A 144,179-nucleotide genomic window follows, 5' to 3' on the forward strand; every position below is an offset into this window, starting at 1 on the left:
ACATGTTTCAGCACATCTCATGGAAATTATATACTGTTGCAGTGAAAAGGCAAGTTGTTGCTAAAGTGTACTGCATACAATCTGTAGCGTAAATCTCTCCGAAGCACAAAAACATACTCGATAAAGAGCGTTATTTGATACCACTGACAATGGCAAGCTGGATACTGTCAACACCCCCTGCTGGCACCGGTCTAAGCAGTATTTTACGGCCGAAATACATTTGCTCATTTATTTAACAAACATATGTATTATGTATTGTAATTTGCCTTTAACTTGAGTAGATAAACACGTGCACAAGAATCAAGCAATTCCTTTAAATATAGTCATAGCATATGGTAATTAGAACAATTCAGTCTCAAGAGAAATTGTTTGCTTTGTAGTAAAACAATAATAATCGCATTACCTGTATTAAAGTACTTTAATTTATAATATAACACAGTGTTATGTTTACCGGTATGCAATTTTATTGTCTATAAACTTTATTTACGACCTCACATTATAAATCACAGTTTTTCTGTACGATTGGGACATAATTCTTGATTGTTCAAACTTCGGAATATTTAAGGATTGCTTTCTATGTACGTCTTTGACATACTTAATACCTTGCAATAGCTTAAAGAATAAGAACGCACAGATTTCGTGTATTTTTCCAGAAAATTTGTGGAATCGATTAAAAATATTTTTTATCGCATGTAAGGCGCATTCAGGTACAAATGCATATTGCTTATTTCAAACAAAAATATGCCTACTAATTATACAAATAACTACCAAATTATTTGCTCGTTTATAATTTTATAGTACTTCATTTCTGAATAATGTGTCAGATTCCAAATTGCCCGGTGTACAACGTTAGTTCCTTCCTGTCACTGAGGTCTTTATGAGATTCATAAAGTATTTAACTATTTCGCAATTTCATACACTTGATCATATTATTTGTATTAAAATGTTACATAGATCGTATCATATGTACATCGTTTATCAGAAAGTATTTGCCAAATAACAATATTAGAATATTTATTCATTTTTCTATCACCAGTAGGAAGGCAATTAATACACACAAGCTACCCTTCGACGAAAAAGGGCTGATGATACACTGATAGACTGGTAAATATATTACAGATAAAACCTCATTTCAAATAATACAAATATGTATGAGTATATATTCATATCCAGTAACTATAAATGACACGTTATAAGTAAGTCGACAAAATAATCTTTACAAAATAGCGCCGTTACTGCGGTAAGTCGATGCTTTAAATGTAACATTCAGATAATGGCAATGAGGAGGACTCTAGCTCGGAGATACACTCGACAAGCGATGGAACTGTCCTAAATGTCAGTAAGATCAATGCGAACACTGAGCACTTGTAGTTATATTTAACCAGATAGCTCGCTCTCAATACGGTGTTGTCTTTGTGCAATACCCATACAATATTAGAATTTTCTTGACCTCTGGAAAATCAGACAGCACAAATCAAGACGGTACAGTTGATGTAACAGACACATTTTCGTTTTAACTAAGATATTACAATCGTCATGATATGCAATCTATAGATTCTTTTTTTAAGTTTCACATACATCTTGATATCTTGAACCGTTTGATAACAACAGACAAAGTGGTTGAGTTGACGAGGTCACATTGAAATGGTATTTTGTTATAGCCAATTCAAACAGAAACCTGGAAGATATACCATTTTGAAGAGTAAATTTCTTCCAAAGTGTCCAGTTTTACAGTTTAATTGAGGCTGATCACTGCCACTAATTGCACCCCCTCCCCCCACCCACCACTCACATACACACACCGCCAAAGTTCCTACAAGCACTGGTCTAAGTGGAATTTTACAATCATTTCAACGGGACTGTCTTCGCAGTTTCAAAAGTTGGCACAGGTATCTAACAAACATATGTATCATATGCGTAATACGCCCTTGACTGTCTTAATTTATGCGAGGATACAGTTTTACACATTTTGTAAATATTTGTCTTCAAAAGAAATAGGCTCAGATCAAGATTACTGATAAAAAATAGAAAAAGCTTCAAACAAATTCCAAAACAATGCTACTATGGATTATCTTTGAACGTTCCTGTTAATTTCTTGAACCGATTTAACAGCTTTTTAATCAAATGTATTGCACACACTAGTACAAGTGAATGTTACTTTTCCCAACCGATATATACTTATTCCTTACATTAAAAGAAGAGCAAAAATAGTATTTTATAAGCAACCGCTTAAGGGCCATCAACAATACAATGTGGGTGGGAAATTATTACCATTCAAAATTTAAATTATTACTAGGTTTTATTGTACACTTAAGTGTTCAAAGGTAAAACATGCATATTTTGCAAAATTTTGAAGTGTAATAAAGACTTCAGCAAAATTATAAAGGGATATTTCATTACAGAATTTGTTAAAATACTCCTTTTCATTTCACGGAAAAGTCTTCTGACACAATATGTCCAATTTAAAATATCTTGTTGTTTTTTTTATAAAATATTTTGAAATAAGAAAATATACTGAAATAGTGATTAATTTAGAATTTCGCGTTACAAACATGCGATTTCCTTCCTTCCTCAAAATAAAAGTAATCACCAAAAAGCCAGTACACATTATTGATTGAATAGTGTCAAAGATGTTTGCACCTGAAACCATTCCAAATATTCTTACACTTTCGTGTAAAAAGTGCAAATGTTTTTGGTCTAAAATCTGAATAAGAAATTATGTCTTCAAATCTACAAAGCTCGCAAACCACCTTCACATGTATCAAAGCACACATGTAATGAAAATGGAGCCTTAAAATGACCTAAAACATGTGGTTTGATTCTTCGAACCCGCTGTTGTAATTCGCCCTTGACTGTTAATTCATGCGAGCTTACAGATAAATATTACTGACCAAAAAAGAAAAAAGCTTCAAACAAATTCGCAAACAAATTTTCTTTGAACGTTCCTGTTTATTCCTTGAACCGATTTAATAGCTTTTTAATCGAATGTATCGCACACTCAAGTTCAAATGGATGTTACTTTCCAACTGATATATGCTTATTCCATACACAAAAAGAAGATAAAAATAGTATTCAATAAGCTATCGCTTAAGGGCCATCAACAATGTAATGTGGGTGGGAAGCCTTAACATTATCACCTTTCAAAATTTAAATCATTACTATATTTTATTGCACACTTAAGTGTTCAGGAGTAAAACATACATATTTTGCAACATATTGCAACATGTTGAAGTAATATAAAGATGTTTGCACCTGAAACCATTCCAAATATTGTTACACTTTTGTGTAAAATGTGCATATGTTTTTTGTCTAAAATCTGAACAATATTTATGTCTTCAAATCTACAAAGCTCTCAAACCACCTTCACATGTATCAAAGCACACATGTATTGAAAATAGAGCCTTAAAATGACCTAAAACATGAGGTTTGGTTCTTCAGAACCACTCTTGTGCTGTGGAAATTCCTTAATAATGCCTCACAATTATTAACTGGATTATAATGCCAGAGTACTTCGTTTTTGCATACTGACGTTGTTAGAGCCCTCAAATTGATAGACGTACAGGTTTTTTTTATCTATCCAGGAGGTAGTATGGCTATTAATAATGTTAATAGTATGATTTGTTTTTTGTAATTTCGAAAGTACATACAGTTTCAATTGTATGATAATTATGCGTAAACGCTCTTTAACTATTGTGAGTATAAAATCGATTATAGGGAGCAAACCTGCCAAAATAACGGTATTTAAATGTTCATTGTTTCCTATCGCTAGAATTTTCATGTAACCTTTTCACCAAAAGACATTCAGGACGAACATTAACGTACACAGGCTGACCATTTATACCCACAGTAACCCAGCAAATACCATAGATTAAATAATATTCAATAAATAACTAGTCATACGAAGGAATGATTAACAATAAACGAATCGATATGGTGCTACTCAAAGAAGTGCATGCAAGGTATTCATTGGCTCTAACAAGGCAGACCGGCTATTAGCATAAGCACATTCTTGAAATGAACAGTGTACTTCATGGTAACGAGTCCACATTAAATCTGCGATACGTACTTGTTATTATTGTAAAGTAAGAGTTCGAAGTAAATTGTAACGTTAAGAACGATTGAAAACAAAATCGTTTATTTGATCGAAAAAGTTTTCGATCATTGATTTGGAATTTTATAATCGATTATTTCGACGAATGTCAAGTTTTTTGAGAAGGAAATACTGTTTTGCTTTGACAGCGCTGAAATTTTGTCCCATATATTATTTTCTGCTAAAAGTGTAATTAGTCAACATTAATTCTACAATAATCTGATGACACGGCACGCTTATATTAACATAATGAGTATTCGGTTGACATATCAATAATAATTTCTTTAGAAGAGCCTGTCTTTTTGAGGTGCAACTCAATTAATATTCGATAATTGATTGAAAAGGTATGTCTGATAAATTATTAACTAAATATCAATGATGCATGAATAAGTGAGTAATCAGTCAAAACATTCTCAAAATAGTAGCAACATTGTTGTATAGATAACTTATACATTGTTGTGCACAATGTAATTATACATAAAACAGATATAACGTTATAAATTATCGCTGTAATAAGCGATTGTGAAGCAGTGCTTACGAATGGAAAAACAATGCTGGCAAAAACAGTATAATGAGACAATTATAAAAAAGGTAAAACAATTATACAAAACCTCTAAGGTTTATGCAACATAAAACAATGATCTTTAAAAACATTGATTACGAGAAGCCAAATCATGTATATTAATAAAACTAAAGTTAATTGGTACACGGATAAACTGTGAATGTTTCACATTTTTTTCAAATTCTAAGTATCACAAATATTAATCCATATTTTACAAAACAAGCGCATCTCGTATATAAAACGACAGACACACGATGTATCAAACAATTACACGTCAGAAAGCTTTTGATGTTTGGATAGAATAGGAGAGCTAAAGAGATTTTCAACTAGTGAATAGGTGAAGCAGTGCTCAGTTATAAATTGTGCAAAAGTTTTGTTTGTATGCTAGAACGAACTTATTTTATATTTCATAAAACAGGTGTGTATGGATTTTAGCTAAGCACTGCCTTGCTGTCATAAGTCTTTTTACTGAGAGAATGCAAATTAGTTGAACTAAGTAAACACTAGTTTACATACCAAGCCAAGATCAACAGAAAGAACAAAGCATTCCTGATATATCTCTTTACCATAATGGAATTGATAGTTGATTGTGTAATATTCGGTTGTATTAAATGCATCGCATTTGATATTATTCATATTGATATTAATTCGAACCACGACTTTGTTCGTTTTTCTTCGCCATATACGACGTCCAATTGGTTTGTGAGTCAAACAAATGAGTCGATTTCACTCATACCAATGTAGATGAAAAGTGTAGGCAGATTAATAGAGGTGAACATTATGATGATCAGTTCGTTTCTTTTCTTCGTCGTGACGCACCTAATTTACAGTTTCGTCCATAGCATGTGAAAGGGTGTGAAGTTACTTTAGAAATCAACATATAAAACAGACCACATTTCACCTCCCTGTTACTTCATCGACTTAAAACATTTTGTGTGAGATCAATATTGATGTGAATGCACTGGCGTAAAAAGATCGAAAGATGAATAAAATATTATTGATATGAACGCAAAAATAATGGAAATAAATATTTACGAGCGTGTGTTATGATTCATATCGAATTTTACGACCAATATTACGCAATATGTTTCGATGAATTGATTTAAAACAACAACAATATTAGCAAGACCCAAAGAATTTTTTTTTTTTCCTGTGTCACAGATTGGAAGGTACACCAATACACAGTGAATGTTTCACATTTTCGCATTTATCCTTATTATGAGTATCACTAATACAAAACCACTTTTCACAAAACAAGCGCATCTCGTATATAAAAGGACAGACATACGATTGACCGACGCAAGTACACGTCAGAAAGCTTTTGCAAGTTTTACTGTTTTGAGGCACAAGGATATGGAAAGCAAAACAGTTTATTACCACGACAAGTTTGGAACGTAAAAAGGTTTAATGGTCAATTACTTGTAATGGATTTCACGTCTAGTTTTGAACCGATTTAACACTTTTTTAATCGAATGTATTGCATACTCAAGTACAAGTGGATGTTACTTTTTCCAACCGATTAATTCTTATTCCTAACATTAAAAGAAGAGCAAAAATAGTATTTAATAAGCAACCGCTTAAGGGCCATCAACAAGACAATGTGGGTGGGAAATTATTACCTTCAAAATTTAAATTATTACTAGGTTTTATTGTACTCTTTAGTGTCCAGAAGTAGAACATGCATATTTTGCAACATGTTGAAGTGTTATAAAGACTTATTGATTACGAGAAGCCAAATCATGTATATTAATATAACTAAAGTTAAATGGTACAGGGTTAAACTGTGAATGTTTCACATTTTCACATTTTTTTCAAATTCTAAGTATCACAATTATTAATCCATATTTTACAAAACAATCGCATCTCGTTTAAAAACGACAGAAAGAAGATGTATCAAGGCACTTACACGTCAGAACGCTTTTGATGTTTGAAGAAAACAGGACATGGAAAGTTAAAGAAATTTCCAACTAGTGAATAGGTGAGGCAGTGCTCAGTTATAAACTGTGCAAAAGTTGTTTGTATGTGAGTACGAACTTGAGTATATGTTATAAGACAGGTGAGTATGGATTTCAGCATAATCACTGCCAAGCTGTCATAAGTCTTTTAGTGAGAGAAAGCAAATTAATTGAAATAAGTAAACACTGTTAACATATCAAGCCAACATTAACAGAAAGAACAAAGCATTCCTGATTTAGCTCTTTATTCTAATGGAATTGATAGTTGATCGATTGTGTGATATTCGGTTGTATTAAATACATTACATTTGATAATACTCATATTGATATTGATTCGAAACACGAATTATTTTCTCTTCACCATATATGGAATCCAAATGGTTTGTTGGTCAAACAAATGAGTCGATTCCACTCATAACATGTAGATGAACAGTGTAGGCAGATGTTTAAGAGTTGAAAATAATGATGATCAGTTCGTTTCTTTTCTTTTATCGTGACGCACTTAACTTACTGTTTCGTCCATAGCATGTGAAAGGGTGTGTAGTTACTTCAGAAATCAACATATAAAACAGACCACATTTCACCTCTCTGTTACATCATCGACTTAAAACATTTTGTGTGAGATCAATATTGATGTGAATGCACTGGCATAAAAAGATCGAAAGATGAATAAAATATTATTGATGTAAACGCAAAAATAATGGAAATAAATATTTACGAGCGTGTGTTATGATTCATATCGAACTTTACGACCAATATTACGCAATATGTTTCGATGAATTGATTTAAAACAACAAATTTATTAGCAAGACCCAAATAATTTTATTTTTTTTCCTGTGTCACAGATTGGTAGGTACACCAATACACAGTGAATGTTCATTTTCGCATTTATCCTAATTCTGATTTTCACAAATATAAAACCACTTTTCACAAAACAAGCACATTTCGTACATAAAAGGACAGACAGACGATTTATCGACGCAAGTACACGTCAGAAAGCTTTTGCAAATTTTACTGTTTTGGGACACAAGGATATGGAAAGCAAAGCAGTTGATTAACACGACAAGTTTGAAACGTTGAAAGTTTTAATGGTCAATTACTCCTAATGTATCTCACGTCTAGTTTTAAAATGGTGAGATCTTCCATTTTATTGATGATTTTGTATTAATCGCTTGTTTTATAACAGCAAAATTATCAGTAGAATTAAAAACAAATGGACCGCACACGCAAAGTGCCGTTATATAATAATTAATAAACAAATTTGTTCAAATATCGGTCGTTTGCCAGACTATCGAAGGATCATGGAACTTGCTTTGCTATTTGATAATACCAGGAATCATCCGTTATTATGCTGATGTATGTTTGAAGTCTTCATTATATTAATTAGTTTTGAAATAGATATGTTATCTTGCAAGAAATGTTTGCTATAAAAAAGCAGCGCAGCTACGCAGAATGGTCATGAGGTAGTTGATAAAACGGAATCTAATGGTTTTAATACATCACTGATCCACAGTGTGTGAATACCACTTGATAAATTACGCCATATATGCGACGTCGAAAGGCAATATTTTGCTTAAAATGAAGACTCGAAACAAATATAACTTTTCTTCACCATTTTAGATAAAACAAAGGGCAGTCTATGCCACTTAACTTAAAGAGCTCCGCCTTCGTTTTTACCGGAGATTTATAAGGTGATTAGTTTAATCAAACACATCGCAAAACCTGTTTCCAAATGTTTTGACAGTGTTCCGTCAGACAGCCGTTTCGTGAAAAGGTTTGTCGATGTGTTTGAAGAAACTTAACTCTCAATCAAATTCTGGTAAAAGACCAAAGGCGGGGCTCCGTAAGCGGCGTAGACTGTGCTATGTTTCATTTAAAATGGTGAAAAAAAAGTAAAGTTATCTTTGTATAAAGTCTGCGTTCGAAGCAAAATGTTGCCCTCCTACATAGCATTTATGACCCAATTTGTCACGTGGTATACACCCACTGATCCATTATACGCGCAAATCCTTGGTTTAACTATAATGATTGTTTTACATTGTATCTCTTTCTAAAATTTTATCAATTGATCAATGTCATTCACCGCATTATATTAAGTGACTTCTGAATCAAAGCAAATGTGTATGCGAAATAAGAGTAACTTTATTTAAAGCTAAAGATATTTCCAAGTATTTTACAAAGACAGAGAACAACATATGGCATACAGATTGAAGTGAAGGTCAGGCAGTGGTCAGTTATAAATTGTTTAAAAGTTTTGTTGGTATGTAAACCACATGCGAGTATTAACTTGAGTACATTTTATAAAACGGGTGAGAACTGTTGACTGCAACAGAGATTTAGCATAAACACTACATTGCTGTCATACAGTGTTGAACTGGGAGAATGCAAATTAGTTGAAATAACTAAACACTAGTGAACATATCAAACCAAGATCAACAGAAAAGACAAAGCATTCCTGACTTAACTCTTACTTTAATGGAATTGATTAATATGAAAGATGATAAAGTGAAATTCGGTTGTATAAAGAAATGTAAAACATTTGATAACATTCATATTGAAATTGACTCGAACAAGTAAATGTTGTTGTTTTTTTCCGCCATGAATAACATTCAAATAGTTTGAAGCTCATACATTCATATGAGTAGATTCGATAAAAATTTGGATAAAAAAAGAAGACTTTTAAAGCTGAAAAAATATCAGTTCGTCTCTTTTTCTTCATCGTGGTTCATTTAAGTTAACAGTTTCGTCCATAGCGTGACAAAGGTTGTATAATTACTATAATAATCAGATATAAAACAGCACACTTTCATCCTCCCTGTGATTATAATTTCATTGACTTAAATCATTAAGTGGGAACACTATTTGTGTGAATGCACTGGCATAAAAAGATCGAAAGATGAATAAAATATTATTGATATGAACGCAAACATAATGGAAATAAATATTTACGAGCGTTTGTTATGCGTCATAATAAATTTTACGACCAATGTTACGCAATCGGTTTCGATGAATTGATTTAAAACAAAAAACTATTTGCAAGACCCAAAGACTGTTTTCCTTTACCTCAAGTTGGTAGGAAAAGGTCATTAGAATTTGTTGGGGCAGGTTTAGACACATTCATCTGATAGATATTTAATAATGACGTCATTATGCCCAAGTCTATGTAGATTATCACTATTTGGGCGGACAGTGTTGGCACTGAACAAATTTCAGTCAATAAGATTCTTGTTCTTTTGTATTCGGTTCGCAATTAAATAATAATAATATTGACATTGGACTAAAATACAGCTGACTTGAAAAAAAGGATTAAAATACACGCGCCATCTTTCTTGTGGCATCTTCTGCGAGCATGCATTCTATAGATTTTCCCAAATTCTGCAATAGTTGAAAAGAGAAGATTACAAAGGAACGCTGCTGCTAGCACGCTCAATTTATCTTAAACATTTTCTAGAATAAACACGAGATATGTTATCAAAATACCATTATCTAAATCTGTTCAATCTTGAACAGTTTGTGAACAAATTGACGCAGAAAAGTGGCAAATATAGATTGCGGCAGTGAAATGACAATTTTGACAATGTGTGTTGTTGTGAACATATCCCAGGAATCAATTAATTCTTGAAGCGAGATACAGATACGTAATAGCAAATAAAGTCACAGTTCAATTAAAGCTGTCCATTGACAACAATGGAAGGCGAGACACATTCAACGACCCTTCTAGTCCCAGTCTATCCGGTATTCCACAGGCGACACAAAGCATGTCAAACAAAGGGCACACGTTTCTGACAAATATATGTTTCAAGCGTTAGATTGTCCCTTAAATTGTGTTTATTTACTCAACCACATGATCTAGGTAATTTTCGGCAATACGCGGAATGACTTCCTTTGATATAAACTGAGATGAATTGAATATAATTAAAACTTTCATTGGTTATTGGTTATTTGCCATTGAAAAGATTATAAAGTGAAAATAAATCTTTTTGGACATTGTAAAGAGAGTCGAACAAAAAAGGATTATCGAATTGGATCTTTTTTAATCTTACTAGGTTGTTTAAAAGTAGAAGATATTTATTTTCGCGAACGATTTACCCCGAACAGTAAGACAGATGATTTTGTAAGGGTGAACACAACGAAAAGATTGCCAAAATATGATACAATTTCGGAATTGATCTGGCTGACCTATTATCATAGTACAAGGTCACCCTACGCCGTATTGGACGTAGTTTAATCCAAGCGTATCCACGTGAAACGAGTCAGGTATCCGAAAAAGTGCAAATATTTTTTTTGGGTCAAATACTGCATTCCATTCCTCTTCTAATCCCTGTGAAATAAACATATAAATATCCATTACCGGTCATCATTTAACAAAGGAACAATCTCTAATGTGGTCAAATATTGAAACCACCTTCCAAAAGCTTACCATAAGCGAAAGATATTTCTTGTTATTAGTATAGAGTTTTATCAATTCAAAACAATTGAGCTTGTATAGAACACTTATGTATTGTTTAAACAAACTAAAAGCCAACCTGTTGCTATGAACTTAATTTAAAGTGTTGCAACTGATGTACTTATAAATTATTCAATCTTTGCGAACTTAGTCAGTGCGTATTTTTTGTAGGATAGTGACTTCATACTTCAAACTTGTAAGAACGAGCTCATAAGCAAGGTGAATTAATCACGCATTGCTGGCTACGTGCGTCTTTCACAGACAAAAGATTAAGCAATAATTTCAAAAGCATTTAAAAGCACAGTTATTAAAGATTTCGTAAAACGTTCCAGTAAATTCCAGAAACCAATTTAAACGCCTTTTAATCGCACGCAAGGCAATTCAAGTGCAAATTTATATTACCATTTTCAGATCAAAATGTGCTTATTCATTACATTTAAAGATGTTAGAGCCAACTGCTGAATAATGCTGCAGAACAACTCATTTCTTTTGTCGTCCTTAAAATTGCTAACAAATACAGCGCTATGTTTTATTATGCCATGGCCGGGCATGGGATATTGAGGGTATTACTCTAGTGTCTTGCGTGGAATGGTTTTGCATTTTTATATAGATATTTCACATACTTTCATATAAATATTGTCATTCTTCTTCTTCTTCTTCTTCTTCTTCTTCTTCTTCTTCTTCTTCTTCTTATTATTATTATTATTATTATTATTTTTATTATTACTAATTATTATTATTATTATAATTATTATTATTATTATTATTATTATTATTATTATTATTATTATTATTATTATTGTTGTTATTTCTATTATTATTATTATTACTTGCGTGGTTGTGGTGGTGGTGGTGGTGGTGGTGTCGGTGGTTGTGGTAGCAGAAGCAGTAGCAGTAGCAGTAGCAGTAGTAGTAGAGGTAGTAGTAGTAGTTGTAGTAGTAGTAGTAGTAGTAGTAGTAGTAGTAGTAGTAGTAGTAGTAGTAGTAGTAGTAGTAGTAGTAGTAGTAGTAGAAGTAGTAGTAGTAGTAGTAGTAGTAGTAGTAGTAGTAGTAGTAGTAGTAGTAGTAGTAGTAGTAGTAGAAGTAGAAGTAGTAGTAGTAGTAGTAGTAGTAGTAGTAGTAGTAGTAGTAGTAGTAGTAGTAGTAGTAGAAGTAGTAGTAGTAGTAGTAGTAGTAGAAGTAGTAATAGTAGTAGAAGTAGAAGTAGTAGTAGTAGTAGTAGTAGTAGTAGTAGTAGTAGTAGTAGTAGTAGTAGTACTAGTATTGTTATTATTGTAATTTTTATTATTATCATTATTATTATTAAAATTATTTTAAGTATTATTAGTATTATTATTAATATATAATAATTATTAGATTGACAGATTTACATAAATATAATTCGAGAATGAGTCAATGTATATCGATTATCAGAGAGGAACCTGCCAAATGACGGTATTAAAATATTTATTCATTTTCCTATCACCAGCAGGATGGCGAATAATTCACGCAAGCTACTCGTTAACTTGAGTAGTGAAAATACTTTAAGGACGAACATTGACGTACAAGGGCAGGTGATTAATACACTGAGTGACTGGTGCAAATACCAGAAATAAAAGCTTATTTCAAATACTTTCATTTATCATATTCAGTATCGTTACAGCGTGGTGCTAATTACAGAAACGTGCAAATGGTACTAATATTTCCAAGAACAATCAGCTGTTATTGACAGATTATTCTTCAAATAAACAACAAGGTAATTTATGGAGTCTAGCTCGGCGAAACATCTGTGAAGAAGTAATGGACTTGTCCCTATGGTCTGGTCTGGACTTGGTCTTCTCTAATACAATGGAGACGCAATGAACAAATCAAACAGTCAATTTTAACTGTGAAATTGTTTAGTAGTGATTAGACAAAAAATCAATAGCTGAAAAGGCATTCAATCTTTACATAAATATTCATTGATGCACACACGCCTGTTTATAAATTCAAACCTTTCTCAGAATTGCGTCCAAGCTTTCATAATGCAGCATCAATGTGTTGATGATTTTCTTTTCTTTCACAAACAATGTTTGGTGAACGTTGTAATAAACATTTTCAAATGGATTAAAATGTTCTCCCTTATTTCAATAGATAACGTTGAAGAACCACGTATAAACTGGATGAAAGTACTGGCAAAAATATTTACGTGTTTAATAATAAAATTATGAAATAAAATTAAACATCACTGTTTACGTTTTCGAGAACAGATTGTGTGGCATAAAACAGCACGTTCTTAAAATCGATATCAAACACCTATCTTTTCACACGTCTGAAATGAATTGGAAATGTTAATATTTACACAGTCTTGAAAATGATGAGTATCACCATAATCATAGAATAATATTTGGGTTAACAATGAAAACCACAGTTTACAAAACTAGAAGCATATGCAAAACATTTCTGTATAAAATCGCCTGGCGAAAAAGGTATCAAAGCGATCAGACATCAGAAGGTTAATGCAAAATTTGATGTTTGAAGACAACAGGGCTAGGGAACACTGGAAAGTTTATTACCACGAGTGGTTTGAAATGTAGAATGTTTTTTTATGGTCAATTACTTGTAATGGATTTCCCGAAGAGAATTTTATGGAGTGTAAACTTTAACATTTTGTAGCTTTGATAGCATGATTGTCTTATTTTATATTATATTGTTTGTGTTATGAGATGAACTTCGGAAAAAACTTGTCATACCACAAAAATAGAAAAAAACTCTCAAAGAGGACAGCAATCATAAGGAGAAGCATCATTAGATCAAAAAGTGATGCTTTCTTAATAAGTACGTTAAGATTAATAAAATAAGACATTCATAAAATAAGTATCCAAAATGTGTTGAAATATTCAGTATTCAGATTTTTTAAACAGTCGTGATACTCATAACAATACAATGTGTCTGTACCACGGGATAATTTACATCATAAATGGTGCGTCAGAAGACAATATTTTGCTTCGATTTATGGCTTCAAACAAAGATAACTTTTCCTTTATTCACCTCTTTTAAGGAACCAAAGGACAGTTTATGCCGCTTAAAGAGCCCCGGCTTCGTTTTATTACCGGTGTTTGGTTAAGTGATTAGTTTCATCAATCTCTTCGACAAACCTCTTTCCAAAATAATGTTTTGACAATGCTACATCAGGCGGCGATTTTGTGAAAACGTTCGTTGAAGTGTTTTAAGAAACTAAACTCTCAATCAAACTCTGGTAAAAGACGGAAGGCATAGCTTTAAAAGCGGCGAAGACTGCACCATGTTTCATGTAATATGATGGATAAATATTAAAAAAAAATGTTTAAAGTCTTTAGTTGATGCAAAATATTGCCTTCCGACGAAGAATTTATGACGTAATTTATACCATTAATATAAGTTACACTATAACTAATAATTATGAGATAGCCCCATGTCAAAACCTACATATGAAACAGTTAGAATGGACGGAACGAGGTTTTATGAACATGTCACTGTGTAGTTAAACATGGACGTCCGATTGCATACCATTCAAACCTTTTAAAAAGTGTTTTGCTGTAACATATGCTGTAAAATATTAGCGTGACCAAAAGTCGGTTGTAAATGAGTTAAAATTCAAAGGGATTTGTGGTCATGCACACAACTGATCAAGCCTTAAGATGGAATAGAAAGCAGTAAAAATAACTTTAATCCCTTAGATCGAATTACTACAGGAATGGACTTTAGCTCACATGGGCATAAGTGAAAGACTCTCAGGTAGCCGTGTGAGAGAAAACGAGTGTATGGAGCTTGGGGCATTACAGAGATTCATTTACAGTTGTAAACTTGTTTATTTCAAAGTTAACTCAATTGGATATGATTCACTTACTTCATTGAACACACACGAAACAACAACTGACGGGTACTAATTTGAACTTGATTTTGTAAATCCAAGCCTCAAACTATTATATTGTCATTAGCGTTACTAATGACAAAATAGACCATTTTCTGTTATATGTTTAAACTCTTATTGTACCTATTACTCTTAATTCAAAGTTTGGCTGAGAAACTTTATCATAATTACAAGCATTTTGTTCATAATTTACATCGATTATTTTTCGACGCCCATTTACAAAGGGAACGAGTGCCTTTAAGAATAATGTTAATGGTGCTGAGATATTGTTCATGATAACAAGCGTGTTGTTCATATTTCACATCAATTTATTTCGACATTCTGCCTTCTTAACGAATCTCTTTAAAAAGAATGATAATTCACAAACAAAGGGAAGGTGAATTGTCAAAATGGTGTTGTTTGCTTGCTTCGATGTTTCAATGGAGCAAAGTCTGTTTTCCATAAATATATATACACTTTTGATAATGGTTATTTTATCTTGTTTTATACATATATCAATCGATCAATATCATAAACATCATTAGTCTAAAGTGCGTTTTAATCCTAAATTATTTGTGAAAGAAGCCTCCATTTCTTTTCAACTGAACGAAAAATGCAACAATGAAATATTAAGAGAACGTGAAAGATATGCTGTGTTTTTCATTTCTGGCATTATTCTATGTAAACACAAGTGGTTGTACCAATTACAAATTGTATGTATGTAGATAAAAATTGTTGAACAAAATATTCGACCCCCTGTCTCACGTTTGGCACTGTGCATTGGCATGCAGTGTGCAGAATATTTTCAATTCTGCAGAAGTCAGACAATAACACAGGAAAGTAAAGCTGTTATTACAGATGCACTTTTGCTCGGTCTGAATATTTAAATCAACACATGATATGCAATCAGAAGAACGTTATCTTTTGAAGTTCCACATACTTTCCGAAGCGTTTGATAATAAACGTATTGTCAATAACGAGATGGCATGGCATTTTGTTGAATTGTGTAACAAAGGTATAAAGAAATCAGCGTAAGGTGACCTTTTCTTTTCTTTTTGCGATTACTGGCAGTCGTTTTTTAAAAAAACAACTAGTTATTTGTTTTCAGTTTGGTGAAAGATATCAAAGATTATTATTGATTGGTCAATATTTATCCGAAAATAACTACCAACCAATCAAATTGTTTTAATCAGTCAACTAGCCGAAATATACCTCATACAATATGAGGTCACACATAAACATGTATTATATACATAAAGTCGGACATATAGGAAATATGTCTTTGAATACTAAGTAGTGGATTCTGAATTCCTTCATATGTGTATATAAAACTTGGATTACTAAAAGGTCTGCTGGAAAGTAGGAACTCATATTCATAAACTTATGTATCATTTCATAGAGGAAATCACAACAATTTGTTTTTGTTATTAAATTCAATTTTTTGATTTTTTGAAATAACCTCCTTATAATAGTAAAGATAACGATTTATTTTAGAAATGAAATTTGGAGTCCAAATAACAATTGTATCTGGCAATTTTTCCAACCAAATTTTGCTTATTCAGCATATCAAAAGAGAGTAGGCCAACAAAAACCACCCAATAATACTACAAATCAACACCCCAAAATATTTGCTGGCTAAGAATTCCCTACTTATACAGTAGGGATGTTTTTGTACCTTAACCTAAGTCAGCTGGCGTGTATCGGTCGTTTTTATCACCCCGTGCGATCTTTCTACCATTAATCTACTGAAGATAGACAGATAGATTCAGATGATTTGCCGTAAAAACGTTACAATACATGAATACGACATCATCATAAATAACATCAGAAAAAAAATCGGAGAAAAAAAGCAATGCATGGATATGTACTATGGCATGAACGCGGATACAACGGATACCACAATAGAACACTCTAAACCACGGCTACAAAATAAGTAGTCCAAACCGTTCCAAATATCCAATTTAAAGGCACAATGTTCAATTCTAAACAAACACAAAACAAGGGAGTTAACGCTACAAGACAACACAACCAATACACAACTATCTTAAATTAATTATTAGTAAATTTTAGAGCAACCACCCTCACAAGGTCAGTGAGAACTAAGCAAGAAATCATTAGGTGTTTAACTGGTTTGAAAGCGTTCATGCTCTCTTGCCCATTCATTTACATTAACATTTCAAGTAAATATGTCCATATTTCCATTGTGGTCTGCGACAATTTAACATGACGGTTTTTATTATAAAAAGCAACTAAATTCGTGTAAGTAGTTGCGTCCGAATGGGATTATTTAATTACCATCATATATCATTATATATTATTAAAAAGTGATAATGGGTACTTACTTTATGATGGTATTGAAATATTTATTATTTTTTTGCAACTATAGTATAACGACGAATATTCACGCAAGCTTTTCCCTCATTAACTTCAGCAGTGATGAAGCTTTTTGGCGAACATTGAGGTACACGGACAGGTGATTAATAAATTGAGTGTCTGGTTCACATACTATGGATACAAAACAATATCAAATATTTCTAGTAACAACTAGGCTACTTTGCGAAAATGTTTGGCGCTTCGCTAGGAAATGCGAAAATAGGACCTATATTCATATAACCCCGTTTCCCCTTGCAGAAAACATAACGTCATTATATCAATTTTGATAAACGATAATCTCTGACGTTTCGATCTCCCTTGACGAGAATAGAAGGTCACAGCCACCACGCATGAAAACAGCTGAGTTTCAAATATTATAAGTTTTTATATAGGATATATTTTGCATATTTGATGAAAGTTAGTATACAAAAATTGTTTTGAAAGTTAAAAAATAAGATAATTTGTCAGATCTCAGATGAACGAAACAAATAACGCTGTTAACGATGCCATGTGAATTTGAACATCATCATCATCACGTGATATGTGTGACGGCACTGATTACTGGACGGCAAAGGGAAGTAATCACTTTTTTTGAATTGGGATTGATGGGTGTTAATACTCAAATAATTATATTTTATGACTGAACCAAGAGACACAACAAGCGCCAACATTGTATTAGACCAACCAAAAGATATAACATGCGCCAAAAATTGCAATAAACAATCCAAGAGACACAGCAAGAGCCAATCTTGTAACAGACCAACCAAGATATACAAAAAGAGACACAGCAAGAAACACATACGACAACACATTCTTCACGAAATGTCAATAAAACAATGCAAACTACAGGAACGATCCCTGTGAAATGCAATTCACGCAAGACCCCGTGTAAAGACGCACGTATCCGGCCCAATCAAACACCAAACAGCCAATGTGTAAAGCGTATAGATTTATACTATATAATGCATCCAAAATGAAATAACGCAGCGGCATTGTTTCGATCACTTTTTACACCACACAGTTTTGTGTATATACAAAACAGATATCGTTATCTTGCGATAATAAAAAAATATGTCTGTTCTTCCGATAGATAGTAAATGATGGAGAACCATCGAAAACCATAGGAAAAAGTTCTGGGAAAAAATGTAAAAAAAACATATGAAACAAAACATAGTATTTTAACGAAACTGTTGACATTATTCTAGACTGAATTTTCAAGCCGATACACTAATGGTCCAGCTGTTTCCTATGCAGTGTAGGCTTATACTTCAATTGCTTTCTATAAAATCACATTTTAATTCTTTAAACTTGATTTAGGAATGTTGAGCCACCGGCCATTTCATTGCCGTTCATCTTCACCGAATTATTATTATGACCAGAAAATACGAAAACCACATGTTTCAAACACGGTTTATAAAACAAGCACATTTGCAAACGTGATCTCTTGATAAGATCGACTGGCAGAATAGTTTTTAAATCAATTAAACGTCAGAACGTTATTGCAAGTGATGATGTGAAAAGACATCATGACTAGGAAATAAGAGATTTTATTACCACGACTGAGTTGAAATGTAGAATGTTTTTATTGTCAATTACTTGTAATGGATTTCCTGTCTATTTTCTAAGTAAAGTTTTCTTGCATTAATCGTTTGTCTCATTTGGCCGATAAGAGAGGGATAAACAATGTGCATGATTACTGTTTAATTATCATTATAAATAAGAAACTGGTTTTGCCACAACAATCGTACCGCAATAGCCATAAAAGAACGATTATAAAAAAAAAACATTTCAGAAAATTGCATTTGATATGACGATGTAATTTGAATTACGACCACCTTTGATAATTGCATACTTAGATTGACAATAATATACTATCATCATAATTGTCTCCAGAACCAAACATCATTGCCAAGGCTTATCGTGTGATATGAAAATAAATCCAATGGTTTAACAGCACGTCACGGATAGTTATATCAGAGTGGTTCTTGTTGTTTACCATTGTCTCACGACTCACTTTTAGAAATTTGTTTACATTAGCGATTTCACTTTGCAGCTACGTTGCAGGAATCTTTTCGGAAATCCAAGTGTATGTATATAATTGTACGTAGGTGTAATCTTTGCTCTTCCTAAAGACATATATATAGCAATCGTACACGCAGAAAGCGAAAAAATCGCAAATTGTATATTATATTGAAAACAATATAATATACGGTAAATATCTGACTTGTTTTTTCTTACTATTTGCATTACTTTCTTTAAATGCGTCTTCATAGTAATAAGATAACTATTCTTTTTTCTTCACCATTTGTAATAAAAATTGCAGTCTATCCCGGTTAAAAGGCGCCGCCTTCGTGTTGTTACCGGAGTTTGACAAGGTGTTTAGTTTTTTTCAAAGACTTCGACAAACATGCTACTTAAATATTTTTAGACAGTGCTCCATCAGGCGGCGGTTTTGTGAAAACATTTGTCGAAGTGTGTTAGTAAACAAAACTCTCAATCAATATCTAGTGTAATACCGAATGCGAGGCTCTGTAAGCGGCGTAGACTGTGCTATGTTTTATTTTAATTGGTAAAGAAATAGTTAAGTTATCTTTGTTTACAGTCTTCATTCGAAGCAAAATATTACTTTCCGGTGAAGCTTTTATGACACAATTTATCACGTGGTTTACAAACTGGGCAAACTCTTTAGATATTCATACTGTGTTCTATGAACCTTTTAATATATTTCGTGATCGAGTTAATCACGAGTGAGGGTCCAAAAGCATCTGATTGCTTCCACCTCGTGCAAGAATCGTAATTATGATCGGGATTAGTTATCTTTCATCAATCAATCTTCATACATTGATACAGAAATGTATTAGCCCGCTCTATTGCCTTCCAAAAGGCGTGTACGGAAGTATTGAACATTCATTTGTCAATGTTACAAAAAACGCTTATCAACAAAACAATTTTCCTGGCAAATGACTGCGTCAGCTCTTCCGACGGGAGGCGACCTTGCGTGCTTCCACAAAAAAAACTCGAGGGAACGTATTGACACGACGTAAGTCTCGGATTATTCCAGTCCCAATAGTTGTTAAGCTTGTCAACATTTATATGAAAGCCACTTTAGACGTTTCTCTTAAGTGTGAGGCAAATTAACGTAAGCGATTGTGCATAGTAGAGAAATGGATGACCCATTGCATTTAATTGCGAGTAATGCGTAAATATTCATTGTAAACGGTACTAAATTATTCAGTCAGATAATGCTTGTTAGCGTTCACATTATTGGCGAGTTGGCCAACGATTTCTTATCCATTTTCGGTTTATCTTTTAAAAGGAAACGGTAAAATTAAAATGGATGCATTCCCTTGTAAACCTGAAAATCGGCCATTTTTCGATATGGTATTCGGTATAGTACACCATTATTTATTATTCGGCTAGGATATAATATTTATATTATTTATGTCACACTTGCTAATAACTGTTTCCTCATTGTGTAACAACACATTTAAAAAATAGTAAATGCTTTCCAGTGGTTCACAGTATAATTTGCAATAAACAATTATCATCTTATAATGCACTATAAACAACCATTATACAATACAGCACAATACACTTCTTACAACACATACAAGAGAAAACAAAAACATGTATCATATAATACTTGTTTGACATCCTATGCAAAGATGTATAGCAAAGATGCTCCTCTGTCTAAAGATGCAATAACAATAACAGGGCAATAAATCACCAGTTTCTTAGCGTATACAGGTTGCAAGGCCAGTATTCACTTCCGTCTTGGGTCTGCGCTTGTGCCTTAGGAGTGTTGTATCTGTTACACAATATCGATTCTATTACCAAGTACACATCATTTGTAAAAATAAGATATATTAAATGTAGATATTCTGAAACATTTAAACTGACACTCTTTTTCAAAATCAATACATACACATGTATAACAAACATCAATTTTGACTGATAAACCTTTTACTACATACTAAATAATGCATTTATGGATATTATTAATTACTGATAGCATGATTGTAACCATGCATCTTATAGCAGAAAGCGCCAAACTATCAAGTTATTGGTGAATGCTATAAGATTTACTGTGGTCTACTATAGTCTCATAAGGTAGAAATAATGTGTTTTATGCTCGTTTCTTTGAAATTCAACTCGGTATCCTTCATAAGAACCATTGGTTTCGACATTTATTCATCATTTTCGGAATATTAAAACAATGTAATTAATTGTGATAAATCTTATCTGGGAGTAAGAGTGCATCTTTAAGAATCCTGTTCAGACTTATGACAGATGTTAGTGCTCCAGTATTTTATCGTATATAGGGTACAGGGCCGGTATTCACTTACGTCCTTGGTCGAGCTTGAGACCCAGACGTGATGTATCTGCTACACATTATCGATTCTACTACTAAGTACACATCAAGATATAGTACACATGTAGATATTTGAAACATTTAAGAAACCTGTTTTCTGAGCATGAGTCTCAAGATACAGGGGCAGTTATTACAAACTGTCTCAAGTCTGAGTTCAGACTCAAGGCTCATAAAGGCAACGCTTTATTTGTAATTTTCGTTGATGGTAGAAATGAGATCAGAGCATCGATGGTATTATTTGCTGAAATTTATTACTATTTGAATGTTTAACTATTATTTACATGATTTGTTGAAAATAAATGGAATTAGTATGATATTTTGATCCTTTATATAAATGCTTTTTTGAGTCTGAGTCTAGACTTGGACTTGAGACTTTTCGTAATCATGGCCTCAGACGTAAGTAAATACGGCTCCAGTATTTTAAGGCATACAGGGTGCAAATTCTCTGATTGTGACTACTATCAGCAACTCTCTTGGTAATCTTCCTCTAATTGCTAAATAATCACACGCAAATTATATTTTCTTTGTCTTGGTTTATTTCTGGTAGGGAGGCAAAATATGTTGCTCCTCCAGCGTAAGCTGCTAGAATACACCATGTGGATTCGACATCATCCTTAACACAATATACATGGGTGGTTTGCATATCTGCCGTTCCCATCTCCAATTCTCGCAGCCCTCGGTGCCACAAACTGACAAAACTAAACAAATTGCTTGTCAAGTGGTAAGCTTGCTATGTAAGGCCTTTACAATTTTGACAAGCCTTTGTTCGCTCTCCGGAATGAGTGCCCAGGTAACGCCGTCAATTCTCGTATATTCTGGCAAGCTGTTAGGAATGTAACTTTCGATGCATTAAAAAGTACTTAGGTATTTCGATTTGCAATAATTTAGTTTATGTTTCGACTAGCTTTTATATTTTCCCCACTCTTCGAATTAAACTTAACAGCCGTGAGAATCCTTCATGTGCAGATTATTTAAAAGACATGAAAAACAATTTACACTATATTCCATAAGGTTCAGAGTAATAAAAGCGAAATTATACAGCATTGTATAATATAGTGTAACTGTTAATTATATCAGGAGAAATGTGTTGACCACTATTTGTACTCGCAAGTGTCAATGTCAGATATGTCTTTGTTAATAAAAATAAGCAGGAAGACAAACACGATGCATAATTGATAAAGGTAGCCAGTATAACAAGTTTCTATTCTGTTTTGCCAAGCCATAATTACATTAACAGACGTAATTCAATATTGCCCACATTTGATTAATAAAATATGACTTTATTCATTTCTTCCCACAACAACGATCGATAGCTGTAACATGTATTGTATTTTACACTCAAGCGCAGAAAATGGGTGTACATATGTTAACTAAGTGTCAATATTAACTTCTATAATAGCTATAGCAAAATGTTCTTTGCAATAAAGGATGTATTTTTTTCTGACAGAGGGAAGCACGGCCTCGCCTTGTTATCATCATAATGCCTTACTGAACAGAATTTGCTCAAGCAAACTGTTTGCCACTTTTGTCAATCCCTGTCATAAATCTGGTTTATTGTTCCTTTCAAAGCAATGCAAATGAAGTCCGTGGGCAAGTTAAGTATAATTTGACATAAACTTCCCGGGTTGTAGACAATAAGACAAACTATTTCTCAAAAAAGACGTAAAATGAAACCATCAAGTCGGCAAGCAAGACAAGGCTCACGAACCAGTGCTATGGAAAGTAAAACCATGAATAAATGCATCCTTTGCCAAACATCTGAAATAGAATATGTCTTTTGTTTTGATAGAAAAATGACAGCTTTGTATTGCTGCCAGCAACCCTTTTTGATGTACCGTTATTGACCGTGTCTTCCACCGGAGCATACGAAGCGGCTGCAACTTACAAGCTTTGGCTGGTTATTCAATACGGGCCTTAATTGGATCTAAGAACTATGTAGCTTGTCGTATTGCTCTATGTAATAGCGGACCTATGCAGTGATGAAGGCAATGATGTATGACCATATAATTGTCTAAAGTTGCATTTTGAATACCAACCCAGATCTCAAGATAAAAAGGCGTCGGACTCCATTTAACACTAATGAACTTAAGTTATACTATATATAATAAACAGGGAAATCTTAATCACATTCTTATAATAAATGATTGTCTTAAAAATATGAACTCAGTCTTCTTATGACTGTGGCTAAATGGTTACGAATGTAGTTTAAGACATGGACATAGTATAACATATTGTTTTGTCTTGATTCTTCATTATATAAACATATTTTGTTCTGAAAATAAGGGAGGTTAACCAAGGACGTTTCCACAACTCAATGGGTACTAAACTCGAAATGTCGTAACAATACATTTGAGAAAGTAATCGTAGGATGCGCCCGTCGATAAGATCTTAATGTGACTTAATTCCAAAAATATATGATTGGTAAAGGTCTATATAAATAGTGAATCGAACCTCCGTTTTTGCTGAACGCTCTGAAAACGGTAACCCTACTAAATTTTTAACAAGAAATCTGTATGCAGATGTCTTTGATGTAGTGTACGTGTTTTTTCGATAAGTATCTGTTAGGTCTTCGATATCGTGCCTCTAAACAGAGTAATCGTAAAATGTTCGGCTTCTGGGCCTGTCCCTGAAGTTTTCTCTGTATTATTATCGGGAAGTCGTATTCATGAACGATAAGACTACGGTTCAGCACTTTTGATATAACATTCAACAAATCTAGAACAAGTGTCAGTTAGTGTCTGGTTTTCTAAACTGATGCGATCTAATAGACAGTTTCAATCAAGACAGAGGATTTGTATTAGATTAAAAACAATATTTTAGGAGCTGATGTTTACAACTAGCGGAGAATTGATGAGCAACTAGACAAATGAAACCGCTGGATACTGTATGTTACGTTGCTTTTAATCTCTTCATAAGTTTTACCAATGTGATTTACGGTTATCGGCGTTTGGCATGATTGTAAAAAATGTCAGGAAAAGAAATATTTCTGAAAAAGAAAATAAAACATTTAGCTAGATTTATATCAACATGGCAGTAAAGGTTAACAAATAATGAGGTTTTATGATTTTCATTTCTTGTTACTTGTGTTAAACACTTTTTTATGCTTCTATAACAATCAATTCTGAGTAGGTTACACCCTAGCAAATGCATTTGGAATTCACATTATCGCTATGCTATCCTCATATCGATGCATGATCCCCGATATCGCACTGCAGAAAAAAACTGTGTACACAGCGTGGTGTAGGAGTGATTGCTTGATGTGCACTTTGGTCGATAATTCCGTTATTTATGACCTATATGTAAAGCCACGTTTGTATTTCGTCAAAAAGACGTCATTTGATAAGTGTTCGTTCTATTTTGCATTCACTTTACTTTCTATGAGGACATGGAAATCAAACAAATAGCTGGTTTCCAAAACCGTTGCTTACGTAATTCAGCAAAACGCTGTAGCGTGATTTGTGGATTGACATTATCATACTTTCAATGTATTTAAGAAAGGTTAAAATATCCAGAAAGTTCTGTATGAGTCCCGGAAAATAGAGATTAAAAATAGTAAAATTTAGACACAAACTTATTCAGAACATTTTAAAAGCTTATGGAACATGTTTCTCTTTAACAATCTTAAATTATATAATAAACTGAATGTTAATATTTCCCTGACGAAAATCTGAATAATTAAGCTAATTATTGTATGTGTGCTTGAAATATTTTCTATAAGAGAATTGCAAATTTACCCATCGTAAGCGTCAAAACATTAGTTTTGGTGTAGGTAATTAACTCATAAACGCCTGTGAAATCGTTCACAGTTTCCTCTGACTTCTGGTTTGAACGCATACTCGCTCGTCAATGACGCTTGAAATTACTCGGATCTTCCACTACATTGATATTGATGGGTGGAGGTATCAGTTCTCGATTCTATGGTGTACCATGGGCACTAAAACCAAAGGAGCAAAAATGGTGGCAGGTTTGATAAAGTCTTATGATTAAGTATGCCGTTGAAATAGCTTAACACTGAACAGTAGCCGCCGAAAAAGCTACAACGAAGAATACGGGGCGGTTTTTATAAAGCCTATCAGAGTTAAAATAAACTTAGTAAAACATGTTTTTTTGTTTGTTAGTCGAATTTAAAGCAAAACTCCCTATTTTTTTTACACAGAAAATTATGAAAAAGACAGATAAGATGTAAAAACAGTATGTGTTTGCGAATAACTTTGATATAAAATAATGAGATTAAAATATGTGATGTTAAAATCTCGAAAGTTTACACTAAGTTGAAAAGTTTCTCTAAGACTTTATGAATACGGCACCTGTGGTAAATATCATTTAGCCTGTTAAAGTGCATATATGTCAAAGCCAAACATACTCAACAACAAACATATATCACACAAACACTGAAATGGCCGTTATTTATAAATGCCGAGACCTTTAAAAAATCAGAAAAATACATATTGCATTAGGACTAAATTAGTAAACATGATGCCCGCCTCACACTTACCCAGATAAGTGTATAAAGATAAATAAACCACAAACAATGATCATTGGTTATGGATAATTATTGCGTTAACTAATTAACCAGAGGATTCAATGTCATTAATTCATTCATAATCGTCATAAAACAAGAAGCTTAATTAAATTAAAATCGTTAACCCCATATTGCATCATTATACACATTGTCACTAAAGGTTAATCAAACTTGACTGAATCTCGTTTAATGAATATGCATGAGGCAGTGGATACAACTTCCTTTAATAAGTTCGCATGTTACAATTAAATATTCTTTAATAACCCTGTAGTGTCGGTAGTCCCCAAAACCAAGTGGTCTAGACTGCTGTGTACTATTATAGTATTGAAAAGGCGGACACGGTTCAATTCCGGTTTCATCCAGAGCCAACGAAACTTCCTCATTGATAATTCATGAATACCATATTTCTGTAGCCAAATAACCCACGATACACAACGAAGTCTAGCATAGTAGTGTACCGGAGTTATCCGACGATGTTATTCGCCACCACACCCGGTTCTACGGCATTAATTATACATACGGCAGGCGCGTAGCTGCCTTTACGTGAGTACGCGGCTGATTCCACAAGATCCTGACATTTAAAAAAAACATCAGCCAAAGTTGCAGGATGCATACTTGATTACATGATCTTAAAACTGTTCATTTTCCAGTATTAAATAAAGCATCTCAGAACGCCCAGAATGCACCAAGGTTTTCAAATGTTTTAAAGGGTGCATGCCCCCGAGTCCCTCCCCCCTGCACATTTATGAATGCACATGAATAGAGGGCTAGCTACGCCCCTGTAAGGCCTAAAGTTTCCTGTTTATACGGTCAATACATATATAATTGCTACAATGACGATTGATAGTTAGAGCCATGTTATAGTTATATTTACTTCCAAAAGTTTTAAATATTCGATTGTAAACGCATGTTACTTATACGAAACCCCTGTGAGTTCAGATATGGACCAACTTGTACGCCATACTCACCTTGCCAAGTCTGTAACTAAATCGGCTGGTCGGCGTTCCCTACAGACATATTCTGTTTCGTATTGGCTTTGGTAATGTGGTGTACTTAACATCTTTATTTTCCTTTACATAATATACAGTATAATGATCTAATTCAAAGAAAACCCAGCACAGAACCACCAAGCAAATATACCGAAATAAAGATAAACCACTTATAAAAGAGCCTCGGTATAAATACATTTTATTATATACGCATATACGTTTTAGCACGGGGAAATATAACTATTTTATGTAAAATTATGTAAATCAATGATGCATTATACGGTAAATTGGCGAAGGCATACATCGCTATCAAGTTAATATTTGACATGTCAATGTAAATTAGAAAGCTCTCTTGTCTTTAATAATGAAATGTCAACATATATTATTGATATTGAGGCGGTATTTTAAGTGTTTGGAGATGGTTGCAAGGTTGCAATTAAATTATAATGCGCATCTGCGGAAATGTAAAATAAAAGCTATCCGGACGGGAAATAAATACATTTTAATCTGTTTTATTCTGAATTGGTCTGTTCTATATACGTTAGATGAAATGTGACTGCTATTAAAAAAACAATGGGTACATTCATCACTAAAATCAGGATACACTTGACGTGAACTAGCGTGACAAAGATCCTATTAACAGCATAAGTTTGAAACATTGCAAAACGTTTTGTTGGACTCATTTGATGCATTGTTCTGTCGAACCTGTCATTTGCAAATTTAATCATTATATATTAATTCATTTTGCTGTTTTCGAATTGATTTGTCTGACAGGGACGTCGAACGTTTTTAGAACGTTCTTAAACAATGTACTGCAGTTCGCCCAAAAATTGACTTCAAAGGTTCAACGTGAAAAACAGCAAAAATATTCACGGACATGTCATGCTTGTATCTTAAGGGGGGACACATTTTTATAAGCAGAACTTTCTCGCAAAAGAAAACAAGCACTATTGATCCTGACAGAGTGCGTTATATAGGTGCCTGCTATAATTCTTGAAATGAAAGTTTCACAAATTACGTTGTGTAAATGACTGCTGCACGCAAATCCCAGCGGAGAATTATTCTTCCAAACCCCATCCCAAAACAGCTTTAATGCCGTTAGAGCTCTCATCGACATTTTCATTTTGTCTAAGACTTGAGTTCTTATTGGTTTGGGCATGATGAGTTACATCAGCATGCTGTGAAATTCATTAAGAAATGGTACTATAGTTGTAGACATATATACTCGCTTAGAAAGTTGTCAATAACTATTGTTAAAGATCGAAATAGCTCTTGAAACTTACATTGAAGGATTAATTTTCAAATTTAATCAATAGTTTGTAGACATTTGTTTCATATACCCGTTTTGTACGCTGAATCATCCGGATAACAGATTTATTCGGACAATGTACGAGTATAAATAAAATTTGTATCGAGTTTCAATCTTAAACTTAGCAAACCTCCCGAAATACAGAAATCACGCGAATAATTTGTGTTACATTGTGGATACTCTGAGCCTATTCTAACTTAACGTTAACGATACTAACTTAACGTTAACCATCCGTAAATGCCAAATTTATGGGTTGAACTGGGTGAATTTTACGCCATCTTGTACGGCCGATGTGCTATAGCGATTACGTGATACTCCCCTGCGTTTATACCATAATGCGCAGTTCCCGGAGCGGCATACAGCGAAAACATGAACAATTTTGTTTTCTTAAAGTATGAAACATTAGCTTCGGATTTTTGACTGAAATAGCTAACAGTAATGCCAAACATGCAACCTCGTCAGTATCCCTAAGAATCTACCACAACGACAACTCAATCAGTTTTATACAAAACATCATTTAGGTTGTTTAGTGACTTTTGCTTAGTTTAAACTTTATTTATTTTTACAACGATTGTGGTAAGTAACATTTATACTGAGTCTCTCTCGTTTGCACGATGTTGCGCGAGGTTGCGGCGTTGGGTTGAATGAGAAATCGGAGAACCCGGCGAAAACCCATTTTCCGACTTGGTCACCACCCACTAAACACAGTTTCAAACAGTAAAAAATTCATATTGATATCTTTCACTGTAAGTTTTGAATTTTTAGGCCGCCCTCATTTCAAAATCTTTAGTCAGCGCGCACTGGACTGGAACACAATTTTAACTACGTCATTTCCGAAATGAAGGTACATTCGCATACAATGTGGCGCGCTTTTCTTAAAACTTCTATACACTGTCATTTTATATTATTTTAAGGCATTTTATAAGGTCGTTATATAAATATTTCACTCGTGACTACTTCACTCAGTGAAATATATTACGATCTTATACTGAAAAGAGAGTTATCCTCTATATATTTCAACAATTTGCTCAATATACGTAAAATGATCAAAACTTTCAACGAAACCCGTATTTTGATAGGAAGGTATAGTTATATCCAAAGTTGTAAATCGGAATCTTTATGGAACAGACAGATATTTGAGGATAGAAAAACATGACATGAGAAGTAAACGTTTAAATGACCATGGAAACGCATAACCGGCGCAGTCCAAATTGTATAATAAACTTTGATTTAAAACACATACACGGATGTAAATGCTAGAAACTTATATAAGATAATATTACCCAGACTAATGTTACAATTAGAGCTAAAAGGAATATTGACATTTTGACGATTGTCTTGACGTCATTGGTAATTGAGAACTATAAGGCCACTACCTAATTATTTTTATAGTTGTTTATGAGATAAATACACAGACAAAAAAACGAAAAATACTTATAGCATTATCTTATGAAAATATGATTCAATAGATTTGACATTCTGGATTTATTACACAAGTGCTCATATTTCTATTTGTCATTTTGTTTGTCTTGAATACCAAAATGACATGAATACATCGGATTAACCATGATTTTCATTTTTATGTTTTTGTCCTACATTTTAAACAATAATAGCACAAAGAGTTCAACAATGCATGCTGAATAAAAAACGTGAAGTATAAGTTATGATGTTAGACCTGGTATTGCAACATTGCTGAGTTCATGCCAATTTGATACACTTGTATTCGCACACAATGTTTTAGCAAAATATCTTCTGTAGAAAAAAATATATATAGTAGAAACAATACTATGGTTGTTCGATTGAAAAATTTGACAATTATTTAATGAATTCAAACGAGCTTAATTTAGGTTCAAAACCTTGTAGCATACTTATATTCTGTCCAACAACCAAAGTGCTATAGGCATTTATTTATTAAAACAACTGAATTTAAAAAAAAGTGTGCCTTGTCTATAAATGTTGTTTTTTTTTCAACCTATTCACAAGCATTTGAAGGTCCAACCTGAACAGATCTCGTCCATCTACTAAAGAGTTGTCATATTGATGACGGGGGAGTTACTGAAGTTGCTGGTGTGAATTATTTGTCAGTGATGCTCATATGGTGCAGTTTGTTACGATAAATCATCATTAGCTACAGTAACAAACTGCTAATGATGCTGACGGAAATGCTCTGTCAGCCGGCTGAATGCAAGGTGCCCTCGTCCCAGTTCTGTGAAGGGTTCCGCCCATCGATGTCAGCAAATTTACAAGATTTAGATCACTCAACGAAACAGTTTGACAGAAGCATTTGAGAAGAAAGTAGTGCTTAAAATCAGAGTTTGCATTTAAAAAAATATTTTTCATTTTTTTTTTAGGATTGTTGAATGTTTTAAAAAAAAAGTTTACATTAAACTTAAGATGCTTCTGTAATTTGGCCCAAGAAAGTACGCAATTACTTACTTATAAGCAGTAAAATCTGCTGTCATATGGTCCAACAAGTAATAACTGGCCGTTTTAAAATAACAGCTTATTACAAGTTACCATTATTTTTGCATTTGTTCCGAAAATAAAGTATGAGTGGCCTTTATTCTAGAAAGGGCAATTAATCCAGACAAGTTGTTACCCAATATGTTATGTCACCTTGCCAACTAGGACTTTCCTTTGGTTAAAATCGTGACTTTTAAGTTTCTTAACGATGGTATATGTTCCCGTTTTGCATAAAATGGATGGGGTAAGTGTCATTGTTTTTTATAACCCCCTCCCCCCATCTAGAAGTACATGGATCAATATTGACCTCAAAGTCCTGGAAATCCGAACTTCTATCTAAAAATAGTTCAATATCGATACTTATGTGAAAAAACTACAGAAACAAGCTCAGTAGTAAATCGATATTATCGCGATTTATTCTGTCTGAACAAAATATCTCTGTCCATTCATTAACGGTTTATTAATAAATCATGAAGTAAAGCTAATTATGAACACACCCACAAAGTGATATATATGGTAATGTGTATAGGATGAAACAACGTAATTATGTTATCTATGTTAATTACCAAGATACTGTTGCATAGGGGGATTGCACTCATTCAATAGATCATAATGATATGAGATTTCATCATAACACCAGGACACCATGGGCACATAAGAAAAAGAGACAATTTTGAACAATTGTTTTAAATGTTTAGAGGATATTTGTTTGTTTCAGTGTACGATCGATATATATTTCACCGACTGAGCACCAAAGGCTATATTTTCACTAATCACGTAGCCATGAATGATGTATGTGCTTTTGGTATTCATGGGTTAAAAGAAAAGTATATCTTACACTGAAACAAGCAAAAGATACATGAATTATATGTCTTAAAGGATATGAAATGAAATTAGTTGACTTTTATCAGAACAGCGTGCCTAATCGTATATGTACGTAACGTCATGACGTCGTTGATATTGTGTCCCACCCCTGTGCGCGCTGACGTTTCATTTGAACGTGAGAACTAAGATTTCAAAACCGTGAACAAATGTTTTAAACATCAAAGTTCGAATTTAATTTCACTGATATATTTTTATAAACCACAGGAGAGCATATTTTAATATGTTTTTTTTTATTGTTATAATAAGGTTTACATAAAACTAAACTTATAAATACTCTGTGTCATAAATTAATTGAGATTGTTTGTATTGAAAGATATGAGAATAAGAATTAAGCATTTGGAGATTAAAATCTATACAAAGGTTATCTCCAGATGGTTTGTAAAAAATGCTGATTCGTCAACACTTTAATATCATGAAGGCAACATGAAAACACATAAATGTCTTGCCAAATTATTTTATCACTAATATATACAAATCCCCGTTGTATTCCAAGATACAACAATGTGGAAAAAGAGGAATTGTTTCTGCTACATTTACCAAGATGTTTGGGCACCGTTCCATAATAATGCAATTTCTGTACGTAGAGAATTGCATTTCTTTATATAATGGCTAGTCCATCTTTGCCCTTAATGTAATTATATTTTGGTATTCAGTTCTGAACGAGACAGAGAACAAGGATATTACTTCAAATTGATTTATCTCTAAAGGGACAAACAAAAACAACATATGAATCCGAATCCGAAACCTTTGTCCCGCCTATTTAAATGCTTATATTATTTTGAATGATATGTCTACCAGTATGATCGGAACAACTCTGGGCAAACCAAATGAACCATTCAATAAAGTTGCGTCATGGCATAATATTAGGTATGTTAAATTGCAATCAGAATGAATACCGTCTCCAGGCTTTGCCTCTAACGAACTTGTTTCGTACATTTACAAAAAAAAAAAAACTCACTATAAAACGTTGTGTTATACTGTCGAATCTCGTTATGTCGAACTCTTTTATATCGACGTTTTGGTTATATCGAACTTAGTTTCGAATGGTTTAATAATAAACTTGTAATATATCGGTTATATCGAACGTTCATTATCTCGAAATATATCCCGAGGTCCAAACGACCTCGGAATATCGTGTTTTGACTGTACCTCTAAACTTCAAAGGCTCCGGCTTGAAAAACCACTGACAGTTTATCACTTATGGATGATTAATGACTGAATTTCATTACCACGGCTCATTCTTCGAAATAAAGGCAAGCTTTTGGAAAATGATCTTATCTATCAAAACTGTTTCTTTTTTATATTGAATAACAAGGAAACGCTGCATTCGGAATTCCAAATGGAGAAATAACACATACTATTTTTCTTCGCAGGCGACAAATTACATCAAATATTTACAACCTTTTCCTTTCTATGCTGATACAGGTGAATAACCGTTGTAAAATTGATTTCAGCGTCGATTAATTCTATTTCTCGGAAGGAAGATCGTTTTGTTTTGATTAAGTCAAACGCGCGTATGGCGGTATGAATTTTATAGAACTTAGAATATATAAATTAGTTACATATAACATGCTTAATGTCTGTTGCTGATGTATTTTATTCATTGTATCGATAAATGTCAGTATCTACAGTACGTTTAAATGCTATTTAGAAGATAATGAAGGACCAAAAGCCAGATTCAGGAAAATTCTAAGACAAAAAATGTGATCCCGACTGAAGATAACAAAAACATTTATATAATTTATATAATAATTATTACAATCCGATCAGGTGACCGCAAAGTATTTGCTTAGGTTGTTATTTTGTTGTGAAACTAGGCCCAGTCGAATAAATAGACACCGGGTTAATGTGCAGTCATGTATTTATCTGAAATATAATGAAAAATACAACTGACCAGGCCCATATCACATATTCACATATCTCTAAAGCCACTTTTATAATAACATGATTAAGCTTAATGACTCAAACAAAACCGGTACAAATTGTGTTAAATAACTTCCTTAAGAGGTTTTCAGTTAGAAAGGAAATTACCACGATATCCTTATTTCTTTTTAGTAACCTCATTAGTAAGTTTGGAAAAAGGCTTATGGATTAGGCTACGTTTGTCACGCTAAAGAACTTAACAGAAATGTGTGTGTGTGGGGGGGGGGGGGCGTGGGGCAGTTACTAACGTACTATTCTTTCTTTTTTTTATTTCTTTTAAACATTGGAACATTGAAAGTATTATGTGGTCGAAATAACACTTTTATTCAATGGAAGCAATTATTGTCATGTTTATTATCCTGTGCTAATTGCAATATGATCTAATGTCCCGGATTTTGAGTATAACATGGTTTAAAAAGCGTGAAATAATAGTATGTTATTTAACTAAAATATACGAAAATGAGCAATGAATAAAAAAGAAAGAACTTACCATATCTGTCGGCAATGTACGTTATGTCATTTCCGCTTTAAATCCCCATAAGAGTCAATTTATTTTTCATAATCTAGTGACAGGAATTTTTAAAACTTTTCTATGGCACTTTTTGTTGATCCTGTTATAATCTGATAATATATGACTGTCACTTTATTTCTTGTTAATATATCATAGAAGAAAATAATCACAATTGTTAGATAATATTAAATCAAATTATGTCCAACTTCTTGAAAGTGAATGTTTCCAAATGTAGTCTATTATCTTCCGGTCAGCGAAAATTGGCAACGATTCCAAACGACCATGTACAGACACTATACCGTACATTAGACCAACCTATTTAGATGCCAATATTCCTATTTCGCCCTACGCACAGATGTATAGGAGTCTTGAAGTTTCCCCCAAAATCACCCACAACCATCCAATATCCTATAACTCTTTTACCGTTCGCAAATCAATTCAGTTCTCGGTCGGTGTGCAAACCACGGACTAATATCAGGCAGCGTTCTTGCATTTAAGAACACATTTGGCTACGGGCTCTTAACATTAAAACTAAAACGCAAAAGTGTTGGAGCTGACGCTTTAAATAAGCTTCAGGACTTGCGTGCCACGTTGCTCCACCGGGAGTTCCAATGTTGAGCAATGAAAGCTTTTATTTGATCGAATGAAATATATAAACACTTATCCGGCATGTAAACTGTGAACGGGATGGAACTGCTAGCGCAATTAATATTTCAACGCGAGGTATGCAGCGAAGCTTGCGTCGGTGTCGGGGAAAAAAATAGAGGCCTGGACAACGTCTAATGGCTTCTGATTTCTATATTATGTGATGAGTAAAGTTAATTAAGGCAAACGTACGAATGTACTTCAATTGCTTAATTAGAAATAAAGCATCGTGGTATGGGATATTTCAGCCACTGTAGTCAATCGCATGCGAGATTATTGTTAAATATACACTAGCTAGCTCGGCTCTACGTCCTTATATCCCTCCTAGGAATTGTATACGCGGTGCTATTGACTATCTGTATCTATTTTAAATGAACGATTTACATCTAATGATTTCCACAACCCTCATACGGGACGGCTGGATTAATTTATGACTTGTGGCAGCCCATATCCAGTCAACTCGAGTTGAAGGAGATATTTACTATAACGCTTTTAAACATAATTATATACAGAAAAAAAGTGTTGTCTTTTATCAATAAGTCGACTAAAACAAACACCATGTATTGACGATAATTGTTTACGGGAATTATGATACACGAAATGTAATGAAATTTACTGGCCGTTGACTAGAATTATGATACACATAAATGTCATATAAAGGTTTTGGCTATTTACGGGAATTTCGATTAACTAAAATGTCAAGAAATGTTTTGCCGTTCTTAGGGATGTTAAGACGCATTGATGTCTTATTGACTATTTACTGGAATTTCGATACACAAAATGACATAATAGGTATACGGGAATTTCAATTCACTAAAAGGTCATAAAATTTAAAGGCCATGTACGGGAATTTCAATTCACTAAAAGGTCATAAAATTTCAAGGCCATGTACGGGAATTTCAATTCACTAAAAGGTCATAAAATTTACAGGCCATGTACGGGAATTTCAATTCACTAAAATGTCATAAAATTTACAGGCCATGTACAGGAAGTTCTGAATCAGAAAATGGCATAAGATGTGATCATCATTTATGGGGATTTTGATGCATAATCTGTCTTAAACTATATCGGTCATATACGAAAATTTGGAACGTATAACATGTCATAAAAGTAATTGACCATGTACGGGAACTTTCATTTACAACAGTATTTAAATATATGGACCATTTATGGGATTTTTTATACACAAAATATCATGCAATGTATTTACCATTAATGGCGATTTTGATGCACAAAAGTTTCGTTACACATATGAATAGTATTTAACTGTAGCTAAAACTACTTATTGAAAGTCGCATATAACTGAAAATATAAGTATAAAGTATTTTCGAAAATCACACTTTTTTCTAAAAGAAACAGATAAATAATATAACATGCATGCATAGAATTTTACTTTAACCTCTAATATAAACACCGCCAGTATTTCTGTTGGCTATATTTTCACAAAGTTATCAGCATGCAGACAAATAGAATCTCAGATTGGTGAAGTGTATTTGGAGATGATAGAAAACAGTGTGAAATTCGGTAGCAACTTCACATGGGGTCAGTTTGGGATGGTAAAGTTCAGACACATCAATCATCTAACATATAACGTAAATACATATGATATTTAACTCGGTAACCAAGATATTGTAATATTCATTATTTAGCAAGGCACTATATAGTCGATCGATGTGTTAGTCATTTTGAAGAAATTTTCATAGTCAAGGGCAAAGAAAATCGACCTAATTCGTTTCGCCATCGATACAGAACTTCATAAAATAAAATCAATCATTTTAAATTAAAATCAAGACGTACCATTGTTCAATATTTTCGTTTGCAAGACTCCAACATTGTAATGTAAGTTTTACAAACAAACATTTAATTCAAACACGAATATAGTAAAATATCATTGTTTAAATATTTAAAGTTTGTAATTAATCAGCAGAAGCAACTTCTTGGCAGACACCAGTAATTTTTGTTTTGGCAAAGGACAGTGTGGTCCTAAATCGACAACGAACGCTGCTTGGAGCATTTATAAATCTGAAAATAAATTGCTGAAAATAACTGCATGACATGCCTGCAGTTGCTGGAATGAAGTCACACAAAAAGTTGACAAATTACATACATAAATCAAAGAATGTTTTCTAAATATAACAATTCCTGTCAACAAAATGACTTGCAAGTTAGGTTACCAAACGCATGCCTGGATTTTTACATCCACCGGCGATGATTATAGAGAAGCCAAAAACTTGTCCGACGCAGTTTCGGATAAAACCAGCAAGGAATGTAGAAACTCAACAGGGAAATGAATCTTTCATTAAAGAATTCACATTTTTACTTTTATAGACAAATTATTCTCGAATTGACGTCCAGTTACTTTTAGAAAGAAATGTTATCCTCATCAAATCGAAACAACAACATTCTAACTGTTGACTACCACTATTACAACAGAAACCAGAATACCTGCCACTTATCTGCAAGATAAGTCTATGTTATACAGTGCAATGCTTGAGTGTGAGACTAGTTCCTTCTGTTATAAGGGAAGTTACTGCTGCTGAATATTTTGTGGATCTTATTAAACGTCTTTCGGTGCTGTTAAACTATTAATGAGATGTAAACTCTTAACCAGGACCGATATTTACTAACACCTTAAGTCAGATTTCGAGACTCAGGCCAAGTAAACTGAATTCTTAAATGTTTGGAAATATCTATAACATATTCTATTTTGACGAAAGATGTGTGCCTGATTGTAGAACAGATGATCTGTAGCAGATACTGTGCGTTTTCTCAACCTTGCACCTTAATAGCATTTTTTACAACAAAATTAAAAGTTTGCTTTTCTGAATCAGACTAAAGACGTTACGGAATATTGGTGCATCCTACATGCCAGTTTAACATTTTATAACATGGTTCGGATTCTCGACGTATGAATAGCAGTGCCTTGTTCAGTATTACTAAGGTAACAAATACAATGAAACGCACTATATTTATTTCGTACATTTTCTGTTACATTTCGAGGAAAATCAAAACCAGGGGTGCATTATTTTAGATTTGCTGTAATCGTTGTTCCGGGCTTGTAAGTATTTCGTTTGGTTTATGCAAGGGGATGATCCTTCGACCTTTCAACACTATCATGGTATTCAGTTATGAGTGCTGTACTTTTCCATGTAGTTTCAATTATATCTTGAATGGAATGTAAAAATATTATTAACACATACAATTTATAAAATACAGTAAAATGTTTACCATCGTTTTTTATCCCAGCTTAACAAATAACATATTCAAAAATATTTTCCTATTTTCGATTATAATAAGGCAGTTGGAAATATTTCTTGAAACGAGTACCGAAGCATCGGTGAACCCCATTATGACCTGATTACGGAAGATAATGTGATATGTCCAAGCATCTTGGTACATACAGCGTTCTGTCTAATATCGACAATAGCCTCTAGCTAAACGGTCAGATGTTGCTATGAGATGCGTAATTACTTTGGGAAAAGTTAGGAACACAAAGGCACTATATGTTAAGGTTTTAACTCCTATATTTCAATATAAAAGAATGCATTTAAAATGAACGAGAATTGTTTTTTTTTAATTTGAAATACAAACGGTGTCACCGACGTTAAAGGTCATTGTTGAAAGTCTGGTAGTATATCATTTACTATAACGCCACGTTTACTTCATCTTTTTTAAAGCGATGAGCTTAACATAACTCTCACTCTTTTGATCTAGATTAAAAAAAAATGTTCGAAAATTTTCAACACAAATCAGATTACAGGCAATGAATTATGTAAAATGTCAAGAATGAAATGATATATTTGTTACAAGCCGTTTAAAACACGTTTGGTGTTTTGCCATTATAGACACTTGGAAAGTTGATGACTATTAAATAATTTCATTGTGATGAAACGGCAAACTATTTACATTTGCATTCCACGAAATGATTGTTTCGGATCTGTTATGTCAGCTAAGGCCACAACAAATTGATCATTTGTTCGTCGGATTTGCCGCACCTAAAATTCGAAAAACGAAAAAAAAATTAAAAAACTTTTTTTGCGCCCGCACTTACTATTTGGCCGAGCATATTATTTTTATTTTTTTTTTACTTCTGAATTTCCTCTATTTTCTGAAATTCTTTTACTAAGAATTTAATCCTTCAACGTCGACTTTGCCTTTTTTGAAGGTATTTCCATGCTTTACATTCTTCGCGAGCAAAATTTCCTCGTGTCAGGACAAAATCAGGTCCGGGTAACCGCAAAACAGCCGATATTTGTTGACAGTCTTTTTTGTCGGGAATATTTTGCAGGACGCACCGTTGTTATTTATTTCCGGTATTAATTTTCGGGTTACTTTCAGTTTTCGTAATGTAAAATACACGTTTTAAATGAAAATCAGTGTCAAAGTCAATGGATTATAGTCTTCAGTAAACAACAACAGTTTCACAGAGTCGAAAGCAATAATTATTTATTGTGTTTTAAGTAATTCATTGTGTTGTACTCAAAATTTTGTGTTAAATAATAACTAAATCGAATTTTGAGTGCAAAACTTATATTAAAATACACGGACACACGACTTACAACAATTGAACATGTTTTCGTGAGTTATTTTTTAAATTTTCTAAAATGCATTTCTCATTTTTCATATACTCATAATCGTTATAAACAGATAAAAATAGTAGGACTTGTAAATGTTTTAGAAACAGCCTGTACATTATATTTATGAACCAGTCAATCCACGGTAACCACGCCCCCTCCCCCCAGGTCCTGGGGTATACCAGGGATAGTCGGGGAAATGGGCCAAGTTTTTACCTTCCAGGTGGCCCCACAGTGCCGGATGAATGCAGTGGATTTACCCGGGGTTGGCTGGATCGAATGTCAAAGTCCCCGCTATTCCCCGGACCTTGGGGCGTGGTTACAGTTGACTAGTGCATTACATACACATGGACAGTTTAAAAAAAACATCAGTAAAACCAGAAAATAAAACCTTTTATAAGTAAAATGACTGTTTTAATTTTCTCAATTCTTCTTTTTTATCCACTTGTTTTCATTGATCGATTTGTATAAAATGGCCTGTAATTAAAGTGGCCTGTTTCTTATGGGCATTGAAGCTATGGAGGCCGACATCATATTCTTTTTCAAGGCACGGACCTATAAACCATAGGTTCGGGGTAAAGGAGGGTTCTTTAAAGGGAAATATCTTTATTCCACCACCTGCTTTAATATAATGACTGGTGCCACATTTGCAGATTTGTTTGATACTGCTTCATTTATGTTGTCCCGCAATTTAATCCACAGTGTCTTTTTTAGATATGTTCTCTGTGTTATTTACATTTTCGATCTTCTGCAATGTCAAAGTCACTACAATTTAATCATGTGCTTCAAGAGGTTCAAACTTAGACCTGATTCAAATCATGAATTACTCTTACAAGTCTAAAATGTTTTTTTTGTAATAGTAAGTTATGGAATGAATACAATAGTTTTCTTTTTGGTCTTCAAATAATTATATGTTACTATGTGGAAGGTTGTCTTTACAATAAATCCACGTTTAAAATGAAGTTAATAGTAAAGCACTGGACCTTATTGCCATTGTCAAATATTGAGACAGATTTGCAAGTGATACAATCAAAACCTTTTCATTAATAACTGAACCTATGTTTGCAATTAATAAGCATTTCTTGACATACACTGTATGATAAATTTGGTAACTTTTTATTTATTTTTTTATTTTTCGCTTTGCGCTCGCCTCTGATTTGCCTTAAATTTAGGAAAAAGTATTTTTATTTTTATTTCGCTCGCTCGCTCCTACTTTGTTTTGGCAAAATCCGTAGAACAAATGATCAATTTGTTGTGGCCTAAACTGTGAATATACATATTGTGCAGAGAAGCAACAACCTTCACTATATACAATCAAACCTCGCTATGTCGAAGTCCTTGGCCCCACTGGAAATATTTCGACATAACGAACATTTGATACAACCAAAATACTGAAAGTATATAACTCAATCCAACACATTCGTTTAAAAGTTCGACATAACCAGAACATCGAGATAAGGAGTGTTCGACATAGCCAATTTTGACTGAAATATCGTATACGTTTACTAGAAATTAATAGATTTACCTGTCTTATCTTGTTTTCTTTCATATTGATAGTCTAACAAGCACAATAAGAATATTATAGATAATCAATACACTTAATCATAGGTCAAGGTTTCATTGTTTTTTACCAATAACGTCTTGGGTAAGTGAGGAAGACTATACTACTTATCTACGCGAGTCCCAAACACCATTTAATCCCTTCAAACTAGATAATGTTATTGTTTTGACAGCGGAATGTTCCCTGTAAGTGTGTTTGAACGATGTTAACCCACAAAAACCATACCGCCATTTGTAGTAAAATAGTTTATTTAAGTCTCACCAATAAAGCAAATTATACAAATTTCATGATAAAATCAGTGAAATATAATAATAACAATAAAATAAGTATTGCCACTCACAGAGAGAGTTACAAACGATAATAGATTTCTACAATAAGAGACTTGAAACGAACACTAATATCGGTATACGCATTTATTAAAGAGGCGAATTAAAATACTGAAAAATAACCTGCACTTTCATGCAAAATAAAGAAATGGAAGTAAAAGGTATTTTATCACCGCGATCAGACCGGAGATAAACTGATTAACATTAATTTATAGCTTTACATAAAATAGCAATATACTATAAGATTAAATTTAAATTTGTATGTAGTTGTTGAGGTTTTGTTGTTTGTTAGGTTGTTACGGGGAAAGTTTTATGTAATTATTTTTTTCTCTCTCAAACAACTGACGTTAAAGTACACGAATATTGCAGACCCAGTGTTTTATTATGAATTATAACCCATTATGTTTTTGTTAATATAATTATATTTCTTCTTATTCCTGATTTCATGACTATCATTCCATTGTAATGCAGCTTGCAAATGGCATTTTATCATCTTTGGGCAGTAATTTGATTTGTACTTTAGATATTATAGATTCAAATCTCATTTATTTTTTTTACTCAAATATCTTAAAGGAATGACGACGTAAACAAGAAGTACTCTATCATTTCTTTGATAGACCAAGGTTTCCTAGCTGATACCATTTAAGAACATGAATTCTTTTGAACTTGCATTCGTTAACGTTTTCTGACATTTCGTTTCAACTTGTTATGCAGCAAACGGACGTATAAATATATGACATTTGTTTGTTTATAAGGGTGATGCAAACAATTAAAGATTTTATTTAATGTATAATCGTGTTTCACTCATTTGACTTTAATTATCAAAACAGAATATATTTTTGAGTACGGATAAAAATAATGACCTTAATACAGGGCTCTTTAATTGATATTTTAATACGTGGCCACAAATTCTTCAGTTAAATGCGCAAAAATCTCGCTTATATTTTTATCTGTACTGAAATAATATATGCTTCTTTTTGTGTTGATTAATAAAGTCAACTTTACTAAACATGATATTGTTTTTGAATTAACTCATATTGTGACCATTTATTATGCCCCTTTAAATCGGAAGATAACGCGAACATGTCTTTTGTGACCTTAATAAGGAAAAAAGCACTAAAAATCAGATGTCGTTCATCACTGCGAGTTATTTGCCACTAGAGAACAACTGCATGCATTTCAGAAAATTAAGGAGACAGATATTTCACAATCAACCATTCAATGAACCAGTTTTATTGTTGTTATGGTGTATACATCTCACTTGTTTGTGCCTTAACGTCTTTGAATAAGTGCAATTCGAATGAAATATGGCCAACATATTAATTTCAAACAAGAAAAATATTGATTTTTACCTTCACTTATTCCTTGTACTGGAAATAGGACGGGCTACGGTTACTGCTCATGACTTATCAATCTCATGATGCCACATTGCATTGGAAGGGAAACCACTGTTACAAGAATACAGTAAGGAAATATGAGACCAGCTGAACAGAGTAAAAAGAAAGACTTGCCAATATATTCATACGTACATGGCAGTTGACCGTTAGTTGACTTGCACATATATTTTCCGTTTGAGATATTCGTTGGGAGCGAAAAGAACACAATTCTACTACAATCAGCTACTTGTATTTACATATTTCTGAACGCCTGTTGACCTAAACAAATCGCCATTGGCAAGTTTGTTCTTTATGGTATCGTTTACTTGTCAGTTGTCATTAAACCTTTTTTAATACTCCGTTGATATTGATTGAAAATTAGTGCTACAATTTGAAGTTTGACAAATACATGCGATTGTTACCCTGTAACATTATCATTTTAGATATTTGATAGAGGGTAAATATGTTAGAATGGTTTATTTACAAGGGCACAAAATCCACTACCTTAAAATTAGGCTGTAGCTATGTGAGGCTAGAAATCTATGCTGATTTGCATATGCCTGGGTATCGACTTGTCATGGTAAATCAATTTTAGAGTTTGATTACACAGATAATCGATCAGGTGGAGATGTCTGGAAACATATATCAAATTCCTGAGCGATTTTCGCGGGTTTCATTAGGTTGGGATGTATCCCTACAGTATGAGTTGTTAATCTTGAGAATGGTCTTGTTACCTACAAGAATTCATTTCTATCTGTATCAAACATATGTTAGCTGAAGTATGCTTATGAGATAACTACATGGGACCTTCACCACACGTCATATACACGAATGAAAATAAGTTAGAAAGCAAGCCTTTGCGATTTGCTGGACGTATAGAATACAAGTTTTGTAGTATATGCCGATGTGTATCAGACTGTTATTCTTCACATGCGGTTTAAAATCTCAACAGCCTACCAGTTTCACTTGAGTCGATGATGAGCCGAAACATCTAAAACCACAAAGCAATGTCATTTCCAGCGCTGTATTTAATGCACACATTTATAAAGGTTCATACTGACGTAAAAACAGCGCGATTCAATTGTTTTGGCATTGAAAGAACTATTTCATCGAAGGGCTGAGCAAAACCATGTTGCCATGTAGTTTTGGTAGTAAAAAAATCGTTCTGATATTGAATGTTGGCAACATCATACATCAGTTGTTAAAATTGAGTATGTTTTTACTTTCTATTAGGAACAAATACTGAATTCACATTTGAACATTTATTTATTCAATTGCAAATAGCGTTACTAGCCCATTTCGGCAAAAGAAAGTCCTCACTTTTTTCAATAGTTTGTAAGGCAAGGCGGAGGAATTTATCGGGTGAGCCGAAGTTATTTTAACACTATAAATTACCTTAAAATTATTAAGTATCTTTAAAAATAAGGGAGACAACTGTTTTTTCACTGGTGACGTCAGCATAATAGGTATCCATGTTTAATTCGCCCCCAAAATAGTTCTTAAAATTGTTCAACTTTTTTCAATACGCTTATAGTCAAAGTCATTGCCTTTTAATATGAAAAACTCAATTCAAGGCATAAAAAAGCTTTTAAAAGTGCACAAACACGGTTCAGTCACCAAACATTATCTGATAATGTAACAATTATTCCGCAAGTCACAGAGTACAGTACACAGGTCAAGGTTCAAGATCACGAGTGTTTACAAGCAATCGCCACATATTAAATGGATTTTATTTATGGTGATAGTGTTGGATGTTCAGAACTGCACAGGCAAAGAGATAATTCATTTCTGTTGTAAGTGAGATTTTGTCATTCACCACAGAAATGGAATTAACTATCGTTGAATGCTGCACACTTTCCAGCATGTGCGGGTGGGGTAAGATTTTCACGTCACATGTAGATTTTCTGGTCGATTGATTGTTTGTCAGTGTCATTATAATGCAGAGTGATGGGCGAGTGATTGTTGAGGTCGGTTGTTGGCGGACTATTGATAAGATACTAGAACACTATTTGTGCATTTCCTCTGACATTTCAGAATAGAAAATAGTCCCCTTTCGTGGTCACATGACCAACTGACTGTAGATAGACATCACGTGGTCAACTGACCTAATAAATTAAAATTTAAACGGCACCTTGTTATTGGACCGATTTCTATGCAAGTGACAGGATAAAAACGTTTATCCTTGTTACAAGCTTTTTCTTAACATTTCACAAAACATTGTTTTTGTCTGACACTATAAAACGTGCAAAAGTCCCCTTGGAGGTGGCATTGGCGTGATATTCTATCAAGTATTATTCACATGTCTGTTTAACTTAGAAAATGCTGTGTTGACAAGTACAAAGGAATATCACTAACACAGCATTTGTCTATAGCAAGAGCTTGAGTGTCAGACCAATTCATTGAGCCTGATAAAAAAGTATTAGTTTTAATAGTTTCTCCCTTTGAAAATATTTGTGTGGATCAAACAGTATATCATCATAGCAATGTTGAACGTGGTAAAGCGTTCTGGTCGTTTATAGCACTATGTGGGAAGTTGTTGAATTATAACATTGATGTAAAGTGTTCTTGAATATTTAAAATGAAAATTATGTATATGATTTTTATGTGTTAAAGCTATTTAATCAATCGTTCGGTAAAGTAATAATATGTCGCCGGTGCTCTTTTCATTATTTCTAAACGATCGGATCGATAAAATATCTTCTAATAAAATAGGTTAACAGTCAACCTCGGAATTAATACCTTGGTAATGCGTTCATCAAAAGTATTCGGAGCTGTTATTACTGTAACTATGCATACATTAATTAAGAAGGACCACCCTTCATTATCCAGTCAAAACTTGCTATGTCGAAGTCGTTGCGATCTCGGGAAATATTTCGATATACCGAACATTCGTTACAACCGAAATACTAGAAGTGACTTACTAAACCAAACATATTTGTTTAAAATTTGGACATAACCAGGACGTTGAGATTACAAAATTGGACATAGCGATTTTCGACTTAAGTATCGAATGTTCATTAGAAAATATCGTTTTACCTATCTTACAATGCTTTCTTTCATTAACCGCATACATTTCAGAACAAACATTCAGAACAAACATCTTGACTATAAGGCAGTATATTCATTAAGGTGCAATGCGACTCGATAGTCTACAAAGCAAAAGAAGATATTTATTAATAATAAATTCACTAAAATCATATGTCAATCTTTCACTTTTCTTTCCAACCACCTCTTGCTTAAGTGACGGAGACTAGACCACTTATCTACACAACTTTCACAGACTACTTACTTCCTTTAAACTAGATACAAGTTACGTTTTGTCAGCCCGACTTTCCCTGTACTTTTGCACGATGATAATGCTACGAAAACCATTCCGCCATTTTGAGTGTTATAGTTTATTAAAGGGTTACAAACGACTACAGTTACACAACATAATACTATAACAGCAAGCGGCTGATGTACATTTATTCTGATAACATATATTTATACAAAAGTTATTAGAAACGAATGCTAATTTTGGTATAAAATACATTAAAGATGCAAATTAAAATACTGAAAAATAAAGCGCACTTTCATGCATGATTAAAAAAATGAAAGTTAAAGATCTAATATCGCCGCGGTCATACCGGAGAAAAACTAGTTAGCATTCATTTATAGCTTAACATAACATAGCAATACACTATAATATAAAATACTAATTTGTAAGTAGTTGTTCAGGTTTTGTTGTTTGCTAGGTTGTAACTGGGAATGATTTCTTTGTAATTATTGTTTTCTCTCAAACAACTCACGTTAGAGTACACAAATACTGCTAGCACATCGTTTCATAATAAATTATTTCCCATTATGTTTTTGTTAATATAAATATATATCTACTTATTCTTGATTTCATGACTATCATTACATTAAAATGCAGCTTGCAAATGACATGTTATCATCTTTAAGAAAAAAAATCGATTTGTACTTTTGATACCGTCGATTCAAATCTCAGTTATTTTTTGTACTCAAATATCTTAAAGGAATGACGACGTAAACAAGAAGTACTCTATCATTTCTTTGATCGACCGAAATTGCCTAGCTTAGACCACTTAAGAACAGAATTTCATTAGAACTCACATTCGTAAACGTGTTCTGACATTTTGTTTCAACTTGTTATGCAGCAAACGTATGTATAGATATATGTGTATAAGGTTGATGCAAAAAATAAAAATATTTTATTTAATGCATTATTGCGTTTTACTCATTTGACTTGAATTATCAAAACATAATGTATGTTTGTGTACGGATAAAAAATATTGCTCTTAATACATGGATTATTTTTATTAATTTCTACGAGGCCACAAATTTTCCAGTTAAATGCGCCAAAATCTCGCTAATATGTTTTACCTGTACTAATATGATATGCTTCTTTTTGTTTTAATCATTAAAGTCAGATTAGTTAAACATTAAATTATATTTGAATTAACTCATATTGTGTTCCTTCGCTGTGCTCCATTAGATCGGAAGTAAACACGAACATGCCCTTTGTGATCTGAATAAGGAAAGAAGCACTAAAAACCGCTTCTCTTTCATCAATCCGATTTATTTGTCGCTAGGGTACAACTGCGTGCATTTCAGAATATTAAGGAGACTGATATTTCACAATCATCCATCCAATGCATCACTTTTATTGTTGTAATGGTGTATACATCTCTCTTGTTTGCGCCTTGGCTTCTTTGAATAAGTGCAATAATAACGAAATTTAGGCCATACATTAAATTCCCAAACGAAAAATATTTATTTTGACTTTCACTTTGCCTGATGCTGGAAGTAGGACGGACCACTGTTGCTGCTCGCGACCTATCAATCTCATGGTGTCACATCATATTGGAAGGGAAACCACTGTAACAAGAATACAGTAAGGATATATGAGAAAAGCTGAACATAGTAAAAAGAAAAAAAATGCCAATATATTCATAATAACATGGCAGTTGACCATTAGTTGACTTGGACAGTTATCTTTTGTTTGAGATATATGTTGGGAGCAAATATAACAGCATCGTACTACAATCAACTACTTGTATTAACATATTTTTGAACGCCTGTTGACCTAAAAAAATCGCCATTGGCAAATGTGTTTTGTTTAAGTTTTGACAGATACATGCGATTTAAAACCTGTAACAACATCATTTTAGATATTTGGTAGAGGATAAGTATTTTAGAATGGTTTATTTACGAGGGCACAAATTTAATTACCTTAGAATTAGGCTGTAGCTGTATGAGGCTAGAAATCTATGCTGATTTACATATGCCTGGGTATTGACTTGTCATGGTAAATCATTTTTAGAATTTGATTCCACAGGTTATTGATGAGGTGGAAATGTCTGGAGAACACATGCCATGTTCGCAGGTATCATTAGGATAGGATGTATCCCGGCTTGAAGCCGTATTAAATATCATTCATGTGTCTCTTTAACTGAAACAATTTTGTGTCAGTAAATAAAAAGGAGTATCACTTGGTGATGCTAAGGTTGTGTGGGGAATTAAAAACAATTGTATATGACTCATTGGTTTGCCTCTTTCAAGATGATCCACTTGAAAATAAATCAGATATTTATCTGGATAACACAAACCAATTTCTACCGTATTTTCATTAGCTTTCAATATTTCTCGTACATCTCTTATCACGGCTTGTTAATCCTACACCCGACATCGAGGTTTGGTTTTCAGGATATTGTTTTTCGCGCTGAAAAAGACAAACCCCTGTCGTAATGTTGTAATTCTGACGAACAAACACCTGTAAAAATAGAATATCTAATCAAAAGTAAGATTGTTATTGCTCATGTTTCAATAGGGAAAGGGTCGAGTTTCAGATGAAATGACCCAGACATTGGTTTATGAATTATTCAGCAACAAAATTTATACTGACAAAGTGTGTAAGTCGAGTTTTTGTACTGCCAGTCGAGATAGCAATTCCATCGAAATATGAGTGTGTTGTTTATCATAAGACAAGTGATTATTTGTGCTGCCATTGATTTTGAAGTGTCAAATGAAAGTATAACCATAGTAATAGAAAACAGTAAGTCAGCTGTGATCCTTGAAGATAGTGTTTATGTTAACACTGCATTAGTCTATAACAAGAGCTTGAGTGTCAGACCAATTCACTGAGCCTGATAATTAAAAAGTATTACTATTACTAGTTCCTTCTTTTAAAAATTGATTACATCTTGACTAAATAAAAGTTTAAATATTTTTCATGAAAATTACAATATATTTGTGTGGATCAAACAGTATATCAGCATAGCAATGTTGACCATACATGCTCTTTCAAAATGCTTCTTTATGAGAAAACTTGTTTTGTTCATTCATTGTAGGTCGTTAAGCGTTCTAGTCGTTTAATAACACTTTGAGAGAAGTTGTTGAGTTATACCATTCATGTAAATTGTTTAATAATATTTACAATATGTATATTACTATATGTAAAAGTTATTCAATCTGACTTTCGGCAAAGTAATAATATGTCGCCGGTGCTCTTTCCATTATTTCTTAACGATCATATCGATTATATATAATCAAGTCAAATGATTAACAGTCCACCTCGGATTTAATACCTTAGTATTGCGTTAATCAAAATGATTGCTTCGGTGCTGTTATAACACATAGACTGTTACTATGCATACCTTGTAAAGAATGACCACCTTTTATTATACAGTCAAAACTCGCTATGTCGAAGGCATTGTGACTACACCACTAATCTACGCGAATTTCACACACCACTTATTCCCCTTAAACAAGGAAAAAGAAACGTTTTGCCAGCGGACTTCTCCCTCTGTTTGTGTGTGTGTGTGTGTGTGTTTGTGTGTGTGCGTGTGCGTGTCCTTGTACTCGCTGACGTGAGAGGACTTAAACTTGACCGCACACCAACACTTCGAGGACTTTTTTTACTTCCGAGGACTTTTGGCATGGTCCTCACAATGTGTTCCATAAATCACTTCAATTCGAGGACTATATGAATTTCATTCATGTTTTAAAATGTCCTCGAAATGTCAGATACCAATCACGCACACACCTTCTATACACAATTTACCGGTTATCACGTGACAAGAAGTGCTTAAAAGTGTATAGATAGACCAATCAGATCGAGACATTAAAAAGTATCTCGACCAATCAGTTTCAGCTAAACCGGTGTTAATATAAATTGTTTCTACGTCCTCATATATGTGATTGTACCAGAATTTGTGTGACATGTCCTCTAATTGTTCTTAATTGTAGAACTGTGTTAAGATTCAATACACACTAACAATATATGTTTGAATAGGACAGGTTTTTTAAAAGGGCATGTGTATTCTGCGGTCGCTGTCCTTTTGAATCCAATTACAAAGAATACGATGCCGTAAACGAAACTGAAACAGTTTTGATCAAGTTCAAGAAAATGTGGCAAATTCTCAGCATAAAGGCAAGTAATTTTAGTGATATTTGTTTAGCCATTTTGTGTTAAAAAAAAGTAGGGTTGGATAGATCATATAAGAAAATAGGTCAGTCTGTCATAGTTTGTGTGGTACGTATCACAGTATTTGGTGAAAAACATGGTATAGTGTGGTATTTTGTTCTTTGCTGTACCCAGCTCTAGTTAGTATAATTCTTTTAAACTCGACTATTGGCAGAATATGGAGAGCTATTAGTCACCCTTGCGTCGGCTTTGCCAGCTTGGTTAAAGTTTTGCATGCAAGGCCTTTTTTAAAAAACATGAACCCTAAAATTTAACACACTTATCCCAGGTCATCACATTACCAAATTGGACAAGTCCCATAACTCTAGATTGGATTTTGAGTGAATTAATCCCCGCTTTTGCACCTAGAAAGTTTGGTTAAAGTTTTGCATGCAAGGCCTTTTCTAAGAAACCATGTATGCTATTGCCCTGAAACTTCACACACTTATCCAAGGTCATCACATTACCTAGTTGGACAAGTTCCATAACTCTAGATAGGATTTGACTGAAGTATTCCCCCTTTTTGGACTTAAAAGTTTTGCATGCAAGGCTTATTCTAAGAAACCATATATGCTATTGCCATTAAACTTCACACACTTATTCGAGGTCATTTCATTATCTAGTTGGACGAGTCCCATAACTCTTGATTGAATTTTGACTGAACTATTCCCCCTTTTTAGCTCACCTCATTATGCTCAGGTGAGGTATTGTGATCAGTCTCGTACGTTGTATGTTCACTTTTTAAAAAAAAATCTTCTCCAAAACTGCTGGTCCAATTTCAAAATAATTGCACAGAAATGATCCTTTGGTGGACCTTTACCAAAGTTGTTCAAAGAATTTTGATATGTTAAAAAAACATGACCTCCAGGGGTGTGGCCAGTTTTCCTTTTACAGCTATATAGATTCAATTTGAATTCTTTCTAGTTTTCAGCCAGTTCTCGCGAAAGAGTAGAGTGTCGTATTTTTAGACACAGGCAACATCTAATACACTCTAATTGTCTCGCGGGACCGAGTACGATGTAAACTATATTCATATGACATGTTTTACAGAACGCGGCGTGGTCTGTGAATTAGTCCTTGTCTTTGTTCTAAAATTAAATGTCTAGTCTAGTCTGTCCAAAAGAAATATCGGAAACAGAATCTATTTCGCATTACGACCAGCGATTCATGGTCAATTGAAACTCCAAATAAAGTTGAGTTCTCTACGTCCACATGAGAGGAATAGAGTATACACTAGATTTTTAATGTCACTCATGGAGACGGTTTCACTTGGAGTTTGACTATGTTGGGATTTTCCGAAAGTAGCCAAAATTTGCTTAATTTCGGATCAATTTATTTGGACTTTTATCTGTAACCATAATAGAGAATAAGAATGCATGATCGCTTTAGTTAAATACAAAATCGACATTGCATAGCCTGCAGAAAACTAAGAATGCATGATCGCTTTAGTTAAAATCAAAATCGACATTGCATAGCCTGCAGAAAACTGAAATAAGGCTTTTTTATAATATAAACATAGTGTTCATAGTATTTAGTACTTATAAGTCTAAGTAAATTAATGAAAAGTGAAACGATGAAATAGTGTGTATGTGTGTAGAAGAAGTTTCAAGGACATGGTTACTTTCATGAAGTTTCAAATTTCAAACAAGCTCTATCACTAATGTCATAAAGAACAGACCAAAAATGAAATGTCTCCAGTTGAACCAATCTGAAAATACTTCACACAGTTTTACACATTATTTGGAACATATTATTCTGAGTAATCATATACAGATGTAGATCCATTTATAATAATGATTTAGATGTCAGCAAGGAATTGTCCTGCCTGAATAAATCATCAGAAGAAGGTGAATCTAATGAGCTAAATTTTCTTTTATAGAAAATTGAGAGCTTGCGAAATTATTTCTGTTTTAGTAACTTGACCTAATTGTCTATTGTTGAAACAGTTCTCTCTTTAACAAGAGAGCCATTTAGAATGAATATATGATAAAAAAAACAATTTTTTGATTCAAAGTATTACATGTATAGAATTCTGGTGTACCGTATATAATCTTACATTATATTTTGGTCTGGTAAAAATTGGTCCGGTCTGGTAAAGCATGCGAGTTTACCAGACCGACTGTCTGGTAAACTCTGAGCTTCATTCGTATAGACTGTTGTTCAAAGAATTTTGATATGTCAAAAAACATGCCCTCCAGGGGCTAGGCCAGTTTTTCTTATATGGCTATAAAGTAAACTTTGAAATCTTCTTCTCTAAAACTGCTGGTCCAATTTCAAAATAATAAGTTCTGCTTGACCTAGGCCAACCAATTTTTATGCCCCCACCACTTAAAGAGGGGGGCATATAGATTTGCCATTGTCCTTCTGTCCGTACGTACGTCTGCCCCGAAAAGTTTGTGTCTCGGATAACTCTAAAGTGTTCATATTACAGACTTGAAACTTCATAGATATATTATTCAGGGTGTGAACTTGTGAACCTGGATATTTTCATCTGCCCAAAATTAATATTTATTGAGTAATGGGCCTTTATTGTGTGAAAATATGGCATTTTTGACAAAGCGGAAGTGGGGGCATCTGTGTCCTATGGACACATTTCTAGTCTACGTAAAAAAAATATTTATCCTTGTTTGTCTGATTACAATGGTTTCACTATACTTAGATCTTTAATATTGACATTACAATCAAGCAAAGAAACTTTTTATGAGTTGTTAGGTATAAATGCCACTATTGTCTACCATGTGTGTTGCACACTTATTCGGGCGCATTTGCCCCGCTTTGCCGAGCTCTTGTTTGATTTAGAAAGTTTGGTTAAAGTTTTTCATGCATGGCCTTTACTCGGAAACTATATATGCTTTACACACTTATCCGATGTCAGCATATTACCAAGTAGGACAAGTCCCATATCTCTTGTACTTTGAATGAACTATTCCCCCTTTGAGTCAAAGTGCCAAAAAGTCGAGCTTGCTGTCTTACGGACAGCTCTTGTTTTGTCATATAATGTATAAAATCATTCAGCACAAATTGTTTGTATGTTTCCAGTCCACTTCATGTGGCATATAGAATTGTCTGCCTGTCCTGTTCGTCTATGAGTCAGGAAATTTGTGTCATGTCTTCAAAAATTATATTGTAACTTTACAACAACCTTGATCTATTATGGACCAAGAATTAATTAAAATGGGCATTTTCCTTTCTATTTAGGTAATGGGGTTTTTGTGAAAGAGTACATTCCAAAGGGATTGCAACTTTTGGAGTACATGGGGAAGTTGAGAAGCTGCAGTCCTAGTGATGGTGAGGAGGATGAGACTTACAAGTATTATTTTCATAACAACGGGAAAAAAATGTAGTGAGTATATTATACATTAATTGTGTAGTTTTAGGAGACATAAAAACGTAGCACAAAATATTTAGTCTTGTGTAATATTTTTAACTGCATTCTGTTTTGTTTTTCCTATCATTCTAAGGCAAAAATAAATTCAGTGTTCCCACTCGTATTTTTTTCTGGAAGTAAATGCACCCCCTAGAGTGAATTTATGGGGGTGCAAGAGCATTTTGGGGGTACAATACTTTAGCAGGGCTTGATTTAAAACACACTCATTGTGTACTGAATTTTAATATCAAGCTCTTTTTAAAAAGAATGAATTATGTTTCTTTATCAAGCATTGGCAATTTGGAAATTTATTTTGTTTTCAATTGCCTTATTTTTAGCTATACTGGCCAAAGGCCAGAGAGCTTATGCCGTCACGCGGTGTCTGTTGTCCGTCCGTGTGTGCGTGCGTCCGTCCGTGCGTGCGTCCGTAAACAATTGTTTGTTTATGCTTTAAAGTATTTAGTTATGATCTAATCTCAATCAAACTTATACAGAAGTTAGATATCCATAAGAGCTCGGTTCCATTTGAGAACCAGCCAGATCTGCCCATGCATGACTGGATTATGGCCCTTGAATTTGTCAAAATTACAACAAAACAGCTTGTTTATGCTCTAAATTCTCCATTTCTTATCTGATCTTCACCAAACTTATGCAGTAGATAAATATGCGTATGAAATCAGTTTCTTCCGAAACCATTTAGATTCGCTTATGAACAACTGGATTATCTCCCTTGAATTTGTCGAAATTGCTATAAAACAGCTTGTTTACGCCGTTTAATTAAGCCTTCATTTCAAATCTGATCTTCACCAAACTTTTACAGAAGTTACATGTAGATATGCATTCGTAGACCATCCAGATTGGCTTAAGAATGACTGGATTATCTCCCTTGAAATTGTTGAAATTGCTATTAAACAGTTTGTTAGTGCAAAAAAGTCTACATTTCAAAACAGATCTTCACCAAACTTGTACAGTTGTTAGATATCTATGAACAGGACTAAACGAACCAAGCCAGTAGAGCACAGGCCCTCATGGGCCTCTTGTTATGGAGTTCCAAGACATTTTACCTCCCATACTATAATGTAATACGGTATGCTTGTTTAGCTGTATATACCTATCATTTACAATGCAGGAATTGAAAAAAGTCTGAAATAATACTGGTTCCCATGATACCGAACACATGCCGGTGCCTGAGTTAACCTAAGGGTCGCGAGTTTTACCATACCTAAACGCCCGGTATAATTATGCCCCATCATATAATGGCCGGGGCATATAGTGTTACCCCTATCCGTCATTCCGTCATACCTTGTCCGGAGCATACCTCCTGAACCACAACATTTAATACTTCACAAATTGGTATGTGAATACATCTTGGTGAAGTCGAGTGTCTGAGTACCAAAATTAGGTCACTGTGACCTTGATCTTTGACCCATATCATAGAAAAACTTTGTCCGGGCTATATTTCCTCAACTATATGCCCTAGAGACATTAAACTTGGCACACTGATACATCTTGGACAGCAGTAGTGTCATGTACCAAAATTAGGTCATTGTGACCTTGACTTTGACCCATATGATAGAAAAACTTTGTCCGGGCTATATTTCCTCAACAATATGCCCTAGAGACATTAAAATTGGCACACTGATACATCTTAGGAACACGGTGTGTCATGTACCAAAATTAGACCACCTTGACCTTGACCTTTGACTCATATAATAGAAAAACTGTCCGGGCTATATTTCCTCAACTATATGCTCTAGAGACATTAAACTTGGCACACTAATACATCTTTGGAAGAAGGTGTGTCATGTACCAATATTAGACCACTGTGACCTTGACCTTTGACCCGTATAATAGAAAAACTGTGTTGGGCATATCTCCTGAACTATAACAGCTACTACTCCACAAATTGGTATGTGAATACATCTTGGTGAGGCGGAGTGTTGCATATGAGTCATTGTGACCTTGACCTTGACTTAATAGAAGATCTAATAATGGTGTGTCTAACTTTTGATGGAGTGATGACCCTATTTTAAGTTCAGCATACAGCGGGACATTTGTGTACAATGGTCACATTCTAGTTTTTGTATTATTTCCTGTGTAGATAAAACATGACAGCCATGTTGAGTTCTCCCTGTTTTCTACTATTATCGCTAAATCTTTATTGATATTTGTTTGTTATCTTTGTTTATGCGACGGAGGGCTCTTTTGACACGTTAGACTGGGTTTTATAAACCAATCATGTCGTAAACCAGTCTAAAGGACTACATCATTACGAGTACAACCAATATCAACCTTGAGAAGTAAATTATATAGCGCACGTCATGCTCGGCTATTTCCGACAATGTTCTGATAGAATATGGAATATTCCACTCCAACCAAGTGCTCAAGCATGCCCACAATTACCAATCAGAAACGTGACACGTTTTTAGGAATCTGAAAACCCTGTTAAGGTGACAAGATAATTTAAAAAGTAACTGCTGTGATTTATGGCTGAAACCAGTAGCCTGCTATAGATGGTTTACATTGGTTACTTAATACATAATGGAAGTAATGCAGAAAGCTCTCAAAAGCTTTTCAAAACTTCTTGTCTGCATTAAGCGGTCACCTGTCATTAATAATCGATGCTGTTTTTAATGGCCACTCATGACAGGTTTGTATTTCTTTTTATATGCCCATTCAACTATTAACAAACATTCTGTCTTGATGTTAACTGTTTGCCTTTAGAAGTTCCCTGTTGTAGGACCCTAGACAAAGATTGGTAAAGCATTCATCACAAAAAATAGCAATTCAATTAACTGGAAGATTGAATATATGTTCAGTGTTGCATAAAGTAAAAAAAACCTTTTTGTTAACATAGATTACATTGGAACTAAACTGTTCTTTCAGTATTGATGCAACTAACACCAAAGGTCTTGGCAGGATGGTTAATGACTCGGCTAAACCAAACTGTAAGGTAAAAAAGATCATGACTGACAAGCCACGGTTGTGGCTGTATTCCATAAAAGACATACACCCAGGAGAGCAGCTTACCTTTGACTATGGTGTAAAAGATGCTCCATGGAGAAAGCGAAAGGTAATGACATTTTATTATCTTGGAAAGAGTTTGCTAGCAATCTAAAATACCTTCCCATATATTGAGTGTTTTTATTGAGGGAGCAAAGACATAGCCGTCCTTATGTCTGTTGAGTGTATGTGTGTGCGTCCATGCGTGCCTCTGTGCGTCAGACCGACCTTGTGGGGGCTGTAACTTCCTTGCTGATTGAAGGATTCTTAAATAACCTGGCACAAATGTACACTGTCATTATCCAATATGTCACATACAATAACCAGGTCTCTACCTACCAGGTCAAGGTCCCAATTGAGGTTAAAGGTCGAATTTGAGACAAAAAGCCTTGGCCAGTCTGTTACTTCCTTGCTGATTGACTGTTTCATTTTGAGGACTTTAAGAAGCACACCAGCTGGTAAGTCCTCGTGATGTTGCCATTTGTGTGTGTTGTTTAGAGGACTTAATGCAACTAGTTTGGATATAGATGCAAAGTAACACTCAGATTGAATGTTTAAACAAATAAAGAAGAACATTGCAAGAATGAGTGAAACGATATTTTGAACAATGCAACTACCACAAACTATGGGTCTAAACTGTTCTTAATCCTTTACTTCATGAATATTTATTTTGATACTCTACCCACTAAGATAAGGCCAGTTATATTTATGACAGTAAGAATAGCCTAAGGTGCAAAATATCAAATACTCAAACATTGTAGACCCTGATCAGACAGCTCCTCCAAAATCTGGATCTATTTTGTTTGCAAAAAAGCATAACAAGACATAGGCATTGAATGGAAGGGTTAAAATAAAATTTCAGACAGTGACTCTGCCCCCAAAGTAGATGTAGGTCATGATGACAGTGATGATGGTGACGATGATTACGACCAAGATGACAGAGAGGATGACTTTGGAGTACGTAAGAAGAAACTAAAGATGGCTTCTACAAGTACGTCAAAACCAACAGTAAAACCCAAACTGGCAGCAGCAAAAACAGAAGGAATGGCAACAAATACCATTACTACAAAGCCAACAGGTAAATATAGTCTAAATTTGTCAACTCAAACACTGGTTGCTTAGGCATCCTTAGTAACTCAAACTCAATTTGAGCAAATGCTCCATTTTTATGCCCCCTACCACTAAAGTGGGGGGCATATTGTTTTTGCCCTGTCTGTTTGTTTGTTTGTGTCCAACTTTAACATTGGCCATAACTTTTGAAATATTACAGGTAGAGAGTTCATATTTGGCATGCATGTGTATTTCATGAAGCCTCACATTTTGCGTGCAAACATGTCAAGGTCAAGGTCATCCTTCAAGGTCAAAGGTCAAATATATAGGTCAAATTACCAAGTTTAACATTGTCTTTAACTTCTAGTCTAGATAGAGACTTCATAATAGGCATGCATATGTATCTCATGAAGCCGCACATTTTCAGTGCAAACATGTCAAGGTCACCGTTCAAGGTCAAAGGTCAAATCAAGGTTAAACGTCATTTTTGTGACAAAACACTGTGGGGGCATTGCTGTTTCACAAACACAGCTTTCTTGTTCCCATTAGTTTCAAAAGTCGTCTGCTACAGAGGCGTGAAAAGGCGTTTCTATGTGGTGAATGGTTTAAACAACAACTGCCAAGATAATTACTTTAAATAGTGCTTACACAAAACAAGACTGTTTCATTTTGAGGACTTTAAGAAGCACACCAGCTGGTAAGTCCTCGTGATGTTGCCATTTGTGTGTGTTGTTTAGAGGACTTAATGCAACTAGTTTGGATATAGATGCAAAGTAACACTCAGATTGAATGTTTAAACAAATAAAGAAGAACATTGCAAGAATGAGTGAAACGATATTTTGAACAATGCAACTACCACAAACTATGGGTCTAAACTGTTGGTTTGGAAGCCACAGTTCTTAATCCTTTACTTCATGAATATTTATTTTGATACTCTACCCACTAAGATAAGGCCAGTTATATTTATGACATTAAGAATAGCCTAAGGTGCAAAATATCAAATACTCAAACATTGTACACCCTGATCAGACAGCTCCTCCAAAATCTGGATCTATTTTGTTTGCAAAAAAGCATAACAAGACATAGGCATTGAATGGAAGGGTTAAAATAAAATTTCAGACAGTGACTCTGCCCCCAAAGTAGATGTAGGTCATGATGACAGTGATGATGGTGACGATGATTACGACCAAGATGACAGAGAGGATGACTTTGGAGTACGTAAGAAGAAACTAAAGATGGCTTCTTCAAGTACGTCAAAACCAACAGTTAAACCAAAACTGGCAGCAGCAAAAACAGAAGGAATGGCAACAAATACCATTACTACAAAGCCAACAGGTAAATATAGTCTAAATTTGTCAACTCAAACACTGGTTGCTTAGGCATCCTTAGTAACTCAAACTCAATTTGAGCAAATGCTCCATTTTCCCCATTAGTTTCAAAAGTCGTCTGCTACAGAGGCGTGAAAAGGCGTTTCTATGTGGTGAATGGTTTAAACAACAACTGCCAAGATAATTACTTTAAATAGTGCTTACACAAAACAAGACTGTTTCATTTTGAGGACTTTACGAAGCACACCAGCTGGTAAGTCTTCGTGATGTTGCCATTTGTGTGTGTTGTTTAGAGGACTTAATGCAACTAGTTTGGATATAGATGCAAAGTAACACTCAGATTGAATGTTTAAACAAATAAAGAAGAACATTGCAAGAATGAGTGAAACGATATTTTGAACAATGCAACTACCACAAACTATGGGTCTAAACTGTTGGTTTGCAAGCCACAGTTCTTAATCCTTTACTTCATGAATATTTATTTTGATACTCTACCCACTAAGATAAGGCCAGTTATATTTATGACAGTAAGAATAGCCTTGGGTGCAAAATATCAAATACTCAAACATTGTAGACCCTGATCAGACAGCTCCTCCAAAATCTGGATCTATTTTGTTTGCAAAAAAGCATAACAAGACATAGGCATTGAATGGAAGGGTTAAAATAAAATTTCAGACAGTGACTCTGCCCCCAAAGTAGATGTAGGTCATGATGACAGTGATGATGGTGACGATGATTACGACCAAGATGACAGAGAGGATGACTTTGGAGTACGTAAGAAGAAACTAAAGATGGCTTCTACAAGTACGTCGAAACCAACAGTAAAACCCAAACTGGCAGCAGCAAAAACAGAAGGAATGGCAACAAATACCATTACTACAAAGCCAACAGGTAAATATAGTCTAAATTTGTCAACTCAAACACTGGTTGCTTAGGCATCCTAAGTAACTCAAACTCAATTTGAGTAAATGCTCCATTTTTCCCATTAGTTTCAAAAGTCGTCTGCTACAGAGGCGTGAAAAGGCGTTTCTATGTGTTAAATGGTTTAAACAACAACTGCCAAGATAATTACTTAAAATAGTGCATACACAAAACAAGACCGTTTCATTTTGAGGACTTTAAGAAGCACACCAGCGGGTAAGTCCTCGTGATGTTGCCATTTGTGTGTGTTGTTTAGAGGACTTAATGCAATTAGTTTGGATAAAGATGCAAAGTAACACTCAGATTGAATGTTTAAACAAATAAAGAAGAACATTGCAAGAATGAGTGAAACGATATTTTGAACAATGCAACTACCACAAACTATGGGTCTAAACTGTTGGTTTGGAAGCCACAGTTCTTAATCCTTTACTTCATGAATATTTATTTTGATACTCTACCCACTAAGATAAGGCCAGTTATATTTATGACAGTAAGAATAGCCTTGGGTGCAAAGTATCAAATACTCAAACATTGTAGACCCTGATCAGACAGCTCCTCCAAAATCTGGATCTATTCTGTTTGCAAAAAACATAAAAAGACATATGCATGAATGGAAGGGTTAACATAAATGGTGTTGTTGCCATTTGTGTCTGTTGTTTAGAGTACTTAATGCAAATAGTTTGGATATAGATGCAAAGTAACACTCGGATTGGATGTTAAAACAAATAAAGAAGAACATTGCAAGAATGAGTGAAATGGTTCCATGATGTTTTTATGCGTTGCCATATAATGGCCTGGGAATGTAATGTTACCCCTATCCGTACTTCTGTCTTTCCATCGTTGTACCTTGTCCAGAGCATATCTCCTGAACCACAACCACATCATTTATGCTTCACAAATTGGTGTGTGAATACATCTTGGTGAGGCAGAGTGTCACATTCCAAAATTAGATCACTGTGACCTTGGCCTTGACCTGTGACACATTCTAGTTCTAAATGCATTTTCTACTGCAACAGTTCTGACCCAGATCAGATGTCAGGCGACCTACTTCTTATCAGAATTTAATCTATCTGTCATTCAGATGCAATGATATTTGCCCAAAATGGCAATATTGAAAGAAATAAGAAATAGATACAGAATGATGTTACAGTTTGTTTAACCAGATCAACTGCTTAGATAATTAGGGCCCCACACCTTCCATGAAGAACTCTGGTTGTCATAGCAATGAAAGTAAGAAACTACTTCTCTAAAACGATTGGTCCAATTTCAAAATAATTTCACAGAAATGATCCTTAGTAGGTTCTCTACCAAAGTTGTTCAAAGAGTTATGATAATCAAAAAACATGGCCGCTTAGGACAGGGCCAGTTTTCTTTATATGGCTATATAGAACACTTTGAAAATCTTCTTCTCAAAATTTTGGTCCATTTTCAAAATAATTTCACATAAATGATCCTTGGGTGGACCTCTCTACCGAATTTGATTGAAGATTTATGATATTTCAAAAAACATGGCCACCAGGGGCGGGGTCGGTTTTCCGTATATGCCTATATAGAAAACTTTGAAAATCTTCTTCCCGTAAAGCTGGTTATTTCTGCGGCCATAATATTTTGGGTTTTTGTCAAAAACTAGAAATAACTTATTTTTGCGGATTATTAATTCTGCGTTTCATGAAAAGGGAGTGATAAATTTTTGCGGAACTAACTCTGATTATGGTTGTTATCGATCTGCACGTTGCTGTTTATCAAATTCTACTTTCGATTTCACTACACTTACGATACGGCCTGTATGGCCTAAACCCTGAGAACCAGTCGGCGTTTTAAATATCACTGTTGGCTTTATCGGGACCTAAAGAAACAAAAGTTACTGCAAAACTATGTTTGATATCCAAAAGGAAAGCTACCCGGAATATATATACAAAATAAATGCGTCTCAAATCAAACCAAATGTAGTATACAAAACTGCTTATAATTATCTTAAAGTTATTCTGAGAGTCGCGATTACTGGTATAATGTAATATATGCTAACAGCTTGTATCCGAGGCATGCACCAAGTAAGTTTCAGGGACCACATCTTCTCTTTAAAAATCGCAAGATGTAGGAATCACCTTGTCCGTCCAACGCTTTCTTGCTCGGTCAGTCAGTCATATAATATGAAAACTTTGCCATATTTTCTTAACTATATGCCCTAGAGACATTAAACTTGGTGCATTGATAAATCTTAGGAAGGAGGTCCGTCGTGGTCCAGTATTATGTTATTGTGACCTTGTCCTTGAGCTTTGACCCATATAGAAAAACTGTAACTGGGCAATAACTCAGCATTACCTACAAGCAACAAATCTGGTGTGTGAATGCATCTTGGTGAGCCGGAGAGTTTAGTACAAAAAGGAGGTCGCTGTGTCCTTGACCTTTGACCCATAGATATATTTTTATCCGCACCATATTTCCTACATGTATATGCCACACAGTGGGTTTGAACTGTATTCAATGTGGGAAAGAGAAAGGCACCTTTTATTGACAAAATGTATGTCTTAATAATTTCACTACTTGGAACAAATGCTACGGTGTGGACGTATCAATCACCTTCAGTGATAGTTCTAGTTACACCTAGTCGGAGTATTGGCCCGTTATTACACCTAGCCATAATGTTGGGCATTGCGTTCGACTGATCAGTTTTTACCTGCGAGGATATTCTTACCTGCGTGTTAAATAACTACGGACATTTTATACTGCGGAATAAATGTTTGCGGTTCGATAAAGGGACTGCAGAATAGCAGAAATTTGAGCCCACAGAAATTACCAGCTATACGGAATCCAAAACCACTAGTCCAATTTCAAATTCATTTTGCTGAAATGAACCTTGTGTGTCCCTCTATAAATGTTGTTCAAGGTATGATGATATATAAAAAAAACATGGCCGCATGGGCGGGTCAATTTTCCTTATACATCTTTTATATACAAAGAGTATTTGCAATGGTTCCTTTGAACCCCTTAATCAGGTGAGTGATATAGGATCAACATGGTCCTCTTATGACAGGTATTATCAGTGCGTCAAATAGCATAGATCTTGATCTTAAGCTGAATAACTCAGTTTCTGATCTAGATCCAAGGTGTTTGATAAAATTCCTATGCTCAGGGCAAAGTAATGAAGGGGTTAGTATTTCCTGTATTTTATCTTTTTAGAAGATACTGAGAGCTTGGTAGCTTCCAGTACAGACCAAGAACAGAGCGACAGTGAACTGGACAATGGTGATTTTAAACAAAGCATGGCCATTCAAGGTATGTGAGGAACACTTGCTAGAATTTAACCTGTAAATATTACACATGGCACTAGTCTTTGGTGCAAATTTAGGAAACGTCAAAGGGTAGCTTTATTTACTAGCATATTGTGAACAAGTAACATACCATATTCATTTTAATAGACGCTCATGCTCTAATAGATGCACCCCTGGTTTATGCAGAAAAGATATTAAACAGGGCTCGAATTTAACTTTGCGGTTACCAACAGAGTATATGACTGACGATTGTCAAACTCCTAATTGATTTGACATTTTCGCAGGGAAAGCTATCTATACAAAATTAGATAGCAAAATATGTTCTAATAGTATCTACTTGGTAATCTCCGACAGTAATAGGTGTAGCTTTTGAGGCAGTGTAATTGGTATTTGTAAATTGTGTAATGTATGAGGAATTCATCAGTAGAACGTCCTCATAATGTTGAAGTGTGTGACAATAAGAAGTCACCATTTAGACAGAGTATCTGACATTTCAACGCCTCCTTGCATCAATGAATTGCTGTCTTTCCAGGACACTTATTTCTGCAGTTGTATGATTTTTCTTACTTTAATGAAAAAGTTGCAGATGATCATGACATTTTTGCAGACAAGAATTGCAAAGCTTGAAAATCATTTAACCAACCATTTATCCATTTCTTTACAGAAGCCAATGATGAAAGGTGGTCTGATGAAGATATAAGTCTTGAGGATAGTGGTGATGAATATATACCCCCTGTGAGCAGTGACTTTACATACAGTGAGGAAGACATTGTGGATGCTGATGCCCAATATAAAGAACAGTTAGATGAGTCATATAATGCTGAAGAACATGTGTCGGACAGCACAAGTGATTCTGATGTTATTCCTATAGAGCAGGAGTTAGTAAATAAGTTGACAAAACCGAATTTAACTATAATGCAATCAAAAAAGAAAGAGGATGGCACTCGAATATGGGACAAAAAACACTGTTGTCAATACTGCATGAAGTTGGTGGCAAAACTGCCCCGACACTTTGAGCAAAAACATAAGCACGAGTTTGAGGTGGAACAAGTTCTGTCTCTTCCGAAAAAGTCCCCTGCCAGGAAAGAGAAGTTGCGAGAATTAATGAATGCTGGAGACTTTTTACATAATAAGAATGTGATTGCTAAACAAACAGGAAACTTGATCCCTTTCAAGAGACCAAAAGAAGAAGATTCAAGTAGGGCTAGCGACTATGTCACTTGTAGCCAGTGTTTGGGCTTGTTTTTAGGACGTGATCTCTGGAGACATGCCAAACGATGTCCAAAGCAAAATCGCACTGCAAGAAAACAGAAAAGGATCAATCACCAGGCAGCTGGTTTAGCATTGATGCATTCTAATGATTTTAGTAAAAATGAATCGTTCAAAACAGACATTGTAAACAAGTTTTCATCTGATGAAGTATCATTTGTTGCAAGACATGATGAGCTGATAGTAAGGTTTGGAGAAAAGCTGTATAGTAAACATTCGCAGCAGCCACATCAGCATCAATACGTAAGACAGAAAATGAGAGAAGTGGCTCGTCTACTTATGAATGCAAGAAAATCTGATGGAAACATTCACAACTTGATGGACTGTGTTGATCCTGTAAAGTTTCCATCTATTGTTGAGGCAGTAAAAGTAACATGTGGTTTTGATGGAAATGGCAAATACAAAGTTCCATCACTGGCTCTTAAGATTGGACACTCATTGAGAAAATGTGCCAATATTTTGAAAAACCAAAGTCTTGTTACAAGGAACTCAAATTTGAAGGAGAAAGCCAATAGTTTCTTAGAACTTTGTGATGGTGAATGGGCTGCTGAGGTTTCTAGTGCTGCGCTGCAGAATTTACATGCGGAAACCTTCAACAAACCAAATAAAATACCAATGGCAGAAGATTTGAAGAAGCTACATGATTATCTTAAAGCACAAGCAGACACACTGCAAAAATCACTGACAGAGTTTGCGGACAAAGACCACTGGAGAGAACTTGCCAATGTGACGCTTGCACAGATTGTTCTTTTCAATAGAAGAAGGGGTGGTGAGGCAGAACGCTTGGAAGTTTCCCAGTATTTGAAAGGAACCCAACAATCAGTGAAGATGCAGGCAGAAGTGGCCAGTTGCCTGTCGCCATTTGAAAGGCAGCTTGCTGAAAATATGAAAAGAATTGAAATCAGAGGAAAACGTGGTCGACGTGTACCAGTCTTACTTACAGATAAACTTCACCAGCAAATGGAAATTCTTATGAAAACAAGAGAAGTAGTTGGAATCAGCACTAGGAACATTTATGTATTCGCAAGATTCGGAGATGCTGAATTTCCGCTTAGAAGTTCTGATGTGCTGAGAAAATTTGCTTTGGAATGTGGTGCAAATAACCCAGAACTCATCACTTCCACTTCTCTTCGGAAACATGTGGCCACAATTTCTCAGATACTCAACCTCAAAGACAATGAGTTGGATCAATTAGCCAACTTTCTTGGTCATGATGTGAGAATCCATAGGGAATTCTACAGATTACCAGAGGATACTATTCAACTTGCTAAAATTAGCAAGCTTCTTGTTGAGTTAGAGAGTGGAAAAATTCAAAACCATGAGGGAAAAACTCTGGATGAGATTCATCCAGATGTTGAAGGTAAGATTGTCAAAATATTCTGATACATAGATATATGGCAAAATCTCCATTTTCATACTGTAAAGTCTTGCTATATTGACCACCTTAAAAGACAATCACAAGGGATGATTTTAGACAGGTGAACTTTAAATGAAGGTCAATAATAGTCCAGAAAGCTCCTGCAGGATCTTTCTGCTCTATTTTCGGTCTTCTTTTTGCAACCACCTGCACCAAAAGACTGCTACGCATCTACAACAAGTGGTCACTTTGAAATCTCAAACATCTGCAACCATGTCTCTGTAAGGGGTCAATATATTTGCATGAAACTTAGTCGAAATATTAATTATGATCATAATGGAAGGATAGAAATCCGCCGGAGCATATGGTAAAGGTGAGCTATTGTGACCGCCTCTTGTCTGATGTCCGGCATCTGTTCACACTTTTTATGCCCCCACCACTAAAAGAGGGGGGTGGGGGGAGGCATATAGATTTGCCATTGTCTGTCTGTACATCCGTACGTCCAGAAAAGTTTGTGTCGCGCGTAACACAAAAAGCGTTTGTACTTCAGACTTGAAACTTCATAGATATATCATTCAGGATGTGAACTTGTGCACCTGGGTATTTTCATCTGCCCGAAATTAATATTTACGGAGTTTTGGGCCTTTATTTTGTGAAAGACAAAGCCTATGGACACATTTTCTAGATTCCTCTGAAACTGCTCTCTTGAACTTGATTCAACTTTGCATATTTGTTCCTGAGGTGTTTCCTTTAAAAGTTGTTCAAAGAATTCCATTCCATAAAGAACTCTGGTTGCCATGCCAACTGATAAAAAAGTCTTTAACAATCTTTTCAAAAATCACTTGACCAGATTTGACAAATATTTGGCACAAAAAGTGTTTAAGTGACTCTCTACCAAGATTGTTCAGATCATGATAATGTCGTATTTTTGGTTAATTTTTTTATTAAAATTCTCAGTAGCCATTCAAGGTAGAGCTTTGAAGCTTCTTATAGTTGTCTGACATCATAATAGCAACAAACGTCCACCATAGCTGAGTGCTTAGAGCTTACGGGTTGGGAGGTCCGTGGTTCAATGTCCCCAAGCCGGTCAAACCAAAGACTTGCAAATTGGTAATAATGACTTCCCTCCTTGACGCCCAGGATTTCGGGTTAGCATTACACTGGTTCGTTGGGTGTCAGAATAATTTGACGGGCCAGGTTTCAGTCCCAGGTGTACCTCATAAGTCACCAGGAGAGTTGAAGTCAGAGGTGAGGAGCCGTTGTCGCACTCTCCTGACCTTCTGACCAAAACCACAGAACCATGCAAAAGTGCCATACGGTGAATGCAAACAACATAATAGCAACAAGAGTGCCATAACTCATGACTGCATTTTGTCAAAGTTATGTCCCTTTTTTTGTCAGAATTTCGGTTACCATTCAAGGTAGAGCTTTGAAACTTCTTATAGTTGTCTGACATCAGTGTTGCAACAAGAGGGGGGCAAGTTCTTACCAGGTGTGGTCTGGATTTAATCTTTGTTGTCATATAATCAAATCTTTAAAAGCTCTTTAACCTTTTACTCCATAGATATGCCTATTGACTCCTCTGTAGCAGAAGACTTTTGAAGACAGTGTGGGAAATGGAGCATGTGATCATAATGATTAAATGCTCCTTTTCCCACAATGTTTGCAAAGCCATTCTATATGGTTATCCTTTCTCCAAGATTATCTTCCTATCCATCATTTACTTTCATTGTGAATTAGTCTAAAAATACCATATGTAGTAATCAGTTCAGGGTTGAAAGGAATGTTTTATGTCGTAGATTCAAACTCAGATAAAGCCCCATGTTATATTTTCAATTGTTTTGGTTCTCATAAAAAGCACAGTGTTATGCTGTCAAATTATTTGGATATCAGATAAAGCCTCATGTAGTGGAGGCATATAGGGTTGCCCTTGTCTGTATGTTTGTCCGTCGTACGTACGTCTGTCTGTACTTCCGTCCTTATGTCCTAAAGATTTTGTGTGATCTAATTCTTGAAAAGTATTGCCCAAATTCTCACCAAACTTTACACACATGTTTGTGACCACAATATCTTGATCAAGTTTGACAGCCATGTAAATCACTTCAGTTATTTTGGATGTACGGCCTTTTATTTGCAAAAGTATGTCGATTTTGACAAAGTGGAAGTGGGGGCATCTGTGTCCTATGGGCACATTTCTAGTTTAATCTCAGATAAAGCCCTGGCTTTTCTTTCACAAAGTGTCTTGAGTCGAGATCGTGCTCGAACTCAGAATTTCAATCTCAAATATTAACCTCATGTGATTTCTGATGGTGAAATTTTGAGTTTGAGCACGATCTCGACTCAAGACGCTTTGTGAAAGCCGTGCCAGGATCACAGATAAAGCCCCATGTAATATTGTCAAATGGTTTGGATCTCGGTTAAAGCCCCATGTTAAATGGGCTTTTGTCTAGATCCAAACTGTTTGCATATAGGTCATCAATGGGCAGGAAAATTTGCCACTTCTGTGCACAATTGGGGAAAATGCATGTTACAGATCTTTCTATTGTTCCAGATCTTCAAGTAGAAATCCCGAGCGCCGAGTCCTCAGCTGATGGAGAGACAGATGGAGTTCCATCGAGAAAAGGTGATTTAGAATTTGAAAATCTCTTTCTATTTGCAGCTCCGAGTATGAGTTTTTATGCCCCCACTTCTAAAATATGGGGGGCATATAGATTTGCCTTTGTCCGTCTGTCCGTCCGTTTGTACATCTGTCCGTACGTCAGTACGGCACAGTAATTTTGTGTCTCACATAACTCTAAAAGCCTTTGTACTACAGACTTGAAACTTCATAGATATAATATTCAGGGAGTGAACTTGTGCACTTGGGTGTTTTCATGCGCCCAAAATTAGTATGTATGGAGTTATGGGCCTTGGTTTTGTGAAAATATGGCATTTTGACAAAGAGGAAGTTTGGGCCTCTGTGTCTTATGGACAGATTTTCTAGTTAAAAATTTGATGCTTAAAGTAAAAAATGAAATAATTGTGTGACAGATAATGAGATTTTGCTTCATTTTGAGGACTGTAATAAGCACAGAAGCTGAAAGGCCTCATGATGTTGCAGCTGATGAGTTGTTTAGAGGACTTTATGCCAACAGTTTGGATAAAGATGCCATATAAGACTCAGATTGTTTGTTTAAACAAATAAAGATGAAAATTGCAAGAATGAGAGAAATAGGTCCATCAGAACCATGATGTCAGGGCTCCAGATAGGGTGTGTATTTAACATGCTAAAATCTTCACCAGTATTTCTTCACTATTGTTAGAATCATTTTGAAGAGACCATTCTTCTGAGTGGTGACAGTATAGGGTCTTGTTAAGAAATATTGAAATTTTGTAAAAATTGTATTATTTATCTGTAGCTGATTGTTGAATATGCATTGTTTACAAACAGTTTGGACCCATATCAGATGCCCGATAACTTTTTCTAAGCTTATCTTTAGATGGGATGTATTATGTGAACATCCAAGGCGGGTGGTGGGTGTTTGGCGGGAAAGCTTTGTCACGGGTAATTTTTGGACAACCGCTTATCCAATCCTCATCAAACTTTACACAAGTGTATGTTGCCATAAGATCCTGTGTAAGTTCGATACTCATCAATATCCATCAAGTTTCTACAGACTTTAGGCCCTTTATTTGTAGAAATTACTTACAAAAGACTTTGTCACAGGGAATATTTCGAGAACTGCTTATCCATTTCCCATCAAACTTTACACACATGTATGTTGTCATAAGGTTCTGTGCAAGCTTGATCCTCATTACTATTCATGAAGTTTCTGCAGAGATAAGGCCCTTTATTTGTTGAAATTATTTAAAAAAAGACTTTGTCATGGGGCTTTTTAGAGAACCGTTTATCCAATCCTCATCAAACTTTACACATATGTATGTTGCCAGAAGATCCTGTACATGTTGGATCCTTATTAACATTCATCAAGTTGCTGCAGAGAAATGGCCCTTTATTAATTGAAATTAATTAAAACTCAGGAATTGTTACAGGGCAATATTTTTGGAACCTTTGCAGATACAGACTTGATAATTGGCTTTCATAAAACCCTTCATTGGTTTGGTAACTCTTTTTAATTAGTCCACTTGAATTTAGATAATTTTGTTGCCAGATGGGCGTATTTTGTGTTTTGGCACTCTTGTTCTGATTAGCATTTAATCTTTTGTCACTCAGACAGTATATTTGCATTGAAATTTGATCTGGATGGCAAAAATGAAAGAAATAGATATTCAGGTTGTTGCAGTGTATTGAACAAGATCAACTGCTTAGATGATTACTTTAAATAGTGCTTGCACAAAACAATACTTTGCTTCATTTTGAGGACTCTATTAAGAACACCAGCTAACATGTCATCATGATGTTGCTATGTTGTTTTTTTTTTGGTTTTGTTGTTGTCGTCCGTTTCTGCCAACTTTGAGCTAATTGGACTTCCCAGAGAGAGGGAAGCTGATACAGAGGAACCCGGGCAAGGCCCTACTCATTTTGAAGGAGCCCTCTGGTTCTTTAACATGCCCAGTGTATAGCACTGATACATGGGACCTCGGTTTAAAGTCTCATCGAAAGACTGGTCAGGTGGGGGATCGAACTCATGACCCCTAGATCAAGTGTCTAGCATCTAACTAGTCAATTCTCCCAAGGTGTGAATGAAACGGTAAATGCATGGGAAACTCAAGATTTTAGTACGCTAGGCAGCCAAGCATTGCAAGAGAGGCCCTGACAGTCTCATGGTGGAGGTTTAATTCACTGACTGAACACAAAGAATAACGGTAAATCAGAACTCTTAAACTCATTGTAGACCCCTGATCTGGGTCAACAATGTTGGCCAATGTCTATTTACTGAATAGGGAAAACAGACGTTAACAACAAAAACAGTCAAATAACCATTTTTTTGGGAATTGTGTTCCCCATTTAAAATGTTACCCTGTGGGACGGGCCTCTATTTAGCTTTTCTTGTACGGGTGCAGGGTCCGACTGTCATGTTTTTCTCAAATTTATGGCGATAACAGTTTAGTCATGCTTGGGTAAATGTCTTTAAGGCAAATAGTTTGGATATAGATGCAAAGTAACACTCAGATTGGATGTTAAAACAAATAAAGAAGAACATTGCAAGAATGAGTGAAACAGTACCATGATGTTTTTATGCCCCCAAAAAGTGGTGGCATTTAGAGTTGTCCGTCCGTACGTCCGTCTGTTCGTACGTCCATCCAGAAGATTTTGTATGGTCTAAATCATGAAAAGTATTTGTTTAATTCTCACCAAACTTTACACACATGTTTGTGACCATATCTGGATCAAGTTTGACAGCCATGTAAATCACTAGTCATTTTGGAGTTACACGTAACAGCCCCTTTATATTTTGTGAAAATATGGCATTTGTGACAAAGTGGAAGTGGGGGCATTTGTGTCCTATGAACACATTTTCTAGTTCTAAATGCATTCTCTACAAACAGTTTGGACCCAGATCAGATGCCAGGTGACTTACTTTATCAGAATTTAATATTTCTGTCATTCAGATACTATTTGCTTAAAATGGAAATAATGGAAGAAATAAGAAATAGTTACAGAAGGTTGTTACAGTTTTTTTAACCAGATCAACTGCTTAGAGAATTACTTTAGTGCTTGCACAAAACAATGCTTTGCTTCATTTTGAGGACTTTCATTAGCACACCAGCTGGCAAGCCCTCATGATGCAAACAGTTTGGATATAATATGCAAAGTTAAACTCAGTGCAGAGGACATTTCATCTCGGTTGAGCAATCTTAATCTTTACAGTCTGAACTTTTTACCTTATATGTTATTTTTATACTCATCCCCAATTAAAGCATCTAATGATATGGCAAAATGTCTAATGAAAAAGAAAAATGCAAAATTTGAATAGTTTTGAAAATGTTGTGGGATTTGAGCTTGTGCTCATTGTAAGCAAATGCATTATTTCCCACAATATTTTCAAGTAGCCTTCATCAGATGCCTGAAAAGGCGCTTCTATGAGGTAAAGGGTGACGCAATTTTTATCTCTAATTGATGTCTGCTTTATTTTGGCAAAATTTCTTATTTCTTTCATTATTGCCATTTTGTGAAATGGTTTGGATCTCAAATGAAGCTCCATGTTATACTATGAATTGGTTTGGATCTCAGATAGAGCCCTATGTTATACTGTCAATTGGTTTGGATCTCAGATAAAAAGCGACATTATACTGTCAATTGGTTTGGATCTCAGATAAAGCGCGACATTATACTGTCAATTGGTTTGGGTCTCAGATAAAGCGTGATGCTATATTATCAAATTATTTGGATCTCAGATAGAGCCCCATGTTGTTTTGTCTATTGCTTTCAATCTTAGATAAAGCCTCATGTTATATTGTCAATTGGTTTTGATCTCAGATAATACGCGATGTTATACTGCAATATTATTTTGATCTTAGATAGAGCCCCATGTTATAATGTCAAATTTTGGAATCTCAGATAAAGCCCCATGTAATATTGTCAAATGGTTTGGATCACAGATAAAGCCCCATGTTATATGGGCTTTTGTCTAGATCCAAACTGTTTGCATATAGGTCATCAATGGGCAGGAAAATTTGCCACTTCTGTGCACAATTGGGGAAAATGCATGTTACAGATCTTTCTATTGTTCCAGATCTTCAAGTAGAAATCCCGAGCGCCGAGTCCTCAGCTGATGGAGAGACAGATGGAGTTCCATCGAGAAAAGGTGATTTAGAATTTGAAAATCTCTTTCTATTTGCAGCTCCGAGTATGAGTTTTGAAAGAAAAGTTATTTGATGCCTAATGTTAAAATAAAATAATCGTTGGACAGATAAGTGGATTTCTGGATATTTACTCTGTGAATTGTAAAAAAAAAACTTAATTGTTTTCTTAATCAAGGAGAAGCAACACGTCTTTATTAAAACTTTATTGAAATAATTATGTTACCCAGTTTGTTTAAATACCTAGATTACAATTTGCAGTTTCTCTTTTAAGAAAAACCTTTAGGGGTAGATACATGTACTTCATTCCATAAAAAAGTTTATCTGTTGCACTGGAAATGTAGATATCCACAGAAATTATATTGTTACTAGAATTGTTGAGGTTAGAGATATTAAAAATGTTTGATTATGCAGAGTTAATTTGGTCTTTAAATGGTACCATCTGCGCATGTGTGTCGAAGTTCTGTAGTGTGTGCATCTGTCTGCATTTCTGTGTTCCAATTGTAACACCTACATTCCTTATCAGATTTTCATATCATCAGGAAAAAAAACTTGTTTACATAAAGACTATGAGTTGTGCCACATGCCAATGTCAGGAGCTCAAAGGTCAAAGTAACTATTCAATGTCAAATTACATACATTATTATCTACATTTTTGTGTCTGGTCCGGAACTCCTACACTCATGTTACAGTTTTTAATACATTGGCACAAATGTTCTTTATGTGTTTAGCCACATTCCAAGAGGTGACTTAAAACTTGTCCAGTATGAGAATTACCAATCAGACGCTTCTAAAATAGTTCTTTGAATGTCTGATTTATCATGTTTGAACTTTCAACATATAGTTGGTAAGACTTGAAAATGTACTTGAATTTAAATCTGACCTATCAGATGTTTTAGAAAATGTTTCTCAGTCAAACAGTTTTATAAACACCTAAGGCCATATTCATAAAGCTCCTAAGGAAAATCTCAAACTTAAGTGAAAATTTCAAATGCAGATTTCAGTTTATTTTCAATTATACTTCAATGAAACTGCATGCTTGTGAAAAAACGTAATTTTCAAAAGCATGCAACGTTTCATTGAAGTATTGTGGGTAAAAATAGAGAAATTCTGCATTTGAAATTTTCACTTAAGTCTGAGATTTTTCTTAGGAGCTTTATGAATACGGCCCAGACCTCATCTATTCTTGTTCTGCTATATTAAAATTTTATCCCTTTTTATTGAACGTTTTGGATAAACTAATGGTATTCACATGTCCTCTACCTATAGCTCCAAGGTCAATGTCGCAGCAAATTTAGGTATTATTTTCATTTGTTCTATAACCGTCCCATATTCTTTATCCCATTTTCAAAATATTGTAGGCTATAATCATAAGCTGAAGGCGTGTCTGACACATGACCTTTGATGATCTATCCAAGGTCAAGGTCACTATTTACAGATTTATAAACGCTTTAGACTTCAATTATTTCTCTGTTTATTTTGTAAAAACTGAAGCATTTCCATTTTCAGTCACTTGTAAGAAGAAAAGCACTAAAAGGACCATGTGGTCGGAGGAGGAAAAAAAGGCTGTCCATCAATTCCTGGGAAAGTTCTTCGTGAGTGCCAAACTCCCGGGGAAGGCACTATGCCTTGAAGCTAAGAGCAAAGCGGCAGTGCTGAGCCATCGTCCATGGCAACAAATCAAATTCTATATTAAAAACCATAAAGTGGTGTGAGATTCACAATACATTCAACAATTGGACAACCCAGTTTGATTGAACTTCGATGACATAAGACAATACATTTTATTGTGTGTAACACATTATTCAACAAGAATTTCAGTCAAATATGTCATATTAAACCATAGGAAGTGTTATGTACAAAGGTGATTACTTTGGCTCCATATTTTATTGAATCATCCCCTTTTATGCTTTTTCAACTCATTGTACTTATTTCTAGAACTATCATACATCAGTCATTAGGTTTTGGTAACAATGGAGCTTGATTAAAATCTTTCCTTAATATGCTATTTTTAGCTCCCCTGAGTATGCACATGTCAGGTATTGTGATCGGTCTCCATCCGGCGTATGTCATACGTCGCATGTTCACTTTTCAAACATCTCCAAAACTACAGGTCCAATTTCAAACTAATTTCACAGAAATGATTCTTGGGTCGACCTTTACCAAAGATGTTCAAAGAATGATGATATCTCAAAAAACATGGCCACCAGGGGCAGGCCAGTTATTCTTATATGGCTATATAGAAAAAATTGAAAATCTTCTTCAAAACTACTGGTCCGATTTCAAAATAATTTCTCAGGAATGATCCTTGAGTGGACCTCTACCGCCAGTTTTCCTTATACACCTATATTGTAGAGAATTTTTGTAATGGTTCTTTGGTAGCCCTTTTATCAGGTGAGCGATATAGGACCATTATGGTCCTCTTGTTAAACTAATCCACGATGAAAGCATCTGACAAAAACTAATAAAATCAATTTGAAATGAAAATGCCTATTTCCAATAGCTTTGCAAACTTTGTGGGAAATCAAACAATTGCTCATTATGAGCAAATACTCAATTACCCACATTGTTTTCAAAGGTCATGCAATACAGATGCCTGAAAAGGTGTTTCTATGAGGTAAAGGGTTAAAACGGTGTAATACATAGAGGATCTTACATGAGTGTTTATTCCATATCATTTTTAGCTCGTCTGTTTTTCGAAGAAAAAAAGTCGAGTTATTGAGATAGCCTTGGCGTCGGCGGCGTCTGCGTCTGCGTCGGCGTCCAAAAACTTTAACCTTACCTCATAACTCAAAAACCGTTCAACATTTTCAAATGAAACTTTGTACACATGTTCCTAGGAATAGTACGCATATCTATACAAGGTCACATAACTCTGGCTTTACTTATTTTTGAGTTATTCCCCTTTTTCGGACTTAAAAACAGACGAGCGTTGGCACCCACTCTGCGGTGCTCTTGTTATGAAACGAGTTGACTAAAAAGCATGACACAAGCCTTGGCGAGTGTCATATGGTTTTAGTCAACGAGTTTCATAAAAATGATATGGAATAAACACTCGTGTAAGATTCTTTTTATAACATTAAGAGGAATTTTCGAAAAAAAAAATCAGTTAAACACACTAGACAAATCGTCATCCGTATAGGTTTTTGCCGTTAAAGGAGGGAATAAAAATGCGATGTCATATCAACATCCTGAATACAGCTACGTCATACGCAAAGTCAGCAGATGGTACCTTGCTAGGCATTTGAGCATATTTATAGACCGGTTTCAAGTTTTATTTATGTAACTAGTTAAGAAAAGAACATTGTCTTGCTGCAGTTTATCGGTTTGTAAACTGCAACGGGCGTGTGCAAAGTATGTGAATCCCATGTAAACTTTGCACGCACCCCGTTGCAGTTTACAAACCGATAAACCCCAGCGAGACGACGTTTATTTCATTTTAATTTTATTTATATTTTGATAAAATAGGATTTAAGCTTGACATGCGATTTATTCAAAATGTATTCGGAAACATCACAGAAAAAGAGAAATACAGGTGTATGTTGCTTAATGGCGAACCCCTCGATCGCCTCTAATTGTCGAAACTTTCACCTGTCACTGTGCGGTTTTCACTCTTGTTCATTACATAAAATAACCGGTTATAACCAGTTTCAAAATAAAAGGTTCATTGGAAAATAAACGTCAAAATTTCGCATAGGTCTATATAAGGACGTTACATAGGGAATGTAAATATTTACATGATATTTATGTCACTGCTTTATGTCACTCCCAGAAGCCAATTTATGTGATAGACAATGTTTATAGCTCTGACATCGCTTATAATTGAATAATCCCTTTTTCTGCTTTTCATAATTAATTTTTGTTTACAACATATATTTCTAGAGTAATTAGAGCTAAATTATTGAATTTTGAAGATTGATGCTATTTTTAGACTCATGCACAATGATGAGTAAGAAGATCTAAGAGAATGGAAAACACCAATGTTGAATGGCTTTGAAAACAATGTTGAAAATGTAGTATTTGCTCATCATGAGCAATATTCCATTTACCACATTGTTTTCATTTGTCATCTGCTTCAAGTGTCAAAAGGTGTATCTATGGAGTAAAGGTTTAAGTCACATAGTACTAGCATAAGCAGACTTGGCTGTATAAATGGGCTTTAAATCAAATGAGCCCTGCTGTACCAAAACCAACCTTTGGACATTGCAATCAGTATAGACCAGATCACTAACAGCATTAAAAACTGTTGTCTGATCAAGGTCTACACTGCTTGCCAGTCATCAGCACATACTCTGTGTTGTATATTGTAATGACAAATAGTAGACCCTGATCAAATATCACATTTTAATGAGGCAGCTGATCTGGGTCTCAACTCTTTGCAAAGTCCTAAGGTTAATTTTTGTACAACTATTTCACATATTCCCTTGAAACTTCAAAATGACAAGGAGAAGTGCGGTGTGTAAGAACCATAACTCTGCATGCATAATTGTTTGAGTTATTCCCTTTTTTAGCTCACCTGAGTTTACTCAGGTGAGATATTGTGATCGGTCTCCGTACGTCCACACTTCAGGGTCTACAGTGTTAAGCATGTCTAAAATGTACAGCAGCGCTCAAATATTTAACTTTAGGAAATATAAAATGAGCTTGTAAGTTGAGTTTTTTAAGTGGATCCTGTCAGACTTGAACAAGTGATAATTATGGTAAAATTTGCTTGCTATGATTGCTCAGTACACACATTTAAACATTTCCAGCCATGTAGCATATGCGTCTGGTAATTGTGTAAAGACGTGTGTTTGTGTGGTTTTGTATAGATACCCTTGCGAGGACTTAAAGGTCCTCACGTTGACGATGTGGATTAAGGTCATTGTCAAGTAAATGAAACAGAAGCCATCGTAATGTTTGACCATTGAGTTCTTGAAAAACAATCAGGTTTATGCAGTATTAGGTTATTTAAGGTTGAGGGAGCCTTTAGGAAAGAGCTAGATAAAGGGTTTGACCGGATATTACCCATTGTATTTTGCCAACGACCCTAGTGTTGTGTATATGTCGTTTCCCTTTTCACTGCAATGGACACATGAGTGGACATTTGCCTTTGGTAAAACCATTGTCCGAGTGTCAAAACAGCTTGGATCCACATGAGACGCCGAGTAACTCGGCGTCTCATTCGGATCCAAGCTGTTTGCATATGTTACGACACTCGGAGTAGGGCAGCGAAGGGGTTAATAAGTGAAACAAATGAGAACCAACCTTTGAACGTTGCAAAGTGTATTATTTAAGTCGACCGCCACATTACACTGTTTGTCGTGACAGTTTACGAGACAGTGTAGGTGCTGATGACTGGCAAACAGTATAGACACGGATCAGATGCAGCATCTGATCTGGGTCTACGGTGTTTCGCATGTCTAACATGTACGACAGCGCTCAAATATTTAACTTTGGGAAATATGAAATGAACTTGTAAGTTAGTTGAGATTTTAGAGGGGATCCTGTCAGACTTGACCAAGTGATAGTTTTGGTAAAATTTGCTTTGCTCTGATTGGTCAAAACACACTGCACGCATTTAAACATTTCCAGCCATGATGTAGCATATGCGTCTGGTAATTGTGTAAAGACGTGTGTTTGTGTGGTTTTGTATAGATACCCTTGCGAGGACTTGAAGGTCCTCACGTTGACGATGTGGTTAATAAATGACACAGAAGTCTTCGTAATGTATGACTATTGATTTCTTGAAAAACAATCAGGTTTATGCAGTATTAGGTTTACTTATGGTTGAGGGAGCCATTAGGAAAGAGCTATATATTAAAAGGGATTGACCAGATACTACCCCATTGTGTGTTTTTGCCAACGACCCTAGTGTTGTGTATGTGTCGTTTTATTGGCTGGCGATGAGAGTATAGAGTGAAAATGCTACTGCTGCTTAGATTCTTTTATTATAACACTGATTTCTTCTTGAATTTGCGCTTTGTACTTTCTTGCCATCGTTTACAGACCTACTTTAAGTCTAAATTTGTCGTTGAATAGTCGAGCGTGATGTATTCTGAAAGCTTTTTTTGTCTTTTGATATATCGGTGAATTTACATTCATGAACACATTACTGTACCTGCTTCGGAGTGGCTGTGTGTTTTGCATGTGGTGTTTTCTGCATGAGTTAGAGATCAGTGAGCTAAAGAACAAAGTCCTTGCAATGATAGAATGACGGCTACGAATGTACGGGTTATTTGTTGTCGTATGCTCGCCGTCTGTTGTCGGCGTCTATATTTACTGCTATTTTCTATCTATGGGGTATACTTTGTGCTTCCAGAATATCATTTTTACCTGATTTTTATATAAAGCGTGCACGCCAGTACTATCTCAGGAACCGCAAAGTAGTGAAATGAAATTTGATACATTTGTATACGTTCTGGGAATTTTATTTTTATTTCAAACACTTGTTAACCCCTTCACTGCTAGGCAGATTGTGCACATGCGGAATAATTTTTCTACTTCCGCTTTAGAATTAACACACTCCCTCGACATTTGGTTAAACCATTGGCCGAGTGTCAAACAGCTTGGGTTCAAATAAGACGCCGAGTTACTCGGTGTCTTATTCGGAATTAAGCTGTTTGCATATGTTACTACACTCGGGGTAGAGCAGTGAAGGGGTTAATAACTGAAACAAATGAGCGCAAATGTTCGAAAACCAACCTTTAAACGTTGCAAACTGTATATTTATGTCTCTTTAATATCTCAGGAACCGCAAAGTAGTGAAATGAAACTTGATACACTTGTAAATTGTAACAAAAGGAAGAACAGTGATTTTGAATTTTTTGAATTATATGTATCTCCTTTAGAAAAATAAATAAAATTAAGACAAGCTTTTGTTGGTCGCGAGCTAAGCTGCTCTTATGAGATATGAGATAACTTCGACTTGTTCGATATCGGCGGTACCTAAAGCAAGCTAGTTTTCAAAGCACTTTCCATATACATGTACATGTATTCTGTAATTTCCAAATGTGCGTATTTTGATTAATTGCACTCAATATGAGGACTTATCACCGCATGACCCTCGTGAAATTAGTCCCGTCCTCACAAAATATGGAGTTATAGATTGTGTAACTTAAGTCCTTATATTGATAGAAGGATTGAACGTCCTCGGAAAGATGTCCTCTTTTTGTATGAATATACGGTGGAGTCCTCGAAGTTTGTTACAGAAAAACGGTTTAGTGCATTGAAGAAATTCTCATGTCGTTATAATCAGCTAGTAAAAAATACCTTTATGTCGTAGTTTCGGTTCGCTAGCACTTAGAATAAATTGGTCCTCACTTCGGGGTCGAATGTCAAGGTCCTCGCTACGGGTGCAATACAAGTATGTGTGTGTGTGTGTGTGTGTGTGTCTCTCTCTCTCTCTCTCTCTCTCTCTCTCTCTCTCTCTCTCTCTCTCATTGATATTTAATGTCACAGTGTAATTCGCTTATGTTGAACTTTAAATCCGTAGCGTTCCATAATTTCACTTTACATGCTATACGTTTTTGTAACTGATCTCAAACTGGGGATATTATGTTTAAAGCACAACTTTTCTTTCAGGAAAATGTTAGTGGGCCCTGGTCATAAACGACTATCCGACAGGCCTAACAAAAAAGGACATCATTTTAATTGAAGACGACTGCTGTTGTGGTCAGACGAAAGCCAAAAAGGGTGAAATAAAAAAAACGTCCCAAGAAATTCCCCAGAAAGAGCATTTAAGCATTCGACTTATATGATTTTAAAAACGATTATAGTTGCAGAATGAATGTAAACACGAACTGTTTGATATATGTTTCCAAGTATACTTTTGCATGCCTTGTAAAGCCTCATTATCACTCCTGTATCTTTTGAATGTTTAATAGACTTAGATTTTGGGACACCAGAATCATATCGTTCCACATTTGCATTTTGTTCTGCGTCTAAAAATATATATTTTCATACCCGGAAATCACACGCCGAATAATCCAAATGCATAGAAATATACTGCCTGTCAATCAAATATATCGACTACAACGGCTATTTTGGATGACCTTCGTTTTAAATGTAAACACATACGCACTGGACTCCTTATAAAATGCTTTACTAACATGCTTGATATAAAATCAAATATGTTGGCATTTCATTTTTTATTAAAAGAATAAATCATGTAGTAACGGGTACAGAATACCTATAAATGTATGAAATGAAAATTACAGAGACAAACCGAGTAGTTAAAAAACAACAAAAATACGTATTCAGATTTTGTGAAAAGGCACCATTTCTATGAAAACGTTATATAACTTTGCTGAGAGCGCGAACTAAGAGCTTTTCGACAAGAGATAATGCATCTATTGGATATTAAACCAACAGCATAAGATTTCCGCTGTATAATTTAGGATGAACGATTGTTAACGGTTTAAACTATAAAAATTATCTGTCTACAGGCCAATGAAATTGATATATTTTAAAAGGTTGAGTTTGACAGATCTTAGGCGTTTAACGTTTGTTTGATCCATTTTATATGTGCAACTATACGAGCAATGCGCCTGCCATCTAAAACATTTAACTGAAGAAAATTTAAGACAAATGCCAAACCGATAACAACTTATAATACATACGCTTACTTATTTTTTGCTGTATTTTAACGGTGATTTGTTTTATAATCGGTGCGTGAAATTTTGATATTCAGTAATATGAACTAAGGCGCTGCCTCTACGGGCTTGAAGTATTATTGCTGGAATCGTAGTTCTTTTTATGAAACACATGTTGTACAATACATCGCGGCCGGCATTTTTGGCCTCTCGGGCCATCAAGAACAACTAGCTGTTTTATATAAACAAGTCGCAAACTTTTCAGTACATGTTCTTTCAAGTTAAGCACAGAGCCTTAATTTATGAATATTCATATGGCAAGGACGAAGAGGCTTTTTGAATGTGCTTTTCAGCTTTATAATTATTTTTATATCGGGTCTACAGTCCAGTACAGTCCATACTTTCAGTGTGTGTATACCACGTGATAAATTGCGTCATAAATGCTACGTCGGAAGGCAATATTTAAGATAACTTTGCTATTTCTTTACCATTGTAAATGAAACATAGCGCAGTCCACGCCGATTACGGAGCCCTACCTTCGTTCTTTAACCGAATTTTGATTGCGAGTTTAGTTTCTTAAAACACTTCGGCAAACCTTTCAGCCGTCTGACGGAGCACTGTCAAAACATTATTTTTTACCTCAACAACTTTGGAAACATAGACTGCCCTTTGTTTCATTTTAAATGGTGTTGTAAATGAAAAGTTATCTTTGATTTAAGTCTTCATTTTAAGCAATTTTGCCTTCCGACGAAGCAATATATAACGTTATTTATAACGTGGTTTATACTAGTGATGGACCGATGATCGCCGATAATCAATTATATCGGCAGACATTCGTAATTTGGCGATCGGCGACCACATCGTTCCATAATCGAATAATCGAAAAAAAAAGTTTGCTTGAATCTAGTAAATTTCCAACTTTATATAGCGCAGTAACTTAGAGCTAAGGGAAGTAACCGATATTTTGAGTTTTAACAGTTCTTTCATTTCTTTGCGTTTAAATAGCTTTATGATGGCGGACGGCCATCGATCTAAAAATATTTGATTACCCTGGATATCGGTCGTCCAGGTGCTGGACAAGTGCAAATTATTCCAGCGAAATGGTTAGGGTCATTCAAGCTCAGATTCTTATGAAACTAGGCTTGATCGACCCCAGATGTGCTCACATACAATTCATAAATGTATTGAAATGAACGTCAAGACCAATGTAAAACTGTTCGCCTTATTCCAGAAGACCAGAATGCTTTGTGTCAAAGGCGACTTCCGGTTTATTTCGCATTCAATTTTCTAGTTATCGATACGAGTGAAAGGAAGAGCATAATTGGCAAAATAGATTGATAGGTGAGTAAAACTATGAATTTCTACCGTTTTTGGTAAATGTCAATGAAGTTTTCGACGTTTATACCCAACTTCAGTACACATTTAAGTGGGTGGGGTAAAATAACAAAAGACTCATAGTAGTTCTCAAAGACTTCAATTACTTCTACTTCTACCGATTAGTGACCACCGTCATCATGTGGTCACTAACCGGTAGAAGTAGAATTAGAAGTAGAGAATACATATTGATTGTTATGAAATATGCATTAAATTGTGGTTTGTTGATTTTGCTATTAATTTAAATTAATAATATTTTGCAAAAAGTGTGAAATTGTTAAAATATGCAACTTTAAAGCAGTCAAGTAAATGAAGGTTAAAGCATAATTAATGTGATTAAGAAGGGCATTTAAATACTGACTGCTGTGCTGTATATAAACAAATATCCAGGTCATAGAATAGCAGCTTATAAATAATGTACTAGTAAATTGTAACTATTTAAATATCTGACTGATATTAAAGCTGCATTCTCACAGATTAAACATTTTGACAACTGTTTTATTTATTGTCTTCGAACGAGCCAATTTATGCAAATCTGCAAGAAAACCAGTAATATAAGACCGCTGACAAAACATCGGATCACAGATTGTCATATTTAAAAAAAATATATTAATGCATTTTTCTTAAACCGTTAGTAACGTTTTTTTTTTTTTTTTTTTTAAATTAGCCATAAAATTATAATTTTCAAATGGAGATATGAAAGTCGGTGATCTGATTTTTTTGTCAGCAGGCTTATATCACTGGTTTTCAGATATTTACGCAGAAATTGCCTCATTCCAAGACAACAAATAAAAAAAGTTGTCAAAACGGTAAAATCTGTAAGAGTGCAGCTTTAACAGCCTCTTTAGAGTGCTTTTATTATTTTCCTGGCTAACTTGGATGATGATAACACTATTTTATTTAATTTCAGAGATGTCCATTCCGGATGTTTCAGTCAGCCAAGTTGATGCTCAACAGGAGTAGGCAGTTGATACCATTAATCTGATAGCACCTGCTATATCAGTGGTTTTACAAGATATTTTTGTTCAAAACACAAGAGACTGGATTCGGTTCAAGAACAGAGATGAAGTAAATGAAGTGTGTCAATATGAATGAAAACTTTCCCTGACTGCAAGGACTAAAGAAATGCACACAAGTGACATAGATTTAAATGTTTGATACAAAAAGTAGACGTTTAGAACTTAAAATTATGACACAGGATATGAAACAACACTTCCTAATAGCCGATAACAGTCGAACAAGAGATTTTTCAAAAAGAAGAAAGATGGATTTTTAACCATTGGCAAATGAACCTTTAAAGGAATTATTGCATACCAAGGACAATTTATTGTTTTTGAATTGTATAATGTTTAATGTTATTATTAAATATGTTTATTAATATAATTGTCTATGATCTTCTTATTACAATGACTGTTTAACTCCCATAGTTAATATTAAAAAGACATAAAATCGATTTGTGGGCAATAACTAGCCACCCGGTTAACTTAGTTTGTAGGAGCGCCGTGCTAGTATACCGGCAGCCCTTGGTTCGAGATTTTTCCTATCATGTTACTTTAGTATTTTTATAGTCAATAAGCCCAGGTGTCGTTAGCGTACAGTAGGCCGAATATTTTCTTGGCCCCAATTCAAACAGCCTTGAGATTTAAATGAAACTTGGTACACATGCAAATTTTCAGAAACAGTAGGCTCATGTCCAGCAAGATCATACATAATATTTCAACACTTGAATGATTAAATACATCTGCTGCTATGTATTCAAATTTCCATAACTAAGATTGTTCATCATTGTTAATATAGTGCTCAAGTTTAAATCTGCATTCTCACAGACTGTCCGTTTTGACAAAAAAAATGTCTGAAAACCAGTGATATAAGAATGCTGATAGAAGATCAGGAAACATTTTTACATATCTTGACTGTTTTGACAAAAAACAATGTCTGAAAACACAGTCATATAAGATTGCTGATAGAAGATCAGATAACATTTTTACATATTTTGTTTGAAAATTGATATTTATGGTTAGAAGCGCTACTAGCATTAAGAAAATGGAGTCTTTTGACAGTGTTTCAAACAACTGAGATCTGTTCTATTGTGAATCATTTTATATGATTGACTGAATTGAAAGCAATGATACCACAATCAGTTAATCTGTGAGATTGCAGTTTTAAAGCTGCAGGTCCCTTAAGATCAGTTGGCAGGAGATCTCATCATATTTAATGAAGAATCATACATTCAATGATGCAATTCAACTTATTCATTTTGATTAGAATCATCATATTATGAACACCATGAGCTCTGATTTTTTTGATTTTTTATGACAAATTTATCATATCTGTAAAAAATGTCTGCTACTATCATACAAATTATAGCAAAACAAACAAAAAATGGTTTTACAGAATTAATATTTTTTAAATATCTAAAAAAAGAGTTGTTCATATAATAAAACATTATGATGCACATTTTAAATGTAAGTACAAGGACATAAAAAATATTTAATTTATATGATCATGGAATGATAATATATCTTATGATAATAATAATAGTTATAAGTGTTAAATACTAAGCACTAAACATATTATACATGTATGAATTTCAATATTAACAGTCAAAAAACAACAGTTCAACCAAGAAAAGAGATCCAACAAGTACTAGCAATGGGAATCCAACCAATATGACCTGACAACCTACAGTAGCGGTTCAATCATCACTTCATTGCGTTCAAATCAGGCTCAACTAGATATCCATCCATTAAATACAATCCAATCAACACTTGTGGTCAAACCAACACTTCTTGTTCATACATTAAAAGTTGTTCAACCAAAACATGTAAATCAACTGAGTATAGCTATCCGATAAACAATAGCTGTATATCCAACAGTGATTCAAATAACACTAGTTGTCCATCACACATTCTGTCCAACAAGCAGTCCAAACAACACTGATGGTCCAACCAACACTTCCGGTCCAACCATTTATAAATTTTCAACCAACACGTATGGCCCATCCAATATAGTGTCCAGTAAGCAATAGATGCCCAACCAACAATAGTGTTTCAACAGGCACTAGCTGTCCATCACGTTGCTACCAATCTAGCAGCCCTACCAATAGTAGTGAGGTTCTTCATTGATAGTAATGATCTCAGAAGATAACATCCGCATATTTGAATCATATCTGTAAAGAAAGGAATGGAACATAAAAAGTATATTTTTTATAAAAAAGGTAAGTTACTCTCAGACTTGTTTATGGATGGGTTTTAAGACAATCTGGACCCCAATTTAATTCCAGGCCTGGGTGTATGCGACTATTTGGGTGGCCATCATATTATTTAAACATAACTAACTAGTACCAAATCATTCAGAAGACTACACAGGTGACAGCATGATATAATTACTCTTTCTAAGTAAAATGTTTATTACATAGGAATAAAATACACCGAGCAGTATAAATATCATAATCTATATTGATGATGATTATATATGTTCATACATAAGACTATTACATACAGTAGTTATACCTGGTAATGTATAGATTTCTCATTATAGATTATGACAGTCAGATAGTAAAACAGACTAATATATTATTTGTGTTCATTTTCAAAACAAATGTTTAAGAATAGATGATAATTCTTTGTTGTTAATAATACTCCAATAAGAATAGTAACCGCAGTCTTTTCTGAACCATCTACCCCACCCACCAGAACTAACTGTCCAGGTAAACAGTCAAGCGATTTATAAATTATGACATTCAAATAATATCACAATAATGTAATATAAACTCATTAAAATGACAAATCTAATCAAAATAAATAAATTATAACAAACCTCGAATGATAATTAGTCCGTATTTAGCGCTGTCATTATACTTAGCTATAACCCGGAAATAAACCGGAGGTCACCCGGCCGCAAAGGATTATGGTCTATTGGAAAGTCGAGAATGGAAATGTTTGCCGTCCAACTCCGAGAATACGTAAGTTTTGCTTATTTAATTTCCAATTACTCGTTACTTTTAATAGCTAATGTCATCCAAAACCAATGTGTTATGTCTCAATTTTTTCAATTTAATTTTCAAAACTGGTTTAATTAATGCACCAGTCAATTGTAACCAAGCCCCCCCCACCACCCATTAATCAATATGCCAGAAATAATACCTGTTTTCTGACTGAAGCGTAAGAAATGAAATACACATGAAAACTAAGGTCCTTATTGATATATACATCAGAAAATGATGCTTTTGTGATACTGTCCGATTACAGTCGATTAATCGGATAATCGATCGTTCAGAGTCTCCGATTAATCGATTATGAAAATCCAAGCCGATTGCCCATCACTAGTATATACACACTGTACTTTGCATGGTCTCTTAGTATTTTGATTAGTAATGCACCAGTCAATTGTAACCATGGCTCCCCCAGGTCCGAAGAATAGAGGGGAGGTTGAATTTCGGTCCAGCCAAACCCGTCTAAAATCCCCTCCCTGCGGGTACGAACAGATGGTAAAATCCCCGCCAAATGCCCCCGTAACCCAGGGACCCTAGGTAAGGCCCATTTCCCGCTATATTTAAAGCGAAGACAAAACCACCACATTCTACCGTCACTCCGGGCCCACCATAAAGGTAAAAACACGGCCCATTTCCCGGGCTATCCCCGGTATACATCTGGACCTGGAGGGCGTGGTTACAACTGACTTGTGCATAATTAAGACTAAAGTATCCATTTCATAAAATATGTCGATTTTACTGCAACATTAGTAAATTTTTCTTTTGAACAAATACACCCGAAAGGTAAAAACATGGCCCATTTCCCCGGCTATCCCCGGTATACCCCGGACCACGGGGGGAGGCGTGGTTACAATTGACTGGTGCATAATTCAGACCATATTGAAAGAAATCGGCTAAGTAGTGTGAAGGAAATGGTTTCTATTACCAGATGTAAATCCTTATAAGTATTGGTCTTTCACACCTTCCATAAAGCAAGCAGTAAGTATTTCACAGTTTATTTATGAGTCCTTAATTTACATGGATACACTATCTACATACATTTATATACTAAAGCTATAAAATGTAAGATAAATATGCACATGGCCATTATTAATGAGTAATGTGAAATGCATACAGTTATGTTGCAGTAGAAAAATTATCAAATATTATAAACAAAAACTAGGTAGCATATAATTATAATGTCGATAAAACATGAGCATTCAGCTGATACTGAAGACATTCTTTTTTAAAAAGAGTAAAATATGAGTTTATATTCTTGTAACAATAACATTCAATACTCATATTTGAATATTTAACTTCAACACTATCCATTTCATAAAATATGTTGATTTAACTGCAGCATCAGTAAAACATTCTGCTACTACTAGAATTTTTACTACTACTACTACTACTACTACAAACTACTACTATACTACTACTACTACTACTACTACTACTACTACTACTACTACTACTACTACTATACTACTACTACTACTACTACTACTCCTACTACTACTACTACTACTACTACTACTACTACTACTACTACTACTACTACTACTACTATACTACTACTACTACTACTACTACTACTACTACTACTATACTACTACTACTACTTCTACTACTACTTCTACTACTACTACTACTACTACAACTACTACTACTCCTACTACTACATCTACTACTTAGTTCGAAATATCCTGGTGTGAACATCGATTGACCATCAAGATAAATCTGTACTACTATTACTACTACTACTACTACTACTACTACTACTACTACTACTACTACTACTACTACTACTACTACTACTACTTTGACTACTACTACTACTACTACTACTACTACTACTACTAGTACTACAACTTCTACTATACTACTACTACTACTACTACTACTACTACTACTACTACTACTACTACTACTACTACTACTACTACTACTACTACTACTACTACTACTACTACTACTACTACTTCTACTACTACTACTACTACTACTACTACTACTACTACTACTACTACTACTACTACTACTACTACTACAACTACTACTACTAATACTACCACTACTTCTACTACTACTTTTACTACTACTACTACTACTACTGCTGCTGTGCTGTTGCTGCTACTACTACTACTACTACTACTACTACTACTACTACTACTACTACTACTACTAATACTACTACTACTACTACTACTACTACTATACTACTACTACTACTTGTACTACTTGTACTGCTACTATTTCTTCTACTACTGTTACTTCTACTACTACTACTGCTTTCATTAAAAACTTTTGTTGTTAGTTTTGTTAATGATCGTTTGATCTTTATCTATACTTTGTTATCGTCACAGGTTGACATGTTCACAAATATCATCAACTTTTTCATTTCTACTAGAATATGTTATAATGCTAAACTACGAAGGAACTGGCTAGACGAAACGGTAAAAAGCTGTCTAAGTCCCTCGTTGTGAGCCTGCATTATCCACCGGATGTGACTAGGGCTCCTTTGATACAATTTTTGTTTGACAAACAGAAACGAAAGTTAAAAAAGAATGTACTTGTACTTATAAACAACACCAACATTTAAACATACCAAAAAGAAAGCTAAGCTAATAAATAATAAATATTAATCATTATGTTATTTTTGTGCATTCGTGCATTCGAGTTTGAATGTTCAAATCTAGTCTGAAATACAATAATATGCATATATATAGAACACAATACAATAATGCAAAATGTGTTTGTAAAGAAATAATTAATGCATCTATAACATAACTATCAATCAGAAGGGTTTGCTTTAGAATTTTCATCGTTCAATTAGTAGCATATATTGATTATATCGTTTTAAAATATCAAATGCTTATTTTGCAGAACGCTTGCATATAAAGTATTGCCTATTTGATTAATTTTCTGATATGAAAATCAATGAAAAATAAAAAAGTAAACACTGTCCAAAATGGCAAAACGAATAAAACATTAATAGATTCAAATACGTTCAATGATTTTAAAAATAAAATGTTTATTGACGGATGAATTACTAGTGTTCTGTTGTCATGAAAGTAATAAAGCATTCCAATATTGTTGCGTCGAAATAATTCTCATAATGTCGCATGCACGTTATAAAAAGCCTATCTTAAAAAGAAACAATATATAGCTATCGCATGCATAGCTAGAAGTTCGTGGAAAAGCTTGATAAAATGAAAACAATATGCAACATATCTTTAAAACTTTCATACAATAATAATCAGGTAATTTGAAATAAGAATGCGAGTTTCATCGTATAGCATTTTATTACGACAACGTAGTGATCACTATGGAAACAGGTGGTCGCGCATTCCTCCGCAGTTGCTAAAATAACCCATGACAATATCTTGTTTTGTTGACCACTCACATTGAAACAAAAAAAAAGGCGCGAAAGTTTGCACATTTGACGTGACGTAAATAACATGTGATGACGTGATTTTTTAAGTCAGTGCGTTTGTTTGTTTATTTCAAAGGAAGCATTTTAGACTGAATGGTAAATTTAAATTTTGTTTAAAATGACGCCAGAAGACAGATTCGAAAAACGGGCAGTGATACAGTTCTGTGTGAACCTAAGAAAACACCATCGCAAACACTTAAACTGATGAATGAAGCATCAAGTGAAACTCCAGTGAAGCGAATGCTCGTGTACAAGTGGCACAAGCGGTTCAGTGAGGGGCGGGACAGCATTTGTGACGACGTGAGGTCTGGGCGACCGGTTTCACAAACTACGGAGAGTGACGCCGTTGACGCTGATCGTCGAGTCACTTTTAATATGCAAGATGTTGGACATGAGTTATGGGTCGGTACGGAGGACAATGAAAGACAGTTTGGAAATGAGTCGAGTGAGTGCGCGTTGGGTTCCAAGGCTGCTGGCAGAAGATGGGATGAGCAAAAGAGTACGGGAATCACGCCGATTCTTAGCTCGGAACGAAAAGGAAGGAAACCGATTCCTTTAGAAGACAGTCACTTGCGATGAAACCTGGCTGTTTTATTACGAACCTGGGACAAAACAGCAAGGCAGTCAATGGAAGACTACCGGTTTCCCGCCTCCGAAGAAGGCACGATCATCCCGCTCGATAAGAAAGCATATGCTCATGGTCTTCTTTGATGTGCACGGTGTTATTTTACTCCATGCAGTTCCGCAGGGCCAAATTATGACAGGTGCTTACTATTCTAAGGTAAAGCGATACATAACAAAATTCATTTCTATCAATTTTAAGTCATTAATTAAATCTGTATAATACAAAATAATAATAAAGTTTGTGATTAAAAATATGGGATTGAATAAGTCTTAGTTTTAATTATGATATTTGATGAAGTACGCAAAACGCGACAAATGCATTATGCTATCAGCCTCAGTTATGTTCTCCATTTAAGGTTTTGAGGCGTGACTTGTACAGGGCCCTCATTAATAAGACCACAGGCGTTGCACGATGGGTGATTTTTCACCAGGATTATGCACCCGCGCATAGATCGGAGGAGGCCCTGACTACCGCGACAATCCAGCTTGAAGCGGAGATCCTTTCCAACCCCCTTATTCGCCGGACCTAGCACCATGCGATTTTGCCCTATTTCCGAAACTTAAATGTGAACTGAAAGGTAAACGCTTCAATGACTTAAGGAACTACAAAGTGAAGACACGCCTAACAAGTCAGAATGGTTCAGTGACATTTACCGGCAGTGGTTAGCGAGACATTGACGGTGTATTGCGGCGAACGGATCTTACTTTGAGAAATTATGTCGTTGACGATTCTGACGTTTGAACTGCGGGGGCTATACTGACCTCATGTTAATGAAAAAGCTATAGTTTCCTTTTTATTGTATGTATAAGTTTGAAATTTTAATTGGTCATTTACAGTTGAAATAGATTTTATAGCGAGTTGACGATCGTTGAAACATGTTAAAATGTGTTCGTAAGTTCCATCTGGAACGTTCCCCCGTACCAGGTGAGTCCCGCTCTGTGATGGAATGTTTTTTTTCTTTTATTATTCAATTTATGTAAATATAATTATGACATTTCAATAGATGAGATCTTTAAACATTAACAAAAATACTTTCAAAATAAAGCAAAATAACCCTTAAAAGACGTGATAGTGAACGAACTTCCTAACGTATGCAGTGAATAAAAGTTACTTTAGTCATGACGTCATAAAATATCGTCGCACGCGCTTATTGGTGAAATGTTTAAAAATGCGTTTTTCTATGTAGAAGTTTTGATACAAAATGTTATTTAAGAAATGCTAGAAAAACATATATGGCATTTAAGTCAGATAAGCCTTTTACCTGGCAACGCAGGCGCCCTCGGGTCGGATTTTTCTATCCGGAACGTAAACATTTGACATAAATTATTAGAGTTTTTATCTTTAAGCTAGGCTGGCCACATCACCAAAAGAGACGCGTTACGACTCGCTCACGTAAGGGTTAGACATGCATCATGAGGATGCAAAGATGGGCAAGTGCATTTTAGATATTGATATTGACAGTATTTAAGAATACCACCGTAATGTGTTTGGTGACATATCTTCTATTAAGATTGATAGGGAGGTAACTACAGATCAATTGACTATGATTTTTGAAAAGGAATAGGCCTGTGCAATGAGTAATACACCGAAAGAAAAATCTTAAAAGACGTTTCAAATGGTAGTCATTTCTTATATTTTGCAAAATTCTGACTGAAACAATAGCACTGCAGTAAGAAAACGTTAATTTGAACACTTTAAGAAAGTATCGAATATGAAATACATAATAAAATAATATAAGGTTCTATCGAACCTGAGCATATTCATAATGTAGGGTTAAAAATATTAATATGTAGAATGTAGCTTTATTCTAAAATGCATACGTGAACTATTAAATATACTTTTAATTTAGGTATAAGTTCAGGCCTGAGTAGTTTTATTATTCTAGTTGTTCTAACCCTGTTATTCAACATGTATAATACATTCATTTCCTGTTGTTGTAACTAAAAGTCTTGTATTGAATTATTTTGTATCGAGTGTTAATATTGTTTAAGAGTGTGTTATGTGGGATTATATCCTCATTGACTTATTTATATTGAACGCACTTACACACTCTTAATTAAGCTTAACACTTATCATGAAATTCATATGAATACTTTAACCACAGCACTTGTCTTCTTGTATGTACATCCAGTTAAACAATCAGCAGACATTAAATATCAATTGTTCGAAAAGTTCGCATTGGTTCCAAATTACAATCTGATATTATAATAGTTTGAAAGTGGCTCCAACATCGTGTTTTTAGGTAATAATTCGTACGTTTTGGATCAATTCAATTTTAGTTCATGGTCATTATCTATTTATACAATAATGTTTTGCTTCAGTACATATATAGTCCTGAGTTTACTACACATCCAGGTTTATATATTACATAACGTGTCCCAAAGCATATCTAATACTTTTACATTCTATACTTGGCGTGCAAGCTTTGTGTAAACAGTGTTTATTCATACGTGGAATAAGAATGATACTTCTCTCTGAAGGGATTAAATATCAAGCAATAAAAGGTCTATGAATATTTAGCAACAATTAATCATGAGTTTTGAAAACTGGATACTTATGACGAAGATGCCCACAAGCCAAATGTACTTGTTTGCTGTTCTGTTCATACTTGTGCGAGGTAAGTTTTTTGTTGTCAGATAAAATAAAGGATCTCATAAATATTTTAATATTTTAAAAAATACATAAAGAAATTGCTGTTATATTGCATATCTTTGTAAATGTATATCAAGGTTCAAAAACCAAAATGCTAAATATCCCAATATATTACATTGCCTTTAACATTTACAATCATTATATCTCGAGAAAATACAATAAAACAAAAACATAATGAATAAATAAACTTGTATAGACGAGGTTTAAAACAAAATTCGAATTTTAAGGACACTGTTTTAAACTACAATTTAGAACAATACATATGTTTTAACTTATATTTGTATAAGCTATTATTTGTCTATCGAAATCAAATAAATAACATCAGCAGACGTCAAACATAATAATAACAAAATCCGAACATATGCAGTATGAGAATCCCGGCCCATATCTAAAAAATCCGCTATATGTATCAATTCCTCAAGAGATCAAGTGCATTATATCTTTGAATTATGATATTTAGCGTCAAATAAATAAATTATCCAGCAGATAAAGATATTTGATTTTGTAAGTCTAAACTGACCTAATGTACGTTAAATCGTTGCACATCAAACTTTGCAATCGTGTCTGTTATAAAGGAAACATGACATGGACCAAATTTCGGCATTAAATTCATTGTAATTGGTTCAAACCTATAAATTAATGTTCATTCCATTTTTTAAAAGATATACACCTTCCGAAAAACAATATTAATTATCATCAAGAATTCCATTTGAATACAATTGCATACGAATACATTAGTTTTGTTGTTGTTTGTTACAGTTGTCTGTACACAGGAGTGTACTGCTCAGAATTGCCTAAGATGTCATCAAAATCATAGCAATTTCTGTTCAAAATGTATATCCGGATACTATGTGAGAAACTTAAGTTGTTATAACTGTGGACCACAATGCCAATCTTGCGCTTCATACGGCTGTAACTCGTTTATGAAGGCTACTGGGGAAACACATGTGATAAGAAATGTGCGCAAAAGTGTACTTTGTGTCTGAAATCTAATGGTTATTGTCTGTCATGTAAACCTGGACACTACCTTTCTTATGGCAAATGTACCACTTGTGGTACGCACTGTGTAGTATGTGGCCGAAGAGAGTGTACATTGTGTTATGACGGATACTGGGGAAGTTCATGTGATAAAAACTGTGCGCAAAACTGTGTTTCGTGTAGTAAATTGGTTGGTTATTGTCTGTCCTGTGAATCGGGATACTACTTTCATCGTGGCAAATGTACCACATGTGGTAAACACTGTGCAGTTTGTGGCCCAAGACGTTGTACATCATGTCATGACGGATACTGGGGAAGTATATGTGATATAATGTGCGCAAAACTGTACATCGTGTATTATATGGGATGGTTATTGCCTGTCCTGTAAACCTGGACACTACGTGAACAATACTTTTTGTTATCCATGTGGAACCCATTGTTCTTTATGTGACTCAACCGGTTGCCAATCTTGTTTTGACGGATATTGGGGAAGTGCATGCGAAAACAGTTGCGTGTCACGTTGTAGCGAATCTAAATGTGAAAGGTCGAATGGTAATTGTTTGTCATGTGTTCTTGGATATTGGGGGAACAAGTGTGAACATCCCTGTGAACAACACTGTTCAACATGTAACAAAAGAAGCGGCGAATGTATATCTTGTAAAAATGGATATTGGGGACATCAGTGCACTGCGTGTGGATCACATTGTGAAGCATGCAATCAATCCAACGGCTGTTCGGGTAAAATATGTTGTTTTTGAATTGCAAAACTATTTAAAACGTTTTTGCACCCGATAATTTCCTAGTGTTTGCCCATACAACCATTGAAGTGTTACCCTTGCATAATACACTAATTAAAACACATTGATAAAATCGAAAAGAAATCGAGAATTAGCTTTCTTTTGTCTCTTATGTACATCTGAAATATCTAACACATTATGTAAGTATTGAACATGTCGTTGAAAGAAACCACGTCCAAACCTTAATATATAACTGGGTTGAAAAAAACAATAGGCAATAACATAGCTTTTATTCTGGTTTGACAAAAATGAGAGGTGTCATTTCAATGTAACTAACATCAAAAAATAAAACAGAAATAATGAAGTTGTATGATACTGATAGTTTGCAACTATAATATGTGGTATGAAGTGTTTAAAAGACAATTTGTTAAACTAAATTATTATATTGAAATGCAATAAAAATGTATCTACTGAATATATTTTATGAAGCAATGCTACATCAATGAATGTGAATTCACAAAAACGTTTCCATTTCATATTAACAGATATTTTTTAAATATCATAAAATTTTGCCGAAAACTGCTTAAATTGGATTCGTATTCAATTCTAGGTTTTTCGACAATGGATGACTTGGCGAGGGATATAATATATGGATTTTGCTTGTTTGATAACAGCTTTTCATTTGATTTCGGATATGGTAGGTTGATTAGTGTCAACGGAGATAGGTGTATACTTCTATCTTTTTTCTGCAGACGTTGGAAATAGAAGTGAAAAACAGACCACAATGACAGAAGCACTTGGAGGGGGTCTCGGTGGAGGCGTTGTGGGGCTTATAATCCTTGCAATAATTGCTATGCTTTGGTTTCGTAAAAGGTTCGTAACAATTGTGAAAAACACATACATTTATTACGTCATTAATAAAGAAAAGAAAAAGACAGCATGGATAGAAAATGATAAAAAAATGATAGGTGAACTTAATATTGGATTATACCGGCTTTCATGCATATCTGAAGATAAAAACAATACAATGTATAGCTTTTGACTGAATATGAAGTTTATATCTCGTTTAATTTCAGTTTATTTGTACAAATACATCGACACAATGTTTTGCTACCAAAATAACGACAATGACATTCATTATATTTCCAGTAGCTTATCTTGTCAAAGCGTCCTGTTACACACACGAGTTTGTTAACACAAACAACATTTTTTACAGAGTATATAACTCTCCGTTGGTTGGCACCTTACAGCTGTTCGACTAATGAAAAGGTTGGATATATACAAAGTGTAGAATAACAGTTTTTATATCAATGTACCGAGGTTTTGTTTCTGGGAATATATTAAGGCGTAAATAATCGACCGATGATGTATTTCAGGGGAAGGTCGAACACGGAACGCAATAATTCACTTCATGACGGTAAAGTTATTCAATAAATTTGTATCGTTTCGATTAATTTGCATCTTATAACTGTCTTTTTCAACCTACTAGCTTTGTCTTTGGCACAAGCGGCAATTATAAAAACGAAGTTTCGCTTGTTTAAAATGGTATGTTTATAAAAGTTCTTTGCACGTAATCACATATGTTTCAATGCTTTAGCCCGAAAAGATTATGACACAGTGGATGCTAATTTGCGTGAGGTTGAGCTCAATGATCTTAGGTATGAGGCTCTTCAAGGAACAGATGTTCACACGATGGAACAAACAACTGACTATTCAAACGTCTCTGAACATGTAAACGACAACATCACATACGTAAGAAACAATTATATGATATTTATGTAAGGAAAACAGTTCCACTGCAATTGATTTTCCTTCGAAACCCGTTCGCTCGATATCGCTTGGCTCGATGTCCTCGTCGTCTCGAACTTGATGTAAAGGACATTGAAATTTTTAAGTTTAAGCAATGCGTATTACATCACTTACTCTACATCGATTTGGATTTAATTAACATCTTGCTTTATTTTTTTACATTAAATGGTATATTTATTCGCAAAAAAACCTGCTAAGACTGAGCAAAGTTGTATGCAGACGTAACTGAACTTAACTCGGGCATGATTTGAAACTTCATTTTAAGCACAACTTTTATTTCAGCAAAACGTTCGTGGCGGATCACTATCTGATTGAGTCTTAACACAGAAAGACAGTGTTTCCAATGGTGATGGCAGCAACTGTGATCAGACGAAAGTAAAACAGGACAGACACGGAAAATAATTATTTCTTATATTGTAAATTCAAGTTTGCAAGTCATATATTGTATGATATTATTTTATGTAAATCCGAATTGTTCAACATTTCTTAGTACGTATACTATTGCATGTACTGTAATTCGTTATCAACATCATAATACATGTTGACGGTTAAACAGACATAGACTTCGTTCCAGTGAAAAAGTGATTGATATATAAAACAAATTTCATGTATTTTTATTCAGAGCCATATATAAAACCAATGTATTCAAGTGAAAAAAATGTTGCTTTTCTTTTTTATTAACTACAAAAGTAAAATGCACTGCATATTTTATTGTGCTATGTAGGTTTGAGGAATGCAGTTACAAAAACATATATTCTTAATGTACGCGTAAAACCAGCAGCACATCGTTTAAAACATTGTGTTTTATCTTGTATCTGTTATCTGTGATCAGAGAATAATGAAGAATATATACATGAAATATAAACGAAGGGACAGATTTCAGACAATCTTTAATTGTCCAAGATACTTGCTTTATGTCGATATCGCAGAAAAAAAATAATCACATGCATGTAGACGAAAAATGCAATGACAGATTTCGTAACGGGACCCAAATCCTCTGACTACATGTACACCTCATATGTTTCGGTAGGTGAGAAAGGGGGTCAAATGTCCGAAGTTTCGCTCCAAAATTTAGCCCTTTCACTATGACGTCCTTGATCCACACCAAATCTGTGTAATATTGTACTAAGTCATCAACTAAGAGAAATCTCCAAACGATATCATGGAAACAACTACCAATGGTGTCAAACATTCCAATGAAGTTTCAGGAGAAGGGTGTACACTTATTAAGGGTTATATACGACAAGTTTTCATGTCATTTCGTACATGATAAAGAGGAATTATTTTAGTCAAACTAAGTAGCATCAAACGTGCACAACATAACATGCTAACCAGCAATAACTTGCTGTGGTTTTATGAGTTTAGATGCTTCTAGACGCGTAAAACGTTCAATAACCACGTTTTTTTTCTTTCTTGCCTAGTAATACAATGATAGTTTAATTGTATTTTATCCTTAGGCTTCACCACATTGATAATTTTTTTATCTGATTTTTCCCTAAAAGTAATTAAGCGAGCGAGCGATATAATAATTAAAATATTTGTTTCGCTTTTAGCAAAAATGCTATTTGAGATCAAGCAAATGCAATGCTATAAATTATTTAATAAATGAAAGAACTCCAAACCGCAGTATTCTTGTTCAACATAATTGGTAAGTTATTTCAAAATATCATAAACCTGGCTACGTTAAAGTCTGGACACAAGCGCCAATGGTCACCGCCACCTGCCCGCCAAATAACATACCCAAATGTATTAACCGAGGTTATCCACTTTTCCTTTGGAAAAATTGCAAAGGAATAATTATCTATTAAAATACTTTGTCATATCTCATACCATGAAAATTGATGTAAAGGTGACTTGAAAAATAACTCACAAAATGAATATAGGCATTTGCAATCAAATATAAACTACAACTATCGCTCTTGCAATGACTGCATGATTGACGACCTTGGTAGCCATTTAAGTTCCGGTAGATCATTTACAAAAAACCTTTCCGTACTGATAACCATTTTGGAACTAAATATGTCCGTGAAAAATCAGCCAGCGCCAACCTAATTTCAGGCTTTTTCAGAGTTTAACTCCCACCTTTTTCAAACTTGCAATTTTATTTATTTTGGAAAAGTTCTTTAATTTATATTTAAAGTTATGTCCAACCAGTGCTGAGTGCTCAAAGTGTGACCGCTCTGAGTAAAATATCCTTGACATTATGATAACATGTATTTATTAACCACCAGATAACATGTGTAATAATTATAATGTATTACATTAGGGTCTTATTTGGCATACCTGGTAAATGTTATATATAACATCATTAAAATTGGATTATGTGACCATATGTAGTAATATTGGACGGTTAAAATTAGAAACCCTACCTTCTGGTGTTAGTTTAGCGAGTTCCGGGATTTCCACGTAGAAGTTTTTCCGGAATGGTGCGTAGTACACCTTACTGTGGTCTGTGATCACTACATCCTGAAATTAGACACATTAGTCAAAATAAGCACAAGACCCACAGCCATTCACGAGTAATGTGTTTAAATGTCATGTTAAAATGAAGATTTTAAATACTTTTAACAAACCTTGAAACGAAGCAGTAAGGCATTTAAACGATTTTATAAAGTTGTTCTCATTGCCAGTTTTACATGAAATAAAAATAAAGACATTGACATTATTTCACTTACTTAAAAACCTAACAGTTTATAAGAGTCAATTTACCTGTGTTAATATAAATAAGCAACTTCACTTTCATGCACGTGCATAAGTTGTGGGTTACCTTTTTCTTCTGTTTATTCATGTTTGCCATGGCGGAATCAAGGTCCTCCTCCTCTTCTTCTGACGAATACTGAAAACACAGAAATGTATTATTGTATAACCAGTATATAATGACCTGTTGAACATAGAGGCTTTTTATTGTTCTTCACTTTTAATCTAAAAACACTCAACTATTAGCCAGGGTAATGGGACATGGTACACATATGCACATTGTCAAAATAAGTATATGTCATATGTAACTTTAACTGTTCATAAGTTATGACCAACATTACAGTTTTCGTATTACAACAATGAGCACAACACCAAGATGCCCATGTTATCACAATACTGATTATTTACAGGGGAGCGCAAGTGAACTCCAATGCTGGTCTCTTTTTTTTTCTCAATCATAAAAGGGGCAATACAAGGCAATCATTAAAGCCACATAAAAGAGTAATGGGCACTGCTATACATGTGTGTATGGTCTCTCACAACATGTATATAACAAGTTTCATATGATTGCCTGAACCATTTTCTAGTTATAGCCAATGTCTTAGGTGTTTTCTTAGCGAAGCCCATGTCCATGTCAACAAAACCCAGGCTATGATAATACCTCGGATTTTTAAATAAAATAAGAGAAAACCTTATAAACAACAGCACTATACAGTACCTCCATAAGGTCTGTGTTATTGTCCATGAGCTCGCCCTTCTGTATGGTGGGGTCCTCTTTCTTCTTCGCCACCGCTGTGATAATGGTCAATTTCCCCTTACCAGCACTATTAGTACTCTGCTGTCAAAAAAAGGCATTGGAATGTTTAATGATAAGCTGTGAAATTATGAATGTATTTGAATTTACATTTCTTAAAAATATACAGGAATGCATCTAATAGACTAGATGTAGAGAGCTTATGTCATTATACATGTAAATTGGTTAATAATTAGCTGTGAAATAATGCATGTACAGTTGAACACCGCTATTCCGAACACCGTTTATCCAAAATAATCGCTATTATCGAAATGATTTTTCGGTCCCGATTTTACTCCTTCTTTGTTTAACTAAATTTTTAATCTTGAATCCGAAAATCGGTAGTCCGAAATAATCGCTATTCCGAAGTAAAAATTACGGTATTCGAGTTAACACATCATAAAAAGTACATGCCTGGTACATGTAGGAATGCATTGAATAGACTAGCTTTAAAGAGCCTATTTAATTCAAACATTGTACATGTGGATTGGGCATTTATAAAACCTCTTACTTAGTGATAAGTACACTTTTAATGAATAATATACAAAAGAAAACATTTCAACACTGATAAAAAATGTAACATAGAGATGGATATCAATAACAGAATTACAACTTTTCAGATGTTACAATATAATCTAACTCAAAGCCCTGCACCTTTAACAATGAAACCAGAACAGTTTGCTCAAATCTATGACTTACATTATTTGCCTCTCCTGCATTTGTGAGATCAGGCTTCTTGATTTCTTCAGTGACCGACTGAAATAACATATATATATACATATACATACAGTCATTTTCATACATTCATTCTTTTGAAATAGCACACATACATGTATAGGTATGAAAATGGTTCCTCCTTATCAAGGTACAAACATGAAGAAGGTCAATACATGCAGTTTGTGACAAATATGCTCTTTTAACTAGTACTTCTAAAGAATAATGCTTCCAATGTTAAACCCTGTTAAAATCAATACAATATGTTAACACCCACACATGGCCATTTATGTTCATGTAAACTCCAAGTCACAGGAAACTACTATCAAAATCAGTATCTCTATTTGACATGGGTGACATGCTCCACTTTGATTCTCACTCTGTACAGTTATACTTTGAAATCAAATTACTTTAAAGAATGCCTTTATAGCGGGCTTAAAATTTCACACCCATTAGAATACTGAAATAAAAATGTAGTCTCTGTGATAGGGATATAATTTTCGATTCACCCTCATAAAGTACATGTTCTATAAACTACAGCAAATTTATCGTGACCTTCCTACCTGCATGTAAGCGTCAAGAGGATCAACCTCATCTTCCTCCTCTTCCATCTTCTCTCCATCGGTGTCCCCCTCCTCATCGTCGTCATCCTCATCCTCAAGGCTCCATATCTTGCTCGGTATAGCGATATTTATCGGTATGAGCTCTTGCTTCTTCTTTCGTTCATCCCGCCATTTCTCGATTCGTTCGCGTCTCTTTTGCATCTCCATCTCAAGTCTTTTCTGTTCCTCCTCCTGAGAAAATGATTTTATAAATCATAATTTACATTATAAATCTGTTGCTATTATGTAGTGAAATCACTGTACATGGTAACTACACTCGAAACCTGTTGGCTGGATATTGCTTGACTCAATATCCTCATTGGCTGGAACTTGATGTTAAGGACCGATATATCATTACTCCATGTAAGCTTTCCGCTTGGCTCGATATTCCCGATTTTGGCCGGTCTCTGGGATATCGAGCCAGCAGGTTTCTACTGTATATCATCATACAATAGTTACTGCAGCCACTATCTGAGTTATTGAAGCCATAAATAAATGTAACAGATTGTCTCTTCATTGACAAAACAAGGAGGCTCAAAAGGTTCAAACGCTTGTACATTACAAAGAGAATATTTGTGGGGGGTTTTCAGTGTAAGATCTTAACATGTATCACAAAGTTAGTATCAAAATTTATATTTCACGAATGGCGCAGCCACGAGTGAAATATTCACTTTTGTGTTCATGAGGTGAAATATATTGCTATTTTACACTGAAGCAAACAGGTTTTCTTTTCTTTTTAAGATATATATGTCTAAACTTGAAATTAAAAGGAATTGAATTACACTTTTTTAGTGAAAAAACGGTGTTAAATTTCTGTGTGTGCTGACACTCGATTTGGAACCGAGAGTGGGCTTAAATTTCTAAACAGTGATAAATATCAAATTGATATTTTAACTGTTTGAAACTGTGAAATATCAATTTAATTTCACTGATAAATCTCTATAAAACACCGGAATTCATATAATAAATGATTGTATACACTGACCTTGTCTAGTGGTTCATCCTTGACTCTGATAGCTCCCTCACCATACTTGCTGGGAGATTTACTCTTTGACCTGTCTTTTGACCGTGACCTTTTCCTGCATAAAGAAAAGCTAAGCTTCGGTCAACTGTTAAACAGTATAATAAAGGCTATAAACTACATGTACCATTGTAATTTGTAAAGTATCCATAACATTATAATAATTATAATCATATCAAAGTAAAATCCTAATTTTGTAATTTATATTACGGTACCGTACATGTAAAGGAGTCATTGCAAGAGTTTTAAGCCAGTCTACAGATAATGTAAGTTTAAAAATTGTAATGATGGTTGTGCTTTGGATTTTGTTTACAAAAAAATTCTTTAACTAATGTGACTGAAAAAATGTCTTCATATAAATATTTTTATAGATTACAGAGAGCTTATAAGCAAGTTCAAAAGCCAAAGTAAGATGTCTCTAAATGTATGATATTCTGTATTTACCCACACCAATCAAATAAGTTACTCATCTTTTTGTTTCTTAAATTGATTTTAAAAAAAATGTCTCAAGACTGAGATGGTCTTATTGTATATTACGTTGTAAATAACTTGTTTAATCTATTCTTGTATTAATAATAACTTGTAATTAATACAAAGATGGACCTAACAATTTATTGATGGTATTCTATAGAATTTAACAAACCTTCTCTTATCATCTTTTCTCCTCCTATCTCTAGAACGTGACCTTTTTCTATCTCTAGAACGTGACCTCTTTCTCTCCCTTGACCTTTTTCTTTCTCTTGACCTTGACCTTTTTTTGTCCCTAGATCTGGAGCGTTTTCGTTCTTTCGACCGTGAACGCTTTCTTTTTCTATCCCTAGACTTAGATCTTGATCTGCTGCGGGATCGCCTTCTGTATGATCTGAAATGAAATATATTTTTAAAGTAAATTAATGGCGATATTTTTTTTTAGAATGCTTTGTGTATACATTGAATACCCAAGGATTTTTCCCAGTAATTGGGGATTGGTGCCTATGCCCTTTAGTTGTGTACATTTAGAGTCATATGGCATTTATATATATAATTTTCATTTATTTCATTACATATATAGGACATATGTGTTACCAGTACAGGTGTTTTAACCATCTTACGTAATGCACAACTGAACCAAAAATGACACAAAAAAACCCTTCATTTTTCTAGAAGTAAATACAGGCTCAAAAAACCCCTCTATAATTATATAAATTTTGAAGAAAAAAAAGTAAACAACAAATATCATTATTTTTACAGTTACTAGAAAAAGCTTTAATTAAAGAAAAAAATGTATACATATATAAATATCAAGTAAATCTATATATTTTAAGGTATAAATATATTGCAATACAGTTTGAAATAAATTATATTTTGAATATTCTATTTCATTATTTACCTGTAAGTTTAAAGCAATAAAATGGCAATTTGACAATCACATTAATTTAAGTTAAAAAAAGAAAGCATTTTATTTAAAAGAGCCCCCTCAGAGGAAATTTGTTTATGTCCAAATCATAAAAAGGTGCAAAACTTAACATGCCCTGTTCTACAAGCTGATATATCTTAAAATGAATGTTAGAATTAAATGAAATTAAAATTGCCTGCAAGACTAACACTACAGTAGTCTACAAGTAAGACCCTTTTTCCTTTTCACTAAAGTTGTCGCTTTAGTTACCAAAACAATGAATGTATTGACTGTCCACGTTCTGCAAAGTTTGAATTTTTGGCCCTCGGCAGTTGGTCAGTTGACCCAAGAATTACCATCACAGCATTTTTTGGAGGGTATAACTCTCCCAAATGCTCCGAAAACTTGAAAACAAACTTAGTTACAATGAAATTGTTTGAATAAAAAAATACCAATTGATTATGAAGGGTACAGTAGATTGCTGTTATTGTTCAATCTCTGCCATTTTAACAGATCCACCTCCAAGAAAGTATTTGATAAACTATAAAACATTATCTTTTTTGATGAGGTTAGCTTACCAAAAGAATGCATTTGTATTTGCCGATGCATTTCTAGAAAGATTTTAGCTCTGTTTACTTGTTTGATTATATCTTGAGTCTTCTTGACTGAATTTATCTTTTTATGTTTTAAGTACACCTGAAAAAGGCTATGTAACTATTTAAAGACTTTTCGGAAAAATATAAAAACAAATAAATTATTTCTTGCTTATCTCAACTGTAACACTTCATCAAAAGTGTCCAGTCACAGGTCAGCTAGGTTATTAAGTAAATTATTTCAACAATGCCTAACGCTACTAGCTGTCCATATTACACTCTGGGGTGAACAAGCAAAATGGGGGGTTACAGGGAAACAGTTTTACACTCAGACTAAGAGGAAACCTTTAAACACTGGGTTTATCACTTGGAGAGAGCAAGGAAAGAGGGTTCAACTAGTTGAGTGTATTGTAAGGTGAATCAATTTTAAATTTGAATATATAACAGCACTTGCAAAATTGAACAGTTTGTCGAATCATATTGTCACTATCCTCACCCCTGACACATTTAAGGTGGCTGTGGCAACCATTAAGCATTAGATAAGCGAGCAATGTTTTTATCTCTTTACCAGTTCACCCTCTTTACCAGTTCACCAATCACTTTTTATCATGTTACTTAAATTGTTTGTTTTATTACACCCCAGTTCTCACTTTTCTGATGTTGATTTGCTACATCAGTGTTTATTTTTTTACTTACAAGCCGGCACGCACCATTCATGCCAGTAACACTCGGAAGAGGAGTTGACATTAAACAGAGATGGAAACAAAAACATGACATGTCACAATGTAGAAATATACAGGTCGCTTAGCAGGCTAATGTAATCAATGACAAAATAACGACAGGTATATATTTTTGTAAAAGCTTTTTGAGGATAATCCTTTACCTTCCTTCTTTTGCCATTTAGAAATTGTGTAAATTACAAGTTGTTTTCAAATGAAATCATATTTATCTGTTGAACGTTTTTCATCAAATGCGTGTCCACTAGACGCTTGATTTTTGATAAATAAGCGTTCAAAGGAAAGAGCCAACGAAACACAAACACAACCAAACACATTACAAGCTCTGTTTAGTAAACTTATGTAATGTGTACTAATATGTTCATTGACTTATTTGTCTTTTTGAATTAGTTATTATCAAACCAACAGTAAACTTTTTAAAAATTATAGTTTAACCAACTTTATGATATTCGATATTAAGTAGTAATTAATGACAGTGACGTCAATTTATACAGTATACGAATATACAAGTTAATGTATATATATATATATATCTATATATATGTTAAACCAGTCTCTATTGAATCTATTTACTAACCAAGCAAATATATAAGAATCGGACTTCATTTACTTACAAGCAAACAACGATGGCTAATACTTCTATCTCTTTTGGGAGAGCCACGCATGCCATGAAATACCAGCCAATTTTTCCACTTTTCATTTCTACACGAGAGTCAATTTCAGCTACACATTAACCCCTAATTGGCCGATAATCTGGCCATGTGTTTAACCATGTTATCATGTCTAGGGAGTTGCTGTAGTTTGGGTCAAGATTTGAAAGAATGTAAAAAAGAGGCCAATTAAGAAAATAAATTAAAATTCTATAAAACTCGGAAAATAAGCATAAAAGAAACGGAGAAAATTTGTTAATTTCAGTGTAAGATCGTACTCGTGATTATAGATAAACTCTATATTTTTTACGAGTTCGATCGCCACTCGTGAAAATGTGTTTTTCTATGACACTCGTGAAAAAAATACGATCTTACACTGAAATAAACAAATATCCTCTATATATTTAAAATATATTGATATATGCTAATATGTATCGGTCAGGATTTAACCGTTAAAATGTCTGCTTCATAAAGTATGCTGAATCATCTTGTGTATATCTTGGCAACTCGAATGTTATCATGAAATATACCATGAACGTGCAGGTTTGTGCACTTCACCTGGTGCAATTTTGAGAAGCTGTGTGATTATACGTCAATTGGAAGTTAATATATTGAGAACTGTATTGTGTTTAGAACTTTTTATGATGAGTAAGGGAAGTGCAAGTTTGAATGCGACGGGTATAGGAAGTGTTGAATTTGATAAAAACGATGCTAACATCACAGCTATGATTGTAGTAGAGGACAAAATCCTTGTGACTGACCTTAAATCAAACATTTTGTTGATGTTCGACAATGATTTACATCACATATATACATATCAATTTACCTCGCGAGAAACAGGATATATTTTGGGCCTCGCCGATCTAGCGTGCTTGTTCCGGGATTTCTTGTTGACAGTGAGGTCTGTGTTTTGGAAGCTGTTGATAATATAATAATGCAAAAAGAAAAGAAAAAAATCAAACTGGATTCTCGTTATTGTGGGATATGTTTTTAAAGAAATGATCTCTTCGCGACTTTCGCTCCACGAGGACACGCCGGTTACATTGGGCGGGGGGGGGGGGGGCGCAATGTCAACGTCAATTACGTCTCTGTAACTAAATTTAAAAGAAAAAAACATTATCCTCTCAATACCTTTAGTTATAAATATTGTGTAGTGGTGAAACATGGCTTATAGCACGCCCCTTATAGCATGCTCATATGAGGAGGTCATGGTGGGTGTTACTAAAACTAGACACACAATTTCCGTTCAATATAATAGTATATTAAAGGTTTATAAAACCTGCAAATTAAATGGTGACAGTAAATTATATATTTGCTCAACAGAGCCAGGGTTTACTCGACAACACCGACGATATAAACAATGACACTGATATTTATTTAGCATAAATGCATAATTTGTGTATGATATAAATCATCGCTTAATCTATGGAAATAGCTACGATGAGATAAAGAAAGGGATTTAAAATATACCCTTTCAAAAGTACAGTCAATCTTAATATCAGCGGCATTGCTTTTTAAAATGGTGACATGTATTTCAAAAGTATGCTTAAAAAAATGCTACCCAAATATTTACTATCCAAAATAACATACATCAACATACGGTTTCTCCTGTACATGTGTGGCGATCTAACTAAAGAAACAAATGTACGGATTACATTTCAGACAGACAGTGAAGGCCTCGTCCTTCATAGTACATAAGAAGCAACGCCCCTGATTAGCTAATAGGGGAGGTTACTGCGTAAAATATTGCGAAAATAATCGTTTCAACAATTAGTATAATTTGACCTTCTTTGACCTTGACTTTATTAAAAACACTCACAATAGTTATTTCCCGTAGTTTTGAAGTCTCGTGCGATGATACCATGTGACCAGCTCCTGCTAGTCCCTCGATATTCAAAACAACCGTGGCTACGAAAGTGTAGGTTTTATTCTGTTTCCACGCGATCCACGACGGATCCACATTTTATCTTTTCTAAATAATTTTAAGAAGGTGTTATCTTTGCCTTTGGCTCGCTTAAGGTCGAGTTATGTTGAATTCCCCCCCCCCCACCTCCCTCACCCTGTCATACAGTTTTAGTCCCATAAAGATGCCGTGGTTTTATATATATTTTAATTAAAGCTGTGTACAGGTAAAAGGCAAGAGTTTGAGTTTGGTTTGACATGAACAAATGTTACAACGTTTTGCTGTAGGCGACGGATGTGCGTTCAAAATAATGTTACAGTCCGCTGTAGGCGGCAGATGTGCTTCATAGTATAACATTTCATTATAGACTGAAGTATGTTCATAGTACCTATATTTACTTGGTTGGCAATTTATGCAAATAAGTAAAACTCGGGCTCTGTGTGAATTGAGAATTTACTGTATATAAAGACCAGCGTACCCCTTCAGGGTCCAGCATGATTTTCTCTGAAGGGATCTGTTGCGTCTTTCACGTCGCACGTTACACAATGAAATAAACCGGGGAAAAGTCTGTCAAGTGTGGTGCTTGTGGTTCTGACACACATTAAACTCTTTCCCCTGTTTACCTTTTATTCTGATCCATGCACTCCTGCATATTTACTCCTACATGTTGTAGCACCAGTAACATAATCCTGGGAGGCAAAGTGCACCAGGTGTGGGGCTATAACCCACAATTGCAGAAAACTAGCATGACGTCCCCCCCCCATGCTATGCTTTAGATTTATCATTATTATACCTCTGATGAATGAAAATGATTTGTAATCGCAATTTAAGGGCACCATATTTGTAGCAAAGCCTGTATCTCATGCATAAATAAAGACCTATTTTGAGAGAATAATTCCAGTTAATGTTAACTATTATTTATGCACCAGGCAATAATTACCACGCCCCCCCAGGGCCTGGGAATAGCGGGGACTTTGACTTTCGGTCCAGCCAAGCCCGGGCAAAATCCTCGTCCTTCGGGGACGAAATGCTGGTAAAATTCCATGCAAAATGCCCCTGCACCCCAGGGAACCTAGGTAAGGCCCATTCCCTGCTGTTTTTGGCACGAAGACAAAACCACCGCATTCACCCGGCACTGCGGAGCCACCTGGAGAGTAAAAACACGGCCAGCTATCCCCGGTATACTCCCGGACCTGGGGGCAGGGGAGGGGGGGTGTGTTACAATTGACTGGTGCATTATAACAGTAAAGATTTGCTTTGAAGCTATATGATTTTATGGAGATTGCAATCAGCACTTAGTCAGATTAATGTTTCTGATTGATACTTGCCTCAATATATAACATTATTATCATCCTCAGGCGTTTCCTGTATAAACGCAAACTGTATTTTTTCAAGATTGTTAATAATAGATGAGATAACAATTTCCATTGTACTGACATTGTATACCTGTCCCCAGTTTATTATTAAAATATCCAACCAACTTTTTTATGCCCCCGAAGGTGGGCATATTAAAATCGCACCGTCCGTCTGTCCGTCCGTCCGTGTGTCCGGCTCAATAACTTGTGTCCGGGCTGTAACTTTCCCTTGTATGGATAGATTTTAAAATAACTTGCCACATGTGTTTGGCATACCAAGACGACGTGTCGCGTGCAAGAACCGTCTTCCTACCTCTTAGGTCAAGGTCACACTTAGGTGTTTATTCACAATGGAATGCTGCATATAAGGACATAGAGTATAGGTTGTCGTGTCCGGGCTGTAACTTTCCCTTGTATGGACAGATTTTAAAATAACTTGCCACATGTGTTTGGCATACCAAGACGACGTGTCGTGTGCAAAAACCGTGTCCCTACCTCTTAGGTCAAGGTCACACTTAGTGTTTATTCACAATGGAATGGTGAGAGTATTGGTTGTCGTGTCCGGGTGTAACTTTTTCTTGTATGGACAGATTTTAAAATAACTTGCCACATGTGTTTGGCATACCAAGACGACGTGTCAGGTGCAAGACCCGTGTCCCTTCCTCTTAGGTCAAGGTCACACTTAGGTGTTTATTCACAATGGAATGCTGCATATAAGGACATAGAGTATAGGTTGTTGTGTCTCGGCTGTAACTTTCCCTTGTATGGACAGATTTTAAAATAACTTGCCACATGTGTTCAACATACCAAGACAACGTGTTGTGTGCAAGAACAGTGTCCCTACCTCTAAGGTCAAGGTCACACTAAGTGTTTATTCACAATGGAATGCTGCATATAAGTACATAGAGTATAGGTTGTCGTGTCCGGGCTGTAACTTTCTCTTGTATGGACAGATTTTAAAATAACTTGCCACATGTGTTCGACATACCAAGATGACGTGTCACGTGCAAGACCCATGTCCCTTACTCTAAGGTGAAAGATACACTTAGTGTTTATTCACAATGGAATGCTGCATATAAGGATAAAGAGTATTGGTTGTCGTGTCAGGGTGTAACTTTTTCTTGTATGGACAGATTTTAAAATAACTTGCCACATGTGTTCGACATACCAAGACGACGTGTCGCGTGCAAGAACTATGTCCCTACCTGTAAGGTCAAGGTCACACTTAGGTGTTTGTTCACAATGGAATGGTGCATATAATGACATAGAGTATAGATTGTCGTGTCCGGGCTGTAACTTTTCCTTGTATGGACAGATTTTAAAATAACTAGCCACATGTGTTCGGCATACCAAGACGACGTGTCGCGTGCAAGACCCGTGTCCCTACCTCTAAGGTCAAGGTCACACTTAGGTGTTTATTCACAATGGAATGGTGCATATAAGGATACAGAGTATTGGTTGTCGTGTCCGGGTGTAACTTTTTCTTGTATGGACAGATTTTAAAATAACTAGCCACATGTGTTCGGCATACCAAGACGACATGTCGCGTGCAAGACCCTTGTCCCTACCTCTAAGGTCAAGGTCACACTTAGGTGTTTATTCACAATGGAGTGCTGCATATAAGGATACAGAGTATTGGTTGTTAGGTCCGTGCTGTAACTTTTTCTTGTATGGACAGATTTTAAAATAACTTGCCACATGTGTTCGACATACCAAGATGACGTGTCACGTGCAAAACCCATGTCCCTTTCCCTAAGGTGAAAGATACACTTAGTGTTTATTCACAATGGAATGCTGAATATAAGGACATAAGAATGTAGGTTGTCAAGTATGGGTGGTATTTTTTTATGTTCAGAGGCAATTTAAAATAACTTGCCATATGTTTTTGTTTGATCTTTAACTTTTCATGTACTGACCTTGTTTATAGGTCAATGTCACATTCAGGGGCAATCGTCACATACTGTGACAGCTCTTGTTTACCTTGATCTTTTGAAAATTATTATGGAAATTCTAAGGAAAATATCAGGTATAAACAAACATTTTGCTTAAACTGTTTTCACAAAATGATAAATAATTGAATAATCTGTAATAAATAACTGCACTATATGAAATAATTGCCTAATTAATCTGTTATAAATAAATTCAAAATCGGTTTTGAATAATTGCACGATATTTGGTAAATAATTGCATATTCTATACTATTGGTATTATTTCTGTTTAAACAGGTGGGACTGATGGCTTCTCTTGGTGTGTATCCTGTATATGGCATCCAGCAACCTGCGAGCATTATTGTAGGACTCAGTGTGTAGCATCATCTTGGCAGTTCCCTCGACTTTGGAATTGGGGAAGTATCATTTTAACTTCATATTTTGATTAGTATACTTGTAATGCTCCCTGAAAAAATCTGGTAGCATATAGTCACCGCTTCGTCCGTCTGCCTGTCTGTCTTTGTTGACCAATTTGATATGCAAAGCCCGAGTCAAGATCAAGGTCACATTGGTTCAACCAATGGCCTTGTTTTATTCCCCCGCCACAATCTGGGAAGGGCAATATAGGAATGCCTCTTCATTTACAGTTTGTCAATCATTCACCCATTTAAAAGCCTGTTAAGCCATCCTTAATTTAAAAAAGAACTATATTTGCAGTAGCTTGACTGACTCACTGAAAAAAGAAAATATAGGAGCATGATGATTTATATTTGTATTTGATTTCAATTTTAGTCTCTCGGAGTTTCTGATAAATACAAAATGGTTCAAGGTGCCATAAAAAGAATCATTATAAAGAAAAAAATAACCGATTATTTTTATCAATTCATATACAATATTGCGAGTCTACAATGGAAATTACAGACATGACGTGGTCACATGTGTAAATAACAGTGCAGTCAAACCTGGTTGAACGGTCACTTGCTTAAAGGGGTCACCTGCCTTATCAGGCCACTTAAAATTCCCTCCATACGTTTTTAGCTCGACTTTTCGAAGAACAAGGAAAGCTATACTACTCACCCTGGCGTCGGCGGTAGCATCGGCGTCGGCGTTGGCGTCACACCTTGGTTAAGGTTTTGCATGTAAGCACCTTTAAGTCATTATCTCAGTAAATACATCAGTTATTGCATTGAAACTTTGGATATGTATTCCCAACTATCTTACATACTAAATTAATGAAGTAAGATAACAATTATTTGAATATAATGCAAATAATAGGCCTTTATTATTCGACTTAGAAATTCTTGTTAAGGTTTTGCGTGTAAGCACACATAGGTTAATATCTCAGCAACTATTTGAGGTATTGCATTGATACTTGATACAATGGTACTCAACCATCCAACCTACTAAATTAACCAAGTTAGATAACTCTAGTTTGTATTTAATGCAAATAATTGCCCTTTATTATTCGACTTAGAAAATACTGGTTAAGGTTTTGCGTGTAAGCACACATAGGTTAATATCTCAGCAACTACTTGAGATATTGCATTGATACTTGATACAATGGTAGTCAACCATCCAACCTACTAAATGAACCAAGTTAGATAACTCTAATTTGCATTTAATGCAAATAATTGCCCTTTATTATTCGACTTAGAAATTCTGGTTAAGGTTTTGCGTGTAAGCTTACATAGGTTAATATCTCAGCAACTACTTGAGGTATTGCATTGAGACTTTATACAATGGTAGTCAACCATCCAACCTACTTAATTAACCAAGTTAGATAACTCTAATTTGCATTTAATGCAAAATAATTACCCTTTATTAATCGACTTAGAAATTCTGGTTAAGGTTTTGCATGTTACCACATTTAAGTCAATATCTCAGCAAATATATCATTTATTGCATTAAAACATTAGATATGTATTCCCAGATAACACTTTTTTGAATATAATGCAAATTATGGGCCTTTATTATTTGACTTAGAAATTCTGGTTAAGGTTTTGCATGTAAGCACACATAGGTTAATATCTCAGCACTTACTTGATGGATTGCATTGATACTTTATACAATGGTACTCAACCAACTACTTAAATAACCGAGATAACTCCAGTTTGCATTAAATTAAAATAATGGCCCCTTTTTTATTCAACATAGAAATTCTGGTTATCGTTTTGCATGTAACCACTTTTAAGTCAATACCTTGCATTGAAAATTTACACACAAGCTCCCATCTATTTAACCTTCTTCTTTAATTAAGTAAGATAACTTTATCTTTTATAATATATAATTGTTGCCCCTTTATTATGCGACTTAGAAATTCTGGTTAAGGTCTTGCATGTTAGCACACATAGGATAATATCTCAGCAACTATTTGATGTATTGCATTGAGACTTTATACAATGGTATTCAACCACCCAACTTAATTGAATAACCAAGTTAGATAACTGTATTTTGCAAATAATGGCCCTTTATTATTAGACTTAGAAATTCTCGTTAATATTTTGCATGGAAACACATTTATGTTTATATCTCAGCACACCATGTATTGCATTGAAATCTAATCTAACAGTGATCCATGCATGTTTCGCCAAAACTTTTCAATCCTTACATTGAAAAGCGGTGGAATAGTCGAATGCGCTGTCTCTGTGACAGCTCTTGTTACAGTATAAAGTATGTGCAATATTTGTCCCCGTGAAGCCATAAAAACACTAATTAGTGGCCATTAATCCCTTGTCACTGATACTTCAACACAGCATTATAAACAACAGTAACACATTTTTTCACAAATAAAAATGGGAAGAAATCTACTTGTGCATTGAACAGAACAGAACTGAACAGAACATAATTTTATTCGATTTTATTCATTGAAACTTGAAACGGGGGTATGTACAAATTGCAAGAGAGACCATGCCATGGATGACAACAATAGGAGCGCCCACATACCAGGTAATGATTTGGTATACGCCAATAGAGGAGTGATAGCAGACAAGGCAGTGCAAGGAAATACGCTGACAGGAGTATCAATGGACAAGGCAGTACTATAATATACGCTGACATGAATATCAATGGAATATCAATGGACAAGGCAGTACTCATGATAAAATACGCCGACAGGAATATCAAGGGACATGGCAGTACTATTAAATACGCTGACAGGAATATCAATGGACGAGGCAGTACGATAATATATGCAAGAGAGACCATGCCATGGATGACAACAATAGGAGCTCCCACATACCAGGTAATGATTTGGTATACGCCAATAGGAGTGATAGCAGACAAGGCAGTGCAAGGAAATACGCTGACAGGAGTATCAATGGACGAGGCAGTACTATAAAATACGCCGACAGAAATATCTAATGACATGGCAGTACTATAAAATACGCCGACAGGAATAGCAATGGACAAGGCAGTACTATAAAATTAAGCTGCAATGGACAAGGCAGTACTATAAAATATGCCGACAGGAATATAAACGGACACGGCAATACTATAAAATACGCCGACAGGAATACCAATGGACAAGGCAGTACTATAAAATACGCTGACAGGAATACCAATGGAAAAGGCAGTACTATTAAATGCGCTGACAGGAATATCAATGGACAAGGCGGTTCTATAAAATACGCCGACAGGAAAACCAATGGACAAGGCAGTACTATAAAATACACCGACAGGAATACCAATGGATAAGGCAGTACTATAAAATACTCTTGGCAGGAGTCAATGGACATTGCAGTACTTTGAAATTCCCGACAGAAGTACCAATGAGTCAACTTAGTCTAGGAACTATTCCAACATGAATATCAACAGACGCGGCAGTACTTAAAATATGCCAACAGAAGTAACAACAGACACTGCAGTAGGTACTATGAAATACTCTGACTGTAGCATCAACAGACAGCGGCTGCTGATTCGAACAACTCTCTGGAAAAGCGATGAAGTTTGTTAGATGAATGCTGTTCTCTGGTTCATTATTATCATTACTATATCTAAGCAATATCCAACACCAACCAGTGAACTGCAAACAGTCTGGATCGAGTCACTGCAAAAAAACAAAATAGTTTTATAATTATTTAAGGATAGCCATAGCTGCAGTTTTGAAATAATTAAACATAACATTAAAAAATATTTTTCTATAAATATGAAAATAAAAAAATATTTTTTCTGTCTTGACCACATTTGGTGGTGCTTTGAACAAATACAGCATTTATTTAGTTCAACACAGAAAGTCTTCATACTACAGAAGTAGATATCTGCTACCAGGAGAGGTCCATTTTCAGCAGCAGCATTGAGAACAGGCCCTGCAATTCGTTGTAGAGATCTGCATCCAGTAGCAGCATTTAGAACAGCTCAGCCCTGTGATTCCTTTGTAGAGATCTGCTTCCAACAGCAGCCTTAGAACAGCCCGACCCTGCGATTCCTGAGAAGAGATCTGCATCCAGTAGCATCATTGAGAACAGGTCAGCCCTATAATTCCTGTGTATAGATCTGCATACAGTAGCAGCATTGAGAACAGCTCAGCCCTGCAATTCCTGAGTAGTGATCTGCATCCAGTAGCAGCATTGAGAACAGGTCAGCCCTACAATTCCTGTGTATAGATCTGCATACAGTAGCAGCATTGAGAACAGCTCAACGCTGCAATTCCCGAGTAGTGATCTGCATCCAGTAGCAGCATTGAGAACAGGTCAGCAATACAATTCCTGTGTATAGATCTGCATACAGTAGCAGCATTGAGAACAGCTCAGCCCTGCAATTCCCGAGTAGTGATCTGCATCCAGTAGCAGCATTGAGAACAGGTCAGCCCTGCAATTCCCGAGTAGTGATCTGCATCCAGTAGCAGCATTGAGAACAGGTCAGCCCTACACTTCCTGTGTATAGATCTGCATACAGTAGCAGCATTGAGAACATCTCAGCCCTGCAATTCCCGAGTAGTGATCTGCATCCTCTTAAGCAAAATTAAGGTCTGCTCAGCCCTACAATTTCCAAGTAGAGATCTGCATCCAGTAGCAGCATTGCAGACAGCTCAGCCCTGCAATTTCCGAGTAGTGATCTGCATCCAGTAGCAGCATTGAGAACAGCTCAGCCCTGCAATTCCTGAGTAGTGATTTGCATCCTCTTAAGCAAAATTAAGGTCTGCTCAGCCCTACAATTCCCGAGTATAGATCTGCATCATCTTAAGCAAAATTAAGGTCTGCTCAGCCCTGCAATTCCCGAGTAGTAATTTGCATCCTCTTAAGCAAAATTAAGGTCTGCTCAGCCCTACAATTCCCGAGTAGTGATTTGCATCCTCTTAAGCAAAATTAAGGTCTGCTCAGCCCTGCAATTTCCGAGTAGTGATTTCCATCCTCTTAAGCAAAATTAAGGTCTGCTCAGCCCTACAATTTCCAAGTAGAGATCTGCGTCCAGTAGCAGCATTGCAGACAGCTCAGCCCTGCAATTCCCGAGTAGTGATCTGCATCCAGTAGCAGCATTGCAGACAGCTCAGCCCTACAATTTCCGGGTAGAAATCTGCATCCAGTAGCAGCATTGCAGACAGCTCAGCCCTACAATTCCCGGGTAGAAATCTGCATCCAGTAGCAGCATTGCAGACAGCTCAGTTGATACAGACCAGTGATGAAGTACACATCAACAATGGAATACACTATCTTGTTGGAAATTGGTGTCATCAACAAACTCATACTCTGAAAAGACAGCCTCATGGGATTGGCCAAAAGTTGGACCGGTCAAGATCCCCATCCTATCTAATCATAAAGCTGTACCTGTTGCAAGTTACAACTATCGCTGCCATGCATGTCCAATTTGACACAGTCCATGTAGAAGTCATTGTATCAAACATCATTTTCTTTCAATTTGAATAAAAGATCCGAACCATTAACTACATTTGTGATGGCTTTTCCCAACACACCCATTGGATGACATGTTTCATATGTTTCACACATCAAGGCAATGTGTACATCCTATTTCCTTCTCCTTATTTATGTGGCGGGGAAATAAAGCTGTCATCCTGATTACTTTGTTAAAATTGTTTTATTTTATGTTCAGTAATCCTTGAAAAATAGTTTGTTTACAGTGGCCCAAAACCCAGACTCTTAGTATTGAGAAATAAGTTGTGTTAAGGGTGTTTAAATATGACTTTACAATTAACAGGAAAAAGGGCTTCAAATATCTGAAACTAATTTAGCTTGTCGTTTTTTGCAAGAAAAAAGTTATTGTCATTGCTGAGGTGTTGTTAGCATTGGTGTCATAATTTTAGTGTTGTTAGCATTGGTATTATAATTTAAGTGTTGTAAGCATTGGCATCATAGTTTTAGTGTTTTTAGCATTGGTGTCATGGGTTTAGTTTTGTTAGCATTGGCGTCATATTTTTAGTTTTGTTAGCTTTGGCATCATAGCCTTGGTGTGGTTAGCATTGATGTCATAGCCTTAATGTGGTTAGCATTGGCGTCATAGCCTTAGTGTGGTTAGCATTGATGTTATAGCCATAGTGTACTTAGCATTGATGTCATAGCCTTAGTATGCTTGGCATTGGTGTCGTAGCTTAGTGTGGTAAGCATTGGTGTCATAGCCTTAGTGTGCTTAGCATTGGCATCATAGCCTTAGTGTGCTTAGCATTGGCATCAAAGCCTAAGTGTGCTTAGCATTGGCATTGTAGCCTTAGTGTGGTTAGCATTGGTGTCATAGCTTAGTGTGATTAGCATTTGCATCGTAGCCTTAGTTGCTTAGCATTGTCGTCATAGCCTTTAGTGTGGTTAGCATTAGCATCATAGCCTTAGTGTTGTTAGCATTGGCATTATAGTCTTAGTGTGCTTAGCATTGGTGTCACTGCCTTAGTGTGGTTAGCCTTGATGTTAAAGCCTTAGTGCGGTGAGCACTTTTGTTATAGGTTTATTGTGGTAAACATTGATGTCATAGCCATAGTGTGGTTAGCATTGATGTTATAGCCTTAGTGTGGTTAGCATTGATGTAATAGCCTTAGTGTGGTTAGCATTGATGTCAATTCCTAAGTAAATATAGCATTGGTGTCAGTGCCATAGTGTGGTTAGCCTTGATGTTATAGCCTTAGTGTGGTTAGCATTGATGTCAATTCCTTAGTAAATTTAGCATTGGTGTCACTGCCATAGTGTGGTTAGCCTTGATGTTGTAGCCTTAGTGTGCTTAGCATTGATGTTATAGCCTTAGTGTGGTAAACATTGATGTCATAGCCTTAGTGTGCTTAGCATTGGCGTCACTGCCTTAGTGTGGTTAGCATTGATGTCATAGCCTTCGTGTGCTTAGCATTGGAGTCACTGCCTTAGTGTGGTTAGCATTGATGTCATAGCCGGAGTGTGCTTAGCATTGGCGTCACTGCCTTAGTGTGGTTAGCATTGATGTAATAGCCTTAGTGTGCTTAGCATTGGCGTCACTGCCTTAGTGTGGTTAGCATTGGTGTCACTGCCTTAGTGTGGTTAGCACTGATGTCATAGCCTTAGTGTGGTTAGCATTAGCACCATAGCCATCATAGCATTGATGTTATAGGCTGTGTGATATTATGATACCAGAGACAGTATGCACAAGTAGCAGTTTCATGACTCTAGATTTAACAATTGTTGAGAAAGTCTGAGGCTGCTGAAAAACATACTAAGCGTTTGCATCAGCTAATGGTGCTCTTGTTGTGAATTCTCTAAGGGTGGGGGAGGCAACTGTAAACAAACATTTTTAAAGGATGGCCTTATTATACTTATATTTCTATATATATAATTTGTATTTTGAAATGTATATTTTTATTAATTTTATTTTGCCATGTTTATGTTTCCCCATTAGTTAGTTTCGACAATTTTAGAGACAATATTTCATATGTATGTTGTATGGGTAGTCCTCAGTTGAGGATTATTGGTCCGGGCTCTGGTTTAAACCAGTGCTCATTTCTGTAGGATTTGGTGGGGTGAGCAGTGCTCATCCCTGTAGGATCGGGCTGTGTATCCTTAGAGCCAAGTGGACTGTCATCGCAAGGTAGGTGTTTGCGACTCACATTCTGGGACACTCTTATGGTGGGCACAAAGTGTTTGTTCAACAAGTTGCTTAACAACTTCTGTGCCGATGCCCACTTTCCACTGTGGTAGCCCCAAGTCACTTAAGGTCTGCTTTGATAATGACCCCTTGCAAACATGCCCACAACTTTGCCATAATTTATTTATCCCCCGTCGATGGTTAAGGGGATATAGTAATGGTAGGCGTGTGTTCTTGTGTGCATCTGGGCAATCTTATCTGTAACTAATTTTGAAAAGTCTTTGAGGTATTGAATTCAATCTTCACATATAGCTAGATCTCATTGGTCTGAGAAGTGCATTGCATAAGAACCCTAACTCTGGGTGCAGTATTATTTAGTTACTGCCCTTTGATAATTTTCACACTTATTGTTTGTCTGGAGCATAATGTTTTATAACTAAGTTTTTGAGGTATTGAATTTGAACTTCATATGTATATGGAGAGATCTCATTGATGAGAAGTGCAGTGCATAAGAACTAAATATGGAAATAAGGTTCAATCTGAATATTTTAGTTTGGGTGGACATTTTGTGACCCAACTTGGAACATGGAAATAGTGTATGGGAGATCTTTCATGGGATTGCATTTGGGGCCCCTTGGGTCAAGGTCAAAGTTAGTGTTTCTCAACAGAATATCTCTCCTTACAGTTTATTCATTATAACCTAAACTTGTAACTGTTTGTAAAATAGGAACATGTTCTAATGAATCATATATTACAGACAATTATTGAAAACTTCATTGCGACCTTTCCTTTTTGTATGACAGCAATGGAATTCATCTTCTATTATCTGTTACAACTCTATATAATATTTCATGATGTGGTTAATTTTGCCTTTAACAAAGTTGGTTTCATTAATTTGTGGTTTTATGTAATATGAGCAAAATTGAACAATTATGTTTAGTGTGATCATGTAATGTATCAATATATTGTGACTGAGTGCAACTGTCTCTAATATATACTAAAGTAAGTAGAAAATGCTGAAGATGACATTTCTTAAGTACCGGTACATATTGTTTAATATTTAAAAATTGTTAACCTTATCTCTAGCCAGTTAGTTTTAAGAAAACTTTGCTGCACTAAGTACCAGAAATTCAAAGTTCATATTAATTTGTCTTCAAATTATCCATTCAAACTGATTTTGCCAGTCTTACTCACAGTCATCAAATTGAAGAGAGTTTACATTTAATTCCATTTATTTTGTTCCTTGTTCATACATGTATTTTCAAACATCTGTGTCCAACTCTTGATTAAGTTTATACAAACAAGAGTAACATGTTAAGGTCACATAAATTATCAAGTATGATGGGCTAGGTAAATTACCACATTTCTCTTGGAATAAATTCTGACTATATATGTATGAGTTTTTTAATATTGATTTATCACGTTTTACACACACACACATATATATATATATATATATATATATATATATATATATATATATATGATGGATTTTCACATCAATCTGTCTAAAGTTTCAATTCCAAAGTTGCACCTAAGTCTTGACTTTGTGTGGTTTTGCTTGGAGAAACCTATTTCACATTGAACAGAACTGACAACGAGGCAATACTTTGCAGTCTATCATCATCGTTCCCATCAACATGATTATATTCAGGAATTTCACTCCGGCTGACCGTCCTGCTGAAAGAGTTGCTTTGGCGGGTGAGGCATGTGTAAAGGGCTCTCATGTTCAGTATCTAACTTTTTCATTTTTTTACAAACATGTTGTTTTTGAAAAAAGACCACTTGACTTAGGCATTGTTTGCATTAATAGGTGTGTTACTTCGCCTTTTTTTGCTGAAATGGTTCATCAGAATTGTCAGCTTTTTTAGGCTAAATTTTGCCATGTCTTGATCTGATTTGTGAAACATGATTGGGTGAAATATAGACATGGCATCCTAGAGATCAAGTCTTAGAAACCAAGCAAAGTTGTCCACATTATCAGGCAGTCTGCTGAGCATTTCATGTCAAATATCTTTGTAGAATTTCACATAGACATGTGACGAAATTGGCATCATTGACTAGATACTGCTGTTCTATAGAACTACAAACAGCTGTCAGAGACTCGTTGAACTCACTGTAACTGACATCTTGCTTTTGAAAATTTGAGCAACACTGTAACTATTTCTGCCATGATGTCACTTAAGAGTTAGAAACAGGAACCTGTATGACGAAAGCATGGAGAAGCCATTCTGACATTGGATCATCATCACCTTCCCCTTGCAGAGATGCTAGAAGTGACATAATGGATTCCCGTTGATTTGTCACGTACCATCAGAACTCAAGCCATAGATTTTAGACACAACTGTTTCAGAAACTCTCCGATTGCTAACAAGTACATCGTATACGACACTTATATCTGCAGCAACAAGTTTTGCCCATTTCAAAAAGCTTGTAGGAAGTCATCACCGCCATGATGAAGATGAATCATATACACTCTTTAGTGTTCCCCATAATAATGGGGTTCATTGCCCCATCTTCTTACTTGAGCCATTTAAAGTCATCTTAACAAATATTTTGGAATGATTTAGATGTGTTGAGTGATTTTGACTGTTTGAATCGGTCAATTTGAGAACACATTGAAAATATATACAGCATAATTAAGAAATTAAGTGAAGCCAAATGAATATAAGGCCTCAGCATTAATTATTATAAATAATTACAAAATTAAGTGAGGCAAAATGAATATACTTAGGCCTGTGAAAAATACAATACCATCAATCAACGAAACTTAAATATGTCAATTATAATATACAATAAATCAACCATGTTGAAGTTCTGGTTTACTTTGTTTCTTTGTCCGCGAATTCCTCAAATTACTCGTTGTTAACATCCAGTTCAAAGAATTCGTTTACCTTTACTGATGTAGGTCTGTTAGTGTAGTAGGTGCGTTCTTCTTTTTCTTCTTTTTTAGTATCCTCCCTGAATGGGCTTTTGAATTTCTTTTTGAATTATTTTTTTCAAGATGATGTTTTCTTTGGTTCATCAATGATATAACTTACTGGCCCCTTTCTGTAATTTTGGTAATTAGGTTATGAGGCAAGAGTAAGTCTTAAACAGACCCCACAGTCTATCATGAGACGATTCTGTTCCCGAAGGAGGAGCTGCACTGCGTATGGCTCTTTCTAGTGCCCATCCCCCACCTTTCTTGTGATCCACCTGATAATCCTCATTGCCTTTGACCATCCTCAGCAAGCTCCTCACTACTAAATAGTATTTTGTTGATTATGTTATTAAAATATTTTCAATTGACTCAGTTATTACCAGTATTGTCATTGAACTTAACTCACCACTTGATCCAATGTTCAAGTGTATGCTGATCTGTTGTGATTGGTATTTATCTGTTGTGTGTCATGAACAAAATTCTTCAACTACTATTTGCACTCTAGAAGCTTCATCTAATATTTGCACTCTAGAAGCTTCATCTACTATTTGCACTCTAGAAGCTTCATCTAATATTTGCACTCTAGAAGCTTCATCTACTATTTGCACTCTAGAAGCTTCATCTACTATTTGCACTCTAGAAGCTTCATCTACTATTTGCACTCTAGAAGCTTCATCTAATATTTGCACTCTAGAAGCATCATCTACTATTTGCACTCTAGAAGCTTCATCTACTATTTGCACTCTAGAAGCTTCATCTACTATTTGCACTCTAGAAGCTTCATCTACTATTTGCACTCTAGAAGCTTCATCTAATATTTGCACTCTAGAAGCTTCATCTAATATTTGCACTCTAGAAGCTTCATCTACTATTTGCACTCTAGAAGCTTCATCTACTATTTGCACTCTAGAAGCTTCATCTACTATTTGCACTCTAGAAGCTTCATCTATTATTTGCACTCTAGTAGCAACATTTTTAACCCAATCTTTATAAACTTGGTTAGAATGTGTGCCTCTATGAAATCTAGGTCAAGTTTTATACTGATGGTATTGGGTAAAAAGATTGGTCACAAGGTCGAATATTAGGAAAAACATTTTTTTAAATTCTGAAAACCACATTTTCAATGGGTAAGAATACACATAAAAAAAACAATATGTATGTTAATAAATAATTATATCTTAATTTTAAGGTATTATCTCACCTTTTAAGGTATCAATGAAATATTTAAAATAAACAACCATTCTACCTCATTCTAAAAGCAATTAATGGAGAGTGGTTTGATGCACTTTTAAGATCATGATGACTGATTTTAAATGGAAGATTCCTAATACTGGTATTCCAGATAGTCAGTGGTAACCTCATGAAAAGGTTCATGGATGATATACATCGAGTTTATAGACAGGTCATATCTCTATATTATTTATCTGTTGGGTAACATTTTCACAATTACATATTTCATTTATGGTATAAAGGTATCATACATATATATAGTAATAAGAATCAAATAAGAGAGAAATATCACAATCAAGTTCAGTCTTTGTGTTTGCTGAACATTAATTTCAAGCTAATAATGATTAAAAGTATTAGTGAAATTGTTAATATTTATTAAAGAACATTCTGGCATAACTTTGACTTATTGGTTGAAATAGTTACCTGGAGCAGCCCCTGGGGCTGGGTCTCAGGGGGGACGAGCAGTCAGGACCTTTCAGAACCTTTGAGCCTGTGTTGCCAATTGGCTCCATGCAGTACGAGATGGGTTTTCAGAATTTATCATTAATTAGTAAACTGGAAATGGCCCTACCTGTCCCCCTGCCCCCCAACTCCAGGGAAAGCGCCTAGGCTTGGGAGGCACTGGTAAAAAAAATACAACCAGAGTCTCCTTCTTTACTTCTGTTTATTATATTAATGCTTAAGTGATAGAAAACATGTATATTTTATTTCCTTGATAAAGTGACTGGTAATCCAGAGCAGCCCCTGGGGCTGGGTATCAGGGGGGACGAGCAGTCAGGGCCTTTCAGAACCTTTGAGCATATGCCGCCCATTGGTTCCGTGTGGTACTGTATGGGTTTTCAGAATTTATCACTTATAAGTGAACTGAAAATAGCCCTACCTGTCCCCCTGCCCCCTACTCCAGGGAAAGCGCCTGGTCTTGGTAGTCACTGGTTAACAAGAAAAAAAGAAAAAAAAATACAACCAGAGACTCCTTCTTTACTTTTACTAAAGTGATTAAAAACATATAAATTTTATTTCCTTGATATAGTTACTTTAAGGTAACCCGGAGCAGCCACTGGGGCTGGGTCTCAGTGGGGACAAGCAGTCAGGGCCTTTCAGAACCTATGAGTGTGTTTCACCCATTGGCTCTGTGTGGTACCTGATGGGTTTTCAGAATTTATCACTTAATAGTAAACTGGAAATGGCCCTACCTCACTCACAGTCCCCCTGCCGCCCTACTCCAGGGAAAGTGCCTGGTCTTGGGAGGCACTGGTAAAAAAAAAAAAATACAACCAGAGACTCCTTCTTTACTTCTGTTTATAATATTTATACTTAAGTACTTGAAAACATATTTTTTATTTCCTTGATTTAGTAACTTTAAGGTAACCCGGAGCAGCCCCTTAGGGCTGGGTCTCAGTGGGGGACGAGCAGTCAGAGCCTTTTAGAACCTCTGAGCATGTGTTGCTCATTGGTTCCATGTGGTACGAGATGGGTTTTCAGAATTTATCACTAATTAGTGAAGTGGAAATAGCCCTACCTGTCCCCCTGCCCCCCCCCCCCTTCTCTAGGGAAAGCGCCTGGTCTTGGGAGTCACTGGTTAAAAAGAAAAAAAAAACTTATAAGAGACTCCTTCTTTACTTCTGTTTATAATATTTATACTTAAGTACTTGAAAACATATTTTTTATTTCCTTGATTTAGTCATTATAAGGTAACCCGGAGCAGCCCCTGGGGCTGGGTCTCAGGGGGGACGAGCAGTCAGGGCTTTTCAGAACCTTTGAGCCTGTGTCGCCCATTGGCTCTGTGTGGTACCTGATGGGTTTTCAGAATTTATCACTTATTAGTGAACTGGAAATGGCCCTAACCGTCCCCCTGCCCCCTACCCCAGGGAAAGTGCCTGGTCTTGGGAGGCACTGGTTAAAATTTAAAAAAAAATCAACCAGAGACTTCTTCTTTACTTCTGTTTATGATATTTATACTTATAAGTTAAAAACATGTATTTTTTATTTCATTGGGATTCATTTTATTGTACCATGTTATGTATATAAGGGCGGAGTATCAAGCTGGAATTAAAGGTCATATTCTCCCCCTTAGTTTGCCTGTTCACTTTGTGACATTCCTTTTCTATGTTAATTCTACTTTGTATTATTTTCATAAATGCACATTTGATTGTTTTATGTTGTGGAGACTCTGGGGAAAGAAAAAAAAGAAAAAAAAAAGAAAAAAACAAAAATGATAAAAAAAGAAAAAAAAAAAAATGAAAAAGAAAAAAAAAAGAAAGCGGAAAAAAAAAAAATGATAAAAAGAACCAAATAAATTAAATATAAAACAACCAGGGGCATCCATGTATACTTCTTAACATATTGTTAAATGTGCATGTTGCTTTAAAATCATTCACTTCAGAAATTGCAATGTTTAGTTATGTTTTACTGGAAATATATATATAACCAAACCTATGTATAAATGAAATCATTTTACTAACTAACTATTACAACGTTTAATATTAAGGTGTCCAGGCAAACACATGGGGCTGTGCTCCAACGCTAATGGGTGTAATGATGGTCTTTAACAGTTCAAAATACTCTAAACTAACTATCCAATTAAGGAGGGAATGAGCAATACAGTCCCATGGCACACTTCCAGCATTATAAAATCCACCCAACAATGGGAGGTTTAGGATGCAGTCTGATTGGCAATCCTTTTTAATTGTCAGTTGGTCAGTATATAAGAAGGGCATATGGAATGTGTTTTTGTAAAAAAATAACTTAGAACTTCAGTCCTAATTACTTTTACTTCTATTTGGGGAAAAAAGCATGTAGATGAGCAAAAAGCATGTTTGGAAATATGGACCCAGTTTGGCTATGGATCAGAGCATGTATGGAAATGTGGACCCTGTTTGGCTATGGATCAGAGCATGTATGGAAATGTGGACCCTAGTGGTTATGGATCAGAGCATGTATGGAAATATGGACCCTGTTTGGCTATGGATCAGAGCATGTATGGAAATATGGACCCTGTTTGGCTATGGATCAGAGCATGTATTGAAATGTGGACCCTGTTTGGCTATAAGGGCATGTATGGAAATGTGGACCATGTTTGGCTATAAGGGCATGTATGGAAATGTGGACCGTGTTTGGCTATAAGGGCATGTATGGAAATGTGGACCGTGTTTGGCTATAAGGGCATGTATGGAAATGTGGACCGTGTTTGGCTATAAGGGCATGTATGGAAATGTGGACCATGTTTGGCTATAAGGACATGTATGGAAATGTGGACCGTGTTTGGCTATAAGGGCATGTATGGAAATGTGGACCATGTTTGGCTATAAGGGCATGTATGGAAATGTGGACCCTGTTTGGCTATAAGGGCATGTATGGAAATGTGGACCGTGTTTGGCTATAAGGACATGTATGGAAATGTGGACCATGTTTGGCTATAAGGGCATGTATGGAAATGTGGACCCTGTTTGGCTATAAGGGCATGTATGGAAATGTGGACCGTGTTTGGCTATAAGGGCATGTATGGAAATGTGGACCCTGTTTGGCTATAAGGGCATGTATGGAAATGTGGACCGTGTTTGGCTATAAGGGCATGTATGGAAATGTGGACCCTGTTTGGCTATAAGGGCATGTATGGAAATGTGGACCATGTTTGGCTATAAGGGCATGTATGGAAATGTGGACCGTGTTTGGCTATAAGGGCATGTATGGAAATGTGGACCCTGTTTGGCTATAAGGACATGTATGGAAATGTGGACCGTGTTTGGCTATAAGGGCATGTATGGAAATGTGGACCGTGTTTGGCTATAAGGGCATGTATGGAAATGTGGACCCTGTTTGGCTATAAGGGCATGTATGGAAATGTGGACCCTGTTTGGCTATAAGGGCATGTATGGAAATGTGGACCCTGTTTGGCTATAAGGGCATGTATGGAAATGTGGACCCTGTTTGGCTATAAGGGCATGAAAGGAAATGTGAACCCTGTTTGACTTTTAGTGCATGTGTTGGATGCACACTCTGTTCGGCTATAAGAGCATGTGACGAAATAAAGACCTTGTTTGGCTATAAGGGCGTGTGGCAAAGTGTGGACTCTTGCTCTTATGAGCATATGCGAAAGAGCGGACACTGGCTATTGAAGCATGTGTCTATGTGCAAACGCTGTTTGGCTTTAAGGCAGCTAACATGGCACTATAAAATGTGACACAAGATAGTTTCAGCAATTGAAGAATGATAAATAATGAAAGATTACTTGAGGATGAGGCTTGTCTGGGATGCTATTATCGACCTTCAGTGTTTAGGCAGAGCAAAGCATGTCAAAATGTTGGACACACAGGGATTGGTGGCCAAGATTTCTGTGCTAAAAGGACAAACTGTTACTGGAGAATTCTATGCCATATGTGCAACCTTCGGTTGTTTACCACTACAAAACAGCCCAACAATGCTCATAGTATGTGAGGCCTGACATGTAAATAACGGTGCCCACACATCAGCCATGCATTTATTCCAAAGACAAACAGACTTCAGATTCTTATCTAAATGCAGACTGATATAGAACCAAGGGAATTTTGGTGAAGCAAAGTCTTTGAGGAGCATCTCTGATGTCACAATTTCAAAACGTGGCATGCCCTGGAATTTGCATTTTAGAAGTGCCTTTTTGGACTGTATTGGGCACCTGGAAAGTGTCTGGAGGTGCATTTGGGAGTAATTCAAGGGACTATATTCTGAATGACAGTGCCCCTGCCCACATATCAGCCATGATAAAAAGTGTGTCTAGAGACAAGACGACCAGACTCTTACTTATGCATCCTGATCTAGCCTTTACCGAACAACATCTATAAGACTGCCTTGTTGGACTGAGAAAGTGTCTGAATGTGCATAAGGAATATTTCAAGGGACTAGGCTGAATAACGGTGCCCTTTGCCACAAGTCAGCCGTGATAAAAAGGGTGCATATAGACCAAACAGACTCTTACACATGCAGCCTCATCTAGCCAGAATCTAAAGTGGACATATTCCAGACTGTTTCAAAAATGTATATATGCGTGATGAATATATTTTCATATCAAGTTGTTTTTTATCACTATGTGTTAGGAGTGTTCATTTGTCCCAAGTATTTTGCCAAGGAAATATATATTATTGTAATACTTACGACTAGCTGTGCCTAGAATGTGGTTTCTCTTTACGCAGGTGTTCTTTTAGCTTTTTGTATTCAAGAGTTATATAGATTTTTACCAGTTTAAATAAATTGTACTGAATACACTTGTTGGTAGGTTAGATGTAATGAATATATGATACAACTAAAGATGGTATGGCAAGTTTTATAAACTCGAACATGTACGCCAAATGGGTATTACCTAAGGATGTAAGAAACGAAAAACTCAATACTTTCCCTTTTTTATTCCAATCGTTTTGCAACTTGGTTAGAATTTTTGTCTAGGACATCCAGGTCAAGTTATTATTTTGGTCATGGGTATTCATAAAGAAGGTTACTTATTTAAAAAAATTCTTATCGCTAGAGGTCATAATTTCTACTCAATCTCTATGAAACATGATCAGAATGTGTGTCGGTATAAAATCAAGAAAAAGACTGAAAAAGGGTAAAAAACAACAACCAAAAAGTTATTATAAAAAAAATTATGTTCTTAAATACCTGGTATTTCTTAAGAGGCCAAATCTTCACTAAACTTTTATCAGAATGTTAATATAAAATATAGATTGATGTGGTTCAATATGTGTCATGTCAAGTCAATATGTGGGTCAGTAGGTTGAATGGTTCAACATCCTTATGAACACTTTCAACCAAATAATGAAACTTGGTAATAATCATCTCTATAAATTTTAGGTCAAGTCCTATAATGGGTTGTATTGATGTCATAAAGCAGATTGCTAGGTTAAGTGTTTAATGTTAAAGGTTTACAAACCTTGATTTTAATACCAATTTTGAGGCATCATTTTCCACTGAGGTCACTATTAGACAAATGTTTAAAATTACAGTAAAAGCTGTGATACTCCGGAGAGCAATATGTTGTCTTCATGGACCTTTTGTGATTTTCTCTGCGCTCTGAAAAACTTCTTACTTTACTGCATGAAATACTGCAGCATTTCTATTTGACAGTATAACTTGCCTGACTTTCAATCTAAAATCTGCCCAAAGCATATATACAATTTCCCTTGCCATGCAGAGTTTCTTCTCACTTCTCAAGGTGCTCGGTTGGGTATGATAAACTTGTTAAATCTCCTCAGAATATCATGACATAATGCAGAGAGTCTTTTGATTGAGTTTGTTCTTTCTTTGAACTGTCTAAAAGATGTACAAGTTTGTAAGACTTGTTGGTGGAAACTTACCTATTGCTTCTGTTGAATGATCATAAACTTTGGAATCATTTGCCAGTTTCTAAAATAGATCATCTGAAACAGATCTTTTCAACCTCAAGATTTTTCAACCCCTTTTGTCATTTGGGAAATAAAAGACTTCAACTCCTTCGTCATTTCCACTGTTCAATCCCACCTTAATCAAAGACATTTCAACCCTTATTAAATGAAGACTTTCCAACCCCTTGATTTCTTTTTTGAAAGATTATAAATGAATAATAAACAATATTTATCTTAATTTATTTTCAAAATGAAGAATAAATGAAAATAATGAAATACAGTTCAATTAAAATGATAAATAAGAAAAACACATTACAAATATACAATATATAAAAAGAGGGGATTATATATGAATAAGTAAAAAACATTGATATTAAATAAATAGATAAATGTACTTGAAACTCATAACAATTATTGTATTCCAAATGCATGCAAACTGAAGTGAATATATATAATAGAGTACATATATTATAAACACATGAGAAATAAACATAGAAAAATATACAACCTGTACTGGTATGACTATTTATACAGTCTCGGACTTGATGATAAATTTCCCCTATCTCCCTCAGAAAATCCTCACACAGTGTATCATGGGCATCAAGCAGGTCCCACAGGTCCCGGATCCCTGTGTTTATATCTAGGTAGACATCCCATCTGTTTCGCCCAACCCCCTCTCCTACGAGCTGGGCCTGGAGTGGAACCAGCTCCGCCCCCTCCTCCAACAGTCTAGTAAAACACCAAGTTGAAGTTTTCTTATCCCGCCTTGGTGTTCATGCGATGATGCCATGACTACAGAAAACGAAAAAATGAATGTTTTAGTTAAGCATACTATAATAAGCATGACTGTACAAAAGTTCCCGAGTCAAATTAAACGTAGATTACAATTTCTAAATAAATGTATACACACCTCTGGTCACTGCCATACTATTTTTTATTTTATATTTATTATAACTTTCTCAGTTTAGTATAAAAATTCACCTTCAGTATTTTTGTTGGTTAGGACGTTCTTTCTGTAGACAGACCATTCGTCAGTAGCAGCTGGCCCACAATGAGTTCTCCAGCTACTGGTCACTTAAGTACTCAAATGGTACCCGCAGCAGCTGAGATCTTCCTTTTTCACTTGTTTTTCAGCTTCTTGCACCAATATGGAATCTCTCCTGGCGGCAAAAAAGACAGAGCCAACAGCTTCAGCATGTGTTGCTGGATTCCGTCTTGTCTCTCATTAGTGGCTTGCGAACAGACTACCTGCACTAGTCTCTCAATAGCTTAAGTACCTGCTTCATGTCCATTGTGAAGTCCTCTACCACTGGTGCCTCCTCCAGGATGTCAATGATCTTCCTCAGCACTTGTCAAATTGAAGATAATGTTTTAAATCTTGTTTATAATAATTAAAACCATTTTTTCTTCAGTGGAGTGATTCAGTCCTCCTCTCTTCCCATGTGCCTGTCATCCAATGGGAACATTTGTAAAGAAATGTTCCTTTGTTCGCATTCTTATTTACTAAGTAATCTATGCACGAAAGTCTTAGCTGTCTTTTGGCATCATTTTTAGCTCGACTATTCGAAGAATATGGAGAGCTATACTACTCACCCAAGCGTCGGCGTCACACCTTGGTTAAGGTTTTGCATGCAAGCACACATAGGTTAATATCTCAGCAACTACTTGAGGTATTGCATTGAGACTTGATACAATGGTACTCAACCCTCCAACCTACTTAATTAACAAAGTTAGATAACTCTAGTTTGCATTTAATGCAAATAATAGGCCTTTATTATTCGACTTTGATATTCTGGTTAAGGTTTTTGGTGCAAGCACACATAGGTTAATATCTCAGCAACTACTTGAGGTATTGCATTGAGACTTTATACAATGGTACTCAACCATCCAACCTACTTAATTAACCAAGTAAGATAACTCTACTTTGCATTTAATGCAAATAATAAGCCTTCGCTTTGAAATTCTGGTTAAGGTTTTGCGTGTAAGCACACATAGGTTAATATCTCAGCAATTACTTGAGATATTGCATTGAGACTTGATACAATGGTACTCAACCATCCAACCTATTTAATTAACCAAGTTAGATAACTCCAGTTTGCATTAAATTCAAATAATGGCCCCTTTTTTTGACATAGAAATTCTGGTTAAGGTTTTGTATGTAACCACTTTTAAGTCAGTACCTCAGCGAATACATCATGTATTGCATTGAAACTTTACACACAGGCTCCCAACCATTTAACCTTCTTCTTTAATCAAGTAAGATAACTCTATCTTTCATATTATATAATTTTTGCCCCTTTATTATAGTTCCAAAACTGGAACTTGTTAACCTGCCAGCCCTTGCATTTTTCCAATGGTAACTTTTATGTTGTCCTTTTGTTGAGTTTTCAATAAGAAAACATTCATCCTGCTTACAGTTCAATGATTTAAAATATGTTTCGAAATTATTTTCACACATTGAACTTTTTAAGTCAACACTGTCTTTGTAAAAGAAATCCACAGAATGAAGTTTGTGTAGCACTGGTATTGGCTCTTCTGGTGCAACAACTTCAGAATCACTCAACAAAAAAGCAGCATGTGGAGCACATTTTTAAAGTTTTTCCCCAAATGCTAATGAATTCAGAGGTTTAACATTGTGCAGATTGTCAACTTTACATTTAGTAGATGGGCTAACTTTCTGTAAAGTGTCATTTTCAAATTTTAGCTTTTTGAATACAAGATCCTGAGACCTTTGAGGGCTTATTTTTTGTTTTCCTCGGCTGGTTCCATTTACATTTTGTTGAAGTTGGCGCATTCAAACCATCCTTCTGTTTGGAACCGATATCAACAAGGGCGTACAGCAACGCAGCAACATGGTTGCAGGATTCCCCCTCCCTGAAACATGAAAAGAAAAGTTGTACGAGTATGATGAAAAATTCTACATTATTCATTGCAATTTAAAATTATTCAGAAACCTGTAATCTGACAAAACCTTGAACGGACGCACAACAGGGAGCTAGGAACACTTTTGGATAACGATGATTTAAATCAATTCATTGACCAACACCTCCTTCAAACAACAAGGCACGTAGCAACTGCTTCTTTGGGATGATGCTGATTGAAATGAGTTCATTGAACGACACCCCCTTCCCCCCCCCTTCGGTTTGCATTTAAAATTTAGGGTATTTTCAAACAACCAGGCACATAGCTAGGGCTATTTTGGAATGACGCAGATCCAAGTTATTTTTTTGATGGACTCCCGCTAGCCCCTTCGGTTTGTATTTCAAGTTCAGGCTTTTTTTATTACAAAAACTTTGACCAGTTGAAATGTCATTGCACAGCTGCGTACAGTCAGCTATGCCCCTGTCATTTTTTTTATAATCACTGGCAATTTTGGTGCATCTTAAGCTTTTATTAGAACACCAACATTATTGCCAGATGGGATATCATTATAATGATGCATAATAAAATAACGAGTATGTCAACACCCTGCATGAAAAGGAGATGTTATTATCTAAAAGTGCATGTATACATCTTATTCTAAATGTGAATAGTAAATTTACCAAGCAGCACAGTTGCATCCAGCAGCATGAACCTTTCCCGATACTTTAGACAGACAGGCCCATGGTTCATAATCCTTTTTTTTAACATCAGACCCTGGTAAGGACGGAATGACCTTTGCTCTTACGTAGTAGTGGGAACATTTATGTGATATCTGATTGTATTTCACACTATGGACATGTCCATCTTCGTAGAACACTTTGGCTTTTAATTGTTTTCTTGCATTCATGTTCTGATTGTCAAACGTGCGTGAACGATTTAACACAAGGTAATTGTATAAATCCTGCGTCCTGAAGAAGGGAATTTTTAACACATCGTCCTCCCAACAACCTTTTAAACTGCCTGGCTCTGGCAATTTTTCAGCTAGCGGCGTGGTAAATAATTCCTCCTGTTGTTCAAGTTTGTTGTTGTTGTCCTGAATATTAATCTCTTTCAATGTCCGTTTTCTGATTTGTACTAGGCCTCGGGCAGGTTTTATCAACTCCGGTCTATTTCCTGACACATGTGCTCCTCTATCTCGTAAATTAATCTTAAGTTCACGCACTGATAATTTGTCAAATTGACACGGGTCACCGACCTCTTTATTCGACACCATTATCCTGTCAAACTACTCACCGGAAGTTGAGGTCAACTACGAACGATAATTTGCTAAGGGAGGTCACAACGATTATTGAACAGGACTATAGTGGTAAGTATCCCCGCCTGTCACGCGGGAGACCGGGGTCCGATTCCCCTTCGGGGAGCCAATTGTAACCGGGTATATAAGTATGACGGGATCAATCTGTTAATGTTCTTTATTCAATCACAAAGACAGAAAGCCTGTAAAATATAATAAAACATCTAAAAGTATATTCAAGACAACATATTAAAATACACAAATGAATACTTTCACCAAGTAATATAAATACACTGTACCTGGTAAATACAAATGAAATTAAATGCAGCAAAGTAAATAAACTTAACATACCAGCAGTGCAAAAGTATTGTTTTACAACAATGCAAAAGATAAGAAGATATGAATCAACTTCCAAGATGCGACTTCAACGACTGTCAGGACAACAATGGCCGAGAGATAGAGTGGCGGGAATCTCACGGGTGATTACCTACATAAATGTATTCTAATATTAACCAATTGAAAGTTGTTTGACCACTATCATACGTACACACTGACCACTCTCACACACTCCATAATAATGTACGCGCAATGTAAACACAAGCAGGCAATGATCAATTAACATGAACATGAATATAATACCCTGTTACACATGTGTTGTTGAATGGTGACATGACCCCTAAGAGTATGTGTTGTTGGGTGATAGAACCCATAATTCCATGTGTTGTTTGGTGTCAAATGACCCCTCAGTCCATGTGTTCTTATATGGTGACATGACCCCTAAGTCCATGTCTTGTTTGGTAAATGTACCCCAAGTCCATGACATTTTTATTTGTTGTTTGGTTATGTGACCCCTAAGACAATGTGTTGTTTGGTGACATGACCCCTAACTCCATGACATTTTTATTTTGTGTTGTTTGGTGACAAGACCCCTAAGTCCATTGTGTTGTTTGGTGACATGACCCCTAAGTCCATGTCTTGTTTGGTTATGTGACCCCCGAAGACAATGTGTTGTTTTGTGACATGAACCCTAAGTCCATGACTTTTTTATTTTGTGTTGTTTGGTGACATGACCCCTAAGTCCATGTGTTGTTTGGTGACATAATCCATAATTCCATGTGTTGTTTGGTGACATGACCCCTAAATTCATGTGTTGTTTGGTGACATGACCCCTAAGTCTATGTGTTGTTTGGTGACATGACCCTTAAAAACGCTGATAGTTTTTAAAACTTGAGTACAATGTGGGCAAAGATATTACCCTCTGTTTTGGAAGCATAATCAGAATCACTTATAATGATCAAAATATACATCTGTATAGCTAGCGACCCCGGCTTTCAAACCTTACTTTATAATAATTAATATTTATTTAAAGTCAAACATAATAGGTCTGTGATAACATACAATAATAACAAACAGATCAATTGCTAATTTACCACTTGTGACATTTCATGTGCTGGTTATCAGCAGTGCTGACAGAAGTTATCTCATATCAGTGAACTCGTATAATATCGCCATCAAAGAACTGGCAGAATTCCTGATACTTGCTGAGATCGCAATATGGTTTCACTGATATTCAATCCATTGTTTTAATGTCTGGACAATTGCTGAAAAAATATGTGTAAAATTGTCGAATTTTAACAGGTTCACTCAAATAAATGCACAAAGAAACCATGAAAAAATCCACACAATGGCAAAAAAAAAGGAAGGAACAATTAGCATTGGTTAGGGTTGTGGACTTTTTTTTATGCCTAATCAAAAAATTCCAATTCGAGTGGTGAAAGCGAAAAGGTTCTATCTGCTTCTTTATTTAATGTCACTTAGAACCTTTTCGCATTCACCCCTCGAATTGGTAACACATCCTGTCTCCCAAACAGGCGTTCTTCACAAATAACGTGATAGGGTTTATCCTACCGTGAACAAAATAAAGGATAACAGGAAAAATAAAGGATAACAGGAAAAATAAAGGAGGAAAAATAAAGGACAACAGGAAAAAAGATTAGTTAAATATATATAAGTTCATGTACGTCATTACGAAATTCTGGTGGAATTTTCAGAGTGGGATATTTGCATATGGTATGGTGATGGTAGGAAGAACGCCTTACAACACTAAAGGCATTTTAGATATAACTGATTATATTATCATTATTGTAATACATGGAAACTTTTAAAGTATAAAAAATACTTCTTAAACTAAACTTATGTTTTTTTGTAAACATGGTTGAATTTTAAAATGAAGCAAAATAGAAAATGAAGGTACATTACTAAGCTTTGTCAAAAGGAAAATTAAGTTCTAACAGTCAATGAAAATGCACCACTTACAAACATAAAAAATAATTTCGTTATTAACATTTTCAACTAGAGTCTTTTTGAGGACTATTATTATAATTATGTACAGTACTGATAAACAATCCATTGAGGGAAATATAATGGAAAAAATAGCTGGACTTATGATTGATACATGTTAAAAGAAATGGTTGTTTTGGGATTTTAAAGTGACACTCTTATTCAAAATCAATACATACACATGTAAAACAAACATAAATTTTGAGTGATACACTCTCAAATAATTACTAAATAATGCACTTAAGGAAAATTACCATAAACATTATTATAACCATGTATTTAATGGCTGAAAACGCAAAAATATTAAATGATTGGTGAATGCTTAAAGATTAACTCCAATCTACCATGGTCTCATAAGGTAGCAATACTATGTTTGCTGCACATTTCTTTCAAATTAAACTCGGTATCCTCCATAAGATCTATTGTTTTCGACATTTGTTCAACATTTTTGGTATATTAAACAATTTATTAAACAATTGTTTTAAATGTGTTAAATCTTATTTTTTGAGTAATAGTGCATCTTTAAGTGAAAATACCCTTATGATTGTTTTGCCTTTGTTGAATTTAGATGTAAAGTGTTTAAAACTTTTAAGCCAATTTGCGGTATGGTAAATGATAGTTTTGTTCTCATATAAATGGAAAATGGTATTAATTATATGATGAAAGATCATACTTATTAATGTTTAATTTGTAATACTACAGATATTGAAGATGAATTCCATTGTTAATCAAAATACTATTAAAAGTATCTTCCATTGCTGATCGTGTTAGATAGGTTCATCCCAACCCTCGCGTAGGGTGTTTTGCAGAAACTCGGTAAACCTCGTTTCCGCAAAACACCCTACGCTCGGGTCAGGATGAACCTATCTTACACTCTCGGCCATGGAAGATACTTATAATCTCAGTTAAATGCCATTGTAGAAAATTGAGTGTTTAGTGCTGCTGGACAAGGAGTTGAGGGCGTGGTTGCAAGGGGTCCAAATCTTCCATGTACACCTTTTGGTGTTGGGGCCACCACAGAGGCAAGCGGGTGTCCACGCAGAAGTTGTTAAACAATCTGTTGAACAAAGTGTTACTCTTTTTGTCCGTCATACGGGTGTCCCAGAAAGTGAGTCACAAATACCTCTTGCGATGATGTCCATTTGGACGAGGATACCTCCTGGTCCTCCATTATGTATCCTGCGGAAGACCTGGTAGTACCCATTGTTTTACGAAATATGTCTCAACTGTCCCCTGCATATTGTTATCCCAGTCATTCATTAAGTGGTTTCATTATTGTACTGTAATTGTATGACTTGTGTAAACTTTCTGTGTTCGGATATTGATGTAAGAGTTTTAGATGCATTAAACTTAAGCTACTTTTTTTCATTTCAGGTCTTCCTTCGGCAGTGCAGCACTTCTTTCAAATACTGGACTAAGGTAATGATTGATGTACATTGGAATTCCTTAAAGTTTTTAGCTCACCAGAGCACGAAGTGCTCAAGGTGAGCTATTGTGATTGGTCTTTGTCTGTCAGTCAGTCCGTCAAAAATTGATCAACAACAACAACAACAACAGCAACAACAACAAAATGGCTGACTTCCTGTTTTGCTTTAAAAAAAACCATCTCCTCTGAAACTACCACTCCAAATTCAATGAAACTTTACAGGAAGCTTCCTTGGGTGACCCTCTACAAAAATACAACAAGGCATTGAGATTGATCAACAACAACAACAAAATGGCCGACTTACTATTTTGTTTTTAAAAAATCTCTGAAACTACCAAGCCAAATTCAATGAAACTTTACAGGTAGCTTCATTGCATGACCCTTTACAAATATAAAACAAGGCATCGTCATCAGTAAAGATATGTTTAAATTGCAACATTTTTATTAATGCTTTATTACAGATTTGTGGTTCTTTGCTTAGGTGAGCGTTTTAGGGCCATCATGGCCCTATTGTTTGTGATTGTATCACAGTATAGTGGTTTGAATCTTATGACACAATGTTTATAACCCCAACAAACGAAGTTTGAAGGATATATTGAAGTCACCCTGTGGTCAGTTGGTCAATCTGTTGGTCGGTTAAATATTTCCTAGTCTGGAGAATAACTTGAAACTAATACATGGAATTTAATTAAACTTCATATGATGATAAAAAAACAATGAAAGGAAGTTGAGTATACAAGAACCATACATCTCTTTCAGCTAGTTACAGAGTTATTACCCTTAGTTACCTTTTCTCGTCTGAAGCATAACTAAAACTACTGGATGGGATGGAATTCAATACAACTTCATACAATGATAGAACATAATGAGAGGAAGTGCTGTATGTAAAAAACCATAACTTTATTTCAGCTACCGGTACGTAAGTGTCAATGTCGTGTTACTTTTTCTTGTCAGCAGCGTAACTTCTAAATTACTCAACAGATTTAAATTAAACAATACATGCATGATAAAAAGAAGATGCAATGTGCAATAACCTTGGAGTTATGGCATCTTTTCAAAGGAATAGTTTGCCATTCCTGTGTCCAGGCGGTGCTCCTAGGTATTCGTCACTCATGTGTCAGCTCTAGTTTAATTACCATTACTGCAGTATCTGGGGAAATCTCAGAGTCTCTTGTTTATCTCCCTTTGTTTTTTTATGATCTCCAAACTATTCCTCAGCAAACACTGGCAAGAAATTACAGGAGTTGTGATATTTGTAATTGTTCCTGTGAACAAATATCAATCTTCTCAGCCCAATAAAAACCTAGGAATTGTGTGTCTTAATGAAATCTAGGTCAAGTTTGATTAAAGTAGTTCATCATGGCAAATATTAGGTCACCACGGGACGACCTCTCTGGTATATTCTTACCCTGAATGTTCATGGTATTTTCCCACTTTTCAGACAATGAACTAGCACAGTACATACAAGAATGACCAGGGGCGCACGGTTGCAGAAATTGATCTCTTTGAGGACTGTTGCATGCAAGTAGGCACCTTGTTTTGCTGGTAAATAATACTATCAAAGATTATCAGTTACACAAAACACATAGGTCTTGTTTGTTTTTAATTATTGAGTACATGCGATTTATGCTATTTTCCGACTTATTCCAGGCAATGAACTAGTGCAGTACAGACTAGGAGGACGAGGGACCAGTGGTGGCAGAAGTTGATCTCTGGAATAATTTTTTCATGCAGGTAGGCACCTTGTGCTACTAAATAACACAATAACAGATAACTTACAGGATAAACATAGATCTTGTTTGTTTCTAAATCTGACAGTACATGCTATTTTCTCACTTGTTCCAGGCAATGGACTAGGCTGTAAAAACTTGGATAAAAAGGGGGCCATGCATGCCAAGTATTTTAAACAGATCTCTGGGAAGACCATTACTAAGCATTCAGCTGTACAACCAGTTTCCGTGAAATATTACTGAAATACATAGTTATATATTCATCCTGTACATGTAACAGGGGAGCTATTATGATTGACGGTTGGCCAATCATGCCTCATCAACATTTAGTTTGTGAAACTCTAGTATCTACATTTTCTTCTCTATCTATTTGAAACTTGATCATCATGTGTGTTGCCTTTAAAGGTGCTATACACTGTATGATGAAATAGCGAAAAAAGAGAAAATTGTCGAAAACTGACAAACTTGGTATAGATGTGTTCAATGCATAGAAACTAACTAACTAAAGTACCACATAGTTTAGAATTAATTTGTTTTTCACAGTTTTTTCGTATTTTTCCAATAAAAAGATTACTAGGCATGTATACCTAGTAGAATTCATTCTTATGCGTGATTGGCTAGTCAATGTTTTCACGTGATATTACCAAGGTTGGTATACAGCTTAAATATTCCAATGGTTTAGAGTAAGCCTTCATAGCACAGTGGATACAACACTGGACTGCAATTTTGGTAACACTCGTTCGAACCCGGTCTCCGACTTGATTTTTTTCTCAACATTTTGGCATTTTTAGCTCACCTGAGGACGAAGTGCTCAAAGTGAGCTATTGTGATCACCCTGTGTCCGTCGTCGTCGTAGGTCGTCGACGTCAATAATTTGACTGTTAACACTCTAGAGGTCACAATTTGGGCACAATTTTAATGAAACTGGGTCAGAATGTTACCCTCAATAAAGTTTTGGACGAGTTAGATATTGGGACATCTGGGGTTCAAAACTAGATCACCAGGTCAAATTAAAGGAAAAGCTTGTTAACACTATAGAGGTCTCATTTATGACTGTGTCTTCATGAAAATTGGTCAGAATGTTTATATTAATAATCTTAAAGTCAAGTTTAAATCTGGGTCATGTGTGGTTAAAAACTAGGTCACCAGGTCAATCATAGGAAAAGCTTGTTAGCACTCTAGAGGTCACATTTATGACTGTATGTTCATGACACTTAGTCAGAATGTACATATTGATTAGCTCTAGGTCAAGTTTGAATCTTGGTCATGTGTGGTCAAAAACTAGGTCACCAGGTCAAATTTAAGGAAAAGCTTGTTAACAATCTGCCAATCTGGTGTATAGTCCCTTTAAAGCTACACGAAGTTTGATAGCAGGTAATGTTCTGGTCAAAAAGTAGGTTACATGTTGAAAAGCTTGTGAGCATTCTAGATGATGCCACATGCATACATGCCATATTTTTGGAGACATTTCCTGGGTATTCGTTCAGAAAGGCTGAAAATTCTGGGGGATGTTGGTAGTATTCACAGGGATTTGTTAGCAGGTCTTTGTTGGCGAATTATCAAAATTTAGACTCAAGTATGAAAAACCTTTACCTTATGAACAGAAGTATTTTATAAACGATCATATTCTTATTATACACTGTCATGTCATAACATAATGCACTTACCAAACACAATATGTCTTTTCTCTCTCTTCTCTCTCTCTCTCTATACAGTTTCTGTGTTATTTGGTGGTTAGAGTCGAATCATGTCTTTTTTGTCCAGCTGAATATTTACAGTATAGTTCTGAGAGGCATGACAACCGTAGAAATGTATTTGCTTTTACTTTTGCGCATATCTTGACTGCTCGTAATATACCATCAATAAGTGTCATGCCTAAGTACTGTCTATATGTTCAATTCCCATTATTTTTGACAATATTTTTCGCATTAGTTATAGTTCAAAATAGTCATAGCAGCTACTCAGTCAAATTATTGTTCGTTCGAACAACATTCACTTGTCTATGTCCGATGGAGCCCGCTCTTATCTTCCAAGTGAAACGTATCGTAATAATGCTTGTTTTGCGAAAAAAATAACGGAAGTTTTATTTTCTACGATTATACTAGCTTGGTTGTACACTATTATTTTATTGTCCGGAGATATTCACCCAAATCCTGGTCCTAGTTCAAGTCACAATTCATCCACTGTCAGTTTGAATGGTGAAAGTTCTCTTAATATTTCGAATTTCTTGTGTAGTCCAAACTACCTGTCCCTTATACACTACAATATTCAAAGTCTTTTACCGAAATTGGATTTACTTACAACTGAGCTAGCCTCCTTTGATATTCTTACCTTTTCGGAAATGTGGTTAGCTTCTTCAATATTAGACGACCAAATTTTTATTCCTGGATTTTCGCAGCCGGCCCGGCGAGATCGTTGCGGTGATTCGTATGGTGGTGTTGCCGCTTATATCAAAGAAGGTATCAATTTTAAAAGAAGAAACGATTTAGAATTAAATGATATCGAGTGTCTTTGGTTGGAAATTAAGATCCGCACAACTAAGCGTATTCTGCTTGGTTTCTTCTATCGCCCTCCTAATTCAGGTAACAACTACTTTAATAACATTGAAAACTCAATAGGTTTGGCGAGAGAAAGCGGTATTGATGATATTATTTTAACAGGTGATTTCAATCTTAACATTCAAGTTAATAATTCAGGGCGTAAGATTCATTCTCTGTCACAGCAGTTTGGCTTTGAGCAATGTATCTCAGAACCAACACATTTTACTGAGCATTCGTCCTCAATTATTGACCTCTTATTCGTCTCTAACTTAAACTCTCGTCCATAGTGGTATTGGTGAGCCTTTTCTCGAGCAAAACTTTCGATTTCATTGCCCTGTATTTGGAATTTTTAGATACCAAAAATCAGTACAGAAGTTCTCTCGTCGTAAAGTATGGAAATATGATATTGGCAATTATGCACAATTACGACAGAAGCTTTCGGATACTGATTGGACAACTGTTAGAAATGCTAATATAGATCTGTTTACCTCTAATCTAACACAAACTATTACTGATATTGCCGGCAGTTGTATTCCAAGCAAGGTAGTAAATATTTATCCAAATGAACCTCCATGGATGAACGCTAGCATTAAATTAAAAATTTTAAAAATAAATGAAAACGTGCCTTTAGAAAAGCTAAACGCTCAAATAATCCGACACATTGGACAAGGTTCTGCAGCTTGCAAAACGAAGTAGTTGCTCTCGTCCGTAGTTCTAAATCACTTTATTTTGATAAACTTGCTTCGAATCTCAAATCCAGTGAGCTCAGTTCAAAGGACTGGTGGAAAACTTTAAAATCATTCATCACTCCGACAACATCAATGGGCATTCCGTCACTTGTCAATCCACTTGATGGTGAACTTGTTACGGATGAACAACATAAGGCGGATATTCTCAATGACTTTTTTGTCCGCCAAACATACGTTGACGACTCTAGTCTAGCTGTTCCCCAACACGAAATTAGAGCTGAACAAGGAAAAGAATCCTTAATCATTTTACCATCTGAGGTTGAGGATGCAATTAATTGTCTCAAGACAGGTAAAGCATCGGGCCCAGATGGCATTAATAATCGTATCCTACGTGAAGCATCTGTCCAACTTAGCCAACCTTTATGTGAATTGTTTAATGTTTCGCTTAATTCTTCGGTTATGCCATTAGAACGGAAATGTTCAAATGTCTTCAAAAAAGGTGATCCTTCAAACCCCTCTAACTATCGCCCAATCTCTCTTCTTAATACAATGGAAAAGGTCTTTGAAAGAATTGTATTTAAACATGTATTTAATTTTCTTCGTGATTCGCACTTCTTTACCAGTTTCCAATCAGGTTTTATGCCCGGTGACTCTACTGTTAACCAGTTAACTTATCTCTATAATACATTTTGTCAAGCTCTCGACGATGGACTTGAAATAAGAGTTGTCTTTTTCGATATAAGTAAAGCCTTTGATAAGGTTTGGCATCGTGGTCTATTGTACAAACTTGAACTAGCAGGACTTACTGTCTTGGTTTTCCAATTACTTACGAAATAGGTCTCAGCGCGTTGTAATTCCAGGAGCTACTTCCTCATTATCTGAGATTAAAGCTGGAGTCCCACAGGGATCAATTCTAGGTCCTCTTTTGTTCCTCGTATACATCAATGATATTGTTAAGGAGGTTGATTCAAATATAAACCTTTTTGCGGATGATACGAGTCTCTTTGTTATTGTCAACTCCCCTCAGTCTACAGCCTTAAAACTACAGAATGATATTAACAAAATATCTCTCTGGGCCGACAAATGGTTCGTTAAGTTCAATCTATCAAAATCAGAATCAATGGTCATATCTCGTAAAAGAAATAAACCCATTTCACCCACCAGTGAATATGTTCGACACAGCTATTCCTTCTGTTGAATCTCACAAACACCTTGGCATTTTTCTCTCTGATGATTGCAGTTGGCATGCTCATATTAACTACATCAAAGATAAAGCCTGGTCCAGAGTTAATATAATGAAACGTCTTCGTTATGTACTTGATAGGCGGTCTCTGGAGGTAATATTTCTTTCCTTTATTAGGCCTATCTTGGAGTATGCAGATGCTATCTGGGATAATTGTACACAATACGAAAAAGACGAACTGGATAAAATACAAAACGAATGTGCACGTATAGTTACTGGTTGTACTAGACTTGTTTCTCTGCATTTACTACAAATTGAATCTGGTTGGGAATTTTTAAGTACTAGACGCGAGAAACACAAACTTCTTCTCTTCTTTAAAATGAGAAATGGTTTTACGCCAGATTACTTGACGGTTTTGGTTCCCCAGACAGTAGGACAAGCTTCATCAAGAACACTTAGAAATTCATCCAATATATCTAGTTTCCGAGCCCGCACATCTTTGTTTATGAATTCATTCCTTCCTTCTACAATATCTGCATGGAATTCTCTTCCAGTTGACGCAAAGGCTATAAACAATACCGTTGGTTTT

The 144,179-nt window shown here is 35.2% G+C and overlaps 6 protein-coding genes across 8 annotated transcripts in view; 3 read left to right on the forward strand and 3 right to left on the reverse strand.

The window, feature by feature from the left end:
* LOC128223967 (neuronal acetylcholine receptor subunit alpha-10-like) overlaps positions 1 to 34,712 on the reverse strand; it is a 121,921-nt gene extending 87,209 nt beyond the window's left edge. For all 3 annotated transcript variants that reach the window (XM_052933522.1, XM_052933531.1, XM_052933514.1), the window contains exon 1: positions 34,231 to 34,712. The gene's annotated coding sequence lies outside the window, so the exon portion shown is untranslated. The remainder of the gene's footprint in view (positions 1 to 34,230) is intronic.
* An 18,757-nt stretch (positions 34,713 to 53,469) lies between these two features.
* Positions 53,470 to 64,655, forward strand: LOC128214683 (protein starmaker-like). The gene is made up of 8 exons (XM_052921300.1): positions 53,470 to 53,486; positions 56,452 to 56,638; positions 57,431 to 57,646; positions 58,738 to 58,953; positions 59,622 to 59,837; positions 63,048 to 63,143; positions 63,804 to 64,596; positions 64,631 to 64,655. Exons 2-8 carry the CDS (start codon positions 56,623 to 56,625, stop codon positions 64,653 to 64,655), a joined length of 1,578 nt encoding a protein of 525 aa, XP_052777260.1. The 5' UTR covers positions 53,470 to 53,486; positions 56,452 to 56,622.
* On the forward strand, positions 64,527 to 74,510 carry LOC128218607 (uncharacterized). Its single transcript, XM_052926319.1, has 4 exons — positions 64,527 to 65,768; positions 68,317 to 68,388; positions 72,443 to 72,514; positions 74,019 to 74,510. The coding sequence occupies exons 1-4, from the start codon at positions 64,664 to 64,666 to the stop codon at positions 74,222 to 74,224; spliced, it is 1,455 nt and encodes a 484-aa protein (XP_052782279.1). The 5' UTR covers positions 64,527 to 64,663; the 3' UTR covers positions 74,225 to 74,510.
* Positions 74,511 to 92,891: 18,381 nt separating this feature from the next.
* LOC128218617 (uncharacterized) lies at positions 92,892 to 97,312 on the forward strand. Its single transcript, XM_052926327.1, has 5 exons — positions 92,892 to 93,107; positions 95,610 to 95,730; positions 96,234 to 96,274; positions 96,455 to 96,609; positions 96,949 to 97,312. The coding sequence occupies exons 1-5, from the start codon at positions 93,023 to 93,025 to the stop codon at positions 96,979 to 96,981; spliced, it is 435 nt and encodes a 144-aa protein (XP_052782287.1). The 5' UTR covers positions 92,892 to 93,022; the 3' UTR covers positions 96,982 to 97,312.
* Positions 97,313 to 98,415: 1,103 nt separating this feature from the next.
* On the reverse strand, positions 98,416 to 105,460 carry LOC128214689 (probable ATP-dependent RNA helicase DDX46). Its single transcript, XM_052921310.1, has 9 exons — positions 105,345 to 105,460; positions 103,137 to 103,355; positions 102,458 to 102,551; positions 101,434 to 101,664; positions 100,856 to 100,912; positions 100,082 to 100,201; positions 99,434 to 99,502; positions 99,036 to 99,132; positions 98,416 to 98,438 (listed from the first exon to the last, which is right to left on the reverse strand). Exons 1-9 carry the CDS (start codon positions 105,359 to 105,361, stop codon positions 98,416 to 98,418), a joined length of 927 nt encoding a protein of 308 aa, XP_052777270.1. The 5' UTR covers positions 105,362 to 105,460.
* A 24,666-nt stretch (positions 105,461 to 130,126) lies between these two features.
* LOC128214699 (uncharacterized) lies at positions 130,127 to 133,661 on the reverse strand. The gene is made up of 4 exons (XM_052921322.1): positions 133,069 to 133,661; positions 132,327 to 132,400; positions 130,804 to 130,874; positions 130,127 to 130,255 (listed from the first exon to the last, which is right to left on the reverse strand). Exons 1-4 carry the CDS (start codon positions 133,659 to 133,661, stop codon positions 130,127 to 130,129), a joined length of 867 nt encoding a protein of 288 aa, XP_052777282.1.
* Between the last annotated feature and the right edge of the window lie 10,518 nt (positions 133,662 to 144,179).

Source organism: Mya arenaria, chromosome 2 (genome assembly GCF_026914265.1).
Source record: "Mya arenaria isolate MELC-2E11 chromosome 2, ASM2691426v1".
Taxonomy (NCBI): Eukaryota; Metazoa; Mollusca; class Bivalvia; order Myida; family Myidae; genus Mya; species Mya arenaria.

Excerpts from the sequence above, each read along its gene's own strand:
- LOC128214683 (XM_052921300.1), top strand. Across the intron at positions 57,647-58,737 it reads CATTACTACAAAGCCAACAG|ACAGTGACTCTGCCCCCAAA; the intron begins GTAAATATAGTC and ends ATAAAATTTCAG. Across the intron at positions 58,954-59,621 it reads CATTACTACAAAGCCAACAG|ACAGTGACTCTGCCCCCAAA; the intron begins GTAAATATAGTC and ends ATAAAATTTCAG.
- LOC128218607 (XM_052926319.1), top strand. The coding sequence starts at position 64,664 with ATGAGAGAAGTGGCTCGTCTACTTATGAATGCAAGAAAATCTGATGGA. Across the intron at positions 65,769-68,316 it reads GATTCATCCAGATGTTGAAG|ATCTTCAAGTAGAAATCCCG; the intron begins GTAAGATTGTCA and ends CTATTGTTCCAG. Across the intron at positions 72,515-74,018 it reads TGGAGTTCCATCGAGAAAAG|TCACTTGTAAGAAGAAAAGC; the intron begins GTGATTTAGAAT and ends TTCCATTTTCAG.
- LOC128218617 (XM_052926327.1), top strand. The coding sequence starts at position 93,023 with ATGAGTTTTGAAAACTGGATACTTATGACGAAGATGCCCACAAGCCAA. Across the intron at positions 95,731-96,233 it reads ATGCTTTGGTTTCGTAAAAG|GGGAAGGTCGAACACGGAAC; the intron begins GTTCGTAACAAT and ends GATGTATTTCAG. Across the intron at positions 96,610-96,948 it reads TAAACGACAACATCACATAC|CAAAACGTTCGTGGCGGATC; the intron begins GTAAGAAACAAT and ends CTTTTATTTCAG.
- LOC128214689 (XM_052921310.1), bottom strand. Across the intron at positions 102,552-103,136 it reads AGAAAAGATGATAAGAGAAG|GAAAAGGTCACGGTCAAAAG; the intron begins GTTTGTTAAATT and ends TTCTTTATGCAG. Across the intron at positions 98,439-99,035 it reads CGCTAAACTAACACCAGAAG|GAAAAGTGGATAACCTCGGT; the intron begins GTAGGGTTTCTA and ends ATTTTTCCAAAG.
- LOC128214699 (XM_052921322.1), bottom strand. The coding sequence starts at position 133,661 with ATGGTGTCGAATAAAGAGGTCGGTGACCCGTGTCAATTTGACAAATTA. Across the intron at positions 132,401-133,068 it reads GGATGCAACTGTGCTGCTTG|GGAGGGGGAATCCTGCAACC; the intron begins GTAAATTTACTA and ends TTCATGTTTCAG. Across the intron at positions 130,875-132,326 it reads CGGTTCCAAACAGAAGGATG|TGCTGAGGAAGATCATTGAC; the intron begins GTTTGAATGCGC and ends CAATTTGACAAG.